This window comes from Onychomys torridus, chromosome 3, assembly GCF_903995425.1.
Source record: "Onychomys torridus chromosome 3, mOncTor1.1, whole genome shotgun sequence".
Lineage (NCBI taxonomy): Eukaryota > Metazoa > Chordata > Mammalia > Rodentia > Cricetidae > Onychomys > Onychomys torridus.
This window is the reverse complement of record NC_050445.1, coordinates 77,092,916-77,237,094: the sequence shown is the minus strand read 5'-3', so window position 1 is coordinate 77,237,094 and position 144,179 is coordinate 77,092,916. Positions and strand designations below refer to the sequence as shown.

Genomic DNA, 144,179 nt, shown 5'->3' with positions numbered 1-144,179 from the left:
TAGGAAAGACCCAGGGATCACCCAATGACAGAGAAATGGATGAGATCTACATGAACAAGAGTGGGAGAAATGAAGGGCAAGGTTTGAGGGAAGAGAGGCTTGGAGGAACAGGACATCCCAGCTGGATCAGGAACAGAAAGGGAGAATAAGGAATGGTAGACAATGATGGATGAGGACCACATGAGAACAGGAGTGGGCAGAGTGCTGGAGAGGTCCCCTGAGGTCCACAGTGATGCATCCTCTGTAGACTGCTGGCAGTGGTCGAGAGCAAGCCTGATCTGACCTAGTCTGGTGATCAGATGGCCAAACACCCTAACAGTCGAGCTGGAACTCTCATCCAATAACTGATGGAAGTGGATGCAGAGATCCTCAGCCAGGCCCCAGGTGGAGCTCCATGTGTCCAGTTGTCTAGAAGGAGGAGGGACTGTGGGAGCATGAATTGTTGAGCCCAGGATTGGAAAAAGTATGGGGATGAAAGGCCAGATGAACAGAAGCACATGAATTGTGAACCAAAGGCTCTGGATGCCCCAACTGGATCAGGCCCTCTGGATAAGTGAGACAGTTGAGTGGCTTGGACTGGGAGGCATCCAGGGTGTGGGACTGGGACCTGTCCTTAGTGCATTAGCTGGGTGTTTGGAACCTTGGTCTTACACATGGACACTTTGCTCAGCCTGGAAGGAGGGTCTGGACCTGCCTGTACTGAATCCACCAGGTTTAAATGAATCTCCAGCAGAGTCTTGGCCCTGGAGGAGATGGGAATGGAGGGGAGGGGCTGGGGGGAAGGTGGGGGGGGGGGCTGGAGTGGGGAGGACAGGGGAACCCATGGCTGAAAATTAAAACACAAATATAATTTAAAAAAGGGGGGAAAAAGAAATAAGACAGCTCACTATGTTAGTGATAAATGTATATGTTCCAGAGGCCAATATATTTCTTAATCCTCACCTATTAGTAGCACATCTCTTATTCTTGTTGTATATTAAAACCATAATTAGTAAATAAAATGAACTAGATAGGTAAGATAATGAATATATTATTTTTTACATAAGTAGATAGCTTAAGATAATGAGTGTATTACTATTTTAATGAAAGATGTGGACCTCTCAGTAGGTTTTCTATCAGAAGTATTAAATAAATAAAATTCATAATTTCACTTATCTCAAGAGAGGATGGTGGCACAGTGGATTGCTACTTTAAGATAAACCATAAATACCTTCATCCTGACAAAAACAGAAGGTTGTAAAGGTAATAATGATTAGAGAAATTTAAACTAGCAGTATTTCAGAATTCAGAGATGACCTCCCCCTATATTTTCTATGTACTAAAAGTCAACAAATATCTATCATTTAAAGCAAGAACATGTCATTAGGCCCAAGTCATCTTCTGATCTAACTCTGTGAATATAAATTCCAATATTGTTATTTAGCTATTAAAATTATTGATTAAAATGATGTTAGTTTAATTAGTATTAAGATAAATATTTGGTTTTGCCATATTTCTTTTATGTTTAATATTTCTCAGTTTTTTTCTTCTGTCAGATTTCTTTTAAAATGTAGTATTCTGGGTGTTTAAATTACAGACTCAGTTATCAGTATCTGAAAAGTAGCAGAGAGAATTCTTTCTTTTTTTTTTTTTTTTTTTTTTTTGAGACCGTTTTTCTGTAGCTTTGAAGCCTGTCCTGGACTAGCTCTGTAGACCAGGCTGGCCTTGAACTCACAGAGATCCACCTGCCTCTGCCTCCTGAGTGCTGGGATTACAGGCATTCGCCACCACCACCCGGCAGAGAAGTTCATTTTAAAATTACTAAAACATGAATGAGAAAATTGCCTCTAACCTCTTCAACCGCCAGGCAGTGTGGGAGAGAATAGGTACAATGGAATAAACAGTAAGGACATTTGTTTCCCAAGTCTTTAATTCATCTTCCTTGGAGGAGTTTGTCTTGTAAATTAAACTGAATGATTGTGTTTCTGCTTATTCAAATCCTGACATGTTAAAGCACTTCTACAAATAGTGCCTCATTATCTTCATTTCAGGTTCTCTCTCTCTCTCTCTCTCCCTTATCTGCATGACTGTTCGTTATCTCTCCAATAATCAATTATGCTTCCTTGTTTCATACACAAATTCAAGAAAAATACGATTTGGAAAATTACACAGAGGGATTGTGTTCTGCAGAGTGGGGAACAAGTGTGCCACCATCACCCCCTCCAAACTCTTACTAGGTTTTTCAGAAAAATCATTGACAGAAAAGCATTTATCTTCCTTGGCATAATCGTAAGAGTCCTGTCAAGATTCTTAGTAATTATCATATTCTACTACATGGGTATGATTGCCTTTTGTACTCTTGGAGAAAGAACAATGCGGCCTGTTTTCTCCCAGTGTTTTCTGAGAGCAATTCTGAATCTTTAGAAAAGGCTTCCAAATATCTCCATGAATACAAAGGGCTCTATTCTTCCATTCAGTGTAAAAGAATTGTACAAATAACCACCCATACACATCACTTGGTTGTGAGGAATAAATAGTACCCTGAAAATATCAAACACATCATTGAAAATTACACACATCAATCATTTAAAATCTATTATTACACTTCAAACACTTAAATTGGAAGATGTTAAGCATTAGCGTTACAAAATATGAATGCAGAACTTGACATGAATGATTTTCTTCCACCTTTAAATTTTTAATTTTAATCCAAGTTTAGTGGCACATCCCTATAATGCCTGCAGTGGGAGGCAGAAGGATCACACATTTGATGCCAGCCTGATCTATACAGCAAGTTCCAGTCCAGAGATATAAAATGTCACTGTCTCAAATACACACAAAAAAATAAATAAATAAAATTGATAAACTTTTCATTTTAAAGTCTGTAGTTTTCCAGAGGCTTTACATATTTCCTGTGAATTTTAACCAAGGCAGGCTTTATATTTTTAATACCATTGTTCTTGTAGATTTGCAGTGTTGTTTGCAGAAACAAACTATGCCCTGATAGCTATCCAGTAAAAGTCCTTTTTGGATCACAAATATTCTGGACCATATTATTGTATATTATCATATATCGATCCATATTCACTGTATTTATATTTTAATTAAAATGCAATTCATCATATATTTAGAAGATACTAGATTTGATATAGTGTGGCTCCCAGTTAATAACTTTAGTTGCGGGGGACTGAGAAGTACAGTCCACAATTCCATGGTCACTGTGCCCCTTGGGTATAGCCAGAAATGTCCAGGAAAGTGTAAATTAGGAACAGTGGGTAACAGGGTTGGGACGTAAGTAACTGCCAATGTTCTGTATTTTCCAATTTCACACAAGCATATTAGCATGTAACAGCAGCATGAGTCTTTTGTGAAATGTGAGCAGCATTCTCTTCACAGTGGCTCTAAGTACAGACATCTCCACATTCATGGCCCAGGCCCATCCATTGACTCAACCATTTGCATGATCAAAATTTTAGGGAAAAAGCATCTCTATCAAATAAAGTCTTAATTCGTATTAGTATCTCCTAAACAATAATCATAGCAACCATACATTACATATAATATATATATATATATATTACACATTACACATATATAAACATTGTATTATGTATTGTGAACAACTTAGAGAGCATAAGAGGATTGCATAGCTCACAAGAAAATACTACAGTTTTACACAGGGGACTTGCGCACTCTCAGTTTGGAATCTGTGGGTGCCCTGGAACGATTCCACTGATACACTCATGGGCAGTGTCCATGTCTATGTGCAGTGTCACTGGAGAGCAGAGAAAGCAGAGTGAATGCTCTGCCTTCAGGGATAAGAGAAGAAACACTACAACACAATGTTTGCGTTTTCTATTTTGTAAAAAAGAAATGGGGAGATTTGCCTTCTCGGGTGAGATGACTGGCCAGTCTACAAAGCAAAGAGGAGGTAACAGGTACAGAGAAAACCCCAGAATTAAAAACCTAGAGGAGGATGTGTAACTTGCTATGCCATGTTTTGTTGATATCCCTGGGAGGCCTGTCCTGTTTTGAAGGGAAAAGGAGAAGGAGTGGATCTGGGGAACAGGGGAGGTTGAGGGGGGACTGGGAAGAGAGGAGGGAGGAGAAACTGCAGATCGGGATGTAATATATGAGAGAGGAATAAATAATACGAGAGGAAACATAATGAATATAGCTTTGAAAGTCTGGTTAGATAAAACATGCTAACTTTGAATATTTATCAAATCTTAGCTATTTTCTGAAAAACAACTGTTTAGAAGACAGGAATGTAAGTGTCTGATAATAGCCTCTTTATTAGAAAGCTACTTCCTCCACAAACGTCTTCCTGAAGAACACTTGCTTTGCATCCCAGCAGGAATGAAGCAAGTATTTAGGCTAGATCCTTAACAAGGAAACATGTCAAGATATCAGGAAATAGCTTGAGAGCTGGTCTTAGAACGCAGAGCCTTTTCAATCCCGTTCCTAGATGATCATTCTCTTTTATTCCTGTGTCTGGACTTCTTCCTTCGATTCATTCCATCTTTTTGATACAATAAATGAATTTACTGACTCTCCTACTTTTGTATTCTACCCTCTGGAAATTTTTGTGATGAAGAATTTCTTCTACATCCATTTTATTTCCTGCTGTAGCTTTGCCTTAGTCAAGATCCATTTATTTTCCCTATAACTGATTTATAACAGTTATTTTCCAGATAACTGTTTCAAGCATAAAAGAAAGAAAGGCAGAGGAGGAGCAAACAGGCTTTGTGCTTTAGCTCTTAAGCCTAGGGTGACCGCAGATCTTATTATCTGATCTGGAAAACCTCAGTGACTCAAAATTAGAACCTTTATTTTTGTACTGAGATCACAGGCAGAAATTTGAACTTTCTGACACAAAACAGGCTATGTGTCACTCAGCCTTCACCCCTGAGGACTGGATAAGGGTGTAATGAAGAATCCCTCAGTTGCCTCCTTCCTTCCATCCCTTTCTTTTCCATCCTCCTTTTTTCTTTCTTTGTTTCTTTGCTTCCTTCCTTCCCTCCTTCTTTCTTTCTTTCTTTCTTTCTTTCTTTCTTTCTTTCTTTCTTTCTTTCTTTCTCTCTCTCTCTCTCTCTCTCTCTCTCTCTCTCTCTCTCTTTCTTTCTTTCTTTCTTTCTTTCTTCATGGTCTCATGTAGCCTTAGTTTGCCACAAGGATGACCTAGGAATCATGATACTTCTGCCCCCACCTCCCTTGTGCTGGGAATACAGCATCCACTATCATGCCTGGTTTATACAGGATTCAGATCCAGCACTTCCATGTAGTTGGTAGCCATCCCAGCCTTGGCCTGGAAGTTCCAAGCCCCATTGAGGCTTTGGTAATGGTCACGCCCACAAGGCAGGGCTAAGGGAGGAAGCTGAAGACCCAGGATGGAGAGGAGAGGCTTCTCTTGGTTCCGGGACCCTGAACGCTGTAGGTAGACTGAGCAGAGTTCTCCAGAGAACACCACCGGACTGCGCCATCCCTTTCCCAGACCCTGCAACCTATCCCTTCATTTGTAAGTTACCCCACAAAATAAACCTCCCTTTTAACTATGTGGAGTGGCCTTAATAATTTCACCAATACTTCCAGAATTCAGACAAACACTCTGTCAACTGAAATACATCATGGGCTATTCATTCTCACTTTCAAGATATTGTTTTACTAGTATCTGAAAATTCACCATGCAGATAACTGCATTGCCAGGCTAGAAGATTGGCCAGTGACCTACATCACTTACTTTACAAAAAGATTTTTACCTAAAGAAAGCTGTGTTCTTTATTAATATATAAACATACTGCTCTTAACCTCAGTATTGAAATGGACTGATTGTAATAGAGAATAACAGTTCTTAAGCCTGAAGATTTACTATTTGGCTATACGCAGAGGTACTTGCTGATTTCTGGACTCCACTAAAGTTTCATGAGGCTTGGGTTATGTAGTTTTACAGGTTTATATTCACCATTGATATTCATTTAATGGATGAATGAAAAGGCTAAACCAAACATAGTCACTCACGGGGTGTGTCATATCAATAACAGATTGCTTTAAAGGAAAAGAGAATCTTCCTAATAGTATTTAGGTTTTAGTATATATGAATACATTGTCTGAAACAAAACAATAAAGGAAAATAGCTTACAAAACAAATTAGGTCAGGGTGATGGCTCAGTGGCTAAACTGACTGCTGCAGAGTGAGAACTGGAATTCAGATTTCCAGAGTCCACACACAAATGTATGGTCATTGGGAATTGTAGTTCACCTGTAGCCAACCTCTTGGGAGCAGAGACAGGAATATCCAGGAAAAGCTGCTAAGTAGGTAAACTCTGGGTGCTGTGAGAGACCCAGGCTCAGTTAATGAAATGGGGAGTGATGAAGGGAGGCAACAAATGCCAACAATTGTCCTCCACACACATGTTCACACACAAAAGTGCACTCCATACATGTATGTCCTCACACATGAAAACATGCACAGATATATGTACAAATAAGAAACATGCATACTCATGCAAAATCATATGATTTAGAAAAGTTAACTATTTAATTGGGGCTAGAGAGACAATATGGCAGTTAAAAGTGCCTACTGCTCTTGCAGAAAACATGAGTTTTGTTCCCAGCATTCACATCAGGTTGTTTACACCTGCATGTAACGCAAGTCCAGGGGATCCAAGTCACTCTCAATGACGCTGGATCTTGTCCTGTAAGTTCATGTGCCATTCATTCATTTATTCACCTAGATGTTTCTTCTCTGCTCTAATCTCAGTCCTTCTGCAATTCATTTTCTATTTTTATAATCAGCTCATTCTTTGATTTTTCTGTTTTTGTATCTTGAGGAAGGAGGATTACTGTGTTCTAGACTACCCTGTACTACAAATCAAGACTTTGTCTCAAAAAAAAGAAAAGAAGGCAGGGTGCTGGTGGCACACACCTTTGATCCTAGCACTTGGGAGGCTGAGACAGGTGGATATCTTTAGTTAGAGGCCAGCCTCATCTACAGAGTGAGTTCCAGTACAGCCAAGACTGTTAGATAGAAAACTTTCTCCAAAAAAAAAAAAAAAAAAAGAAGGAAAGAAAGGAAGGAAGGAAGGAAGGAAGGAAGGAAGGAAGGAAGGAATGGGAAGGGAGGGAGGAAGGAAGGAAAGAAAGAAAGAAAAAGGAAGGAAGGAAGGAAAGAAGGAAGGAAGGAAGGAAGGAAGGAAGGAAGGAAGGAAGGAAGGAAGGAAGGAAAAGAGAAGTATTCCATTTCAAATTCTTAAGAAAGATCAGGAGGGGCTTACAATCTCGGAGTATACAACCATCTGCATCTTTCTATTCTTTCCCATTGTTGTGGTGAGGTATCTGTTACATGACACAAGGAGCCCATTAAATGAATCTTAAATATTTTCTATGTAGAGAAATAAATATTCTCTAAGAAGAATATTTCTCTCAAAGATTTTTTGAAAACTGTTTCTATAACTTATTGCTTCCTCCTGCTCCTATTTCATTCTTTTTCTCTCCACCAAATTCCACGACTGATGTGTCTATACACCCACTTTCACTGCTTCTATTCTTTCTTGAATATTCTAATCAACTTTTCACCCTCTCACTTCACAAAATATGTTCTATTATGTTGAATTAATGACATTTCAATATTCATTATGCATTCTGTATTCTAAGTCCTTTTTCCACCCCCTTCCCTTTCGAACTCAGTGCACACATACATGTTAATTGACATTTTTTTTCCTGTAAAAAGCAACTGTTTCTCTCTTAAACATTTTTGGACGCTCTGTCAGTCTCCTAACCATGAAACTCGGGAATTGAGTGATTCATCTTTGGGGACCATATCCTTACACCAACATTCAGTTTTAGCAGATCATATCTAACTTCCTAGCATGGTACAGCCTCTCAATGAATGCATCTCCGTTTTGGAACTCCTTTGCAACATCTGCACCCACACAATCTGCTGCTGTCTTGATATTGAAATCCCATAGTCACCTCATGTTTAAATGTCCAAAACTGTGCTCATGACATCTCTCCACCCTTATCACCAATATAAAGATCCTCTCCTAATATTTTTGTCTCAGACAGTACCAACAATAGTAAGGCATATTTAAAGAAAATAGTACCTGTGACAGATGTGGTTATATACTGAATTTCTTATAGTAATCCCAGCCCTTAGGAGCTTGAGGCAAGAGAATTGAGTCTTCATCTAACCTGTGTTACATACATATCAGGACTCTGTCTCAAATTAAAAACATTAAATATTCTATTTTAAAAGGATTTTATTTGTGAATTATAGTGGCAATACAAAATTTCCCATGCACAACTTGAGCTCAAAAAACCCCTAGTCTGTGCTGTTTGAGGAGATAAAAAGGGCCTTTATGTCCATGTATCAACTAATGTAGGACACATTCTCATTGCACTGGTGAGAGAAAAAAAGGAGGCAAAGAAATTGGAAAGAAATGCAAAATGTGGAGTATCGTTATTGGATACACTTTACAAACTGATGAAATGGAACAGGGCCAAAGGAGGAAGAATACAGAGAAAATTGTCTGCTGGTCATTTTGCATTTCTTACCAACTACTGGCAAAGTCTGTTCCATGAGAAGAATTTCTGTGCTTCTCTGCTTTGGCACCTGTTCTCTATAGGAACCCATGAGTGCAAACAGCTAGGCAAGGCAGGAAGCTCCAAGGAGACCCATGAACAGTGTTTGAGAAACGCTTGTATTCTCTCCCTTCAGATTGGATGGTGAATGTCTTCTAAACATGGGTGGACATCATTTCTTCTCTAAGCTGTACTTCAGTATTTTAGAGTCAGTTTTATTTGTAAGAAGAAAATGATCTTCCAGAGACATTTTTGTTGATTTTTAAAGGAATTATGTCTTAATAACATGTCTTACAATTTTGGAGTAGTCTGACAACACATAAGCATTCTGATCCACCAGCTAATCATTTCACAAATATTTGCAGCTAGAGTTTCTGAGTCATTTTCTAAATTATTTCTGAAATTAGAAACTACCTGATACTATATTTTGCTCCAATTGTACCTTTCAATTTGTTTAATAATTGTAATGTTGATGACTAAACTAAATTACATGACTTCCTGATGTTCCTAATCACAACTCAATATTTTCCCACATTTTTTATTTGAATTCTAGCAAGGATCTTATTCCTTCCATTTCTATTTCTACTAGTTTAGTAGTCACAAAGTAGAATAATATCTTGTGTGAATCAGCTTTGATATCTAAACAAATTTACAAAAGGAGTCAATGTTAGAAAACTTGCTTTCACATTAAATTTTATTTCAGGCTGTGACTGAGTTATAATACGCCTTGCCTTAAAAGTATCTCAAGAGATATTTACTCTCACTGTGCTGGGGACCAATCTGTAGATTTAGAGCTAATAGTGATTGTTGTGAAACTGTATGCTCCTGGGCTTGTCAGATGCATGTTTAGGATTATAATAATATCCTGTTAGTAGATTTTTTCCTTTAATGAATAGTAAGTGTCCCTTTTCATCTTTTCTTATTAGTTTGGGTTTAAAGTCTATTTTGTCAGATATTAAAATAGCCAAGTCTGTTTCTTAGTTCCATTTGCTTATGTAGTGGTTTTAATGTGATATCCTCCATAAGTCCCTGCCATTTGAATACATGATCCCAGTTGGTAGCTATTTGGGGATGATCCGGCAGTACAGCCTTGGTGGAAGAAGTATGTCATTGGGAATAGGCTTTGGAGTTTCAAATAACTCATATAACTTCAAGTTAGCTCTTTCTGCCTCCTGCTTGTTGTTTGAGATGTGAGTTCTCACCTATTCCTGTCTCCATGCTTTTGCTTCAGCATCATGAACTCTAACCCTATGGAACTATATGCTGTCTACCCATGCCTATATGCCTTGTGATTCTGCCATCTGATTTGCTCTCTCTGTCCAGCTACCTCACTTCCTGCCCAGCTCTGTCACTTCCTGTCTGTCTATACAGACCTCCAGACCTCCATGGTTAACTAGTGTTGGAATTTAAGGCACGTGTCTCCATACCTGGCTCTGTTTCTAGTGTGGCCTTGAACTCACAGAGATCTAGTCAGATCCCTGCCTAACAAGAGATAGGATTAAGGGTGTGTGCTAACATTGCCTGACTTGTTTGCTTATTTATAAAGGCTGTTCCCATTCCTCTGATCTCCAGGCAAGCTTTATTTATTAAAGTACAAATAAAATGTCACCACATTTCAGTGCAAATAAAATATCACCACACCTTGGTCATGGAGTTTCATCATAGCAATAGTTATAATAATAATTAATATTGAAAGTCATTGAAAAGTGTGTATTAATTCCTGTCATTTTGTTGATTTTGTCATGTTTCCTTGACTCTCCTTTGATTACCTGTCCTAGTGTTATTTGTTGCTTGAGACCTCTTAAGTGTATTTCTCTTTCTCTGCAGATTGAAGTGTTTCTTTCCAGGGTCCTCTACAGAGATGGCATAATATTCATCAGCTCCTTTAGTTGAAATTTATCACAGACAGTCTTTACTTCATGCTCAATTTAAATAGATAATTTTGCTGGATATAATAGTTTGTGTTGATAGCTCTGGTTTTTCAGGACTTGGAGTACATCCTTTCAAACCCTTCTGGGTGTGAAGTTTTCTGTCTGGTAATTTGATTTTATTCTCGTTGTCCTTCTTTTATAAGTCATTTGATATTTCTCTCTTAAAGCTTGCCACACCCTTCTTTATTCTGTTTTTAATGTTTTAACTTTGGTGTGCCCTGGAGAATTTCTTTTCTGGTTTTGTCTATTTGGTGTTTTAGGAGGCCTCTTTTATCTGGATGTGCATCTCTTTCTCAAGGTCTTGGAAATTTTCTTCTACAGTTTTATTGAATATATCTTTCATGCTAACGTGTTCTATTCCTTGTAGGCCCATAATTTTGAGGACATAAGTTTTCATGATATCTTATAACTCTTCCATGTCCCTTTATGTTTTTAAAACTTCTCTTTGACCTTCACTGAGTGATCTAATTATTCTACTGTGTCTTCAATTGTTGACTTTGTTCTGGGTACAATCCAACCTATTGCTGAGACCTTCTGCTGAGGATTTAAATAGGCTTCCTAGGTTTTTCTTTTTCAGTGTTGTTTCAGTTGAGGTTTTCTTAATGAATTAAAATTCTGCTTTTATGTCTTATTTCATTCATCTCTTTTTCTTACCGAGAAAGATTGGTGACCTGATTTCCATCCTCAGAACTGGCAGAAAGGTGTAGGGGGAGGAATTGGCTCCACAAGTTCTCCTTTTACACTCCACATGTGTGCCATGTCACATTCACTCCTGCATATACATATCACACATGCACAGACACACACACATACTTATATACACATATATACACACACTCAAAATAATTAATTTTTTAAAGTTTCTTATTAAGGCCTGAATTTTTTAATTATTGATTATAACATCAGAACTTCTACAAAAAAATCTCAATTTTTGCCTCCTCTAGTTGTTAATACAAATTTTATTTACATATATCTGTTACATATAATATTCAAACAGTAGGTTATTCAGAAGAGTCCCAAATCCAATGATATGAATTTATACAAAATATAATCAGCCTCTAAATCATATAACTATTATGAAATTTCTTTGTTTTATGTAGCAAGTGTGGAAGTAGGTGTGACTATGAGTTTGTTTAAATTAATATTTTCTATTTAATTCATTTCTGAGTGAACTTCCATTATAATTATTTTAAATCTTTTCTAGAATATAATAATACTTAGATATAAATTTCACATTTAATGTGTGTGTGTGTGTGTGTGTGTGTGTCTATATGCGAACTTATTATTCTAAAACACAGTTCTATTCTGGTATTTGAAATCAATATCACTTTGTCTTTTGTAAATTAGATCGGGTAAATAAGTCAGGCAGATAAAAGTGTTAGTGTTGAATTATTGCATTCATTTCTTTCTATATAATTTTTTTTTATTTGTCTCTCCTGAACTTAGCTGGTACATTCCATAGCTGTTAATAATACATGGAAAGGAAGATAATGTCAACTGTTTTCTACTGATGAGCAATGTTTAAGAAAGTTCAAAATGGGGAGAATGGGTCATGTATATAATCTCAGCACCAAGGAGACTGAGACAGAGTCATCTTTGTAAGACTAAAGCCAGGCTGGGCTACATAGTGAGGTCTAAGTCATCACAGGCCACAGTGATACCCTATTATAAAGAAATAAACCTAAAAGTTCAAAACATGAATACCCTGTGGTCATGTTTACACAATTTTAGGAAATATGTTTAAGGAACACTCACATGTATACTAATAAGCAATAATGAAACAGCACATGACTGTTCTGCTAGAGAAGCAATGACTAATTTTATTTCACCTATAAGTGAATTTCTTTTTATAGCCCTTTGTTCTAAGGCAGTCTTTTGTTTGGTGTAGTAAACGTAATTCGTCTGCTTTGTAGCAGTAGCTCATTAGCACTATCTATACATGAAGATCAATATTAGAATAACTGAACACTAGTAACAAACAATTACTGAAGGCATTACTTTATGCGCACAACTGAAAAAAATAGGTCGACTTAATATTACAAAAAGTGGAAAAAAAAGATACTACTAATCATAAGCAGGAACTAAACCAAGTGTGGGAAACGCTACAACTGCAAGGTCAAGTGGGAAAAACCGGGAAATATGCTTTGGATAGACCACTAGATGCCACTATTTTGTGAAACAAAACAAAATATCCCTCATGATAGTATAATTGATATGTAATTTATAATCCTTTCTTTTTCTATTTTAGTCATATATGATTATATTACATTTACAAAGCAATTATATTTATCTGGGATTATTTAAATGCACACAAACATGAAATATAAAGTCAGTTATGAAGCACAGAATTTATCAACATGAATGGAAAGTTTTGGCTGTCAAACCTGAGCTATTTTTAATCAATAATTTAAAACCAAACCTTAAGTGACTGGAATATATATGATGCAATAACTATATAAATTGTAAAATATATTGCATAAATATTTTTAAATGTCTTACTGCTTGGATTCCAGCTACCTTCCCTACATGACTGTCTATGCAATGTTAGAAATGAGGCTGCACATAAAGAAATTTCACTGGAAGTAAAGTCTGTGTAATCTAGTAACTGTCATGGAAGCTAAATTGGCTTCAAGTGAGTGTACGTCAAGACTGAAGAGAATTAAATTACCTCCAGGAGTGAGCAATCCACGGGTAGCCACATAGATCAGCGCTTTTCATATAAATATGGTAGCACATATGGACATAGTTCATTTATTCCCTAAAAGAAACCTAAGTAAATCAGCATGAATATAGTTACTCAGTATAAAAAGAATTGATGGCTGTCTGGTCTAGCACAATGCCTCCCACAACTTCCCCTCCACACATGGACATGTATGGAAACCTATAAGGCATTCCTTTGAATAGACAAAAGGGTTTTCCATTTCTAACCCAGATAACTATAACAGTTAAACTATCACCTAATTGGATAAAAATACCTAAAAAGCTATTATCTGATTATTTTTTACATATTCAAGTTGATATGATGTTATAACATAGGATTTTATGTTAGTTATCTATTTCCATATAAAATTTTATCTCAAAATTTATCAGCATAAAATTATCAGCATTGAAGAAGTTTTAATCTTAATATTTTTATTTATGTCTGTGTGTGGGTATGTACACATGTGTACAGGTGATGACAGAAGCTAGGAGAGGCTATTAGATGGAATGGAGTTGTAGTTACTGGCAGTGGTGAACTGCCTGATATGGGTGGTGAAAACTGTACTCAGGTCCTTGGCAAGAAGAGCAAGGGACAGCACTCCTAACCATGGAGCCATCACTGCAGCTCTATCACTTACTTTTAGACCACAGTTTCTGCAGGCCAGAGATCCAGGACAGTTGAATTGTTTTGGTGCAAGATTTTTCACAGGGCTGTGGTTAAGTTGGCAGCTGACTTTTCAAGTCTCATCTGGAACTGAAGCATCCACTTCCAAGTCTTTCACACATGGTTGGCAAGTTTTGCTTTCTCTTTGTTAGAGAGTTCATCTTCTCATTCGACAGGCTTCTCTACAGATAGTTGCAACCTGTATGACTTTCTGGCCTCTGAACAAACATGACAAGAAAGAGTGAGCACCCAAAAGAGAAGTTGCAGTCTTTATAACCTAGTCATAGACTTTATACAGCATCATGATTTTCATTATTCATTCCATATGCTCCAGCTCATTTTGCATCCAACACAGTGCATTCAACATCCAATGAAGTTGGGTCACAGCTTTTCGAGCCCATGTTCTTCCTCAGGAGGCTGCAGAAACACTACAATCCTACTGTGTAGCTGGCCCTGGTAGAATAAGCAAATGCCTGGACAGACTTGTGAAACAAAGGAGTTGTAAGCCTACAATGAAAGCACAGTTGCACAAGTATCAGAAGTGTTGATCATTGGAGACTGCCTACCACATGAATACCAAAGTCTATATTATAACTCACACATCATATAAGGGGACTAAAGAGTTTCTAAAATGAGGATTGCTTTGTCAGCTTTCACCTGATTGCTATACAAGCAGTTTATTTTAAAGATATTCTTAACACATTGTGTAACCACAAGAGCATTGGTATCGTTGAGTAAAGAAATAGGGAAGAGAGTCTGTCCCTGCATCTCCAAGTCAGCCAGGCAGTTTTTCTGACTAACAGAAGTCAGTACTGTAATTGGGACACAATAGTTTGCAGACAATGTTTTCTAAAATCATTCACATTTCTAAATTATGGATTAGTACACAGGACATATGAACAACACAATCCTGGTAAAATGCTACTCTACTGCAAATTTATCTTTCATCTGATGAAATTCCCTGATGAGTCTTTGTAGTGCAAATTAGAATGTAAAGGGGATATGGCTGTAATGCTTTTGCCCATGATTAGTTCCACTGATTGAACTGGGTTGTTCCTTCACTGTGCCAAGTATCTACCTTCTCAAGCTGTGACCTGGATTGAAGGAGATGGTATTTGCAGATAGTGCCAATTACAACTTTTATATTGTATTAGTCTCTAATGACTCAGTAGAAATAACTAATTCCCCAAGATCCCTGTAATTTTGAGTAACCTGGAAAATGGCTTTGGCATGTAATGCATATAAGAGATGTATAAGATTACATAAATGTCTGACCAAGAAACCTGACTGAAGTATAAATTTGAGCTTCATTTACTTCTCTGATTCATTTGTTTTACAGGTCTGTCCAAGTATTTGCTTATTCTTCCAGAGCCAGCTACCCACAGTAGGATTGTAGTGTTTCTGCAGCCTCCTGAAGAAGAACATGGGCTCGAAAAGCTGTGACCCAACATCACTGGATGTTGAATACACTGTGTGGTAGTTACAAATGTTCCAGAAACAACACCGGCAAGCATGGGGAGAGATCAACACTATTGCCTTTTCCTCGCCTTCCTTATCTATGCTAGTGATACTAAGTTTGCATCCAAAGTTGGCAAAGTTCAACCAGGTTCACCCTAGCTAGACCAGTGTTCTCAGCCTCCCTAATGCCATGACCCTTTAAACAGTTTCTCATGCTGTGGGGATCCCCTACCATAAAATTACTTCTGTTGCTACTTCATAACTGTAATTTTGCTACTGTTATGAATTGTATATATCTGTGTTTTCTGATGGACTCAGGCAACCCAAAGGGGTCTTGACCCACATATTGAGAACAACTGGCCTAGAGTTCAGAGAGCAGAAAGAAGCTAGAGATGTGAGCACAGAAGAGGAGACAGAAAAGAGGGAAGAGAGAAGTCTGAGTGGAGCTGTACAGAGCTTACGAGACAGAAAAACACACAGACGGTGTCTTCCCATCCTTTTGGGAAGAAGGTCCACTCTATGTCTCCTTTATAGCCACTTGGGTGCTTAATAAATCTTCACTTTATAGGTCAAAATGCTAGAAAACAAAATCAACCTGCTGTGAGCAAACTTTAGGTGGTAAACTGACAATATCATGTCTAATGAGGAAAAATACAACAGGACCTGTTAACATCTAGTTAAGCTACAGGAAAGGGTCATTTTTTATTTCTCATCTATGAGTTAAGCAAAGAAGATAAACAGGTTACAAAAACAATTTTTAACCTGCTGTTTGTTTTTCAAAGAACAAACACTCAGAGTAACTAATGTATCTTAATATTTTGTGGGAAACGACATATCTTCAACAGCAGAGCCTGCTGGGTCATCAGAAAGTAGCTCTGTTTGATTTCTTTGGGCTTTTTCATAACTTTTAGTACATTGTAGGAAACTGTTGATAAGTCACATGCCTGGCTATGACTCAGTTGGCTTCTCTGTGGACAATTAGTTTTATCTCCATTTGAAGTTCCTATCAGTAGTCCTTCATCCCATGGTGGTTTATGATTTCTTTATGACTCCTTTGAATCAGTTTTCCATCTTATATGTACCTATGGTAGCAGTAAATAAGGTCTTAATGTGTGTATATTTGTATATCTGTATGAGTCATCATTTTACCTTTTTACTGAAAAAGCATCTGGTTTGTTTTTGTTTTTGTTTTTGTTTTTTGGAGCTGAGGATTGAACCCAGGGCCTTGCGCTTGCTAGGCAAACGCTCTACCACTGAGCCAAATCCCCAACCAGAAAAAGTATCTTTTCACAATGTATGTTGATGCTGAACACAGTATATGAGACTGGTGGGAGACCTTAGCACATGGTCCCCATGCCTGCTTTAATATACAATTATAATATTTTGAATCTTAAAATTATATCTAAGTTCACAAAGATAGTCCATGGACACTTTGAAGATAGTAAAGACATGCAGTGCATGTCCTGGAGTTGACTGCATCCTCAGGTCCTTATCCTGCTGACCATGCACCACATGTGCAGCTCTTCTCTCTTTCTTTTGTCTTAGGAATAAATAAACTTCCCCTCCTGTGTCACAACTTATCCATTTTAGAGATTTGTTACACTGTGGCCAGTTAGAATTTAGCACTCTCATAGTATGACATTTCATTTTTTTCACCCTGCAAGCAATGTAGAGATATCATAAATATCAGTTAAATGATGTCAGTGTTTACATACATTACATGATTTGAGAGGTACCCCCTTGCCTCTGCAAAGTAAGGCAGAAAATAAATAATAATGCTCATGTAAAAATATTTTTTCTTCCCTGACAAGTAGTGTACTGTGACTTGTATGTCTTTCTTAATGCTGTGGTGTCTGTCATCTATTGCTGTTTAGCCAATGACTTAACTACTCAGGCACAACATAAAGGTTCATTATCTTACATTAACTCTCATCATCTTACGCAATGTTCTGAAGAGATAGTTTGTGATGCTGGCCATGGAGGCAAGCACCTGAGGTCTTCTGCGGGGCAACAAGATGTGTACCTCAGCCAGCATTAGCCTAGGCTATATGCATTCTCAGAACTTGAGATGTAAGTCTCTGCAAGTGCAGTCATCTTGGACTCCAGTGTTCCCTAAATCCAAAATGACTATTGTCTAAGCAAAGAATGAGATTTGGACAGGAAAACACCCAGTGACAAAGGTATGTGAGCACAGAGGTAGAGACAGCAATGGAAAGTCCACAAGCTGAGGAACCCAGGCACTGGCAGAGACCACTTGAAGTGTACAGGACAACAAAGAATTCTTCACTGGAAGCCTCAGATGGGTTGTGGTCATGATTACACCGTGATTTCAACTTCTGTCCCCAGTACTGTAAGAGCATAAATATGTGGGATAAGTCACAACTCTCTGGCTCTTTGTCTAGCCAGCTCTGAGCATCACCATACTTCTATTATGCTAAATGTGGAATTTTTATTCAGGAACTAATAGAGTGACTTGTATTTTAGAAGATTTACCTCAGATTAGTGTGTTTTAAGCTCCCCATTTTTCTTTTGGGAAACAAAAACTGGATGCAACTCCTCAGCTTAGTACCTTTTTGGATATCATGGGAACATTATGGCAGTTGCTGCACCTGCTCCCTCCATGGCATTTCTCCAGGACAGATCAGTTCCGGCAACAGTAACACTGTCTTCCACATCATGATGTGGGGTGTGGGGGGAGAGGACAGTCCTTCCTATGGTGACAGCGAGGGGCAAAATAATAGCTTTATATACTTAGCCAATCAGAAGGATAGACGTGGTTACATATAATTTTAGGACCAGGGCAGTTTGCTGCCCTTTTTGGTCCTACAATAAAATGGACATTATTTTTTTTCTTTTATGCTTAAAGATTTGTTTCATGTGCTCATAATTCACTAAAAATTTTTGTTTTAAGATGGTGTGAGCTACAGCTATGTTCATATCAGCATTGTTTGTAATAGCCAGAACCTGAAAACAATCTAGATGCCCTTCAACTGAAGAATGGATAAAGAAAATATGGTACATATACACAATGGAGTATTACTCAGCAGAGAAAAGCAATGACATCATGAGGTTTGCAGGCAAATGGATGGGTCTAGAAAAAATCATCCTGAGTGAGGTAACCCAGTCTCAGAAGGACAAACATAGTCTCAGAAGGTACTCACTCATAGGAGGATACTAGATGTAAAACAAAGATGACTAGACTGCTACACAACTCTGGGGAGGCTACCTGGAGAACGGGACCCTGGGAAGGGCACAGGGATCGCCCAATGACAGAGAGGTGGATGGGATCTACATGAACAACCTGGGCGACAGTGGGAGTAATGAAGGGCAAGGTTTGAGGGAAAGAAAGCTTAGGGGAGCAGGAGATCCCAGCTGGATCAAGAACAGAGAGGGAGAACGAGGAATAACAGACCATGATAAATGAAGACCACATGAGAACAGGAATAGGCAGAGTGCTGGAGAGGTCCCCAGAAATCCACAATGATATATCCTCTATAGACTGCTGGCAATGGTCGAGAGAAAGCCTGATCTGACCTAGTCTGGTGATCAGATGGCCAAACACCCTAACAGTCGTGCTGGAACTCTCATCTAATAACTGATGGAAGTGGATGCAGAGATCCTCAGCCAGGCCCCAGGTGGAGCTCCAGGTGTCCAACTGTCGAGAAAGAGGAGGGACTGTAAGATCGTGAATTGTTGAGACCAAGATTGCAAAAAGCACATGGACAAATAGCCAAACAAATAGAAGCACATGAATTATGAACCAACGGCTGTGGATCCCCCAGCTGGATCAGGCTTTCTGGATGGCTCTCACCCTGGTCTCCAGAATCTGAATTTGCTGTTCATCCTGCTGAAACTCTCCTCCCTCCAGTCCTCCTCCAGAGCACTTTGAGGATTGAGTAGAACATCAATGTGTAGCTGTGTTGCAGATAAAAATAACTGAGGTCCAAGATTGCAAAAAGCAGATGGACAAATAGCCAAACAAATGGAAGCACATGAATTATGAACCAAAGGCTGTGGAGCCCCCAGCTGGATCAGGCCCTCTGGATAAGTGAGACAATTGAATAGCTTGAACTATTTGGGAGGCATCCAGGCTGTTGGACTGGGACCTGTCCTTAGTGCATGAGCTGGCTGTTTGGAATCTTGGGCTTACACAGGGACACTTTGCTCAGCCTAGAAGGAGGGGACTGGACCTGCCTGTACTGAATCCACCAGGTTTAAATGAATCCTCAGGGGATTCTTGGCCCTGGAGGAGATGGGAATGGAGGGGAGGGGCTGGGGGAGGACAGGGGAACCCATGGCTGATGTGTAAAATTAAAACACAAATGTAATAATAATAATAATAAATTTTAAAAAAAGATGGTGTGAGGTAAAAGGGGGTATAGAAAGTAAGACAAGCCAGAGAGAGATGAGTTCTGGAAGGAACCTATCAATTCTATCAACTGCCATAGACTCCACGCAAAAACTGTGTGGAAAGCAGTTTAAACAGAGTGAGTTCCTGATGCCTTTGCTCTCTTAAAAGGGACATGAGAGGCCAAATTGCTACAGGCTCCTGACTGAATTAGACTTGAGGAAATGGGTAGATGTGCAGTGCTCTGCTCTCTCACGTAGTTTGTCTTTGAAGGGAAGGAAACAGAGGCCCTTCTCCTATAGTGTTTTTAAGAGCTGACGACACTAGGAGTGTGTACATTCAGAAAGGAGAGAAAGACGCCCAGCAGAAAGGGCTTTGGGCACAAGTTGTAACAAGAGACAAGGTAAGAGATGGCAGGACAGTGAAGAGGGGCATGAGATGAGAGGAAAAAGAGCCACTGAGGGAAGGAGGTGGCATACAGCCATTTCCCTGAGTAGGCAGGAGACTAAGAGTGAGACCAAAGCTGGTGTCATCAGTCTTGGACATGGGCACGGCCTCAGAGCAGACAGAGGAAGAAGGAGTGTGGAAGGGACTTTGTGCTCTAGAAATGCAAGGAGAGGGAAAGGAGCAAAACCTTGAGTTTCTGCGGATTTAAAGGTTGAAATCACATGTGGAGTATTTTCATAGACTTATGCGAAACTTACCAATCTGAGATCATTATTTTACTTCAAATTCAAAATAAGAAAAAACAAGAAGAAAATTGGGAGGCTCATTAAGCGTCCCTTTCAAACAACATGAAAATCATCCAGTGACTTCCAGTCCTAAGCATGTGACTTCATAGAGGGCCAATAACAGAAATTCCATACAACCTACGCAGTCTGCATTTTTATTTAGTTCACTTACAAAACAATAAATGACAGGTGCAGATGTGGAATGAGCCTGCAGAACAGGTTCTATTTTATCTCTCCAGGCTCTAAGTCTCTTACTCTGTTTCGATTGGGAAAAAAACGTGCTTCCTCTGAAAGATCTCTATTGAGGATGTGGCTTATGAGATACAGTGGTTTTACTTTACACACCTAAGTGCTTGCTGTTCAGGGTGTAAGAAAAAGCTATATAGGAATTATATTTAACTCCTTGAAGTAGCACTGTTCTTATTTCAGGGGGAAAAATTGTAAAAGATGTAGCTCTCATAGATAAAATGAATATCCCTGACAAAAATTTTAAATATCAACACTATAAAGAAATGTAATGGGGCTGGAGAGATGGCTCAGTGGTTAAGAGCACTGTCTGCTATTCCAGAGGTCCTGAGTTCAGTTCCCAACGACCACATGGTGGCTCACAACCATCCAAAATTCGATCCAGTGCCCTCTTGTGGCCTGTAAGCATACATGCAGACAGAATACTGTATACATAATAAATAAATATTTTTTTAAAAAAAATGTTACTTACTGAAGTACTTTATACCAAACTCCCCACTTTCCCCCAAGAAAAACATGCTTTCCTCAGTTAAGCACATAATTAATCAAATCCTCTTAATAAAACACATACAGAATAAGCCTGATGTTTACAAACAAACAAAAGAACAGGTATAGAGGTACAGCGATAAGGATGAAACATAAGAATTCTAGAAAGTGTCATGAAAGTTTTGTAATGTTCCTTTCTTCTCTGTGACATTTCTCACTTAATATTCATAGAAGGGTGTTCGAGCAGAGAGAAATGTAGCTCACAAGTACCCTTTTTGTGCTCTGGACAGGCACATGCCTACTTCCACAACCAGGTGACATCCCACAGTGCTGAGTATCAGCCAATGAAACACAGATGAGACTGCTCATTTCCAGCCCATGAATGAAGCTGCTCTTGTGTCTGAGATGCTCCTCCCCACATCTGATTAACATGGACAGAGAAACGATGCACTGAGTGTGCTGCCTGTCTTCCTGGTTATTACTTTTCTACCAAGGATTGTTTCTGAATGGATTTCAGTTTTGCAAGTTATAGTGCAATGTCAGGTTCCAGAATTCTAAGGAAAAACTGAAAATATAGAATTATGAAAATGATCCTAGCCACATTCAAAGAACTTAATTGTACTCATGTAAGTGAGGCTATTTTAATTAAAAAATCAGAGAAAATTGAAGATTCTGATTTCCACTGAAATGGTACTTTCTGTTGTGTTTTAAATGCTCATTTTCTTAATACAGTGGGTTAATACAAAAGCATTTCAAGAGTGACTACAGAATAGAAGAAGCAATATGTAGACTGAGAAATTATGTATACAGTTAGTGAATTAATTGATAAGAAACATTGCACTAATGAAGTTTCACCTTTACTCTAGTTTTATTACTCTCTTTTACAAAAGCAGAAGTATGCGTAGAAAACATTTATCATACATAATAGGCATTATTTTATATAAAAATTCAAGGTAAATGGACAGTAACAAATATTACAGCAATGTGTTAAATAATCTTCCCATACTTGCAAAAGCCCATATATATGTTATTATTGCCAGCCTGGTTGGTTTGTGCTTATAGACCCAGCATTGGGGAGATGACCATGAAATCAGCTTGGACTCTGTAGGAGAAACAAGGCCCTGTCTCAAATGTAAAGAAATGAATTCTTTTTTTAAAAAAAAGATTTATTCATTTATTATGTATACAGTATTCTATCTGCACATATTCCTGCAGGCCAGAAGAGGACACCAGATCTCATTACAGATGGTTGTGAGCCACCATGTGGTTGCTGGTAATTGAACTCAGGACCTTTGGAAGAGCAAGCAGTGCTCTTAACCTCTGAGCCATCCCCCGACTTAAGAAATGAATTCTTGATTCTCCCCAGATGCAACCACCATCCGAGTGCAGAGCCATATCACTACACTACCCCATGGTTGTGGGCCTCCATAAGGGACAAGCAAGCCCAGGCACAGCTGGCACTCTGGCTGTCACCAAACAACCAAGTTTATGTGGGATGTAATCTACCAGGTGTGTGGCTTTGCACCCTATAAGCTGCTGCTATGAAGCTGTTCATAGTGTCCTAGGATAAGCCATCAATGTTATTGTTAGTCCACCAGAGATGACCAGTCAGGTACAGTTTATAACCAACTAAAAGTCTTTATTCTAACCAGCCAGGACTACACCCAAATATTTGGGGACATAGGTGTAGCCCTGAGTGTCCAGAACAGGATTTTTGAAGAAACTAAGCCCTGGTGTCTCACGCTGCAGCTTGGGAGGTGGGTAGGGGTGGGGTTTTGCATAAGCAAGCAGTTTGACAGAAGCTGAGATAAGGGTTAGCTGGAGGGATCCACACAAACAGGCAATTTTACAGAAGCAAAGATAAGTTAGCTTAGGACATCCTGACCTCAGGTAATTTTCCATGGGATTCTCCATCAAGTAGATCAAATCCTAGTTAAACCTGAAATGGACTCAGCAAGAATACAAGATGGAGGAACCTCTGCACTGTCTTGCCCCATCACAGAAGAGGGTGGGGACCCACACAGGTGCCAGGAAGTTGGAGGAGTTGAAACAACTTGCTGGAAGCCATGGGGAAGGCTGCTGTTAAGAAGAATGGATGGTCCCATCCCCTCAATAAACATGTATGTTGCTCAGGAAAAAAAAAAGAAAAAGAAAGAAAAGAAAACTCCATAAATACAGTTTGCAAACCAAAATTTGTATTTTTAGCAAAAACACCTAGATAAGCTATACCTTTATTGCTTTCATTGATTGACAGTTATACATCTTGGTGTAGTTAGAGTTTGCCTGCCTGGTCCACAGTCAGGACAAATCTCTCTCACCCGCCAGTCCCATGGTTGCTCAGACCCAACCAAGTAAGCACAAAGAGACTTATATTACTTATAAACTGTATGGCCGTGGCAGGTTTTTTGTTATCTACTTCTTCTATCTTAAATTAACCCACTCCTATTAATCTATACTTTGCCACGTGGCTTGTGGCTTACCGGTGTCTTTACATGTTGCTTGTCATGGCAGCAGCTGGCAGTCTCTCCTCTGCCTTCCACTTCCCAGAATTCTCTTCTCTGCTTGTCCTGCCTATACTTCCTGCCTGACTACTGGCCAATCAGCATTTTATTTATACAGAATGATATCCACAGCAATCTTGGTATCAGATAATGCATAGAAGATTACATTAGCAATTTGTAATATTCACCTGCTACAATGGAAAGTTCATTTCTGCCGCTCATTACACTAAACTGATGAATCCTGGTGAACCCTAGTATTGCAGGGCTCGCTGCTTAGCCTAGGAATTGTAGCAATGCTGTTATCAAAACTACCTCGGTGTGTGGCTATTTGTCACAGTTCTTTTAATAACACTAGCAATTTATTAGCCTCTGGGATTGGCTTTCTGGGCCTTGTTCCTTGGATGCATCATATTAATGCCCTCCAGGGAAGCAGAGGGTCAGGCTTTGTGGCAGATCTGTGGGACACTAACTTGCAAGTTAACAAGACTGCCAGGTTATCAGAATGCACATTAGAGTCAGGGCACAGATGCTCAAAGGGAGGGGGAGTTTAACAGGTTGAGAAATTTTAAATCTAAAGTACTGAAGGGAAAAAATAAATTCCAAAGAAGTGTAATCCTAATCACGTTCAGGGTTACTTTTTCACATCTTGGCTTCTCGTTACGATCTACATATTGTGATTAGGCCACTGAATACATCCAGTAAGCAAAGAAGCATAATTCAGAATTTCAGAATCAGGTAGAAAAAAGATGTTTTATTTTGATGGGAAATTTGTTTTCAGAATAGCAAGAAAATACCAGATGATTGTAGTAATATGTTTTACTGGTTAATTTCTTGAACATTTTAAATTAAAGTTATAATGGTACTCAATATATCTGTGGTCCTATTTGATGATTTACTCCATGTGTGTGCTACAGGGTGTGTGGGAGCCATAGAGTTTCCAGGTGAGATCTGAGCTTGCTTTACCAGCAGGGCTGCATAAGAGGATGATTGGACCATGGGCCTGAGTACCAGGTGTTTGGAAGTGTCTGCACTTGGCTGTATCTAGCAAGGGGGAGGTCTCTTGCCTCATCCCATGGCATTGTTATATATATAGACAATTCGAGAAGCACATGTGGATCGTGTGGATCCAGAACTTAAATGTATTCTTGTCATATTCCCTTCCAGACATTCCCCGACAGGTATTCAGATTCAGAGGGAAGATATTATATTGGAATGGATATTCCTACCACGTAAACCAAATAAGAAATTAAAGACTTATATAGAAAAGATCTCTGATTTGATTCAAAAAGGTAAATTAAGACTTCGTCAGTTGACAAGAATGGACCCAGCAGAAATTGTAGTACCTTTAACTAATGAGGAAATTTCATCACTATGGAAAGATAATGAATACTGGCAGAGAGCCTGCAGTAACTTTTTGGGAGAGATTAACAACCATTATCCCAAAAGCAAGAGGATAGAATTCATAAAGAAGACTGAATGGGTCCTTCCTCACATTGTACGACATAAGCCAATTTCTGGAGTCCTCACATTCTATACTGATAAAAATAAATCAGGGAAAGCAGGATACAAATCAGGAGACTTAAATAAAGTGGTACAAAGTCCATACAGCTCTGTACAAAAGGCAGAACTGTATGCCATTCTTATGGTACTGATGGACTTCACAGAACCCCTCAATATAGTCACTGACTCTCAATATGCAGAGAGAGTTGTTTTACACATTGAAACTGCTGAATTTATTCCTGATAATACAGAATTAACTTCATTATTCATACAACTGCAGGAAATCATCAGAAAAAGGGAAGATCCTATATATATAACACATATCAGATCCCATACAGGTCTGCCAGGACCTCTAGCACAAGGTAATGATGAGATTGATCAGTTACTAACAGGTAATGTGCTAGAAGCCTCAGAATTTCATAAGAAACACCATGTAAATAGCAAAGGTTTGAAGAAGGATTTCTCCATTACTTGGCAACAAGCTAAGGATATTGTGAAAAAATGTCCTACTTGTTCATTCTATAACCAAACTCCATTACCTGCAGGGAGCAATCCAAAAGGTATACAAAGAAATAAAATTTGGCAGATGGATGTGTTTCATTTTGCAGAATTTGGAAGATTAAAGTATGTACACCATACCATTGACACCTATTCAGGATTTCAGTGGGCAACTCCTATGAGTTCTGAAAAGGCTGATTCTGTGATTACACACCTATTAGAAGTTATGGCCATCATGGGAATACCTGTACAAATCAAGACAGATAATGCCCCAGCATATGTCTCCAATAAAATGAGACAGTTCTTTGCTTATTACAATATAAAGCATGTTACAGGTATACCACACAATCCCACAGGCCAAGCAGTCATAGAAAGATCCAATCAAACTTTAAAGCATATGCTAAATAAACAACAACAGGTAACAATGACTCCTAGAAATAGAGTGCATAGTGCTTTATTAACCTTGAATTTTCTCAGTGCTGATGAGAAAGGAACAACAGCTGCGGAGAGACATTGGACGACAAACAAAACTCCTGAGCTAAACCAACCGGTTTATTTCAAAGATGTGTTGACCTCAGAATGGAAACCTGGATATGTCCTACGTTGGGGAAGGGGTTTTGCTTTTGTTTCCACAGGAGAAGAAAAGCTATGGATACCAACAAAATTAATAAAAATTCGATTCGAACAGGAGAAACCCCTTGATGAGGAGAAATAAAAGATCATCCACCAATGTGACATCTCCTCAGGTTGTAAGAAAAATTTAACAATCAAAGATTGGGGTAGGTTTCTGTTTTTGTCTTTCCAGGATAATGGAAATACCCATCTTCCAGAAATCATAAGGCCTTGGATATCCGGATGTTTACAGCAGAAAGAAAGAATCTATTGGTACCAATCTACACAGGCAATCTCTGAAGTCTCCAGAAGGAAGATGGGGCCCCAACAACAACAACAAATCTACTCAATCCAGAATGATACCATGGTAATCATCATCATACTACACTTCTTGCCAGAATTTCAGACAATCTTACCCATTACTCTAAGAGTTGCTGCAGAATCTACAGTTAGTCTAACTGAGATTTAACTATCTGAGCTTTCTCACAATACCCAACAGAGATACCATCGCCCCCTAAACAGCAGGAAGCAATTCTAAGAAAACGACGCCCCTTATCCCTTAGGTTTCGTATTTCTCAGGGTTATGGATAATGGTTCTAGGGTTGGGGGTAGAAGAAATGGTCAAACTCAGTACTCTCCTTAAGGAAGGAAAATATGTCTCAAAAAAAAAAAAAAGGGAAAAGAAGAAATGGAATGGATATGTATAAGATATTATGGTAGACTATCACATACATTAGTAAACAAATTTAGCAATATAGCAGCCTTTGCACTGTTATGAATTCTTATATGTTGATACAAATATAAACTTTTTATATTTCTATTTAAGATAATTTGTATATTGATACAAATACAGAACTATGTTTGTTATATTGTACACATATTTTTACTCTTATTTGAAATATTTGTATATTGATACAAATGTGAATTTATGTCTGTCATACTGTATGTATGTTCTACTTCTGTTTAAGATATTCTGTATACTGATATATATTTAGGATTATTATCATATTGCATATTGCACTATACATTCCTACCTCTGTTAAAGATATTTTGTGTATTGTCACAATTTGAAGTCATTGTCCTTTTACTGTACAATTACTTACAGACTGTTTGCCTTATTTATAGGAAGCCTTAGTCCTTAGGTTGTTTAGGTAGATGAGACTTACAGAGTTATTGTCACCTATGCTTGTCACCTCTATAATTATGTTAGTTAGGTTATCCAGATTTATAAATACATAGGTCAGATGGACAGGTAATCTTCAACCACTTCATGGACCTAGAGAATATGGCATTTAAATAATTTAGAATTCTGTTGACGTGAGACACAATTGCTCCTGGCAGCACCAATTTGATCCCGAGAAAATGTTGGGCTTCTAAGACATTTCCATTTGGAAGTTTGTCTTCTTGGCACAAAATGGCCTACTGGGCAAAGAACTGCCCTTGCCTCAACTGCTGACAGTACAAATGCTGTCCTTTCTGGACAAGTGGGACACAAGGAAAGCGACCACTGTACTTTGCCAAGACAGGGTAAGATGGTCTTTCAGAATTCCTGCTTCTGAAATGGTCTGTCAGATACTCTAGGCCTGTAGCCAATTTGAATGCACCAACGATACTGAGAAACGTTAGGTGACTGTCCAGGCTGCTAGCTGTCTCTGTCTACTCTTGCAAGACTCCCGAAAGTTGCTTGTGTCCTTCTCCCATTTCTCAGGTATTATTATATTCCTTCTCAGGTCTTTGATGAGGTTGGAGATTAGCAGTTATAGTTACAACTTAGTATATATACATATATAATATCTTAGATAGAATATATTATGTATTAGACTCAGGTTCTTTAGGATAGGATACCTTTTGGAATGATCTTTGTAACATGCCACCTACCCACGTTCTAGACTTCCCTGGATTTTACTATGTGTTTTTTGCTTGATATTGTTTCCACTTATTGTAATTCCAACTTATCTAAGTCATTATCCCTCATTACTCCTGGACAATATTTGATAACCATCTCTTTGTGTATAGTCTTATATTAGGTTAGAACTTTCTTATTTAGACAAAAGGGGGAGATGTAGTGGGTAGCCATCCCAGCATTGGCCTGGAAGTTCCAACCCCCATTGAGGCTTCAGTAATGATCACGCCCACAAGGCGGGGCAGAGGAGGGAGCGGAAGACCGAGGAGCAGAAGGAGGTGGCTCTCTTGGTTCCGGGACACGGGATGCAGGAAGAGACCGAGCAGAGTTCTCCAGAGAACACTGCCGGATTGCCCTATACCTTTGCCAGACCCTGCAACCTACCCCTTCATTTGTAAGTTACCCCACAAAATAAACCTCCCTTTTAACTACGTGGAGTGGCCTATATATAAAAGCCCCTTCAAATAAAGGTCCTCTCAAAGCTATCCTGTGTTTCCATCTTTTTTCTCATCAGCTAGGCCTATCATGCTATCTACAAGTTTTTCATCCCTCTCTCCTCAAGACTACCGTGGGAAAGGTAGGGGTAGAATCCACCACAAGGGTGTTGTGCCTGCATATGCTAGCTCCCCTGTAAACATTCAGTTAATGGATGTTCCTAAAATCAGAGGCAATGACTTCTTTCTGAAATACACTAAGAAAAAGATATAGGGCAACATTGAAGAAAAAGATATAGATAATTTTTTTCTGCCAATTAATTGAAAATTAACAATTTTATCAACCTAAAAGGTACTTATGTTTGCTGATATCCACACTAACTTCCTAATAAAAAAAAATGTTTGAAGCAATGTCACAGTTAGAAAGTTATAAAGACCAAAGACATCAGAGATGACTATAATGACTAGAACAATCCAGTCCAAACATGGACATGTTGCTTTTTACCATGAAGTGTACTAAGCTCACAGAATAGATACTACATTCTGTGTTCACAGCCCCTTGCTCTCTAATTGGTACAGAGAAACTTTTCCTACTTTTTCTCCACCACTATCTCTTCCTTTCCTCCCTACCTTACTTCCTTGGGAAGAAGAATTGAAGACAGAGAGAGGCCAATTAAAAGTATATTGCTCTACTATGTGTGTGTGTGTAACCCTCAGTTAACTAGATTGGCCAGAACACACCATACCAATTTGTTCATACCTATTTATTATTTGTCCAGGGTTTCTCATTTTTATCAAAATATTAGTGTTTATTTTTCCATTAAAATCATCAATCCTGAGTTCAGTTGGAATAGCCTTTATATTTTTGCCACCTGTTATATGTCCAGTATGTAAATATCTACTAAGTACAACTTTCAGTAACCATCTACTTTTTCTTGAGCCTCCCCAATTTCAGCATAACTAGTCTTGATCTTCTGATGAACATGCACACAGTAGGCTCACTGAGAAATGAGCTGCATTTGAGTATGGGCAGCCTGGGCTGGGCACTGCCAGAGTTTCAGGTGTCATCAGAAGTGCTTCTGAAGCAGTTGCTTCTGTGAGACACTTGGCAGAAAAGCCTGTTGTGCAAGGGCAGCAGGGAATATGAAATAAAAAGGCAGATACATGTTGTTAGTATTCCACTCTTTTGGAGGCCCACCATCCAGCTCCCAAATAAATCACACATGGAGGCTTATTCTTAATTATGAATGCCTAGCCTTAGCTTGGCTTATTTCTTGTCAGCTTTCCTTAAATTTAAATGATCCCATCTACCTTTTGCCTTTGGGCTTTTCCCGTTCTCTTACTCTTACTCCGTGGCTTGCTGTGTAGCTGGGTGGCTGGCCACTGGAGTCTTCCTCCTTCTCTGACTACTTCTTCTCTCTTCCCAGACCTCTCCCTCTATATGTTCTCTCTGCCTGCCAGCCCTGCCTATCCTTTCTTCTGCCTTGCTATTGACCATTCAGATTTTAATTAAACCTCCATTGTTTTAGTCAGGCACAGTAACAAAACTTCACAGAGTTAAATAAATGCAACATAAACAAAAGTAACACACCTTACAATAATATTCTACAACAGATCAATACAAAATTCTGCTGCAGTATAATGTAGAAAACACTTTGTAATCTCCTGTCAGAATAGTTCTGTCATTTGCTAAATATTGTAAATCTAAAAATATTTATTTTATTGTTGGTTAAAACTTCTTACTTTTAAATAGATGTTTTTGGAGGTAATTACTTGAACATGAAAATCATGTTTAACAAAAAAATTAGTTGCATTTACTTTTCAAACAAGTAGATATCTATTAGGAACTTAACCAAAAAATTGTCTGTGTTTGTTACACACCATAGAGACCACAGTGCAGTTAATAGTTATTAGAAGAATACACAAATCAATCACTTCTTCAATAATTAATAGTTTAATTTTTCTAATCCTATTATTTTTCTGGCTATTTCAAACACGTAAGCTCTAATTACTCTCAAGAGGATTTTTCAAAGTCTGTGGACACAGTTTAGTGAACAATGTCCTTTTTGTGCAAGCATGAGGATCTGAGTTTGGACTCCCATAACCCTTATAAGAAGCTAGCTGATTAAAAACTAAAACAAAAACAAATAAATAAGCAAAAAAACAGGTATAGCAGAGTGACCTCTATAACCTCAGAACGTGTGTGTGTGTGTGTGTGTGTGTGTGTGTGTGTGTGTGTGTGTGCAGGCAGATCCAGGAGGCGTTCTAGGCAGCCAGTTTAGCTAAAACCATGAGTTCAGTGAGATACCCTGTCTCAAAAACATAGGGAGAAAGCAACAGAAAGAAGACACCTCTGATCTCCACATATTTGAATGTGCATGCACATACCTCTAGCACACACTCAAGGATTCTCTCAGTATCATTCATGCTGTTGCTGCCTTCTATTTTAAAAGAGTGAGCTTTAGTTTTTATTGCAAGGATTCTTTAAAAATAATTTAACTTATTTCAATTCCAGTTTTTCCTTGGCACATATAAAGTATAAGAAATAGCTATGATGTCATTTTTATTTAAGCACTATTAGATGGTTCAAATAAGAAAACATGAAAAGCTGATTCAAATAACATTAAAGGTATTTTTCCATTAACCTAAGAGGTCAAAATGATATCCGAAGTGAAAAAATTGGTGGTGAAACATCTGCCTTTTAGAAAATTATATCAATGGTCAGTTTAGAAGTTCAACATTTGGGCTCAGTAGGAAAAGGGACTTGCTGCTAAGCCTGTCAATCTTAGTTTGATCTTCCAGATCCACATGGCATAAGGAGATAACAGAGTATCAATAGTTTTTCTTTAACTTCCACATGTATTCAAAAAGTTAAACAATGTTGAATATCTAAGATACAATATTTTTACAATGATGATATGATTATAAATTTGGTAAGTCAAAGATTGTGTTTTTAATAAAAATAAATGTGCCTAATTTAGGAGACCTAATAGGCCCTTTGATCACTGGCACATTAATGCTCAATAACAAATCAATCCCAAATCTTGTGGTTTAAAGCAATATTTTTTTTCTCACGAATATAAAATATCTGTCACCAGAAAGACTAGCTAATAAATCAATAGGATACTTAAGTGTAGGTGTGAGTGCTCAGTTGGGAATGGAAATGCAGGCTTGGGTGCTAAGGAGAGGTGATTGGATGAATACATGGGTGTAGATGAACAGTCTTATTAAGTAAGAAACACAGAATCAATTGCAGAGTTAAAAGCCCAAGAGGTCAGAGAAGTAGCTAAGAGCTGAGACGTAAGACCCTTTCTTACCCTTAGCTGCTACTGTCATCCTTCCCCTCAGAAAGAGACCTACTTCCTGTGTGTCTGTCCTTTTATTGACTTTCTGCTCTGCCTTCTCATTGGTTGTAAACCCAACCACATGACCTCCTCATCACTGCCTGTCTGTACAGACCTCCATGTCTTCTAAGGTTGGTATTGAGATTAAAGGCATGTGTCTCCATGCTGGCTGCATCCTTGAACACATAGAGATCTGCCTGGCTCTGCCTCCCAAGTGCTGGGATTAAAGGTGTGAGCCACCACCGCTCTTAGCAAAGGTGCAGTTACAATCATTTGAACTCCTGAATATTATCATTTGGAGTGAAGGAGGAGATATAAGCATTTTTCTACATTTACTGTGGTTTGATAGACTGATACCAAGTAGCAAACAATAAAAAATACTACATTTTAATTTTCTTTGATACTTGGCTAATCACTGAAGAGTTCAGTAAGATAACTTAGATGGATTGATGTCATAATACCATTTACCCAGTAAATATAATGTATTATTCAACGAAACAATAAACTTACTGAAATTAAAGGCAATGAATAAATAAAAAACTAATGTATTCACATTCCATATTGATTCTTCATACAAATACTAACCTGTGGACGAGCACACATACAGTGAGTGTGCTGAAGTCACAGTTCTTACAATACTCCAATTGAAAATGCAGTTTGCAGAGCTAGAGAAACGGCTCAGAAGTTAGGAGCACTGGCTGTGCTTTCAGCGGACCCAGGTTTGGCTCCCAGCACCCATAAGCAGTATTCAAACAGTTGGCAAGTCTAGTTCCAGGGGGTACTACACCCTCTTCTGACTCCCATGGACATTGCATAGATGTGCTGCACATACATATAGGCAGTCAAAACATTCATACATATAAAAATAAATAAGAAATAAAATACAGTTTGACATGCATTATACAAAATTAGCTCTTTTTTGTACTGAGGATTAAAAATTGGATCTTGCTTATAATAGGCAAGAGGTCTACCATTGAGCTGTACCCCTGAACCTCCCTTCCTTTTCCTTCCTCCTTTTTTTTAAAATTTTGAAACAGAATCTCACTAAGTTGTCCAGACAGTCCTTGACTTCATTATGTTGCCTAGACTTGCCTGGAATTAGCTTTCTCTTCCTTCAGCCTTCTGAATGCCTTGTTACCCAACCTGGACAGTTTTGCACTTTAAAGGTTTAAAAAGCAGACTATTCAAGAGTTTTAGTCTGGTTTGTGATATAGTATCCTGATTTATTTAGTAGGATATTTAATAACACCTTAGCACTAATTAGGTTCTATGTTACCATAATCATACATGATTATTAAAACACATTTTTGTGTTTTTCTGTCTTTCAAGAGCTAAAATTAAGTTATAGCCAAATTTATTTTAGTCATTTTTTGACTATCTTTAAATGAATTTTTTCACGTGTTTATGTGTGTATTTTGGAAAAAATCTTTTCAGAATGTGATTAGAATCCTGCAGCAACGGGGTTCAGTGGTAGAGCGCTTGCCTAGCAAGTGCAAGGCCCTGGGTTTAGTCCTCAGCTCCAGAAGAAAAAAAAAAAAGAATCCCACATGGACACAGCATCCTCTAATCGATAGGATGTGCATGAGTACATCTAGAATCTGAATTCCACCTGAGGGATTCTCAACACTTCCTGTCTTCCCAAGACAGGACTTTTAGGTATTTACCGTAGTTTGGTTGAGTACCACTGCATACAGGAAACAAGTACTTCCCAGATAATGCAACACAGAACAGGCAATAAGCCAGTGAGATGGAGAAGAGGGTCAACTGGATTCTTACAATTCCTAGAGAACTAATTCTAAAATCAACACGAAGCCTAATTTTTGTTCTTTTCTTTCTTTTCTTTTCTTTTCTTTTCTTTTCTTTTCTTTTCTTTTCTTTCTTTTCTTTTCTTTTTTTTTGCCACCTTTGAAAACATAACAGGTGTACTGCTTACAGCACTCACTTTAAACTTTTCATGCCTTAAAATATAACTCACTCATTATGGCCTGAGAGTAAGACGTGGCACCCTGTCATTGCTCCTGGGGAGAATACATCTCACCCACCTCTGCTCCAGCGACCTGTTCCTCAGCTCTTTGTGATTTGTGTGTCTGCATGGATCCCAAGCTCTAACCCTTAGCTGATGTACAGCTGGCCTCACTGCTCCCTGAAAACTACAGCAGAGCTCGCTCACACTCCCTCCAGCAATCCTACCATTCATACATGGACAGACTCACTCTCCCCCATTAGATCAGTTCTCCTGTGCATACAGATAATCTCTGTAATTTCCATTCTTAAAAAACAGTTCCCCCATTCCAATCTCCAATTCCTATATGCTCTTTTTATTCATCTTCTCAGAAGTTTCTATTCCTTGCTTTTCTTGTCCTAACTTCATTTCTCCAATTAATCAAACAGTTTACATTTGACTTTATTGTCCTTTCCACTGACCAAGGTTACCAGAGTCATCAATTCCAACAGGAATTTCTCCACATTTGACCTGCTTGACCTTTCCACAGCATTATTCATGTTAGCAACACTGCTGTAAAAACCTTCACTTCTAGGTTCCTTGACCCGATCGCATGGTGATTTCCTCCATTCTCACTGTTACCTCAAACTCATTCCACTACCTATGACCCAACAATCCATTTCACTGGTAACTACCCACATCTTCTTCCAATCCTTTCTTGGCTACAGCATTAGGGAGCTTTCCAGGACTCTCATGCCTGGATTCTCTTTGGGAGCTAAGGCTTCCCTCCTATTCTAAATTCTAGACTCGTGTGTTCAAAAGCCTCTCTGAATCTTCACTAAATATTTAATTGGGCTGAAATGTTCAACAGAAAGTGCTAATTCTCTCTGCTAACCCATTCTGTCATTGTTTTTCTCTCCTATGAAATAGGCCTGCTAACAATCACATGCCCCCTACCCCCTAACAAAGGAAATTACGGAGAAGTCACACTTAGTTCTCTCTGTTTCATCTTACTGTCCCTGACATCCACTTGACCATACCTTCTACTTATCTGTGAACGGCCATGTGCTACTCTGAATCATCTTTCTTCTTTCCCAAAGCACCACAAGTCACCTCAGCCATCATTGTCACCATCATTAGCAACTCATCAACTTTGCACGCTATTCTCTTTCTTCTTTGTGAGTTTTCCAATTCACTGTTCTGCGGTCATGTCCCAGCTCCCACTCACTTCTGCAACACTGGTGGGTCCTTCTCTTTAGCTACTTCATAACTCTGCACTTCGTCCACCTGGCCCTCATTCTGCCCTCCAGTACCTGTGTTACCTAGGATTCTTCCTCCACATCTGCTTTGACTTGCCTCATCCTAAGGCTTCATATTCCCGCTCACATTCCCCCAGTTTGGAGATTCCTCTCCTCCTCCATACTATTCAAAATGGCTTCTGCCTACTCATCTTTATCTTCTCACTACTCCAATTACATTTCCTTTCTTATTGACTTCCTCTTGGGTTGGCTGTCTCTTGGGATGGTCATTGTTCATGAACAGAGATTTTCTCCCTCCGTCAGTTTTGTGTTTTCTTAGGCCTAGACAATTACTTGCACATGCAACACTTGCTGTATAAGGTTACAATACATATATGGTCAGATGAGTACAGTGTTTATACAGACCCTACAGTCTGTCTTTTATTCTATATATAATATAGATGAGGACAAGTATGGTGAACTTGAATGACATCACAATATCATCCAAGGTAAGTTTAGATCCAACAACTACAATTGCCTAGAGAATTCAAGAATAATGAAACAAACAAACAAACAAACAAACAAACAAACCCACCAGTTCTAGGAAACTGGAAAGAGCATTATACAGCTAAAGAGAATTCAGTTTGGAGAGAAATCCCTTCATCTTTACTTAGCAATGACTTAGCTAAAAATAATCTATGAGTATCTAACTCGTTTTATCTAGTTGGAATCTAATTAGAATTATATTATACAGTTCACAGATTATGGAGATCTAAATATACTGGTTGAATACATGAAATATGGCTAGTACAAATGAGCAACTAAATTTAGGTTTTATTTTTAGTTAGTTGTTAAAAATGGAATTAAGACGAAAGCCATTAATAATATTCTTCCTGTAAACAACACTTTGTCATGGCTACATGTCATATTAATTATTAAAAATATAATCTCAGAAAAGAGATGCATCTTAAATGATTTTTAACATAAAAGTTATTAATAATGTTTTCATGGGTTATATATTAAAATAGTAATATTTTGGATAAAATAGACTAAATGAAATATGACACAGAGATATATTTAGGTCATTTACTTTTAGTTTTCTTATGTGATGAGATTTTAAATTATGTAAATAGTTTACATTTTGCTTCTATTGTATGGTTCTTCAATATGTGATTGTACCATATGCTTAACAATTCAGTATTATATAGCCAACGTATTGTCCAAATATTGACATTTTTGTATCTCAGACTACTATTACATTTCCACACTGCAAAACTTTGTGTTTAATGTTGTTCTTTCTACCTGCCCTTTGAAGTCCTGTCCCTTGGCGGAGCCCTGCGTCTTGATGTAAAAGCCTCATTTTAAGGAACTTCTTCCCTCCTTCCACGCTGTGAGGTGCACACACCTCCACTTTGCCTCTCTTCTCTTTCTTCCTCTCTCCCTTTTTCCGTCTTTCTTTTTGTCTCTCCTATTTCATCTCCCATTATAATAAGCTCATTTCCACATGGATGCAGGACCTGGGTGTGAATGAATGTCTACCTGCTGCCGCCTCCACCACCGCCTTCCTCTAGCGGGAATGGCATGTCTTGCCCTCTGCCGCTGCTACATCTGCACATGTTTTCCCTGATGCATGAGATACCCTGGCCAGCCAGGGCCCCACACATGCAGTATCATAACATTTAGTGTGAAGAAAATCACATATAAAAAAGGAAATATTTTTTGGCAGATTAAATTTTAAATTAGTATACAAAGTAATGGGTTTCATTATGGCATTTTGTTACATATGTGTCCTTGTATTCTGTTTTATTTATTTGCCTGTGTTATTACTGAGATAAAATACATATAAAGATCTCACAAAGTGTCTTTTGGAGTTTACATCAATTATTGTTTCCTAGAAATCCAGGCATAGTATATGAGAACTGGGCCCAAAGACAAAGTTCCCTGAGACCCAGTCACAGGGTAGACAGACCCTGGGATGTAGAGTCTCTTTTTATGGACTTATAGACTGAAGCACAGTTTGAAAAGTATGGATTGTAGCTCCTTGAGGGATGGAGGGTAAAGGGCATTCTGTGCTAAGCTACAATATCATTTAAGTGATGTTGCATGTTAATGCAGCATCACTTAAGAAAGAGTCCAGCTGACACTGGTTGGCACACCACATTCAGCCAATTAAGGCATTGGCTTTGTTTTCTCAAAAGGGCTTGGCAAAATAGTGGTTATCTTCACGCTGCTGCTCCCACATCAAGCTGGTGTTGCTGTTCTTTGTGATCTATAAGTCAAATATCAGGACTGCTTTACTCAGGCACTAAGTGAGCACTCAGTCCAGCGTTGGAATGCTACTATAATTTCCCCAATGTCTACGAAAGGTGAGAATTCACGGGTGCCCACACTCAGAGAGCAACCGTTTACGTAAGCTCTTAGGAAGCTCACTTAGAAGGCACTCTGAACTCTCTGGGGCGTCACTTACAAGCTATGTCCTCTTTTTATGCCTCTGCCACCACTGATTATGTAACCAAGGTCACGCCAATTAATCTTTCTGAAAGTCAATTTCCTCATCTTGAATGTGGGGACAATAAATGCCCCATTACTTACTTCACAGGAGTGTTGTGAGAGCCAAATGAGACAGAATTTATATAACTATATCTTGGGATGAAGGTGGTGGTGGGAGAGAGAGAGAGAGAAAGAGAAAGAGATTGATTTTCCTGAAAGCGTAGAACAATGTTAACAATAATAACTCTAACAAGCTCTGGGTTTGTTACTGTTTCTCATATTAGGAATCTCATGGTTTCAAGCAATAGAAATCAACTCAAATTAGCTGGAGAGGAACAAAGGGTGGACAGAGGATAGTGTGAGAAGGACATGGAACTATTTCCTGGTATCTGAAACCAGGGAAACATCAAGTTCTGAGGAAGGAACTGGAGCCCATTGCTTCTCCTTCCATTTCTGTTTGTTCTCTGTCTGGATCATTAAGAAAAACAAGTAAAGTCAGATTTCTTTTGCCTGTTCACAAATGAAATGATGCTGCTTCCCACAGATCCACAGAACGCATTTTGCAGATGCAGTCATGTAAAGATTATAGTTTGGTCTTTCATTTTCAAACACAGATTCCGAGGGAATCTGGCATGCTAGATCAGGAATGATCAAGGTTAAGAGAAATGAAGTGGTAGTGGGGGAGACTGTGGCTTTCCCTGAAGAGAGCCCCACCCCCTGAAAATGGAGTGAATATGATTTCTTTATACATCCGGTGTCTCTGTTACTTTCCACAGCTCTCTCCCATGTGAGTGGAAAAAAAAACTAAAAGTACTACATCAACAGATAAAAACAGAATTTCTCTGAGGGACAGAGCTATTTTCTTTGAGAGGGGAAATAAGATACTTTGACAAAGGATCTGAAAGAGAAGAGAGATCTTGAGGGCATCTATACCAGTGGAGTTCCAAGAACAAAAGAGGCTTAGGATTCTCTGTTGAAGAAAATTCAAGGCATTACTTCTTCCTGAGGGGACTGGAGAGAAAAAAAAAACAAGGCAGAGAGAGCGTTGGAAGGCAGAGACAAGGAAATAAATGCTGGGCATGGAATCTTGCTTGGAGCAGAGAGAATGGACAGATCTCCCTGGGGTACAGAATCTTGTTCAGCAGCACCTCCTATAAGTTTTACTTATTTATTTATTTTTAGAGATTTTTCTCTTTTAAGTATGTGTCTGTGTGTTCGTGGACGAGCATGCTCACACATGTGTACATAACCTTAGGTTCCTAAGGAGACCCGCGCCATCAGCTCTTCCTGGAGCTAGAGTTCCAGGTAGCTGTGAGCTGCTCCACGTGGGTGCTGGGAACCAAACCTGGGTTTTCTTCAAGAGCAATGCACACTCTTAGCTTCTGAGCCATCTCTTGTGTTCCAACCTACAGTTTTTAGGAAAGTGTGTGTGTGTGTGTGTGTGTGTGTGTGTGTGTGTGTGTGTACTCACATGTATTTCTATAAATTCTACATGGGACATCCAAGTCCACTTGGGACAGAAGGAATGCGTGTTAAAGCAGAAGCAGAGGCAGTCTATTCCATTCAGAATGCCCAGAGAAGGTAGGCAGCACCTGACTCGGGATTATAAACATTTCATTTCTATATTCTACCCAAGGGCTTATCAAGTAATTACAATCCGGTTACCTATTCACAGATGAGGAAACTACAGACAATCATTTACCCAAAGTCTTATTGCGAACGAGCCTCAGAGTAGATATCAGGCATAGGCAGACACCATCTCCTGGGCTGTATTCTTACAGTAATGGAAGGAAGTGAGGTAGCCTGTCTCAGCAGCAGGGTCCAAGAATGCATTCCTATAATTAAGAGCTTTTAGTGCCTTTCATAAAACCATGAAAGTTATACTTAACTTACCCCCTCCCCAACTTCATGTGTATTTGTTGAATATCTACTGTCTAACCATGACTGGGATAGGCGACTGTCCTTTGCTTCGAAGAAAGAATAATTTGACCAATGAGAATCCTAAAATTAGGCAACAACAACAAAATGAGACTAAACAGTAATGTAGGGCCATTCAATTCACGCTCCTGATGAAAGCAAGTTTGAAATATGTGAGCCAGTGTGCTTGGGCTTATGACAAATACTGTAACACAGGAAGACTTGGAGCCCATACCTACCCAGGTGCATCAACTAGAAAAGAAACTCACACAGGTGTGGTTGATTCTGTCCACCCTGTGAAAGACAGAAGAGCTTATCTCTTATAGTTGTAATATAAGATTTTACAACTTCTTTTATTTCATGTCACCTGAAACATCCCATATGTAGCCTAATATGGTGTTGAAATTCAACAAATGTTTCTCAGTCCCCTAATACCTGTGTGTGGAATAATGTTGCCACCAGCAATAACTAGGGCAGAAAAGCTCTGGGTGCTTCACAGAATCCTTTTGGACGGTCTCCACTGTCTGTCCTTTACCAGCCCTTCTGTCATGGTCCTGCTGAGAAGAACAAGAGACACACATGTCAGCTCACAGCTTCACCAGAGCACTGCAGTAAAAGGAAAACAACTGAGCCAGCAGGAAGCCCAAACAGAGGGGGAGGTGTCAACAGAGCTATTTTTAAATCTAAGGTAGTAAATAAACACTCCAGTCAACCCCGGGAAGGTAGCTCTGAGAAGTTGGCCCTTTCAATCAGCTTGGCCAAAGGCTGGCTTGATCCTTTACTAAAACAACACTTTTAACATTTCAGTGAAGTCAAATAAACAGTGGAACACAGGAACTCACGTTTGAAAATCACACACACATAAAAAAAGAAGGAAGAAGAAAATGTGAATGAAACACATACACGCATATAATCTTATTGTTAACAAACTGCAAGCAGATAATTCACCCTGAATTTGGCTATCAAATAACTTGTCCTTTTTAGGTCTTATCCATGCCTCTTAATCGTCGTCCTCAGAATCCTTAACTATTCCTTCCATCTTTGTCTCTTTCTCTGATTTGGTTTCAGTCTGATCTCAGTAACTTCAGTGAAATTATGAGCATATGATGGAACAATTTTGCACATCATTTTCTTATTCAGTCATCACAACCCTTCTGAAATCTTCTGTTTTAAAGAAGAAACAGTCAGAGTTGTTAGAATGAATGGAGAACAGCCTTACAAGAATGTCTGACCTGTTAGAACGGCCTCTGCCCACCTGCAGCCCTTGTCCTTACTTTTTACCTCTTACATTTTCACTATGCACCACAATCAGTCTAACAAGGAGGCTCCTTGACCACGCCAGACTTAGCTCCAGTCTATTGATTTTGCATTCTGCCAAAAAGATTGGAATCTTTTCACTCAAATATTGTTTCTTCTTATTATCTAGTTCTTAGCTCTTATGTATCACAATTCCCTCAATGCTTAGCTGAAAGTTCTGTTGTTTGCTTTTGCTCTCTTTGGTGGTACACCTCCCAGCTCTCAAATAAGTCACATATGGAGACTTATTATTAATTATAAATGCTCAGCCTTAGCTTAGCTTGCTTCTAGACAACTTTTCTTAACTTAAATTATCCCATCTACCTTTTGTCTCTGGCTTTTACCTTTCTCTTGCTTCTGTAAACCTTCTTCCACTTTTACTCCATGGCTGGCTGGGTGGCTGGTTAGCTGGCGCCTAGAGTCCTCCTCTCCTTTTTGTCCCATTCTTCCTTCTCCCAGATTTCTCCTTCTATTTATTCAATCTGCCTGCCAGCTCCACCTAACCTTTCTCTAGCCTTGCTGTTGGCCGTTTAGCTCTTTATTAGACCATCAGGTATTTTAGACAGGCAATTTAATACAGCTTCATAGAGTTAAACAAATGCAACATAAAATAATGCAACTAATCTTTGCATCATTAAATAAATGTTCCAGAGCACAAACGAATGTAACACATTTTAAAATAATATTCTACAACAAAGTTCTAAATTCCCTCCTTGAATAACTCCTTAAATAGTTCTTAAAGTTCTTCATTCAGGTCAGCTTTCCAGAGAGTGTGGTTGGCTGACATCTCCACCCACCACATCTTTAGATTCCCGGTCGTGTTCTCACCCACCCTCCTGGCTCTCCATAATCAGTCTGCCTAAGCCCAAGCCTGAGCATGGTGGTGACACCAAATGTTAGCCATTTTTTCCATTTCTGCCTAATGCAGGATTCCTTTAGTGAGCAAAATGTACACAGAATATAATGAGTCTAGGTCCTTTAGGCCTTTCTTTTCTTTCCTTTGTGCTTTGGAGCTGCTCTCCTTTGAGGCCTCTTACAATCTGCTGATGAATACTTTCCCCTTTGATTCCCTGGGCACTTACAATACATCACGGTCAAATCTATCTCAGTCTTGATGTCTGCTTTTCAGAACTGATGCACACTTGTAAAAGTGGTCTTACCATCTTCTGAACTAGGCTCACTGAATGTGGGTGACAGTTGTGTGGCTTGATCTGTTTGTGGGGTCCCTGGCAGCAGGACCAGGACTTATCCCAGGTGCATGAACTGGCTTTTTGGAACCCATTCCCTGTGGTGGGATACCTTGCTCAGCCTTGATACAATGGGGAGGGGCTAGGCTCTCCTTCAACTTGGTATGCCAGACTTTGTTGACTACCAGGGGAGGCCTTACCCACTCTGAGGAGTGGATGGGGGTAGAATGGGAGGGAGGTGAGGAGGGGGGAGAAAGGGAGGGAGGAGGAACTGGGGTTGGTATGTAAAATTTAAAAAAATTAATAAATAGATACATTTAAATTTTTAAAAGTGGCCTTACCATCTTAATAGCACTTACACTGTTTCTATTTTATTTCACTTAATTTATTTACATATTTTAAAAACATCCTCCTCCTTCAACTGCCATTATTTCTGTTGCTACCTGTCTTATTAGCTACCTTATCCTTGTGCTAAGAATGGTTCCAAGCCCATGAGGAGATCTTTAATTAATAATTTTGAATGAATTAAGCAATAGGTTTTATTTTCTGAATTCAGTTTCTTACTGTGGGTTTTTCTATTGAAGGCATTGGACACAAAACAGAAAATGAATGAGAATTTCTGCACTTTTGAATGCATATTCAGAGAAAGAAGATAGTTGATAAGCAATCACAAAAAATGTGCACTATATGATAAGAGTTATAATGAAATTATAGTGCATAGTAAAGAAATAAAGAGAGATGGCTGGGTAGACAGAGATAATTCCCCATCTGATAAGGTGACATTTGAACATAAATTTGAATGAAATAGGAGAATGAGTCAATCTCCTGGATGAATAATGTCCTCGTTACATAGGGTGTATGGGGAAAGTTCAATGAAGGGAAGCAGTTGAAAAGTTCAGGCAACAGCAGAGCGGTCAGTGAGGCTGAACTATGGAGAGAAATGGGCAGAAAGGTAGACAGTAGCATGGCTGAAAGGAATGGACACCAAGCAAAACCTTGTAAGGCATTTTTAAAAATGTAGATGATATTCTCCAGGTTGGCATGTGAATGGGCAACACTGACATTTTAATGGCTGACTCTTGTTACTGGGTACAAAGTAGTACAAGTTGAGAGTGGACAGAGGAACTGAAGAACAGCTCCATAGATACCTTGCATTGGAGTAGATTGGTGTAGAGGTATTACTCCGGGAGCATTTGAGAGTAGAGTTTATAGGACTTACATATTCTTTGACAGTTTGAACATTTGGGCTTTGAGGAAAAGAAAAAGCCAACTATTTACCTAAACGAATGGAAAGTAGAGTTGTTGGTTAAGTGTTTTCCTCCAGGGAAACGTGTTTTTAACTGGTACAGATATAGACGGACAAAGGCTAGAGTCCACTGGAATTGAAGTCTTCCCTGTTGAATACAATAGTGGAATTTGGGGGGAGGTGGGTAGTTATCTACAGAGGAACAATTGTCCTGATAGAAAGTAGAATTTAAATTGAGTAAGGAGAGAAATTTATCCAGGGGAAAGCAGGAAGGACAGGAAAGTGGCATATGGTCAGTCAATGGATGGAAGATTTCTGCTGGATTGAAAATCTGATGGTGAGTGAGTCCTCCAAGTGAGATGACAAGATCAGAGGTGCCATCAGAAAACAGGGGAGCCATGTTCCTCCCTTCATACCATGGAGGGCTCCTTCCCTCCCTGTGCAAGCACCTAAGAAGAGTTATGGCAGAAAGGAAGTAAAAGTTCCCAAGCCCATGTCTCCATGTTCTACTACCCCACTTGCCTACCACATTCTGGGGGACAAATACTTGCATCTCCTCATTCAGCTGCCACAGTCCCAATATTTACTCATACTTCGTCCTATATGGTGAGGCTTCTGTGCATAAAAGCATATCAAAATGCTTTTTTGTACTTGTCACACATCTGGCCTATTGAAAAGACAGCTCATGAAAGTAAACAGTAATTGGAACCTTACAGATGATCTAACTAACCACATTTGTGTTCACATACAAGGATACTGCAATTAGAAGAGCCTAAAACTTTTAAAGACATGTATGTAGCTGAAGACAGAACTCTGAACTGCCCCATGAATACCTGGTTCCTGGCCTAGAGCCTACTCCTCCAGCCCACTTTTGAGAGTGTCTTTTCTTTATATATGTCCAGGTGACATTTTTAAAATGACATACTATGTTTCTTTATTTTGTTTTTCTGAAACCTCTCCCTCCTTCACCTACACCTCCTGGGCTTCACCAACACAGACCTCAAAAATTACTAGCTTCAGCAAGAAATTAAATCTCTTAAATAAATTTTGACTTGGGGGAAATAAAAATTGTCCCAATATTTCTGAGTCCTTCAAGATGTCTTCAACATTCCCATGCACTTACAAATTAGTCTGATGGTTGATGATACTATCTCATAGACTCCATGACCTCCTCTTATCCAGCTGGTTGGCTGTGACCACTGTCTGTGAAGCTTCTTGAGAGACACTGAGTATTGCCATGGAACAAGGTCCATTGTGGAAATGAAACTACTCATACCCAAAGTGCTGCCTGTAGATGCTTTCAATGCCTCCATTCTTGGATGGCTGAGTGGTAGCAGAGAAAAAGCCCCCATCTGGTTTCATTACCATGGCGTTGTAGCTCTTATAACAAAAGAGTGCCATGAAGAGTGCCACCTGCAGTGGGCAGGTCTTCCCACCTCAGCTGATGTCACCCAACGAAGCCCCCACAGACATGTCCAAAGGTCCCTTTCATAGGTGAGTCTAGGCCAATGATTCTCAAACTTCTGAATGCTGTGACCTTTAATACAGTTCTTTATGTTGTGGTGACGCCCAACCATAAAATTATCTGCTGTTACCTCATAATTTTCCTACTGTTATGAATCATAATGTAAATATCTGATGTGCAGGATATCTGATATTCAACACCAAAGTGGGGCGTTTGAGACCCATAGGTTGAGAATCACTGGTTTAGGTTTTTGTCAAGTTGACCATTAGTTCTAACTAGCACATCCTCTGTATCAACTCAATAAGGTTTTCTTCAATCTTCAATTAGAAACTCACATTAGTTCTAATGAAAATAGTTTCAGTTTGCGACCTGTAAATCTCTAACTAGAAGCAGATGCTAGGCCCCCCTAAGTATTCCTAATATTCCTAGCGAGTCTCCAAACCAAACTCCTTCGATTTATTTAAGCAGAAGGCTCAATCATTGCAACTAAAGGGGCAGGGCTCACTGGCCACCTCTGTTAACACTGTGGCCAGTGACAAACACCATCCTTCAGACCTCTCTTCTGGTTCACTCCCTATTCCCACATGTATTTTGACTTCATCTTCTTTGTGTTCCTCCTCCATACCCTAATCCATTCAAATCAGCACTTCAAGCAACTTTGGCTTATTTTCTTTTTTCTAAAAGTGTTACGAGTAGAGAAAGTGTTAGTGCCAGAAGTTGTTTCTGAGTTATTATAATCTCATTTTTTTTTTTTTTTTTTTTTTTTTTTTTTTGGTTTTTCGAGACAGGGTTTCTCTGTGTAGCTTTGCACCTTTTCTGGAGCTCATGTGGTAGCCCAGGTTGGCCTCGAACTCACGGAGATCTGCCTGACTCTGCCTCCCGAGTGCTGGGATTAAAGGTGTGCGCCACCACCACCTGGCTATAATCTCATTTTTTACTCCAATCCCATTTGATGTCTGAAAAACACAAAATCTTCAAAGTTCCTACAATTCTAGACTGTTCAATCTAGACGTTTACATCTTAGAGTCTAAGACTTAGACAATGATGACTGAGCTTCTGAGATTGCCTTCTGCAGGAATTGTGCACCCTTTCCCCCACACTGAGGCAGCTTTGTCTGCTGGTACATTCTTTCAGAACTTCTACTTCTACCACACTGAAGTCGCATCACCTCTAATTTATGACCTATCTTCATTCATTTTGAAGTAACAAGTCACATGTGTCTTCTCATTTATACATTAAATATCCATAATTTTCTCCAAAGATAATGTATGTAATAATAATATGACACAGTCTAGTTATTTTAAAACCAATGTCCTTAGCTAAATCTGTTCCAATTTTCTCTTGACATATGTGTCTATCTCTCTTATCATATTATGCTCAGTGTCATTCAGCAATAGGAAGAAGTAGCATAGGAAACCAATGGTAATATAATGGTAAATCAAAGGAGTCAGTTATAAAAGGCCTCACATTATATGGTTCCTTTTGTTTATGTAAATGTGTAGAAGAGGCAACAGAAGGAAGAAAATGAGATGATTTTCTAGGGCTGAAGGGATAGAATAGGGTTGGGGACCATAGCTCAAGGATGTGGGGCTTCTTTTGGGGTGTTACAGACATTTTACAAATAGTCATGGTTGTAGAACTCTGTGTCTATACTAAAAGCCACAGAACTGTATGTGTCAAATGTTATGGAATGTGATTTATGTCTTAACATAGCTGTTAAAAACAACCATCTTTCAAAGAAAAACAAGTGTTCAGAAGCAATTTTAACCTCTTTAATTCCAATTTTACTCTTTCACTCTCTATAAATTACATGATTTAATAATACCTGTCCCACCTCCTTGACAAGGTTGTTAGATCATGTTTTACAATATCATAATTACATAAAGTATTAGCCTGAGTGAGGGTTACCATCACATATCTGGATAACTAATGGTTAGTAACTCCTTTGTTTTGCGTATGATGCAAGGAACATTTTTCCTTTTATACATCTATTACCTAACTCAGAGGAATGTAGAGACACAGCAGCACTCATTGTATCAAGTCCACTTCTTCATCTTAATATTTACAGATCTCTTAATTTTGCACCATACTCTTTCATTCATCACAGAAAACTTCATTTCAATCATAAAATAATTGTAACCTTCTATGCATACTTTGCCTAGATAGTAACATGAAACAGAATATCCCCTATTCTGGACTGAATGTTTATGTCTCCTCAAAGCTTTTAGCTTGAAGCCATAACACCGGTGTGATGGCACTGGGAGGCAGAACCTTTGGGAAGTACGTGGGTTAGAGGAATTCCTGAAAGTGCAGCACTAACGACGGCAAAAGAAGAGAAAGCAGAAAGAAATCTGCCCCTTCTCTCACTCCTGGCTCTCTTTCCTCTGCTTAGGAAAGTGGCTATGCACAAGCCAGGAAGAGAATCCTCACTGGATCCACCGGCCGCTTAATCTTAGCCTTCCTCGACCTGAGAAATGTGCGAAGTACATCCCTCCTGTTGAAACCATCTCATCACTTACCTCGCTATGGCGGCCTGTTCCAGCACATGATCCTTAAAGGCAGCCCGGCACCCTGTTCTCACTCCCTCAAAAGTTCTTCCCATTCGCCCACTCCAGTGTTTTAGGTCCTCTTAGAAGTTTGGCTTCACTTTTATCCATTTATTTTATTTCCTCACCTCCTTAACAAGCTTTTCAAAGGGGAGGGGTAATTCATGCAATTCTTTATGACTTCACCCAAACACAAGGTCTGAACTTGTTCTCGCCAGCGTACAGGTTCTTCCCCTTCGGTTGAACTGCTGGCCCTACACTTCAGCTGGCCTTCAAGCTTACAGGAAAGACAGTTAACTGACAGCTGCAAATGGCTAACTCACACTGGGTTGAACGTTGATTTCATTAATTCTGGAATTCCTGATGAACATTTAGCGTTCCAGGAAATACAGAGGAGGTAGGAGTCACAACACAAATAAAAAAGTGTGCAGTTTTTGTTGTTCTATTTTGAAAAATCCCAGGAAACGTTGAGGCGTTTCTTAAAATTGCCTATCTTGTGCCCAGCAGGTCTGACCCTTAACAAAATGGGAACCCACAAGTTCTGCCTGCTCTGAGGGGTCCAGCCTATTGCTATTGCGCCCGTGTCAGCTCAGACATACCTTCAAACTCAAGACCAGTTTTCCAAATGAGTTTTAGAAAATACGATTTTCAAATGGGAGCCAAAGAGCAATTTCCTAATTTTTACCTCATCAAGGAAGGCATTTTCTTTGCTAGTGGCTCCATGTTCTAATTAGTCAACATTTTTTTTTTTTTTTTTTTTTTTTTCTGTAATCAGTGCAACTGACAGGGAGAGCCCAGAGCTTAAACCTATACTCCTCCCCTAATGCTGGGCAAAAAGCCTCCTAGACCTAGGCCTAGACCTGGAAGGATGGACTATAGTGTATCACTTGATCATTTACCAGCAAGGAAGCTAAGGCCTGCAAAAAGGAATGACATGCCCACGGCACAAGAGTTCCCACACGGTCGTAAACATGGCTACACAATCCGCTAAGAAATTACATGTACCACAGAGACTTGTTTGTGCGTTCTATTACTCTTGTTATTTTAAAAACACATCCTTTGATTCTTTGTCAAACGTTTTGGGGGCGGGGGTTAGAAAGAAATCCTTCAAAATGCTTTCCCTTATGAAAAGGAAGGTGAGCACAGATCAAAGGGAAAGCTAGAGGAAAAGAAGTGGCAGGGAGGAAGTGGGCATAGGTAGCCCCAAGACTCCCTCTACAATTCCCTCTGGTTGCTCACCATCCCCACCTCGGGTTCCCCAGGGCCCGATGCTCCTTTCGCTCCGTTTCCCACGGTCCTTCGCACAAGCCCACACATTTTGCAAACCCTTGCTTGGCTGCAGGCGCTGGGCATGCTCAAATGCCCAGGACTGCCTTTCTGTTCTTGCTCGCAACTTTGGCAACCGTCCCACCCGCACCCATAAGGGACAGGTACGCCCTGATCCCGGCAGCGGTCTCAAGAGGCGGGAATGAGGAGTGGGGGCTGCCGGCTCTGGCCGGAGAGGTCTGCGAGCGCGCGGGGCACCTCGGGGGCACGCGCGGGAAGCGCCTAGGTCTGCGATCACGCGGGCGCGCGGCCGTCGGAGGGGGCGCTGTCCGAGGGCACGTGCGCGGGAGGGCGGGCGCGCGCGCTGGGAGTGGTCGCGGGGCGGGCAGGGGCGGGGCCGCGGCGGCGCGGACGCCGAGCTCGCGCGGGCCAGGAGCTGCTGCGGCTCGGCCACCAGCAGCTGCGGCGGCGGAAGGTGCGGATCGCGGGGTGTCGCCGGGGGGGACGGCCGCCCGAGGCGGCGGCGTGCGGGCTCGCAGACCCTGCCTCCAGCTTGCCGGAGCTGCGGACGTAGCGGGGCCGCCTCCCTCCGGGCCAGCCTCTGCCCGCGCTGCCAGCCGGCCCCGGCGCCGAGGGCGCGGCGACGCTCGGCCACCATGGGCTGCACACTGAGCGCCGAGGACAAGGCGGCCGTGGAGCGCAGCAAGATGATCGACCGCAACCTCCGGGAGGATGGCGAGAAGGCGGCGCGCGAGGTCAAGCTGCTGCTGCTGGGTGAGCGGGGCCGTGGGGCCCGGGCCCGGGCCGGGGGACAGCGGGGAGCGAGCGCGGCATCCCAGCCCCTGCACAGCGCAGGCGGCTTCTCGGCTGCGGCGGTGACTGTCGCGCGACCCCACGGGCAGCGCAGAGCGTGGCTGGGCGGCGGAACGCGTGGGAACCCTGTCTTTGAAGTTGAGCTCTGCCTTCCCTAGATGAGGGACAATTCTGAACCTAAAAGCCAAGAACCCCCTTTCCACGGACACCCCGCTGTGAGAGGTGTCGTGCTGCGTTGTGCTTTGCACGTTGGGTGGCCTCGGGGCCCCTTTTGTGTGGCCTCTGTGGGGTCCCAGTGATCTCGCCTGTCAACTTCATATGGCGACTCAGTGAGTGGGAAAGGGCGCTGAGTAGATTTTCCTGCCTAAGGACAAGAGCTGTGCTGGATGCTGGATTTTGCCTGGGTGGGGGATGGAAGCTACCAAAGTTGGCTTAGGTTTGCTTGCATAGTAGGAGATGAAGATGATTCGCGGGGGGAAAACAGCCCTGACAGGTGCCGGGGGCTCATCCTCCACTCGGGGGTCCTCTCTCCTCCGCGGTGCATGCTCCAGTGAGGTTGGACAGGTGCACGTCAGGCTTTTTTTTTTAATTCATTCTTAACACTGTTTTGCTGAAAGCCGATGTGGACGTCTTTCTTCCAGTTTTTTGAACGGAGGAAAAGAGTGAATCCTGATTTTGATTGAGCGATGTATTAGGAAAATGTTCACAGGTTATGGCTTTCAGATTTGTGAGTCAAGGTTTCCTTTTGTTTGTTTTCCTCCCACACTCTAGGTATTTAGGCAGATGACAGATTTCTTAGAATCTTCTTTTGCACTTCCAGCGATTGCTTGTCTTTTTCTAACAGTTGTGATAAAAGAGAAATTTTACTGCACAGATCTGCTTTTTAGTAAGCTCCGGTTTCATTGGTTTAACGACTGCAGAAAGATGGTGGTTATTTCGTTCTTTCTTCATTACTAGTAGGCTTAGAAGAAGCAAACTTGGCATGACTAAAAGTACTAATGATCTGACTCATTTTGCAAGCAAACTGTGAAATAACTTTGCATTTTAAAGAGCTGGGTGGTATTTTTCACCCTCTACAGCCTCCCCCATAAATCTCTCCCTGTAAATAAGATTGGCCTGAGTTTTTCTATTAAAAAGATACTGTGTTTTCATGAGGTCAGTGCGTTTTTAGAGTATTGACCACGGAAGGAAGAGACACAACTTGATACTGAACCTTGCAGAGGCCCGTTGGGTGACTTACAATAAACATGAAATAAAAGGACTAGAAAATCCTTTTCCTGTGGATTCAGTGCACCTGGTCTGAATCTCCTAGTGGATTGCACCATAGCTTAGTTGGAGCTACCATCCACCATATTTAAAGCAGTTCTAAAATGAGATGCTCTTGGTGTGGCTTATCTTTAACCAGATAACCATGAAAGGGTTGAGAAGCAGGATTTTTGCTTCTGCGGGGTACAGAGAGCATGGCATTTCTTTTTCACACCGTTGGCGTTTTGAACTTGATAATTCTTTGTGGGTGCAGGTGTATTGTTTGCTGTAGAATGTCAAGCAACCGTGTTGACCTCCACCCATTAGATGCTAGTAGCTGCCCCAAGGTTCTAATCTCCCAAATGTTGCCAAACGCCCCCTGGAGGCAGAAATGTAGCCTCTGCTGAGAACCACTGTTTAAGATTAATAATGAACTAGAATCCAGTGTGTAACATACAACTGAAGTTGACTTCTCTAGCCATCCACGGTGAGGTAATGAGAGATGCACCAGAGTTCTGGTTCTCAGAGGCCATACCATTCTTATCTCTCCAGTGCAATAGAAAGATTCCAAAATGACAAACAAACACACGAACGAGGGCAAATGGTTCCTTAAGTGTTGTTTCTAGCTTTGAGTTTTTCCTTTTCCCTACAAGTGTGTCTTTTGTCTAGAATTCCAGTGTATCGCTGTCTTCTTACCCTTTACTCCTTTGTCTTACTTCGACGGTGCCCTATCCTTTGCCCAGAGCTCAGATACCTCTTTCCTATTAAAAAAAAGAAAGAAAGAAAGAAAGAAAAGAAATGCTGGTGTACTTATTCCATAAATTGTTAATTCTTGTAATACTCGAAATATTTGATCCAAGTTTTGTTACTTAAGGCTGTGTGCAAGTCGCTCCATAAACACATAGAAGCTGGTCAGGTGAGAAGTAAAATGGTATCTAGGGAACCTGTGACCGATGTCACTGTAATTTTTAGGAGGGTATCTTTATCTTCAGGTTTTTTTCAACAATTTCCTTAAAAATACTTAAAGCATAAAAAATTTAAAAGTCTGGTTGCATTACATTTACATTTTTTCATCTGAAAGATGTTTAAAAAAAGATTCTTGAATGAGATTTGTAAATAATTAGTAATTATTTGGGTGCTGGGTGTCTGATATTTAAGTTGTAGGTGTTTCATTGTTCCTTCAGTACAGTCGATTAAGCAAATAGAGAGGACCAAGTGTGGTCTACTGACCTGAAGGGGATCAGGTTGGGGTTTTGTTCACTTAAATCTTTCGCTTTACTTTTCAGCTTTTAGCATTTGAATAAGTTAAGAGGCTTCCATGAATGGGTGTACACTTAGCCTCCTTGCCACTCTGCATGGATGATTGTTTGTGGGGAAAGTGCTTTTTTTTGTTACATCTTTGAGATGCTGGAATTCATAATTTTAAGGCCCATATGGTTATAACTAGGATGTCTTTCAGTTAGACTATGCTGTACTCCTGTATTTATTAAATTAAAATGGGTGATGATTTTTCTAAGATAAAATGTGCTAGATTAAAACAGTACAATTTTTCATGAATTAATTGTTCATTTGCAATGTTCGGAGTTTATTTTCTTCATCACTGCAGTCCTCCTTATCACTGTACCCACTTTCACAAACAAGCAAATTACAGCCCACAGCCCCACCCCTCCTTTAGCTTAGTTTAATTACAGGCCTGGGGGAAGTCTTCTGCTGATGGCCCTCCACCTTCAGCCCTTCCTCTTCCTTTGCACCTAACAGTGAATTCCCTAGTTGAGAAATTCTGGCATGGTCAGGCTTTTAATTTTGCATTGCTTCTTCCTCACTGTTGACCCAGAGCCTGAGTTATCAAAAAGGCTGTTTCCTTGGACAAGTAGACCTGCCGTTTCCAGCTGAACTGTGTTTCTCTGTCCCTGGTCGATCTGCATTAGTGGTGATTCTAATGGAAGCCATTGCTTGTATAACTGTGTTTTGAATATGTTGAGTTTTTATTCAGGCCTCCACTGCTCACCCCGACCTGACCCCCTAGCCCCAGGGCCTCTCTGCCTCACACAGCCTTATTGCTAAAGATTTTCTGCTCCTTCCTTTCTGCCTTTCCCTGTGGCCCTCTTTCCTGTGCAGTCTGCTCCATGTGAAACCTTTCTTGCCTTCTACATTGCCTGCAGAGTGAACTTTTATTTTAGACCAGCCCCCCTCCCATCTTCTCAGGGTTTCCACTACTCCTACAGAAGAGTTAACACAGATGAAGCCTATTTGAAGTTGATGTCCACTGTTTAGCCTTTCACCCTGCCTGAGTCCAACTGCTGTGAACACAGTAGGGGGCAAAGTCCTCACGTTTTCTTTGTGTTCTGCACTTTCCTCACTGTCTCTTTTCTTTGTCATGTGTGAATGTGTGCTAAATTATGTAAAATTATGCTGGAATATATTCTTCATAAATTCCCAGTATCTGCAGCCAGTTAAAGATAAAGAACTAGTAAAACCATGAGATTAAAAGTAAGGGAATGGTATCCAAAATCAAGTCTAAGGCTGTAATATTTAATTTTCCACTTAGCATATTATTTGTTAAATCTAGTAAGTGCTGGAAAGTGATCCTGGTTGTGTACTGCAGCAAAGTCTACTGCTCAGCTGCCCTGGTGACCTAGGTGTGTCTGTTTCCATTTTTCGTATTTTGGTAGAAGTAGATCTTCTGCTTAAGTGTTTATTTGGGGCTCTTTTCATTTAGAACCCGAGGCTTATGAAATGTATCAAGAGCAGGAACTATGAGGCCTGCCTTATCGGAGTTAGTGAGTGACTTAGCAAATAGAATAGATACCTTCTAGAATTTGGTAAAGCCTACAAACGTCCATTGTAAGCCTTTAAACATGAAGTTGAGTACCCAACCAGAATCTGAATTTTTATTTTGTTGTTTGTTCTCATTGCCTGGGAACCTTTAAGACTAACAAATTCACATGAGAGGAATGGAGTGTATTGGTCATATTCTTAGGTCACATGTTCCTTGGTCACATGTCTTAGCATGATTTACCCAGTCTGTGATTCCCTGGGGTTAAGCACTGGTAAAGTTCAGATCCCAGGTGGCATTGAGCCTTTGAACTAAAGTTAACTGAGCACTCATTATGCTCAGGTTGCATTTTGCCATAATTCGTTAAATGATGGTTAGAAATCTTAACACAAATAGGAGGAAATAATTTTAAAGTAAATGTTTATTAGTTTATATTGAATGACTTCAATCTGCAGCAGATTTAATATGAGGTCCTGAAGGGTAGAATTCCCAAGTGGGTTTCCATTGGATTAAAAATGATGTGAGCAGGATGTCTCTTCGAGAGATCCTAAGGGTTGCTTTGCTTCCTGACTTTCCTTACACACTCTAGGGACAGCTGTATGTTTTCATTGCCTTATAGTAGCCCTCTATGTCTTCAGAACCAGCACTGGCCAGTGGGGATTTCCTTCCCTGCTTCTCTTTTTCACTTATTACAACTTCATGATTATATTAAGCTCTCCTAGAAATTCCAGGCTAACAGACCCACTTTAATATTTATAATTATACTTGCAAAGTTAAGTTTACCAGATAAGGCAACATTCACAGGTTCTAAGGATGAGGCTTGACTTTCACTGAACCTAACACAGCCAAGTGTATAGCTCCCAAAGATTCAAGTCTGTTCTGCATATAAAATGTCTTCACCCCATCATCATCTCCAGAACCTCTGCCCTCACATCACCAGTGGAAATACCAAAGCTTCTGATTGGGTGTGGGTGAGATTGCAGGTATCATCAGCAGTTTGTTGACCTGCCCAACAAACAAACAAATAACAAGTTGTCAGTTCCAGAATGTAATGATGGGACAAGAAGAGGTCATCAGCTCTAGATACACCCTGCCACTCACCCATTCAAAATGGAATACATAGGGAGCAGGAAGAAGGAATCCTTCTCTAGCACTCCCAGATGGCACCAGGTCCAGGGAGCAGTCTGCTGAGGGTCTGCACCATGAGATGCTGCACTCTGCCCTTTGTTCTTCTCTCCTTAATGGATGGTAGCACATGTTTGCAGCTGGTAGTCACATCATTCTGTTTCTTGTTCATAGAGCTTTGATGGTCTTATAGCATTTTTTTTTTCACAAAATACTTGTGAAAGGTATGTTTCTCATTGTGTTATACTCAGCAAAGAGGAAAAAGTTAACCCAAACAAAATATAGCTGCAATAGTGTAATAATAGTGATCTGTTACTATTATTATAATGCATAAAAACATGAAGTTTTTTCATCTGAATATCCAAGTTGTGGTTTGTAAGTTGGCTTTAAACAGGACCCAACTCAATAAGCTTTCTAACTCTGTGTAATAAGGGTTCCCTTCCTCTTGTTCCTAGCAAAATGTCCTTCCTTTCCATGCTATTGTTCTGTGCTGCCTTCACAGTTCTTGTGTGTCCTGACAGACAGAGTGTGTGTGAGTACTGGGTGCTTGTAAGAGGACTTTGAACGAAAGCAATCATGCTTCTGTGTTTCTTCTGAACCCTTGTTAGGAGAGAACTCCATGTAGAGTGTGTACAGAGCACGCCAGGGCAATTCAGACTGTATTGTGTCAGGTGTGTGTTACAGCAGCTCCCATCAGCCAGGCACCTTCATTGGAATTGTATGTGTAGTACTATGAAATGGGTAGTGGTTGTTGTAATTATTTACCTATGGAATCCTAAAATCACTGGGTTCTGGCATTCTGTATTGATACTATACTCAAATTGTAATGTGAAAGATTATCTTTTCTCTCTCCCCATCCTGGTTGGTGAGGTTTTTCCTGGTCATCTAGTCTAAATTAATCTTTCTTCCTGATTGCACCATACTAAAATTGCAGACTTAAAAAAAAAAAAAAAATGTTGGTTGCCTTGCTATGTGGGTTTGGCTTTCAGAGAATGAATCCCGTGAGACTTGTTTACCCTCTGATGGGGTAGTGTGTAGTAAGTACCCTTCTCTTCATTACTGGTAAAGTGAACACATATATGAGTCAACATTAAGGGTGACTAGTAGGCCTTATGTGGAAAGAATTGACACATCTGTGTTGTATCTGGGGTAATTTGAATACATTTTGACCCAGTATATCCCCATTTATCTCACACACACACACACACACACACACACACACACACACACACACACATACCCCTTGCTGGTTAGAGTAACTAAAACTCAGTATGTTACTCTTTTACATAGCTATAAAAGTTAGTTGGTGGTGGATTTGTTGCATGATCAGAAAAGTACTGTGTGACTCTTGGTAAATAAAGTGCTAGAGGGAAAGTGTTTTGTTGTTGTTATTTTCAGTACTTTGTTTTAGACAATATTGTTACAATGGCTTCTTCATGTTTGACTCCATAAAATGTATGCAGCCACATAAGGAGGCATGTCCTATTATAGCTGTGTGTCACCTAGGGTAATATGATGACCAGCACGGTATGCTGAGAACTCACCCACAGTGTCTTTTTTTTGTGTTTCTTGTCTTTAAGTGGTAGGGATTATTATTGGTGGCATTTATAAAGTATGCCCTATGCTTTTCTTATCAGTCTTAGGCTTACCAGTCATATTTAGAGAAGTAATATACTTATATTAAATACCAAAATTCCATAGGCAAAAAAGGGGAGAAAGAGAATAGTATTAATAGTATGGGGATGCACTTCAGTTTGGGGATTTTTAGTGTTACACAATGCCTGTGACTATAAATTTACCAATTTCTGTCATGTTTTTCTGAGCACATTTGATACTAATTGCCTATGAGCTCTGTGCGGTATAGCATCCAAATGGGTCCTGTGCTACCTGTGAATAGTGTTCCTCCCCTTGGTTTATTGAGCTTTGCAGGGAAGTCTCCAGAATGAGGCCAGATGATCCAGAACTCCCAGGGCAATTGTTTTGTTTTGTTGTTGTTGTTTTGTTTTGTTTTTTTGTTTTGTTTTTTTTTGAGACCTTAAATAGTCCACATTCTTTAAGCTTCCATTTTTTAAAAATAAACACTGAATAATAAATATATCTAGCTCATGGGGTTGGGTACAAAATAAGTTAATGTACTGAAGTTCTCAGAAAATGGCACATGAGTTCCTAATAGAAACTGTTATAGACACTGGAGTTTCAGCTCTGCCTTATGATTTGAGCCGTTTACTATCTTAGACATTAATCGTTTTGTTGACTTTCTTAGCAAAGATGTGTACATAGCAAGGACTTCTAGAGGGGAAAATCAATTTCAATTACTATTTTCTGCTCCTACCACCGATTCCTCATGGACCTTGGATTTCAGTTAACAGCCCCTTCACTGGTGCCACACCAGGGAAACATTTGTGAGATGAATTTTAAGAAATTGGAAGATTTTATAAATGATTTTACAGTATTTCTCTCCCATTGATAAAATAAATGCTGTGATTTTTTTTTTTTTTTGCTTATTTTCATTTTAGATCTTCTCTCTCTCCTCTCTTCTTTCCTTCCTTTCTTCCTTGTTTTTCAATAAAACAAACCTGTAAGGCTTTGGACGTGATTTGAACATCCTTTGGACAGATTCAGAAGAATGAGCCTTTCCCTGGGGGAGTTGTTTATATTCAAAACATTTTAAATCATTCTGAAAGTTACCATATCTTTTATTCCTGAGATTTTTCTATATTATTATATTTTTATTTTAATTTTTATTCGTTTTACATACCAACCACAGTTTCCCCTCCTTCACCTCCTCCTGCTCCCCCAACTTCCCTCCACCCCACCTCCATCCACTCCCCAGAAAGGGTAAGTCCTCCCATGGGGAGTGAGCAAAGCCTGGCACATCAAGTTGAGGTAGGACCAAGCCCCTTCTCCCTGCATCAAGGCTGAGCAAGCCGTCCTACCATTGGGTTCCCGAGACATGTTTTAAATATAAAACTTTAGACGTACCCTAAATTTACTTTTTGGGAGAGGAGAGGCATCTTTTGAAAAGTGGTAGTAGCCTTTATTTTAAACTATGAGTTGTTCAACCTGTTGGTGTTGGTGCTTTTGATAAACTGTCAAGAGTCCTTTCAGGTTCAGCCTCATTTAGAAGGAATGCATCCTGCTTGCATTGACCTCCTAAGGCTGGGTCTTTTTGGAATTTATTTACCTAATCTATATTGTAATTCTCCTTCTTGGAAAATTGCCTTTTATTTGGCATTCTTAACGTGTACTAATTCTGTGTATCACAGTGTTTTACAGGCACAAGTCACGTAAGTAAAGCTGTAGTGAGGTCATTATAATACAGTGGGAGTTAGAAGAAAACTCTTATTGACTAGTGATTCTGAGGTTCATTCAATTTTAAGAATGAAAATTCATATTTATATGTTATAAACATATATCAGTGACTTGATTTTTCACAGCTCTTTGCAGTCACTTGGAACAAATTGTATCCAGGATGTGTCATGGCTGGTTGGTAAATTTGCTCTGTTGATGGGAGACTCAGCCTCTGCATCTGCCTCTCATTCATCCTCATCTGCCTCAGCAGCTGTGCCTCTCACCACCTTCCTTTCTGGCATCCTCACACTTCTACAAGACCCCTGTGTCCTGGTCCTTAGACATTTTCAGCTCTGAGGCAAAGTAAGCTGTTCATATTTTTTTTTTTTACTGATTTTAAATCTTTTTCATAATACTAGATTATTTCTGGTTTTGCTTTTACATTTTCATAATTTAGTTAATTATGGATAGATTTTTTTTCTTTTTTGGTGGTATTGTATATTGAACTGAAGTGTTCATGAATGTTAAACAAGGTTATATACCAAAGTTATATCAGAGTACATACCAAGGTATACAGAGTTATATCCCTATATAAACTTTTTTACTCCCTCTTTTATTTAGTTGGAGTCTCCAGTAGCCCAGGTTGGCCTTGAACTCCCTGTATATCCCAGATAGGCTATGAACCTTCCTATTTCAGCCTCCCTAAAATAAGCTGGAAATATAAACATTTGCTACCATATCTCACTAGATTATGGATTTTTTATAATGAAGTGGCTTTAAATTAAATACTTTTTTCACAGATCTGGAGCCTTGAGAAATATAATAGACACTCATGTAACCACACTCCAGTATTTATTTAAAGAGGTAATGTCTTGTGTCTTTTCTCTCCTCTGGGATGAAATACTTTATGATTTGGTTGGACTTTTCCATATTTCTCTGTGTTTCTTCTATATCCTCATTTCATCTGATCAGTGATAATCTAGCCTGCCTTTTATATTAATTTATATTAATGCTGACCTTTTAATGGTGTCATTGTCGTTGCTGGAAACCATTTCTAAACCCTTGAGTTTGCTTGTTTGTCTCTTTTATTTCCAGATTTTTAGTCCCTGTCTACATAGTTTGAAAAGTTGAGGGGTCTGCTGTTCAAAGTATTCTGATGTAGCTCCTTTCCAATAGTGCACATGGGACAGTGCATTACCTAGGTGAGCCTTGTGTATATTGGGATGGTTCCACTCTCCAGTCAGTCCTATGGAATGCAAGGAGAGGTTAGGGTTTTCTAAGGTTCCTAAGGTTCAAGGCTGAAGACATTTCTCATCTTTTGTTTACACACTTTCTCCTCCCCCAACTTTTTTTCCTTCCATAGTTTATGGTACCATCAGTCTTTGATATGTTGTTAATTGTGGAAGTTCCTGGTACTATACTGCGGATCTTTATTGACTTTCATGTTGAGATGTCATCAGTGGCAGCTAGGCTAATTCTTACCTATTGGAAAACCCCCATGGAATTGTCACTGCACCTGCTAGTCCACTATGCCTTGTTTCTGCTTCAGCTGGACAAGCCTCTCATTCTGTCTTGACTGTTGTGGATGCTGTGTCCTCCCCAATTACTGCTTGCCTCAGGCATCCTGTTGCTGCAGGGTCATTATGGTGGATCCAAGCTCTGAACTGTCTTAAGTGCTCTGTATTTTCTGGTCATTTCGATCCTCAGGAATTGCACACTCTGTCCATTGCTCACAGGTTCTGTGAAGTTGGGAGCTGCAAGTTCAGCTCTTCCTAGCCACACTTTTCCACCAGACTGCATGGTACCTTTACCTTGACCTGCTGGTTACCTCTAGAACTTTGGCCCAAAGGAGAAATGAAGAGAGGTCTCACTCTGCCTTGCTTGTCCCCATCTGCCTTCTGCCCTTGCTACTGATTGCCTCCCAAGTTTGTAGGCTTTGCCAAGAGGGTTGCCTGGGAAAGTAGGCCACTGGGATATTCTTCCATCTCCATCTGGATGACACTCATATCTGCTTCTTTCCCCATTATTCTTCTAAGTACCAAAAAAAAAAAAAAAAAAAACAAAAAACAAAAAACAAAAAAAAAACCAAAACCCAAAACAAAAAACAAAAAAATCCCACACCAATAGACCAGTAGATTTCAAAACAAAACATTATCTTCTTTTTAAATATATATACATATATATATATATATATATATATATATATATATATATATATATATCCCTCTTTATATATACATCTCCATATATATGTGTGTGTGTGTGTGTCTGTGTGGTGGTATGAGCATATGAATGTAGTTGTCAGTGGCTCCCTCTGGAGCTACAGGTTTGCTGTTGGACACTTAATTTGGATTCTGGGAATAGAACTCAGGTTCCCATTGACAGAGCCCTCTTTCCAACCCTTGAATATTATATTTTCTATAGTCTGCTCTGAAGTTAGGTCTTTTTTTTTTAGAAACATTTTTTTTTTCTCCTGAAATACTTCCTCTTAGCCACCCCTGACATATCACAAGTGCCAACCCCAATTTTCTAGAAATGCTTTTCTTAGACTTATAACATGTATGCATAGATGTGATTAAGCTCACAGGTTCAGACAGTCACTCATGAGGTGTAGGATTTGGTCCAGATTCTGCATATTTTTTTCTCAAGCTCCCAGGGGATCCAGGTGCTGCAGGCCCAGTCTACGTTATGAAAAGCACAACCATAGAGGAAATGATCTACCTGGCATTTTTACAGTTATCCTCCTCATAAGTACTTTTCTCCACATTCATGAAACATCATGTAATCTTATCAATAAGATTTAACAAGCACCTTGTATAAAGTGAGCCCTCATTATATTTTTTTACATTCACATATGTACACATACATATTTGTCCATGTCTCTCATGTTTAAATGTTGTTATGTTATAAATTTGTGATATGAATCTGGAGACTAATTTGAGTAGGACATTTTGAGGGAAAATAGTTCAGTGGAAACATGTACTTCCTGAGGACTGACCCAAAATTATAATTAGTGACAATCCAACTTCTATTTCTACATATGAAAGGACTTTCAAGTGAAGTCCCTTTGATGATTAGATCATTCAGGTCTGGCTGGAAGGGCCCCCATAATGTTTTTATGACTTTTCTTGGGTTGACTTTCATGATGAAATGACTTTGTTGGACATTAATAAATGGCAGTTGCTCTTTGGATGAATGCTCTGTCTTCCATCATTCTTGCTAAAATCTGGATTCCCAGTGTAATGGGGCCCATAGGGGTCTGAAGGCTGAAGTTCAGCAGGGGCGTCAGGCCTTCATCACAGGATGGAAGCAGACAGTGACGGCGGGCTCTCCTTATGGATGGGAAGCTTCTGGAACTGGGAGGAATAGATCCTTCATTTTCAATGCTACCTAATCTGTTTCCAATGTCAGAACAGCCCAAATTAATTGAGACTTTTGCAAAGTGTGAGGATTCTGAGAGTCAGATGTGAAGTTTATAGTAACTGAGCGAAATGCCTGATCATGGCGTTTTTTTCATAACTAATATTTTTCTGATCCAAAGATTCAGCATGCTTTTTATTACATCTAGAAGGAAATTGTGATCTTGTAGCTTACCTTCTCATTAATAATGTTAAGTACTGATGATCAGACATAGCACATGTTCATCAGTTTCTTTGATTTCTGAGAATCATTTGTGGGCTGGGCTTTACTTGAAGTTAGTGGCAACATCTGGTTCTTAAACACATGTAATTCATTTAACAGGTATTTATGGACTGCCAACTCTGTGGCTTTTCAGGTTCCACATAGCTTGGAATGGAACAGTCTTTGGGAAGCTAATAAGAGTTAAAGAAAACAGTCTTTAAACATTTGCTATCAAATAAAGCAGTCTCGTTATTTTGGCCTGTTTCATTCTAATCTATTCCACAGATATGTAACTGCTCTCATGTTAGCAATTGCGTTCTTCCTATTTTGTTGTAGTGTAGTCTGCTGCCTTGATCATCCTTGTGCCCATGATCCTGGGTTTTGTCTTTGAATTCCTAGGTTAATGGTGTTGAGCTGTTACAAAGTTCATGCTCATAGGCAGATGAGAAGACCTGCCATGGTGCTGTGATACTTCAACTCTTACATAGGTGCCAGGTACCCAGATGTTTGACTTCTTGTTTTCTTGGCAAAAATATTTCATATATAAAACCAGATTTTGGTGTTGTAGGCCAATACTTGTCAACTTGAGTGTCTTCTCTTTCTGTGCTACTGTTCCCTGAGACTTGCTACTCCTCTTTTGGAATGTGATCTGCACCACCCTCCTTTTCCATTTTTCCCTGAGTCTGTCTGCTGCAATAGTCTCTGACCTTGTCTTCCTACCTGCATTCCTTCAGCTTCCACACCTTCTGACTGACAGCTTTGATCTTATCAGTAGCTTCCCAGAAGTCCCTGGTGGTTCCGATTCTTTACAGAGCACCACCCTAATTATTAGCATGGTATTAAAGATTCTGTGTGCTTTGGTTTCCACTCTGCCTCTGCATATTTCCCATGAGTCCGCTTTGCCACTGTCGAGTCCTTCCCAGGTTTGTGTATGACGTCAAGCATGTGAGAAGGCTCTGATTTCCTTCTGTGCTCTTGTCTTGTCCCTCTTTCCAGGATGCCTTCCCGCTTACCTATCCCAGGCCTGCCTGTGTAAAGTCATGAGTTTCAGTATCAAATGCTGGATCCTTAATAAAATAATTTCTGTTGATTCCTAATAATGATTTAAATGTATTTCAATATCATTTGAATATATGTAATTATGCAAACATATGATTAGGTTGAAGATTTCGGTGACTACAAAGCCAAACTACTCATACAAACTACAAAGTGGAACAGTTTCGATAGCACCACATGCTCTGTGCTAGGTGTGAAGTTGCACAGGCCTGGGCTTCTTTGTATGCTCCGTGCCTACTCCCAAATGCCAGATGGTTCTGCACTCTCCTTGTATGTCTCCGATTGCAAAATCCTCATTCCTAGAGTAGTTCCACCTTCTTCAGTAGAATAAATTCCTCCTTGAGGCATCATCTATGATAGGAATCAAAAGACTTATTACTGTATCTCCAAGTAGCTCCTTTTTTTTTTTGTTGTTGATATGAAAAAATACCAAAAGCAAAAAACACAACACAATAGTCCATCTGGCCCTAATTTTAAATTTCCTAAATGCAAATAATCAGTTATACTAACTAAGTCACTGTCTGTTGTGAGCTGTGATCTGTATTACATGTATCCAAACCTGTGTCTAGAGTGGATTCTGCCCTCAAGAAATTTAGTGGCAATGGGAACAAAGAAACCTTACCCATAGAAAGAAAGGATGAGAGCTGGGGAGTGAGATTGACACTTGTATAGGAAGGCACCTGAATTTCAGCTTGAGAGCTGTTTGCCATTTAGTCTTTCAGCTCCCAAAAGCGATTGACAAGTTTGCCATGTCTAAGAGCTGGAGTGATAACTCCAGTTTGGTTTCCAGCACCTAAATTGGATAACTCACAATTTCCTTAACTCCCAGGGGATCTTATGCCCTCTTCTGGCCACTAGGGACATCTGTACACATACACAAACATATACATAGGTATAGTTGTATATTTATTTTATATTTATATATAGTACTTATATATAAAAATAAAGTAAATCAAACAATGTGTGTATATACTTTACCGTTTATTTCTTATTCTTTTTCGTGATCCATGTTTCCTTCAGTTTTCTAGAGCTAGTGTAAATAGTGTTAGTGTCATATTATAAAGCAGCAAATTGAGACTGACAGTTCACTTATTTGCTCAAAATATATGGCCAATGATCTGCCTGCCAGACTGGGTCTTACATTTCTTCAGGTTTGACTTCCATTTTTTTAACCTCTTGATGCTGTTTTTCTAAGTACTTTGCTAAGGTGGAATCTGAGAAAAGCTTCTTTATATTATTTCAAAATGTGGACATTTGCAACCATGAATGTAAGGGTCTCTTACTTATGGGGACAGGATTGGAAGAGTATTTGCTAAGCACATATTTATTGAATAAGTTCGTAACAGTGATAGCTGGCAAAATAAACAAAGAACTCAACATTAATAATAACATATGACTAATCTGAATTTTTAAAAGATGAGAATGAATCATATATATGTATATATATATACATACATACATATGTACATATACATATATATGCATTAAGATAGTATGGGTTGCTTTTTAAAAACTAGAATATGAGAAACTAATTCCAGAATAAAACGGGAGTTAATATACATTTACTCTCATTTCTTACATCTTCAGTATCTAGGGCTGAAATATTGCAAATAAAAAGTGAAATTTACTTCAAAGAAAAACCTGAGGCAATTTCATGTCCTGAATCTTTGAAGAGAGACTTAATTATATTTAATGCACTGTATTTACTGAAGATAGACTGCAGACTGTTCTATTTAATTTTTTTTTAAACATCAATTTTTTTCCCATTAATCAAGGAAACAAGAACACTGAACTTGTGAGAATTTGGCACAATGTAAGAGTACCCAGGTCCTAGCCTTCTGGTTTCTCCCCGTTTTTATGAGGGGAGATTGGAAGAAGGAAGATCATATTAATGAATCACGTTTTGACTTTGTATGCCTTCCTTTTTGTAGCCATAACAAAGTTTTACATTCTAGGTTTAATGTTTTCCTTGTAAACTGTAGATCTTATAATTAGCAAACAGATATTAACACATCCTTTTTGACTAATGCGATGGGAATATAGAAAAAAAGATTTCTTTTGACTTTATTTTGAGGGGTCATATTTGTCAGTGACTTTAGCGATCTAACCACAGTCTTAGATACCTGTTCCCAAACACCACTGTAAAGAGATAGATACACATCTTTTGTTCTGTTGTCAAGGAGAGGAAAATGAAGAAACATGAACGCATGCAATTTGAGTGCATTCATGGTTATATGACTGTGATATGAGGGTTTGTGCCTAGTCTTGTTGCAACTTGTTATGCTGTGTTTGGGTCATATCCCTGGGAGGCCTGCTCCTTTTGGAAGGAAAATGGAGGAGGAGTGGATCTCGGTGGGGGGGGGGGGGGGGGGGAACTGGGAGGAGAGGAGGGAGGGGAGACTGTGGTTGGGATGCAATGTGAATGTATGAGAGAAGAATAAATAAATTTTTTCTTAAAAATGCCAACAGAAGACAGTGTTTTCTTGTTTGTGTGTAGATTACTGGATTTTCTTAATCTTGGTTTTATCTTCTGTGACATCTATTTCCCTTCGTATATATACCCAGACATATTTCAAACATAAATTACCATGGAAACCAGCTTTAGTTAGCCACTAAGTTAATTTTTTCAGGAAATAGATACAAGGGATACTTTATTTTAGTTATTATTTTTCATGACCTTACTGTCTTGTGGCTGAATGATGGGTTCTAAGCATTTTAAGGGTGTATTTAAGGGCATCTGTGTGGATTTTGTGTGGCTACATTGTGAGACAAGGATTGACCTTGATTCCAGGGACTGGTTGCACTTCCCCACGCTGGTGAAAGGGACAGTTCCGCATACTCTGAATGAGTATGAATTTCCAGACTGAAAGTACTAGGAATTCCAGTATTCTAGTTTTTAGTTTGAGTTTCTTCATACATATGAAAATACATATATATTTATACATATACACACACATGCATATATCTAACTTTTTTGAGCTTGAGGACAATTTTTATTAGATATTTATTTATAAAGAATACCCAAGGTCACATAAACTATGACTCTTGGCAGCTGCCTGTAGGAGGTACATGCAGAGGAGGAGAGAAAGACATGCCATTGAAGTTAAGCGCTCATAGAGGTCAGCCATATGGCAGACAACAGTCTCATGCTAGGGAGGAAATTTACTATAGTACCTTTATATAGGTTCATGTTGATAGATAATTTAATTATTACACTGTTCTTGAAGGTCTGTTTTTCCTTATTTATATTAAAGGAAATTATGAATAGATTCTGTGTTTGAGATAGAACTATACAGTATTGCTTGGAAATGGCATTGTCCCCAAGTAGCAAGAACTTAGATGGTTTTAGTGGTTCTAACTGGAGTTCTGGGATCAGCAGTTCTGGGCTGTGTTTCAGAATTATTAGAGGAATATAACTGTGAAAGATGTGGGTTTATAGTTTAGTAGGTTATAGACAGAGTGTTTTTAAAAGTAGGTTACTTTTCTATAGAATATGTTTTTACCTTAGTGACATATATACTCAGGACAAATAGCTGTGACATATTACAGAAAATGTGTATTGATATATTGAACATTATTTTCTTTTAGTCTGCTTTTGAACTAATCTTACATGTCCTATCCATGTTTCAGTTACAAACTAACAAAAGTGCAGAGGTTTTTCCACATTGTTGACTTGATATCTAGAATTGTGTGACTTCTTAACTTTTAGTGCTTTTCTTGTTAGAAGGAAGTGCTTGGCTCACTTCATAGTCTCTCTACTTGAAGAAGGACAAAATATCTGAGTTCATATTGGCCCATTATTTGGGGCTAGGATGCTTGTAATCAAAATGATTTTGTTCTAGCATAAATAAGTAATTAAAATTTTTTTTATTTTAAAGAGATGTTTAATTCTGCAGTTTAGACAAACAGTATAGTTATGCATACAAATTATATGTATCTGTTTACAAGGTCTATGATAATTGACCATTTCAGAATTTTGTTGTTAGAGATTGTTTTTTATTCTGGAATAAGATGATTTCATCACAATTAAAGAAAATCTCCTATGTACTTACTTCTTTATATCTCGTGTAGTCTGGTTTTTCAAGACTGCACGCGTAGTTATTAAGGTGTCAAAGTTAGTGAGTAGGCTGGTGTCTTTATTATTAAAGATCAGTGATTATAATTGAGGTTTTGAAATTTTAAGTAGCAGTGGTATTCCAGGAGGAATGATAGCAGAGTTATGCAGTTAGGTGTTTAAGGGAAAAAAAAAAATCAGTGTCACTGAGCAGACAATTAGGAAGCGAATGTACCCACCAGCAAGCACGGCTGCCTTTCCACTCTGCCACAAAGAAGGAAGAGCTGTGGCTGCAGCCTTACTTGCCTCAGGATGCTGCATTGATGTGCAGAATCTTCCCAAATTGCTTGAAATACGGCGCTGTGTTCAATAGGTGAGTGTTGTGGGCTTGCTCCAATGACTTGAAAGCCAACAGGGAAAGCGTATCCTTACACTGTGATCTCACAGTAGGGTAGGGACTGCCTTCTGTGCCGTGAAACAGCTCCAGAGTGTGTGGAAATCTCTTGGTGGATCGCTGGGAGATTTGCAGACCAAAGTGGAATCTTTGTTGTCTGATTCTGCCCTCTAAAAGGCATAGACTTCTTACTGTAGCACTTTTACATTTATAGCAGTATTGAGCAGGAGACAGCGATTTCCTTATGCCCAGATAACCTATCCATACTTGGCCTTGTGTTATTACTATCTGTCTCCAGGGTAGTATGAGTTTTACAATTATGAATAAAGCTGCTATAAGCATCTGTGTACAGAACTTCTGTATAGACTTGTTTTCAACTCCTTGTCAATAGACAGGGAAGGTGTTGGGTTCAGCAACAGTGACATAGGAACTATCAAGCTCTCCCAAACTGGTTGTTACTTTTTCCATTTCCACCAATAGTGAATAGACGACTCCCTCCTGTCCCCTATTTCGCTGTTGCCAGGCTTGTGACTGGGACATTCTGATATGTGTGAAGTGTAAGAGTTACACTCATTTGTGCATTCCTGATGCTCTTAAATGGGAAGTAGCTTTTGCTTGCTAATTTGCTACTTATGACCTTTGTTAAGGTCATTGGCCTAATTTTTAATATGTTTCATTAAGAATTCTTTGCACATTTTATATTTTAGCTTTTTTGATTACTTTTTAAACTGACAGACCATCTTGTATTTTGCACAATAGCCCTTTTCTACTATTTTTTGGAAACAGTTTCTGCCAGTATTCTTCTCTTGGTAGTGTCTTCACTGGGCAGAAGCGTGCAATTTTGATAAGGTCCAACTTACACATTCTACTTTGGTGCTGAATCTAGTGAGTCAACACCAACTCAGGTCATTTGGATTTTCTGTTTTCTTCTAGGAGATTTATTGTTTTGTCGTTTATAACAGTATCTAGATTTTTTTTCATATAGTTGTCTAGTTCCAGCACTCTTTATATCTGTGGAGACTGTCTGCCTCCATTGCATTGCCTTTGTGCCTCTGTCCAGGGTCAGCTGACTATAATGTGGGTCTATGACTAGGTTCCTTATTTTGGCCCATTGGTGGTTCTCCTCTGTTCTCCGACCAGAGCAAATTGATAAGCACTGAATCTTGACGACAGATAATTAATGGAACTACTCCAATTCTGTTTTCCTTCAGCATCACGAAGTCTACTTAGGATCTTTTGTTTCTCCGTGTAAACTTTAGAATCCATTTGTTGATAGTGGCAAAACAGTCTCTAGTTGAACACCTGATTCTTGATGAGACATTTGCAGATTTAATTGTCATGCTAATATTTAACAGTATTTTCAAGTATATATTAAAATCCTTTCCAAAGGGTGACATTTAAATAAAAAAGTTACAATACAACCATCAAATCACGATTTCCTTAGTTTGTAGCAAGCTATGATTCTGGCTTTCGGAAATCTTTCACGTTTGAATTTCTCCCAGACTTCCCTAGGATTTTTCAAGAGGGATCACTCCATCATCTTTGAGTCCGTGTGCCCCTTTTCTTACTGTGACCCGGCTGAATTTTCGTCCCAAGCTTTTGAGTTGACTTTGGTATAGCGGCTGCACTATTGCTCATCGCCCACTGTGACAAGGCTTGGGGCTGCTGTCTATCTTGTGGTCTTCGAGCCCCTTGCCATGGTCTCACTATGAAGCTGAGAGTTTTATCCTATCACACGTACTAAGTAAGTGATGTGGCAACTAGTAAAAGTTCTAGTGCCTTGTACTTCACAGTAGCACCTAGACCTTTGTGAGCCAGTTCTTTTGGGTTTCCTTGGTTGTGTATTGTAGTGCCTTTGTGACTGAGTGACACTATGCTCAGGCCTTGGCTCCAGGGCTTGCCCTTGCTTTTCAGCTACACTGTGTGGATTGATATTCCCCTGTCCCTTGGGTAATTGAAGACATTTAGAAATTGAGAGGGAAGCAGAACTATTTGCACATATGAGCATGGAACAGTCATCAGGGTAGTTTGAAAAACAGTATTCCATAGAGCCACGTTGAGTCTCTGGACCATACATTGCTAATTAGGAAATCAGATAAGTGGATCAAGTGACATTGTAAGATCTTCCCTGTGTTAAAATTTTTATCCTATAAGAGAAGATCTACTTTGTTCAGTTTTGTATTTCAGTCAGGTGGTTTGCATATAACTAAGAGTCAGATGTTTCTGCCCTGGAGTAAGTATCCAGGGGAAAGTCACATTGAGGTCAGAGTTTGGAAATAGATCGGACCGTATCCACCCACTTTGTTCCTGGCTTTCAAAGATTTTAAATAGTAATAAATGTGTTATCCATTTCAAAGCAAAGTCAGAGTTCATTTATTTATTTGTTTTTATTTTTATTGAAAATAGATTCTTAGCTGGGCAGTGGTGGCACATGCCTTTAATCCCAGCACTTGGGAAGCAGAGGCAGGCAGATCTCTGTAAGTTCAAGGTTATATAGTGAGTAAAAAAAAAAAGGAAAGAAAGAAAGATTCTTCTCTCAATACATCATGACTACAGTTTCCCCTCCTTCCATTCCTCCCAGCTTACCCCTCAACCTCTCCTCTCCCACATATCCACTTCCTTCATTTCTTCAGAAAAGAGCAGGCTTCCAAGAGTTGACCTTGGACAAAAGGGACAAAGAACAAGACAAGGCAAAAGCCCTCATGTGGAGCCTGGACAAGGCAACCCAACAGGAGGAAAAGAGTCCCAAGAGCAGGCCAAAGAGTCAGAGACATACCTACTCCCACTGTTAGAAGCCCCACCCCCCAGAAAAAGTTAACAACCATAATATATATGCAGAGGACCTAGAGCTGACTCTAGTGGACCCTGTGCTTGCTACTTCAGTCTCTGTGAGTGCATGTGAGGCCTCCTTTAGTTGATTCGGTGGGCCATGTCCTCCTGGTGCCCTCCATTCCCTCTGACTCCTACAATCTTCCTTCCCTCTCTTCCATGGGGTTCCTGAGCTCTGAGGGGAGGGACCAAATGGAGATCTCCAATTTAGACACTCTCTCTACATAATATCTGCTGTGTGTATCCACATCCACTCTCATCTGCTCCTGGAGGAGGCCTCTGTGATGATGACAGGACAAAGACAGGCACTAATCTATGAGTATAGCAGAATATCATTAGGAATTATTTCATTGGTTTTTTTGTTTGTTTGGTTGGTTTTTTTTGCCGGTTGTGTTTGGTTCTACCCTCGTTCTCTGGGCTATCCAGTCTCCGTTTTCTCTGTTTTCTAGCTATCCAGGTAGTGTCGGGTATAAGCTTCCTCTCATGTGGTCAGTCTTAAGGTAAACTCCCACAAGTTCTGAGCCACCATTACCCCAGTATATCTTACAGGCAGGACCGATTATATTGAGGGTTTTGTGATGTGTTGTTGTGCATGTTTCTCATTTGGTAGCCTTTAGAGTATCTTTTTGTACTAAAGAGACTAGAACATAGAGGTGAAAGTTTCATGCAGGCACCATCTCAACCTCTCTGTTCCATGGGCTGTGTGGATATTGTCCATGTCAATGGGGCCCACTGTCAGTTTTCAGAGAGGGACCTTCTGTCCTAGCATCAGTCAGGGATCTCCGTGGGACCTAGTGGGCCAATAACTCAACTGAATGCAACCCTGGCCCACCATTGGAAGCCTTATCTGGCTACAAATGATGGCCTGTTCAGACTCTAACCTTCATGACTAGAAGTCCAAATTAAGTTCAAGCTCATAGACTCCAGGACATTTCCACTGCACTAGGGTTCCCCCAATGTCCCCCAGTTCCAGCTCTCTCTCTCTCTCCACACTCTCTCCTACTGTTCCTCTCCACCACTTGATCCTATCTGGTCCTATTCCCACCCACCCCCAGTCTACTCACATTTATTCTATTTCCTCTTCCCAAGGAGGTTCATGCATACCCCCTAGAGCCCTCCTCTTTTCCTAACCTGTCTGAGTCTGTGGATTGGAGCCTGATGATCATTTACTTAACTGCTAATATCTACCTATAAGTGAATATATGCCATACTTGTGGGTCAGGGTTATCTAAATTGGGATGATTTTTCCTAGTTACGTCTATTTGCCTGCAAATTTCATGATGTCATTGTTTTTAACAGCTGAGTAATACTCCATTGTATAAATATACCACATTTTCTTTATGCATTCTTGGTTGAGGGACACCTAGGTTGTTCCCAGGTTCTGGCTTTTACAAATATCACTGCAATGAACATAGTTGAGCACATGTCCTTGTGATAGATATCTTTTGGGAATATGCTCAAGAGTGGGATAGCTCAGTCTTGAGGTAGATAGGTTCCCAATTTTCTGAGGAACCACCATATTGATTTTCAAAGTGGTTGTACAAGTTTGCACTCCCACCAGCAATGGGAGAATTTTCTCATTGCTCCACATCCTCATCAGTATGAGCTGTCACTTGTGTTTTTTATCTTAGCCGTTCTGACAGGTGTAAGATGGAATCTCAAAGTCATTTTGATTTGCATTTCTTTGATGGTCAAGGTGGTTAAACATTTCTTTAAGCTTTTCACAGGCATTTGTGATTTCTCAATTGCAGTGGTTTTCAACCTTTCTAATGTGGAGACCCTTTAATACAGTTCTTCCATGTTGTGGTGACCCACCAACCATAAAATTATTTCATTGCTACTTCATGACTAATTTTGCTGTTGCTGTGAATCATAATATAAATATCTGATATGCAACCCCTAAAGCAGTTATGACCCACAGGTTGAGAACCACTACTCTATTGAGAATTCTCTGTTTAGATCTATACGCCATCTTTAAGGTGGGTTATTTGGGTTTTTGATATCTACTTTCTTATGTTCTTTTGGTATTTTACATATTAGACCTTTATTGGATGTGGAGCTCATAAAAATGTTTTCCCATTCTGTAGGATGCCTCATTGTCCAAATGATGGTGTCCTTTGTCCTGCAGAAGCTTTTCAGTTTCATGAGGTCCCATTTATTAATTGTTGATCTTAGTGCCTGCACTATTGATGTTATATTCAGGAAGCTGTCTTCTCTACCAGTGCATTCAAGCCTATTCCTTACATTCTCTTCTGTCAGATTCAGTGTGTCTGGTTTTATGTTGAGGTCTTTAATCCACTTGGACTTTAGTTTTGTGCAAAATGATGAATATGAATCTATTTGCCTTTGTCCACATGCAGGCATCCAGATTGATTTGTTGAATCTAGTGCTATTTGTTGAAGTGTTGAAGATGCTTTCTTTTTCCAGTGTGTATTTCTGACTTCTTTGTCAAAAATTAGGTGTTAATAGGTGTGTGAATTTATGTCTGGGTCTTCAGATCACTTCCATTGATCCACCTATCTGTTTTTTTGCCAATACCATGTGGTTTTATTACTGTAGCTCTGTGGTACAGCTTGAAATCAGGGTGGGGTACCTCTGGGAGTTCGTTTATTGTTCAGGATTGTTTTAGCTATCCTGAGGTTTTTTTTTCCACATGAAGTTGTGAAAATAGAATTTTTATAATAAGTTTGTAAGTTACGACATTAAGGAAGTTATTGGGCTAAAGAAGGTAAAAGTTTTAATTTTTAAGAATAATGTGTTAGACTGCAATAAACACATATTATACTCTCTATAGCAGTTAGAAAGTCTGTTTTAATGGGGAGAATATTTTGCTAACACAATGTATCTCCTGAGGAAATCAGGAGGTATGTGCTTTATAATTCTTTCTGTTTAGTCACAGTGGCAGAGAGGCTTCATAACTACATCTAACAAATGTTGAGTTAAAGAAAGATGAAGTTTTCAAAAGGTGGTCTTCTTTTAATGTAATCAGAGAGTTAATTATAAATCCTCCAAAAAAGGGTCCTATATACTTCATTAGGCTGTGTAGCTTGGCCTCCACAGAGCACCTGTTGGTAATTCTTCAGGTCAGGGTGCTGAGAGACTCGTCGTATGTTCTAACTAATTAAGCACTGTTGCCTTTGGGCATCCTTTATTCTCACTGCCCTGTCCATGTGCCTCCGAGGCACTGTGGCTACCCCCAAAGGCACACCCACTCATTGCTTGGGGGTTAGTTTATAGAGTACGAAATTAACTCTCATGCCAGCATCTTGTTTTGAGAAGTATTTGCCATATTGAATATGGCTTTGATGATTAAAAAGAAATCTATTAGAAGACACTAATTAGAGGATGAGTCTCAGGACTGTCAGTGTTTGCCCCGGGTGTGCTAATATGAGAACTTCCACTCCTTGGTAATGTTTGCAAAAACAAAGGAGGCGTTCATTAGAAGTCACATATTTTCATAAGGTCATTACAGATCTTCAGGAAAAACTCCTTTGAGTTCTATTAAATTAAATTTACATATATGTTCATGTACAGTAGTCGTGTTACTTGAGGCTAGGTTTGTTTCTGAGATGGGGTTTCACAGTCCAAAGTACCCCGAGTCACAGACTGACTGGTGTCTTGTGCAAATGTTTTTTGTTGTCCCTCTATAAAATCTTTGTCTGAAAAAAATAATTTGCAAAGCTGGATTTGTTATAGGAAATGCAGCCAGCCAAGTACTTTACAGCATCAAGGAGGGCTTGGAAGGTTGCTGAGCCTCCTGAGAAGTGAGCATATTGTTCCACAGGTCTCCCTGAACTTGTAGTTATCTCCCTGTGGCTGCCTAGGTTTCCTTTCTCCTCGTTACAGCACCTTTAAGAGTTCAAATACTACAGAATACAAGATGACCCCTACCAACACTGTTTTTATTATTTTATCAAGAATTTATTTCTTTTAATAGCTTTATCCCTGTTGTCATCTTTATTACATTTTCTCCTTTATCTCAGTATCCTAGTAGCCCAGCTGTGAGTGTACTTCGACCTGTTTGGGAAGTCCAGCTGTTGTCTAAGCATCACAGGGTACTAACATTTGGTTGGCCCTGTTCATAGCCCCATTTATAGTGGGTTCTCCATTATTGACCCTGGAGTGCATTCCTGCTGAGCTCCCGGCCTGGCTCCAGAGAGCAGCACCTAGCCCTAATCCTTCCTTTGTTTAACCACACCTTTGTTTCTCTTACCTTTTGTTTCTCTTACTGCCCTTTGAGAAACTCATCTGAGAGTCAAGGATCAGAGAGTTTCCCAAGGATCAAAGGCCTATGCAAAACTTGGTTCAGGAAACCTGGAAGAGTGTGGTACCTGAGAAATCAAGTAATTTGCACTTGGCATGTGGTCTCTCGGAGCTCCTTTTAGGGTGCTTTGAAGGTACGGAAATTAACTGGCTAAACTATAATAGAGAGTAAATAAAAGTGCCCTGTTTGAAGGGAAAGTGCTTCAGTCCTTCCAGGCTGGAGACCCCCGCCCCCTTGCAGCCATGAAAGGCTAGATTCATTCTTAAAATGCCTCTGAGTCATGATTCCATGGACTCGCATGAACCCACACCCGTGCCAGGACACAGGTACATCACTTCACTGGTACTACCTTAGTAGCCACTTAGCTCAAACACTCACAGATGTGAGTAATTGAACACTTTTAGTATATGTTTTATATTTAATATTAAGTTCTGTATGAGTGAAGAGTTTGTTTCAGTCATTGTTACTGATTTCTGAGAAGAGACTTGTTTTCCTCACATCTTTTTGTTCACTTTGTAGCATGTCATCCAGATATTGGTCCTAACTCATTACAGAAGGGTTCTTTGGCAGGGCTGAGCACTAGATGCAAACTCATCCGGATAAGCTTGTGTTTGGCTTTGTGCAGTGACATTATGCGACCCATTACTAAGGCTTTGCTGAAGTCAGGCAGGTCTCAGCCTCGGACAGGACATAGCCACGCTTTTCTTTTTTCCTGTCAAATAACCGTTTCTAAGGATTGGCATTTGGGGCATTTTCAGTGCCCCTCTGCTACATCTAGCAGTTCCTTCTCTGAATTTTCACAATGCTGTATTTAGGATCATTTGAAGTCTTCCCTAGGCTTGTCTAGCTTCTCTTTCCTTTAAATTTGCAACCTTTTTCCACTTCAGTTTTTTGTTAACATAACCTTTGATTGTTTATATTCACTTGGATGAATTTACAAAGATATTGGTAATCAGAGAAGCCAGAAAGATGTCCAAAGAGGTTGACATTTGTGCATTAGAGTATCACCACCTCTTCACTGGGCCTTTAAACGGTAAGGGGGAGACAGCATTGAGACGGAGTTTGGAAAGTCTAGGAAACAAAACCTTTGAGGAAAATCTAAGGATGGCATATCCATCTCTGAGGAGAAAAAGCCAAAAATTTTTCATGTGGAGTTGGATTGTGATAGCCAAGAGTTGTGCACATTCCTGACGGACCAAACAAGGAAATGAACTTAAGCTGTGTTTTTCAAGGATTTGTATTGAGTGTAAGTAGAATCTTATGATTCTAAATAGTATTCATCTCTGGAATGACTTTCTGGAAAAGTTGTGGCTTTTATCCACCCAAACTCTCCTAAAAATAACTGGTTTTCATCTGCAGTGCCTTAGGAGCCCTGTAGTCCCACCCCCATCTGTAGTGCCCCCACCGCCGCAGGCAGACGGGGACTAGCTGACCTTCACATGTCCTTTCTTCCCCTGTCACAAGTCTCATTTCACATCTAGAGCTCTGCTACACCGGGTTCAGTCTTGTGCCTCCTCAGCATGTCATTTCAGGTACTGGTAAGATTCCTTCATGAATCTGCAAATGGAAAAGTGACCATGAAGTCTGCTGTGCTATTCTCAGTGTAAAAATAAGACTCCACCTCTCATCTTTAGCTAAAACATAAATACTTCATGTGGTATGTCAGCAATTCACAGAGCAGTGAGATGCTAGATAGCTCAGTTTTAAAGATAGCCTTTATTTTCTTTTTACCTCTAACATTTTGGCAGAACTTTTTTTTTTGTGTGTGCTGTATTCTTGTTTTTATTTTGCCTTCATATCATTTCTTAGTAGGTAGTTCATTTGGCTAATAATTCTGTAATTGGAGATGTTTTTCACAATAATACCATAAAATATATTGCTGCTAAGCATGGTATATTAGCTACCTAAAAAGACAGATGCTGTCTGGGAATCTCACCTCTGCAAGTTTCTGACTTGGAGATCAACTGAATCAGCTTTACCATTCAAAATGTGTCTTGGTGATGATGTGATGATTGTCAGGATAGAAGAATGGTGATTTCAGAGTGCTTCCCATGGTGTTTGTTACACAGTGAGAGCTTAAAGGTAATTTGTCTTTAGATATTAGTGAAAACATTCACCTAGTTACCCTTGCTCATTAGGGACAATGTTAAGTACAGAGGATACAAGAAGGAAGATGTTCATTTCTTTCTCTGTGGAGACACACATTCTTGCATGGGTAAGGTAGGTGGAAGAAATTAATTATGTGAAAAGAAAGGTCATAGGAATATAGTCTTTTCACAGAGCCTGTAAGAATAAGGTTGCTGGCTTCTAGGGGTTCATGTTTGTCTTTTGCTCTTGACATACCTAGACATCTGGAGTTAAGACATTTGAGGTGTTTCTTGTTGTAGACAGCTGGTCTCATCTTTGTTGGGTGGGTGCCTTCTTCCCTTGCTGTTGCCACTCCAAGTTCCAGCCAAGTGTAGAATCTGTGGGGTCCCTGGTAGAGAACTGTTCTACAGGTCAGGTGGAGGTGTTGCAAAGGAATGAAGATGGGCTAGAAATGGTTGAAGGGGGTGGAAGGGAAGAATTAAGGGGACCCTGGGCCCTGAGTACACCAAGAGGCCGAGTCCCAAAAGCATCAAACTACAGTGTTTCACAAGACACATGCGACGAGATTATTAATCATTGGTCCAAATAAAACTTTCAAATTCTTAAAAAACATTTTTCTTTTTTCAGAAGAGAAAGGTACTGTTTTCTTTTAAAAGGTAGATGGATGTTTCATTCATACGAAGGTGTTGGTTATGGGCAGGGAGTTTTCACGTATTTGAGTCTAAACAATGATGTAGTGCTGTTGGAAAAGGGGAAAGTTCGTTCCATCTGGCATGTTTCCAAACTGACCTTAATGTTTTGAACCCTTCACTTTAGGATTAGTCACTTTGAATTTTGATTTTAACCAATAGGTTAACTTCAATTGCATCAAATTTTACGTAAATTTTGAACAGTTACATCTATACAATTATTTCAGAAAAACTGAGCATGACAATTCACACCTATAATTCTAGGTGAAGGCTCTTAGAGGATCAGAAGTTCAAGGACATCCTTGAATAGCATATTCAAGGTCAACCTGGGATACATGAGATTCTGTTTCAAATTAAAATAAAGAAGTTATTTTCTTTTTTTATTATCTGCCATAGTAACCTTATATCCCAGTATGGGAATGCAGGACTATAAGTTAATCTCTGTGTAATATGATATCAATCATCTGTCTGTCTGTCAATCTTCCTACCTACCTTTATCTATGGACACACATATATCCCTGTGTTTTCTGAAGTTATTCTTCCAGCACATTCCTGGTGCTTTGCTATTCAGCCTTCAGGCTTGTAAGTTGATAAGGTCTATAGTACTTTTTATGTGATTTATCTGTCATCAGAGTATGTTGCTTGGGGTGAAGAGCTGCATGGTGATGGGTGTCCCCTGGTTGTGTGTCATGACTGAAGCTACCTGAGAACACTTGGTGCTGTGGTATACTTAGATTGGGTACAGAACTGGAGTTGACTCTGGTGTAGCCTCACACCTAATATGAACGTGGCCATTGTTTTTCTACAGCTCTGCACTAAGGGGCATCTTGTAACTGAAAGTTTTCCTGTGCCCACTCAGCTTTGAAGTACTTGCACATGGCTGGATGGAAGGGAGAGAAGAATATTCTTCTTTGTAGTTCTTAGCATTCTGTGGAAGGTAGACTTCTTCAATATCTGTACAGTTTGCAAGATATCTTCATTTGCCTGTGCTTAAGATGGTCTGTGCCAGTACCTGGAAAGCTGAGTTAAATATGTGTGGAGGGAAAAGAAATTTATAATTTGGACAGTTTGTGGTTCTCATCCCTATCACATCCATTACTCCCTTTCTTAACAAACTATCTTTGCCCTATATAGTATTTTCAAACAAAATTTGTAGATAACCTGTCTTCCTATGTTTAATACGTTTAGCACATCCTAACTGCCATGTCTTAGAAAAAAGGAGAAAAGGGTAGTTCATGTTCTTCAGTATGTAAGTGCTTTCTGCACTTTAACTGCAAAAGCCAATAGTGTTTCTTCTATAAATAGAAACATTTGGGGCTCCCTGAACTGCTGTTAGTGTGCTAACAAGGATATGATCTATGGATATGGCACTCACCTTCTCTAGAATTTCCCAAGGATACAGACACAATCTTCATTTTTCTCATAGTTGTATTGCTAAGATAAACATATATTAAAACCATACAAAAAGGTCTGTGTTCATGGTGAAAATAGAGCTAATACAATTGCCATTTGTCTCCAAGTAGGATACTCAGAGAGTCCTCAGAAATGTGTTCAAGACACAGGTCAATAACACATTGAGAAGACGTTCAGTATACAGTGAGAGGCTCTGTATACAGTGTATACAGCGTAGTGTGCCCAACCATTCAGATAACCAAAGATGCTCCTCAGTTTCCCATTGCACTGCCTTGTGCTGACTACGAATTTCAGATAGCAGCCTAAGCCCTGGCACTACCTCATGATAGGGAACTGACATGAACCTGAGTGTTTGAAAGATGTGCTAGGAATCATCCTCACTGTGGATCTTATTCTCCTTTATAATGCACTGGATTATTTTTCTGAGATCACTGTAAAATTTGTTAGTAACAAGAATGTATGTAGATAATAGCCATAACTGCAGAAACAGGTTTACTCATGTTAAAATATACACAATAAGAACTCACCATTCAAACTATTTTCACTATATACAGTTCAGTGGAATTAAGTATAATCACCTTTTGTTTAAGCATCATCAGTCTCTGGTCTCTAGAATTTTTAATATCAGCCCATGCCAAAACTCTATGGATTAAACAGTATCTCCCCATTACTGCTTCCTCCAGCTCCTCACACCGTCCTTTCTACTCCAGATTTCTTTGAGTTTGACTGTCCTGTATGGAAGGCTTAATAGTGGGGTCATAAAAATACAGCTTATGTGTATTTTAGTTCATGTGTATGTGGATATGTACATGCCACTAGAGGCCAGAAGAGGTTTGAGATCCTTTGGAGCAGGAGTTACAGAGTTCTGAGCCACCTGACCTGGGAGCTTGGAACTCAGCCTTGATCTTCTGCAAGAACAGCAAATGTTCTTAAGCATTGAGCCATCTCTCTAGCCTTGTTGTCTTTTGTATCTGGCTTATTTCATATAGCATGCCTTCAAGGTTCATCTGTGTTGGTAGATGCATCTGCATTTCCTTTCTTTATAAGATTGATTAATAGTACATTATTTATGTTACATTTGTTTATTCAACTCATGTATATTTGAATTGCTTCACTATTTGGCTTTTGTGAATGCTGCAGTAAGCATTACTGGACAGATGTCTCTTTGAGACTCTGGTTTTGGTGTGTGTATGTATGTATATATGTATGTATGTATCCATAACTAAGATTGCTGGATCATATTGTAATTCTACTTTAAAATACATTTTTTATGATTCATTTATTTTTGGTTTATGTACATTGGTGTTTTGATGAGATGCATGTTTCTGTGAAACTGTTGGATCCCCTGGAGCTGGAGTTACAGACAGTTGTGAGCTTCCATGTGGGTGCTGGGTATTGAACACCAGGAACTCTGGAAGAGCAGCCAGTGCTCTCAACTGCCGAGCCATCTCTGCAGCCCATTTAAATACATTTTTATTTTAAACCACTGTGCTGTCTTCTCTAGTATCACATTCCCACCCTCAGTGTGCAAATTGCCATTTTTCCCATGCCCCTGCATATATACATATATATATACACACATATATATATACATACAACCATTGGTAGGTGTGAGTTGGTATCTCATATTGGTTTTGATTTGTTGAGAAAATGAAAACCAATACCATTCCCAGCCTTATGCATGGCCTTTTAGAAAGCACTTGATCTACTATGTAGGCACATACAGTATATTTAATCTGCCTATATATGTTTAAAACTTTCCTTTTTTGGCATTTTCTGTACACTTTTTGTGTTGGCTATCAAACCATCGCATGTAATGCATTTAAAATGCATTGCATATATAGGTTTTTATATAACCCCTGTTCATGAATATTTTGGCAGGCTGGCTTTTTTTCCCCACAGTTAAAATGTATAAATGTGTTAGGACCAATTGCTAAAAAGGATCCTGGAGTTTGCATTTAGGATGGGAAGCCTGCAGTGGCTGTGCTCTCAGGAAGCAAGCAGGCTCCTTGCTCACATTCCAACAATCTGGTTCACTGGTCTCACTGAAGTATTCTTCTGAAGACATGTTTTGACAGTGCATGAGCTGAGCTAGCTGGTATTGAATGGGCACAGAGCCTGTGTCTTCCTCGGCTGTCAGCTCTTGTGCCGTCTGGCCCATTTCTTGTTTTCACCTAACTCTGTATTGATGTATTGGTTTCATCTAACCTATTTTAAATGTAAATGATATTTTCTTGTTATCTTCTTTCTGCTCTTTTGTCCTTTATTTCATTTTCCAGTTCATTTGCTGTCGAATTTTTGAGCTATGATATTCTTTTTCATTTTAAATGATTATTGGATTCAGATCAGAGAGTGAGAGTCATCCCGTGAGAGATGGCAGTTGTGGGGAGATCGTATATGTGAGGCATGACTGGGGCTTGCCCACAGTGGTCTCCTGCCCCCTTTAATGTCATTATATGAGGACATGTTTTCTCCTTTTCTTTGAGATTCTGGGGTTTGAACCGAAGCATTCTGCTACCAAACTGCGTTTCTGCCCACTTCTACCTTTTATTTCTGGGCAGGCTCTTCTTGGCTTTGGCCTCACCGTGGCTCTGTTGAGGGCCTCTAGCTTGCAACCTTGCCTCTGTCTCCCAAGTAGCTGGGATCACAGGCTTGTTCCATTAGGACTGTATTTATCTTGTCTACTCAGTTGCCTGAGTCTTTGGTCTTTTGAAAAGTTGGAGACCTATAGACTAAAATTCCAGCAAAGTAAGATTTTTACTCAGATAGTATTGTAGTAAAGCAACATAACTGTATCAGTCTCTCATCACATAGCACCCACCTGCTTGGTATGAAATCTTGGAACTTCAACTTGATGTGAAATTACCAGGCTTGAGCAAACTGTGCAGCTAGAAATGCTGGAGGGTGAGAGGAGCAGGGTGGGGAAAAGGTTGTGTGTAGGAGAGGCTTGGTCTTTCAGCAAGGAACAAGATGTTAGAGTTTCAAGATGATGTAATTAAAATGACAACAATGAGCTAACCATGTTCAGGGTTTTGAACATAATTCCTCATTATTTTATTAGTTACTTTTCTTGTCGTTTTGACAAACTATTTTAGAGAAGCAACTTAAGGAAGAAGACAGTTATTTTGACTTAGGTTCAGGGATTTCTGTAGCAGGAAGGCAGAGTGAGTGGCGGCATGAGGGTTTGCCTTTGGGCTGAACAGGAAGCTGAGAGTCCATTTCCCTGGAAGCAGGGTGTCCACCCCTGAGCCGCCTCTGTCACCATGCCTCCCCTCCTAAAGGTTCCACAGCTTCTCAAAGGAGCACCAGCAACTGGAGACCCACGTACTGAAGCACATGAATCAGTGGGGACATTTCACGTTTAAACCGCAATGATTCTCTTACATTCAGTTTTTGAGTTTTATGAACTTCAGTGAGAGGTTTGAGCTTCCTTTACCAGCCTTGTGATCTACTCATTTAAAGTGTCCAGTGTGATAGTTCTCCGAGTCTATTCACAATATTGTCGAGCTGTCACCATATGTCAGGTTTAAACTATTTTAATTGCTCCTAAAAGCAAGTCTGTGGCCTTCAGCAGTAACCTCCATTGCCACCCTCAACTTCCCAGCTAAGAAAACCATTCATTTACTTTCTGTCTTTATAAATTCCTTGTTTGGACATTTCGTATGAAGTTGTGTGCCATACTGTGCTACCTTTGTTTTGGTTTCCTTGAGTTAGCTCAACATTGCAGCCCTTGGCCAGTGTTGCAGTAAGAGCCAATGGGAACTTCATTTCTGTGCATGGTCATGCAGTTCTGTGCTAAGGACAAGCTGCATTGTGTTCACCAGCAGTGGACATATGGGATCTTATCATCTTTGTGCTGTTAATGGTGCTTCTGTGAAGACCCATGTACAATGTTTTGGACAGAGTTGTTTTTTTTTTTTTTTCATTTCTGTTGGATGCATATAGGTGGGATTGGAAGTGTCAGTCAAATGGTAACTGTTTAACATTTTTTAGAGCTTGCATTGATTCCCAAATCACTGCATGGTTCACATTCCGAACAGAACTGTGTGAGGAAGACTCCACAGGTCCCACATTCTCCCTTGCATTTTAAGGTCTGTATCCTTGCAGCCGTAGTAGTATCTTTTTGTGGTTTTCATATTGGTTTCCCCCATGACTAATGGTGTGGAGTATCTTTTAAAGCCTATTAATTTCATTAACTCTTATAAGTTAACTATAGTAAATTTCCAATGGAAGCATTAGCCAGATATTAACATCTATTAATGAGGATAGATCAAGGGGATTCAGAGCATATTTTATTAACTCTGACATACACATGTTTTTGCACTTAACAGCACCATCATATCTCACAAGAAATGTATTATAGCTTTAGAAAAGACATATGCAGAGGATAATACATTTTGGCAGTTAAGAAATCTATTGCTTTGGGTTCTCTAGTCCCTATAGCAACTAGAAAAATAAGACACTAAAAAACTGTCAAATTAAGACAAACTAATTCTGCCTCATATTACCAGAATAAGATTTTAAATAATTTATTCTGTAGCATTTCTTTAATTATATAAACCTCTATTTTTGGAATGGTCAATAGCTCCTGCTCTTCTCAACCATGTTGGGGCCAGTTTTAAAAGAATTTGATATAATGTTTATCCTCATTCTAAACAAAAAAAGAAAAAAACAAAAGAGCCAAAAGACTCCACAAACTTCATCTTTCCTTACAAAGAGAAACGTATTAAATTATTGAGTATTAGGAATCCTTGTTTATGACTTTATATCGACTTTAGTTCTCTGCATCTATGGCCTGGAGAGGTGTCGGGACGTGAAGCCACACTGTCATTTATCATGCTTAGGTTCTCTCTCATGGGGGGATAGATGTTGAGGAAAAGCAGCAAGGCTATTGATTTCCATGTACTTCGATTTCTGCAGACCTGGCTATCAACAGAATGTAAGAGCTATATATATGGTAATTTCATTGATGTTAATATGCAACTTAAAATTTTAAAATTGCTGCCTGAACCAGGGTAGACAAAGTCTGTGCTTCCCAGGAGTGCCAGCGACTTAATAATGTTTTCAAATTCACATATTGACGGCGTCTAGTGAAACATTAACAGTATGGTCTCGTGTGGAGGCCGACAAGCCTATTGACAAGTGATAGAATAGAATATGTTCTGGCATCAGATAATTAATAGATTATTCTTTCTCTAGCCCCAGTTCTGTAACTGCTGTTATCGTTGCAAATTCTGGTCTCTGGAGTGTCACATGTGTGATGAATCTCCCACTTTTCATGAGGTAGCTTGTTTACCTCTAGCTTTTCTCCTTCCTTAGCTTTTCCTTCCTCACCGCTCTTCCAATGAAAACAGTTTATCTTTCTCCGCACCATCTCCTGGATGCAATCTTTTTTTTTTCTCAAGATCCTTCCAATACGGTGGTTTTGAAGTGTAGCATTTGAAATGGCAGTGGAGTGATAGAACTCCAAATAGGGCATCAGACCTTGAACTTTGCTGTTTGTGTGTCTGCAAGCTTTATTTAAACTCACTTCATTGTAATCCTTTCTTGTCACTGCTTGTTTTTCATTAGTTTCAATTCTCACAATGAGTTTCTGCATATGGTTTTGATTCATATTAATAGCAGGTGTTAATAATTTAAGTAAAGGCACCACATATGTTAATCACTTCCTTTCCTTATCATGCAGTGTGAAGTATCCTGCCACCTGTTCTTCCCTTTATATGAGCAGGAAACACAAATCTTATTCCTGTGGTTTCTTTCCTTGGTGTCTCATAGTGTGCCTTTTATATGGTAGCTACATAATTCACGATTTTGAATGAATACAAAGGAACTCTAATAGTTCCTTCACATGGCTGTTTCCTTCCAGTCGGGACTGAAGATTAGAGAGTTGGGAATTTTATGCTTTATTCCTTTGGTGGAGTTTTCAAGTATGATTACTGATAAAAATGGTTGCAGTGTCCCATCTGTATGAACTAGGTAATTTTGAAAATATGTGTGGCTTTAGGTGATTAGAAGTATGTAAAGAGGTGATTAGAAGTATTTAAAGAGGTGAGTCTGGAAGGCCTTTGGATCCAGCTGTGGAATGCTTATGCTCTGTGCTTGGAAGGCTACAGTAAAGAATTGGTACAGTTGCTCCCATCATGGTTGGAAATGGATGCAATTAAGTTTTGAATTAACATGCAGGGAGAAGTCTCTTTGGGATCAGAATTTGACAGCCAAAAACAATTTCTCTTGAGGAAATTCTAAAATTAAAATAAAAATTACAAACGTACCCTTTGTGTTTTATCTTACTTGAAAACTTGTGAATATTCTCTTACCCTACCCAGCTACATTCTTCAAGGGGTCATGACATTGTTTTCCAAATATGATTCATTACTTATAGTTTAGATTTTTTGTTGTTGTTGTAAATCCAAGATGGATCCTTTACTTTCTTTGACATGGGTAAAATTTAAATGGCAGAAAACAATCTGAGCAAAGAGTCTTTTCAAACAGCATGGTTAAGTCCTATACTTAACCATTGCCTTATCCTTATTGAATTCATGGCTTTTTAGAAAAGTTACTTTCCTTATTTCTCATTTGTTCAAGGCATTCAACTTTAATTACATGAAAAAGAGTATTACAAAGTAAAAAAGGAAAAAAATAAAAAACAAACGACAGATTCTTCACCCCTATGTGCACAGGAAGGTACTCTTCATGCTATCAAAAGAGAAATGTAAACAGCAACCCAGCCACAAACCCTTGGATTGACAGTGGTGACCTGCCTACAAGACATGCTTGTGCAATGGTGGTACAAAGCTTATGGGAATAACCAACCAATATCTGATTTGACTGTAGGCCTGCTCCATGAGATGGAACCCATACTGGACACTGCTTCAACTTTTTATTCTGCATATATTGAATTGCATAATACTTAATTCAACAAGCAAGGGGACAGGGAAAGGGAGGGAGAGAATAGGATCATGCATGTTGCAAAGACTTTGGTTATCTCCTATATCCAGCTGTCCTTAGTATCTGTAATACATCTCCACATACCTAGTGAATATATCTTTGAATCTTAGTTTAAACCAAGGGCAGTTGGAACAGTATGTTGTAACCATGGAGATATGACTAGAAGCAATAGGAACTTTAGGATTTATGCTTTTATTAGGAAAGGTTTTTTTTTTTTTTCTTTCGTTTTCTCTCTTTGCTTCTTTCCACTCATTGCAAAGCTCATATAAAGATGGGTTCAGCTTACATCCTAAAGGTAAGCCACAGTATGAAGAAGGCAGAACAAAAGTAATGTCCAGGTCTCTTTCTAAATGTGTTCCAAAATCTATTCCTTATATATTAGTAATGAGGATTGCAAAAGTTAATTCATGTGATTGCTTTCATGCGGAAGAAAATATCATCTGAATTTAGTTTATAATCAGACCATCACCTGCTGATTAGTAGGAACAAACTACAAAATGTTTAAAAAAATAAAATTTACCATCAGAGCCTTAATAAAGCCCAGTCATTTGAACAGTCAATTACTATGATGTTGAAGGAAAATGTTTCTTTACATGTTGCCCCCCTTCTTTGCTGCTTTCTGTCACCGGTGTCGGGGAGAGAGGTAGGTTTCAAGGAGGTAAAGAGTAGTGGCTCACCTGAGCTCCTTTTAGGAAGGGTAGCCCTGACAGGTGATATGCACTGCTGCCTTTGGTCTGAGAGTGGAGAAGGCCTCTGGTGCTCTGGCACAAGCTTGCTTAGAGCCTGCCTGCCTTAGCTTCCTAACTCTTGCCTAATTCTCAGTTGCACAGTAGGCTTGATGTCGTTGTCCCTTCTACTGCCGTGCTGGACCCTGGGCCAGCTCAGGGTCTGCCACTATCACAGTCTGAAATTGGGAATCCCTTGGGTGGGAATCTGGACCCCAGAGGCTCCAGCACTAAACATGTCATTTACTTTTTTTGGCCCCAGTTTGGTAAAGGGCTCAGTTTGGAAATGAGGACAGGGAATATGGAGGCAAGGATGTTCATGAAATTTTGAGAATAAAAGTAATTTTCTACAACTAGAGTGAGATTTATGTGCATGGGTGATGAGATGGGAAGGTGGGTAGATGCAAATGAGTTTCAAGAGGATGATTTTCTTCAATTTTAATCATGGGAGAAATATGACTGAGTTTTTCTAAATAAATTACATAATTTTTATTCAGTTTTATTCACAATGTAAAAAGTGGGAAACTACAGACAAGTTTGATGAATAAAATTACATTACTCAGATAAAATACCATTATGCTATATCCTCTTATGAGCTTCTTATTGCAATATACATATATCTATAAATAATTTCAAATTTTTATGTTTATGAGTTTTCCTCAATGAGCTCTTATAATTTTGCTGTGTATTGATTGAAAGTAATACTATATCCTTAGCATTTAAAGTAGTGCCTGAGTCACAGTATTGAATGAGTATATCATTTGAAGTCCTGGAACATTTCTGGGAAATAGGTGATAATCTATACCACCAAATATTCTTCTTTACAAAAAAGAAAAGATTTATTTTATGTGTATGAATGTTTGTCTGTGTGTGTGTGTGTGTGTGTGTGTATGTGTTCCACATAATGTGCCTGGCCTGAGGTTGGAAGAGAACATCTGAACCCTTGCAATTATGTGGTGTGGCTACCCACCAACCCCACAGTTCCCCAGAATTTTCTTGAATGAGAGTATCAGGAAATATTAGATAGAAGAATTTAGATTGTGGAGATAAACACAGAAAATACAGGATAGCCTTGAGAGAGCCTGGAACCTATTCCAACAGGCCTTGGCTGTCTCTGCCTCAGGGTATTTATAGAAACGCCAAGGGATGGAGCAAAAGACCTCCCCCCAGCACAGCCAAGTGCAGACCATTTCAGACACCTGCACTCAGACCCTGGTCTAATCATCCTCTCTATGCAGACCTGCTGGATATAGCCACTAGGAAACTTGGAAATGGGCTCCCACAGCATTGGAGTTACAGACAGACACAAATGACCCTTTGGGTACTGGGAACTGAGCCAAGTCTTCTGAAAATGTAACCATTGATCCATCTCTCTACCCCAACCTCCCACCCCACCCCAGGACTCTTTATCAGCTGCACTTGGTTAATATTGGAAGTTTTTATTATCATTGTATTTCACAACTTTGTAAAAAGTCTTTTTTGATTTTTATTCATTATGAATATTTCCCTATTGTGTATCTGTTTTATCTACTCTTTTAACATTCATATGTTTCGGCCAATTTTAAAACAAAGGTCTGCCTGAAAGTCAAGTTCTTATATATAAGAAACTTAACTAAAGAAGATGCTTATGGTAGCCCAGAGTCATATGGTAGCCTTACAGTCATTCAGAGACCCAGATTTCTGCCATCTGACTGCTCCCTCATCACCTGGGGAATCCACACTGTAGAACAAGGCCTTAGGAATAGGTCTTCACATATATAAGGGCAAGAAGTAGAAGCCCCATGGCCATATTTTCTTTGTTTGGGTGTGACATGGGCTTTGGTGGCAAATGTGGTGATATGGTTTCCTTTTAGTATCAGGGTAGCATGAGGGACGTAGCTGCCAGATCACAGACATGTTCCCACCTTTATATTTTGTGTTGCTAGGACCAAATTCAGGGCCTTAAGCTTGCAAGGGAAGCATTCTGTTCATGGGCTGCCCTTGGACATGCCCAGCTACTGCCTCAATAGAATGGGGGAGAGAACCTCTTCCAGTGGGAAGCCAGACACAAACTGCCACCATACTCTTCATTTTTCTCCCACCAAATTTGCTTCCTCCCACAATTCATGTACCTACTCTGTTTTCTTATATTTTGTGGCATGTTTCTTCTCTCCCTCTGGCCAATGAATTACTACCTGTTGAGTTGCTGCTGTGTGAAAAGCACAGCAGTATGCAGTGGGATATCATGATGGTGAAAAGCATGGGTTCTCTTTATTTTTGGAGTATAGTAAGTTAGGTAAATAGGGCATTAAATCGCTGGAGTGATCCTGGGTGTTGTAGGGCATTCTAGGAAACTATTTTCATAAGATATTGATAGAATATTGTTGGATTACCTGTTGTGCTGTTCCTGGTACTAATGGTACCACAGCAATAATGGGTCAGAATGATGGAACTGCATTGTGACATCAGATTGTACTAGTAATTACTATATTCCACAGCCTGATTAAAAGAGAAAGTCAAAGAGGTAAGAACCACTTTCTGTTAAATATTTACTCTTAATTGTACACATCTTTACAACTCTGTGGTTAGTATTGTTTTGTCCAGGATCTTGCTCTGTAGTCCAGGTTGTCCTTAAAGTCCTAACTGTCCTGCCTCTGATGAAATTACAAGTGTGTGCCCCCAGGCCCACTTTCTTAATACTCTACATAACTAGATCAGAAGCACACCCAAAGTGTCTCTGCTGTGTTCCTCAGAAAAGCAGAGGTATAACTGAATTGTGCAGTGGACTCACCACACTTTTGTTGGAAACTGTTTTAAGTTGCAAGGGCAACAAGTTATAGTAGCCTGGCGCGGGGAACTGAACTTAGTCCTTAAGTTCAGGGAAAACAATGAATAGTACAGTGAGTAAGTTTTCAAGATAGAAAAATACTTATCTCTGGCATTGGAATCTAAGGCTTCTCTACAACAACACCTTTTCTGATGAAATTATACATAGTAAAAGAGGATTTAAAATTTTAATAATGATATATGTCAGCATTCAATTCTGTGTAAATCAGTAAACCAGTTTCTAGAACACACATGCATAAAACATGCACCTCAAAGATTACAAGATAAACCAATGTATTTTAACATGCAAAAAATATGAAGAGCTCATAGAGATGGTTTCATATTCTGTGTTCTAACCAACTTTAAGAAGTTGTCAGAGTAGATATCATCTAAATACATTGTATTTGTACAAGAAATTACCAACAGATAAATAAAAATAGAAATTACCCATTATAAAATTTTGATACAGAATCAAAGACAATCCAGTTATCTGCAAACGATGTCAAAATGCCCTCCTACCCTTTCTAACTACATAATCTTGTGAAAGTGAGTTTTCTTTGTACATTTCTTCAACCAAATTATTTAAATGTACAAATAATTATGATAATCCAGATATTTTTTATTAAGCAGTTTGCCAGTGGGTAAAAACCATGGTACTTGTCTTACTCCTTGATGGGGCTATACTTACTTTATAGACTATATTAGTTTTTAATAGCAAGTTTGGAAACCAAGTTAGACTTACCCTTGGTGACACACTAGTGTAGTTGGAAGTTTTCCTATGTCCAGTCTGCCAGTGGTCTAGACAAATCTCTCCCACTCACATCCCCCAAGTTAACACACAGAGGCTTATATTAATTACAACTGCTCGGCCATTAGCAGAGCCATTATTGACTATCTCTTACACTTAAATTAACCCATAATTCTTATGTATCTTTAGCCACATGGCTTGGTACCTTTTCTCAGTTTTGCCTTGTCATGTCATTTGCTTCTTCTGTGTCTGGCTGGTGACTCCTGACTCAGTCCTTCCTCTTCCCAGAATTCTCCTCATCTGCTTGCCCTGCCCGTACTTCCTGCCTGGCTGTTGGCCAATCAGTATTCTATTAAACCAGTGTACAAAAGCAATATCCCACAGCATTTCCCCTTTTCTGCCTAATCAAAAAGAAAGGTTGTAACTTTAACATAGTAAAATTACATATAATAAAACAATTATCAAGCAAGAATTACAGTTACAATATCTAGTCTATTTGTATTTGGCAAAATTAAAGAAAATATTCTATCCTAGATTTGTGAGTCTAAAGTTTCATATCTAATTTATCTTTTAGCATAACCAAAGAAAATTATACTTATAACTATCTAGTCTCCAACTACATCAAGACCCCAGAAGGATATAATATTACCTAAGTAAACAGGAAATGCACTGTAAGCAACTTAAAAAATCTAGAGTGATAGAGACAGCTGGCTGCCTGGACAGTCATCCAAAGTTCTTCTGTAGCGTTGGGGCATCCATCTTCAGCCTATAGGTCTAGTGTCTCTCAGTTTCTTCTCTGTGCCCTGTAGAATGTCTGGCAGTCTCCTCTGTGAAGCAGGAACCTGAAGGACCATCTCACCTTGTAAAGTTCAGTGGTCACCTTTCCATGGGTCCTGCATGCCCATGCAACATTTTGTCAAGCAGTCCAGGCAAGAACAGTTTCTTGCCCAATTGGCTATTTTTGCCAAGAAGAAGATAAACTCCATATGGAGTGTCTTCGATGCCCATCCTCCTCTCTGAAGTAAATTGGTGCTGCTAGGAGAAGACATGTCTCACTATCCAGAAAGTCTAAGCTTTTAAAACATTTTAAATGCCATATTCTGTAGGTCTTTGATGTATTTGATGATTAACTACCTAATTGAATTATATCTATGTATATTTAGAAAACTTAACTAACATGACTGTAAGTTTGGCTGTCATAGATGACTAATTATTAATCTGTATTTCTGAATTATCCATTACAATTTAAATGAGTTACATAAACATAATACTTTAAATGAAAGTAGAAATATATATATATATATATATATATATATATATATATACATACAGCATAACAAAATTAACTTTAAATTTGTATCAATAAACTAAAATCTATAATAATTAAAACATTTTAAGCAAGTTGTTACTCTTTATCATATTATATCTGTATCACCTTTTGTTCTTTAGAAAGTGATTGCATTTATAATCAACCTGCCTTAAATAAAAATAAGCATTTATAAACAATATTTTGGGAATTTTGGCATAGTTTTTCATACTAATTATTGTTGATAGGGAGGGCTGATAATCTTAAGGGGATCCTGAAAAATTAAGAATTATGGTCAAGTCCTGACTGGAGTAGTCTGTGAGGCTGCATTGTCTCAGCCAGTTGCTTTGAAGCTGTTTTGGGTGTTGGATCATCTGGGCCATGGATGTCATTGGATACCTTTCAGGGGTTCTTGGTTGATCCACCCATATTAGCCTGGAAGCAAGCCACAGGTTCTCCTCTTCTGTGGAAACAAAAATGCAGAACCTCTTTTCCAAAACAACATATCCTTAGACAAAAATTTTGAAATCAAGGTATCTTTAAAATATGTATAACTTAGTAACCTTTACAATCAAATTTCTTTCTGCAGTTAAAAATCCCAAAGACAATATAATCCAAACTGTCTGTGCAATATACATCTTTATGTAGCTTATTTTTTATATTACCTTTACTGTCTCTTTAAAGACTTTATTTTTAAAAAATATTTCCTTATATAACTGTCTATATTCATTTTCCTCTCTCTTCCAAGCCTTCATACATTTTTACACACACTGTAAACTGTTTAGGGCTTATCCCATCTGAATCTGTCTTATTGTGAATCTATTGCTGTAAACTGCAGCATGACCAGGACTGAAATGGTCCTCCCACCTCAGCTTTCCAACATGCTACCTTTGCCGTCAGCCCTGGGGGAGCTATGCTCATTGCTGACTTTGTAAAGCAGTGGATCTATGCTTCTATCCAGCAGCGTGTAGGCCCAAAACCACCACTACCACCACCTTCTCCTCCTCCTCCTCCTCTTCTTCTTTTGTGCTAGCAAAAGCTAAATCCACCATGCACCGTGCTGCATGGCTTGCAGATACCACTGTATACTATGGCAGGAATCTGCCATGCTGCACTCAAGCCCATACATACGCCATGAGCCCACCATACTGCAACTCAGATCTGCACACCACGGCATCTCTGTACCTTGGTGTCTCTATATCTCAACCCACATGAGACATGAAGTAAAAGTCTGGTTTTGGCTCCATTATTGTGTGTTTAGTAGCCCTTTTAAATCTTTTAGGCCTTATGGAAATTTGAGAGCCCCACGTTGGTACGCCAAAGGTAGTCGGAAGATTTCCTGTGTCCCAGCCTGCTGGCTGTCAGGACAAATCTCTCCTACTCATATTCCCCAAGTAACACAGAGGCTTATATTAATTGTAATTGCACAGCCATTAGCTCAGGCTTATTACTGACTACCTCTTATACTTAAATTAACCCTTAATTCTTATCTATGGTTAGCCAGGTGGTTTGGTACCTTTTCTCAGTTTTGCCTTGTCATCTTGCTTCCTCTGTGTCTGGATGGTGACTCCTGACTCAGCCCTTCCTCTTCCCAGAATTCTCCTCATCTGCTGGCTCCACCTGTACTTTCTGCCTGGCTATTGGCCAATCAGCATTCTATTAAACCAGTGTACAAAAGCAATATTCTGCAGCACACTAGAGTGATCCAGCTTTATCCCTTCAGTCCTAATGGTGATGAAGTAACTCTGATTAGATTCAAAAGCATGGCAAGCACAGGCAGGAAGATCAGGAGTTCAAGGTTAGCCTTGACTCTATAGGGAGTGTAAGGCCAGTCTCCACTGGATGTGATCCATCTTAACATCCACCCACTTCCCAAAGCTTAAGCAGTGCAAATAAGTGAATCTTTTCATTCTCACAGTTTCTCAGGACTGCCTTTGGTGCTTTTATGCTTTTTCCTGCCATCATCTTATCATGCAAAGTGGTTTTAGTGGGTTAAATTTTACATCATTCTTTTTCACCTGTATCTCGGAGAGGGAGGTATTCCTATATCCAGAGAGATTATTTTTCTGAGTTGCATGTAGTCATTTGTGAGATGTTTGGTATAAGACCTGAAAACATAAGGAGTTTCAATCCTAGTAGTATACACTGGTGGACAGCTCAAAATACATAATTCCATCTTTGGATATTGGTGGTTAGGTGATTGACAACTGAACTAAGTACAGTGCACAGTATTTGATGCTTGCTAAGAAAGCATCAACACAGACTCAGATAGAGACCTGGGTATTGTTTGACTCACATGGAGCCATGGAAGTAACTCAGAGTGGAATAGAATTGGCTATTTTTATTGCTGTGAAAAAGGAAACACTGGATTGAAAATCACTGCAGACACTTACAGGAATATGCCTGTAGCATCTAGGCCTCCATTCTTCTTCACCATGATTTTGAGGGTCACTGGAGTTGTGGTATTATCTGGCCTGGCAGTTCACTGGCTGAATTTTGGGGTATGCTTGACAGATGCCAGGAATGAGCAGAATGCTGCATACAGTTCTCCTGGATTTCATCCTGTCTTTCTGTGCTTCCCTAGCAAGCATATTCATTTTTCCTTTAACCATACACTGTTCATGCTCAGTTCTGGAGGCTGGAGTTCCAAGATTAAGGTCTCAGTAGGGTCATTTTCTTCTTCTTTTGACATACAATATACATATATATTTTAGATAGATGAGCAGATGTGTGCTTACAGTGTATAGTATTATGTTTAGTATATATGTGTATGTGGTTAAATCAATCTAATTAACATAGCCATCACTGTACACTTACCATCATTGTTTATGGTGAGGATACTTAAGATATGCTGCCAACAGATTTCAAAATTCAAAACACGCATAAACATACAAACACACACAGACCACACACACACACACACACACACACACACACACACACACACACACGGGCATGCACGTTCTCATCATGTTTTCTTGATCCACTTCAGTAAGATTCATAGAATACCTTAGCTGTGTGACTAGTGCTGTAGTGAGCGTGCATATAACTCATGGGCATGATGATTTTACATCCATCATATTCATTCTCCATGGTTGTAGTAATGTGCTAGTTGTCTTAGACATGAATGCCTTGGTGAATAATTTAATATTAATTGAAGAAACTGGATTCATTTGAGGTCTTAAATTTTTGTGTTTATAGTCATTATCAAATTATTCTTCTATCCTAGAATGTCAGGCACATTGTAAATATAATTTAAATATATTTGGAGCTCTTAGAGAAAAATAAAAAACATGATAGATTATTGCTACTGTCGAGGAATTACAATTGATAACAAAAATCATTCAGGCCAGAAACCCTCTTTATGTAATAAAGAAATTATGTTCTTTACTGAATAATCATTGAAGTGATAGTCAATATGTGTCTTCTGAGAGATTGTATAGCCAATGAGAGTGTGTGTTCTTGAGTTGAGCAGTAACCACATTCTGAGGGAGGGGAACTGGGCAGCCCTCCGCTTGCATACAGTCCCTCCTAACTAAGTACAGTGGCTCTCTGTGTTAGCTCACCAGCCTCTATCTAGAGAGGAAGTAACATTTGTCTTTGGGACAAAATGAAGTTAGGCAGCTGCCTTCTCATTGAAACTGTGGGGTTGGGAGTACCATTTCCTCAAATGTTCAGATTTCATAAGGTGGGAGGGAAAGAGAGGGAGAGAGGCAGTGTGTGTGTGTGTGTGTGTGTGTGTGTGTGTGTGTGTGTGTGTGTTTCAATGTGAGAAAAGTTCTTCTAATTGTAATTTTTCTAAAATAAGTTCCCTATGGGAAAGGAAGCCGGGCAACCTTTTCTCCTTGCATTTAGGAGGAGAAGCGACAGCCCCTGATGCTTCATTTAGCTCTGCCCTTGCATCCCATGTGTTTTCTTTTATCCTAATGAACAGAGGTCTCTATCGCCATCCTTCATCACCTCAGCACTATGAAGCAGAGCTTCGCTAAGTGCCGTGTGGCTGACTTGTATTCCACTTTAACTTAAACCTTAGTTTACGTTTATTCAAGGTAAATAAAGTTGTTAAATTTGCTGTAAACAGAAATTCCGTAGAAGTGCCTGGCATGCACTAGGATGACCTGACAAGATCCCCATGTTAACAGCTGATCAGCTGCTGCTGATGGCTGCCTACAACCCGCAGCAGGGAAATAAGTGTTGGAATGCAATCCTAGACCAGGGAAGTGAACAAATGACTTTCCAGTCCTGGGGTAGATGTGTCCCTCGGCAGGCTGCCCTGGGTTCCATTGCCAGAACAGCACCGGGGTTCCATCCCAGAAGCATATAGTTAGGTGGTACATGTCAATAAACTCAGCATGCCACAGGCGGAGGCAGGAAGATCACAACTTTAAGGTCATCCTTAGCTACAAGTGAGCTGAAGACGTAGCCTTGACTATAGCTCTGTATCAAACACCAAAAATAAACAACACAAACAACTAGTTTTCTGAAGTCAGGCGTGCTTTCTGTTTTGATTTTAGATATCTGTTGTCCAGATATTTTGTCACCAGTGGGAAGTTAATAAGTTAATAAGATGGCTGCTTCTACTCTTCAACCTACACCGATGTCAAAGGAGCAATCTGCTGAATGTCCTTACAAAATAAGCCAAGCACCGCATGTCACCAATTATTTTAAGAGATTAAAATGTGAATTAGAATTTAAAGATAATCTTAACATCAAAAAAAGTTTCCCTCCACTGTAAGGTTTGAAAGTTCTATCTGGGTAATGGTGGCACATGTCTGTAATCCCAGCACTTGGGAGTCAGAGGCAGATGGATCTCCAAGTTGATGCAAGCCTGATGCAAGTGAGTTCCAGGAAAGCCAAGGCTACACAGAGAAACCCTATCTTGAAACTCACCCACCTCCCCCCAAAAAAGCAAAAGTTCTAATCTGTGCATACATAGTCAACTGAGAACAGTCTCATTTAATCCCCTTGATTTTCTTCTTTGCAGGGATGTCAAACCTCACTTGGCTTCTCTCACTTGAAGCTTTCTCTGGCCTTCAAATTGTCTTACTAACAGCACAGACTAGGGGGGCCATTTGTCAAAGCTCTCTGTGCCTGTAGGGTCACCCTGTGTCCAGATCCTAGATTTTGGCATGTTCTACCATAGCATGACACACTGCTCCCTGTACTTGTAGTATTCTAGAAATGCAGAAGTCTTTAGAGACTGCCTACCCTTGCTGGCTTAGAGAAATGTGTGGGCCATAATGCCTGCAATTGTGCCTTCACAGAGCCAAGTCACTGTTGTTGATAATAAATGATGGGTTGTTTATCTTGGAATTGTTTTTTATGGGCAGATGCCATGAAAGAGTCAAAGGCTGTCTGTAAGAAAGAATACCCCCATTGTTTATTCAATGCCCATTTTTCTATTTAATGTGAGGGTATCTTGTGAAATTTGCTTGAATATCAAACATTTAGTAAACCTTAGGCAGTTTCCTCCTGAGATGCTTCAGATAGGTCATTTAACTACAACTTGTTTTCAGATGCCGTGTGTGTGTGTGTGTGTGTGTGTGTGTGTGTGTGTGTGTGTGTGTCTGTTCATGTTCTCTGTCTGTCTGTGGCTGCAGGAGGGAAAGACAAAGGCCATGCTGAAGTTTAGCATCTATGAGTTCTAAAATCTTAAATAAACATAAGAGCTTTTCTGCTTTCTGCAGCCACTTGTGCCCTCTTAGACCACATATTCACATCTAGGAAAACAGGAGGCTCACAAGTGGCTGGGAGGCGGCTGCGCACGCCTTTAATCCCAGCACTCAGGAGGCAGAGCCAGGCGGATCTCTGTGAGTTCGAGGCCAGCCTGGGCTACCAAGTGAGTTCCAGGAAAGGCGCAAAACTAAAAAACTCGAAAAAAAAAAAAAAAGAGTGCACAAATGGGTGGAGTTGTCAGCTATTCCTGTGTCTTGTGCTCAGATGTTCTCAACAGACAAAACAGCTTCATTGGTCTAATGTGACACAGTAAGAGCATCTACTGCTAAATGCAGAGAGAATGAAAGGGGACCCCATTTCCCTGGCAGTATTTATGTAGTGGTGTGGCAGAGAGCTAGGGGGCACCTCAGGAGGAAAACTTTTGTAGGTAGCAAGCAGGTTTGGATGATGGTTCCTGGGTTTGTGACTTCTGTGAAAGGAAGACAGAAAACGCACTGTGGAACACACTGTCAGTGCCCAGCATTAGTAAGTCACACTTTAGTAAGTGCTAGCATTTAGCGGTGGTGATTTGCATGCAGTGCAGAGCCCTTGCTATTAACATTTACTCCTTAAAATTTCTTCATGTAGCTCCTTTAATTTTTTTCTAGATTTTTAAATTTTGTTTTATGTGTATGAGTGTTTTGCCTGCATGTGTATATATGTACCATGTGTGTGCCTGATACCAATAGAGGTCTGAAGACTGTGTCAAAGCCCCTGGAACTGGAGTTATGGATGGTTGTAAAGACACCATGTGGGTGCTAGGATCCAGGGTCTTATGCAAAAGCAACAAGTTCTCTTAAATGCTGAGTCACTGGAGGCTGTGGTTACCATGGATATGGGTGCCCCTTCCTCCTCCTCCTTCCCCTTCCTTCTCTATCTCCCTCATCCATTATCTCCTTCTCCCTCCCCTTCCCCCTTCCTCCTCATTCTAGATTTATTTATTTTGTATGTGTGTGAATGTTCTGCCTGTATGTATGTGTACCATGTATGTGCTTGGCACCTGTGGATGTCAGAAAAGGGCATCACATCTCCTGGCACTGGAGTTACGATTGTTGTAATCTGCCTTGTTTGTGCTGGAAATCAAACCTGGGAGTGCTCCTAATTGCTGAGCTCTCTGGATTATTTTTTTATTTTGATTTTTATTTTATGAGTTTTTTGCCTGCATGTGTGAATATGTATCACCTACATGTCTTGTGCCTGCAGGGACAGAAAGAGGATGTTGAATCCTCTGGAACTGGAATTACAGGTGGTTGTGAGTTGTTCAGTGTGGGTGCTGGGAGCAAACCCTGAGTCCTCTACAAGATCAGCAAGTGCTTCTAACCACTGAGCCAGCACTCCAATCCCTCAAGTGGCTCCTTGGTACCACTGCCCTTCTACTTCAAAGGAGCCAAAAGTTATTATTTTTGCCCAGCGGTTAAAATATCTACCAATGTGGAACAAAAGCATGAGTGAAACAATTTATAATACTTCAGTTTTCAGTCAGAGGTGATTTATTTTGATTTTCATCATTTTGGTTTTGTGAGCTAGAGTCTCACTAGCTGCCTTGAAACTCACCCGGTAGCCAAGGTCACTTCCGACTGGTGTCAGTCTCCTGTGTCAGCCTCAGAAATGCTGGGGTTAAGCTTTGCGCTATCGTGCCCAGCCAAAGACTGAATTCTTTTAATGCTTTAGAGAATAGACAATAACAGAAACAATTTTTCAGCTGAGTTTATTGACTTTGAAAGGAAGTAGTATGAAGTAATAGAAAAAGATTTAAATCTGAGAATTCTTATGTTTGGAAGCAAAGCTCATGTAAAATTTTATTGTTTTATTATGTTTTAAGATGTGCAACATTCTGTTAAGAGATCCGTATATAGTAAAGTGATACTATCATGAAAAAAATAATTAACATTCACCATTTCACACAGTCACCCATTTCTCCTCCTGTGGTAAGGATAGCTCAAATCTTCTTACTTACCAAAATCCTAAATACAGGGCTGGGCATTGTTCAGTGGCAGAGCATTCAGTTGTCTTGAATATGTGAGGCCCATGGTTTGATCCCCAGCACACAAAGAGAATGGGAAGGAGGAGGTCAAGAAGGAAGGTTGGTCCTGAGACCACTTCCTGCTGACTGTGAAACGCATGTTGTCCCTTAGATCTTTTGTACTTCCTCATTCTCCTTAGTTGCTGCTTTGTATCTTGTTTTAATATAATACAAGAGTCAATGTAAGTGACACAGAGTGTGGATCACACACATGTGTGTGCACTGGGAGCTAGAGATACTTAAGTGCTAATACTGAATGAGAAAATCCTTATTTTCTCTTCTAGGTGCTGGTGAATCTGGAAAAAGTACGATTGTGAAGCAAATGAAGTGAGTAGATGGAGATATTAGTTATGTTTATGGCTGCGAGTGACTTCTGCAAAGGAAGTGTGCTTATTTTCCTCTCATCTCTTTAGAATTATCCATGAAGCCGGTTACTCAGAAGAGGAGTGTAAACAGTACAAGGCGGTGGTCTACAGTAACACCATCCAGTCCATCATCGCAATCATTAGGGCCATGGGGAGGTTGAAGATAGACTTCGGAGACTCTGCTCGGGCGGTAAGTCCATCAGTTTGTTGGAGTGGGTCTGAGGACTATCTCATGGGATAGTGCTGTAGCTATATAACTGAGGCCAGATAGCTACTTGGACAGGAAGTCTAAAGGACAGACGTGAGTCAGGAAGTAAGTGAAGGAAGAAAGAAATGCACAGGCATGTTCTCTCTACCTTGCTGCTATTTCCTTGAATTATCTGGACTATTCAGAAATCACTGAAGTATTTTCTATATAACAGGTATATTAGAGTCTTAGTAACTTTTTGTCAATGCTACACCTGGGCAGACCCACTCAAAGTGGGGACAACTTGATTTTGGCTCAAAGTGTCTAAGGTTGGCTGGCTCCATTGCTGTGGCTTAAACACCATGCTGGAAAGTATTTGATGGAACAGTGGGTCACATCATGGTAGGCAGGAGGTAGAGACAGGAAGGGGCCAGGGACAAAATATTCCCTTCAAAGACAAAGCCCAGTGACCTGATTCCACCAGCCAGGCCACCATTCTACTTGCCTGTTCACCTCTAAATTTTTCAGCAGTTTAATCCAATGATGATGTTATATCCACCCACCCCACCACCAATCCAGGCATCTCTCAATAGCCCATTAGCCAGAAACCAAACATTTAGCACATGGACATTTGCAGCTCCTTTATACCCAAACATAACACATAGATGCCTCTGTGCCCGTGTGCTCATCTGCTGTTACCATAATAAAATACCAGAGATGATTAGCTTGAAAGGACAAAAGGTTCATTTTGGCTCACAAGTTTAGATATCTCAGTAGCACTTGGGAAGCTGAGGCAGGAGGACTGCTGTAGACCAACCTGGACTACACAGTGAGTACTAGGTCAGCAGGGCTTCACAGCAAGAAAACAAACCAAAACCATTTCAGCACTGAAATGATCTGATCATCTGTTCTTGGGCCTAGTCTCAGACAACAGCAACTTGACCCTGAGTAATGAAATCAGGATGGGTTTGCTTATCTTTGGAGCAGGAAAGTACTGGCTATTTAAAGACATGAATCAGAGTTTCAGAGCCAAATGGGAAGGGGGTTACATGGCAGGACTGCCACAGGCCATTAGTGCGGCAGGCTTAGTGTCCATGCAGGCTCTGGGCTGGACTCCTTTGACCCATAACATGCTTTCCGTTTTGTGGAAACAGTCTGGTCCTTTCCCAAGGCGCCTTCTTCTCCTTCTTTCTCTCCATTTGATGCCTTATCTGTTTTTATTATGGCTGTTACTTGTTTTTTGTCCATGTGTCACTGAAAGGAAATCCTGCCGTTTTTGCACTGTGGATGAATCTCAACAATATTATGAAATATAAAAAAGTACTGTCTGGCTTCACGTAGATGTGAAATCAAAAAACCAATGTAAAAGTCACGTATCAAAGAAAAATATAACAATTGTTAGCAGGGGCTTAGAGTAGAGTGGAAGGAAATAAAGGTGTGTAGCTGGAAGTCTGCAGAGTAGCAGATGTGTAGGATAACGAAATCTAGAGAGGGAAGGTATGTTGGGGATTTAGCTCAGTGGTAGAGCGCTTGCCTAGCAAGCGCAAGGCCCTGGGTTCGGTCCTCAGCTCTGGAGAAAAAACAAAAACGAAACAAGAGAGGGAAGGTATAATATTGTGACTGGTCAAGATCATTTTAAATAATGTTTTATCATTTATTCATTCAATACTTTCAGGACACTTTGTAGATGTAACCGGCTTGTTAAATAAGAAACACAGAACCAATTGCAGAGTTAAAAACCACGAAGTCAGAGCAAGAGCGGAAAACCTTACCCTTCACTGCTTCTGCTGTGTGTCCTATCTTTTTTATAGATTTTCTGTTCTGTTTTCTCATTGGTTGTAAACCCAGCCACATGACCTCCTCGTCACTGCCTGTTTCTACAGACCTCCAGGTCTTCTGTGGTTGGCGTGTGTCTGCCATGCTGGCTGTGTCCTTGAACACACAGAGCTGCCTCCCAAGTGCTGGGATTAAAGGCGTGCCCCACTACCGCTCAGCTTCTACTCTGGATTGCTCTGACTTCAGGGCAACTTTATTAACATATAAATAAAATCACATTTCAATACAAATAAAATATCACTATAACACTTGTTAAAGGAATAAATGATAACTGCTTACATTACAAAGTGAATGAATAGTAGACGAGACAAAATAGTCTAGATATAATCAACTCTTATTCAAGGAAAGAATATTTAGAAGAATATTATGAATTATTAAAAATTATTTTGAAGTGTTCTTGGAAATACCAGCAGCACCATTTTTTAAACCTGTTTAAAAGAACAGGGCAGATGGAATCCACACTGAGATTAAGGAGAAAAAGTAAACAGAAATTGTACTTTGTACCAATTCCAATTATGGTGATTGAAAACTTAGCAAATTCATTTTATGTGAGTCAGTCGTAGAGTCTCATGCCTCTTAGCCCAGCACCTGGGAGAACTGAGGCAGGAGGATTGCCCTGAGTTTGAACTCAGGGACCTACTAAGATACACAGTAAGTTCCAGGACAACCTGGGCTACAAAGTGAAACTTCATTTCCAATACCAAACCAAAATAAACAACAGCGCACACTCTCCCACTGGGAAGCAGGTCCTACTGTGGCTGCAGGGAGAAATGCTTCAGAGCATGTCTGTGCTGAGAGATGGTGCAGGGGCAGTGCAGCAGCTTTATGAGAAGCTCTTTGATCTTTTTCTCTGGAGGAATTCTTTTTGTTAAAACTCTCTTTATAAGATCCTCTGGCTTAGCCTTAAATGCACTGGTTTATGGTTAACTGCTTTGGAGGTTGGGAATCTGAGCATCCACTTTGCTCAGCTCTGTAGATGCTCGCAGCCATGGTCCCTTTCTACTTCCAGTCCATCATCTCTGCTGTCCTGAGCCTTCCTCAGTTACTGATTCACACAGAGGGTCTGTTCTCTGGTCTGTTCCCCTTCTACTTGTCCTGTATTTCCGGATGCCTTGTATCTACATAGAATTTAAACCACTACAAGCCCCTTGTGATTACTCTTGGGAATATAAAGATGATTTAAGTAGGGCCTGCAAATAAGGAAGGCACACTTGAGCTGAGTATTGTAACCTGAGAAAGAAGTTTATAGGCAAAAGTGAAGAAAAGGCAGTCTACAACCAAGGAATATCATATTTAAAGGCACTTTGAAAATTCCCTTTTCAGAATTAGCAGTTCCTGTGAGTGTTATATGGTGAAGGAAAATAGATATTTAATTCTGCTAAGGATAACAGATCTGCTTTACAAGTGAAGGCAGAGTGAATAATCTTTGGTAACAAGCCTTTGTCACTATCTGCTTTCTGAGGGTCACACTGACTTAGACATACCAGTATTCTAAATTTGAACAGCTTACAAATGGGGAAGATTATTAGTTTAGCCTTTTTGTTTTTCTCTGACATTTATGGAAGAAGAGAATGGTTTATTTTGTATTTTGTCTGTTTGTGTTTCCCTCATGGATTCCTCTGAGTATACTCATTGTTGTTAAATGTTTTTGCAATGGTTTTCTTTGAATATTAGAGATATTTACTCTTTGTTGTAAATCTTTTCTAATTACAGAAGTTTGTTGTTGTTGTTGTTGTTAGTTTCCTTGGTTGTTTTTGTTTGTTTGTTTTTTGCAATTAATTCTAACTTTCCCGTCTTTTTCTAATGGCTCTAATTACTGTCGTTCTTGCTGAGCCAGGGTACCCTAAAGTGTCCTCAAATGTGTGATAGAGCCGATGACGATCTTTGTGTGTGTGTACATGCCCATGTGCGTGTTCCTGTGTGTGTGTGTGTGTGTGTGTGTGTGTGTGTGTGTGTGTGTGTGTGTGTGAGAGAGAGAGAGAGAGAGAGAGAGAGAGAGAGAGAATATGTTCCTGTGCATTTTGTGTGGAAAGCAGAGGTCCACATCCCTTTTTCTTTCTCAATTGCTTGCCACCTTGTTTTGGGGACAGGGACTCACATTGAACCTAGAGTTCATTAACTCAGCCTGGTTGGCTAGCCAGGGCATTTCAGGAGTCTGCCTATTTTAGTCTTCCCAAAACTGTGATTAGAAATGCACGCTGCCGTGCCTGGCTTCTTACCTGGGAGCTGGAGACCTGAGCTAGGCCCCATGCTTGTGTATAGTCACTTACAGACTGGCCCAACTTCTCAACCTGAAAATTACAAGTTTTTATAGTACTATGGTTTTTCTCTGTTACATCTGTCCACCTATTTGTGGGTGTTTTCCATTAAATAGGATCTAAACATGTCATAAAATGTGTCTCCTGCCTTACTACCATTTATTAAGTAATCAACCCATTCACCAATGATTTGGAAACACTACCTTTAACATGCAATTTAAATTTAACATGCAACTTTTTTCCTTTGCTGATGTAGCTCAGTGCCTCTAATCATGTTGGAATCGGAAACAAAAGAACATCTACCGCATAGGATTTTAAGAAAGAAAAGAATCAATGTTGATTGTTATAACATGTCTTCGATATAACGGGCCTCAATAAATTATTGATTTTATTATCTATAATTGTACTGTTATTGTTGACAGATGCTTCATAGATGAACTGGCACCTAGTAGGTTTGACTACACTCTTTATTCTTTTACCAAATATCAAGGCCACTATGCATTTCTGTTCCAAATGGACTTGAGAAGTATTTTTCTCTAATTCTGTTGAAACTAAACAGACACTAAAAAAGCCTGTTTTGTTTTTGATTATATCTTTTTTAGTTAAAAGATAAAGTATAATTACATAATTTCACCTTTCCTCTCCCTCCTCCCTCTCCCTAATTCAGACACCTCTTTTTTAACCAGTGTTGTTACATATACACATAAATGAATAAATACATAAATGCTGGGGCAACAGGGCTGTCTCTATGGGAAACTATCTCACCCTCTCTCAGCAGTTGGTTATTGCTTGGAGCTCTTCATCTAGGGGTGAGGCTCTGTGAGATTTCCTCCATCTACATTGAGATTATATTTTAATATGCACTTTGCTTGTTGAAAAGTGAGGGAGAAAGAAATAGACTTTTCGGAAATTGTGACTAATATATGGTAATTTTTGCAGCTAGCAGATTTATACACAGTATATACATTGGCAATTTTAGGCAAGGTCAGGCATGTTCAGAATGATACGGCCACAGCTCACACATTATCTATTTTGACTGAAAAATAAAAATAATTGTTGGCAGATGTTTCTTTCCCAGCAGCAGCTCCCAAATAAACACACAGAGGCTTAGTAATAATTATAAATGCTTGGCCAATAGCTCAGCCTTGTTTCTAGCTAACTCTTACATTTTCAATTAACCCATATTTATATCTATACTTTGCCAGATGGCTTGGTACCTTTTCTCAGTATGGCATGTCCATTTTGCTTTCTCTGCATCAGCTTGCTACTCCATACTCTGCCTTTCTTCTCAGAGTCCTCCTAGTCTGGCTCTTCCACCCAATTTCTTCCTGCCCAGCTATAGGCCAGTCAGTTCTTTATTAACCAGTGAAAGTAATACATATTCACTGTGTATAGAAGGATTATTCCACAGCAAATAATTCTCAAGGTTGGTATGGTGCAGTTAAATTTATGACTGCTGTCCCTTTAAGGCTTTCTCAGAGTGAGGGTAGTCCACCTGTGGATATTAAAGTATTAATACTTTAGATTGTTGTGTGGTGGGAAGCATTATGTAGAACTGTTAACACATACTAGGCCCTGGATACTTTAGTTAGAACTGTGGGCTAGCCTACAATAACATGCACAGAATAGGGACAGCCAGGAAGCAGGCATTTGGCAGAGAATGTGTTTACTGGGATAGCTTTAAAAATATGAAGTTATGCCAGGCGGTCATGGCTCACGCCTGTAATCCTAGTACTTGGGAGGCAGAGGCAGTTGGATCTCTGTGAGTTCAAGGCTAGCCTGGGCTACAAAGTGAGTTCCAGGACAGCCTCCAAAGCTACAGAGAAACCCTGTCTCGAATAAAACCAAAAAAAAAAAAAAAAGTTATAATTTATGTATCATTGTACTTTTATTTTTCTAGTAGGGTGAGATCTGAAATAAATTGGAAACAAACCCAAGCAAATAATTTCACTGTTTAGAAGCCACTTAAGATGCCTTATACTGTGAGGAACCTCGGAGCCTGCCTGAGGTCCACTTAAGCATGTTCCTGACCAGCCTCACTTGGCCCTTAGGAGGTGGTCCCCTTTCTCCTTGAATACGTGTGTGGTTTGTTTTCATCAGCTTGGTGGTTGTTTTATGTCTGTTTGCCTGATTTGCAAGATTGCTGTTGAGGAATGCTTAGCAGTTTACCTTGACAGCAATCTGACTATATATTTTTTTCTTACTCTAGGCAGCCAAAGTTAAGGGAATTGCCGGGTTTGTGATTAGTGAGTCTTAGCTCAGTGTAATGTGAATTCTTTCACTTGTATAGTTTTCCACAGTCTGTCTTACTGTGTTTGTATTTCTGTTGTGGCTTGTGCCCTGTTTGCTTACCCATTATTTGCTGGTTTGTAAGTATGAATGTATTAGCCTTTTGTTCCCAAATGGTAGTTTCTCATATTTTGTTTATTACTTTTCATTTCATTGTTGGGTATTTTTCATTATTAAAACTTTCATTATTAAAACTATATTATTGTTTCTATTATGTCTAATTTAGAGCATCTTCACTCCATTGAAGATTTAACCAAATATTTATAGCTCCTTCAAAGGTTCTGTAAGGCAGTCAGTTTCAGTATCTCTGTTTGTTCTTTAGTCCCTCTGAAACATTCTGTTGGATGAATAGAATAATCTGTATTTATGATTCCCTACTTATGACTTATTCCAAAAATACTGATGGATAATAAGTAATAAACAGGGAAGTACAAATATGCCTTATTCTATTCACGCTGATGGATAGAATAAGGCATATTTGTACTTCCCTGTTTATTACTTATTATCCATCAGTATTTTTGGATAATGACATTCTTTCATACTAATTTGTCTTACCCCCTCTATCGTATTAGTTTATGTTGGTATTTTTATCATCTCGGCATGCATTAAATTCAGACTGTTCTACATACTGTAGGTTTTTAATAGCCGGTAATTTCTACTCTTTCTGAATCTCATTTCTTCAAAATGTCCCGGAGGCATTTTTCCTTGCTGTGCCTGCTAGATGAGTATCTGAGGCATTTACAGTAGTATCCCACTTTATGTTAGAGGAAAAAGGTGAGGAGTCCATGGTTTTATATTGTTTCCATCCTGAGAAATACCTATGTAAGTAGCTAAATGACATTAAAATTTGAAGTGTACTGTCTGCTTCCAGCATAGTCTATTTTCTTGCCTCCCTTCACTTTTAATTATCATGCATTTCTGTGTCTCTGTTGACTTTTGAACATGCACATGAAAAACATAAATGGGGTTGGAGATTTAGCTTAGAGGTAAAGCGCTTGCCTAGCAAGCATGAGGCCCTGGGTTCAATCCTCAGCTCAAAAAAAGAAAAAAAAAGAAAACATAAATGCCAGTAATTTTATTTTTTATTAACTTGAACATATATTTATTATCATAAACATACATTAAAAATTTTGGTAATACATTTACCTGTAATTTACTTTATTGATACAATGAAGCTCATGATTCCTCATAAATTCACTGAAATTTAGTAAAAAAAAATTTACAATCTTAAATGAGTTAAAAACTAACCTAGATTTTATTTTTAGGCTTTACCCTCCCCCCTTTTAAATAGTATTTAAAAGGGGGGAAAGGAAAATGACTATCTTCTTGTCTCAAATCATTTTTTACTATTGATTTTAGAGAAAATCTGTTGCAATCTCATGCTTCCTAAAGCAACCCGTCATCATCTGAGGTTGGCATTGAGCCACAGTGTGACTAACACACCGAAGGTCTTTGTTTTCCTGATTATAGCTCTTAAGAAATATATATATGGTATATATACACACATGTACACACATATATATATATATATATATATATATATATATATGTATGTATGTATAGCAGCATATCTATAGGAATGTGGTGGGTTACACAGAAGAGAAGCTATCATTGTATGTGATTTCCAATATCATTGGCAAATTTTATAGATGACTCAAGCATTGGGATAAGGGATACCTATTCATATGTCAGACCTGGCAGCAGGAAGTTATCCTTATAGCTTCAATTCAGAGCTATCTCTGTTTTTCATCTAGTTTATCATATTGCTTTCCTTGTGTTTTATAAGGCCTTTTGATGCTCTCTGTGCAAAGATTGCTTTCATCTGGAATTTTGTCTTCTGTGTCATGGTTAGTCATCTAGCCGTTGCTTTAAAAGCCTCCCCTGGGGCTCTCATAGTTTTGATTGCTTTGACTATTAAAGAACGGTTTTGCTTTTGAGTGAATCCTGATGTGTCTGGTCCTGAAAATGCAGTTTCTGCTCTGTGCCCCACAGGAAGCATACTCTTTCTTGCCTTTGTGACCCTTAATATGTCAGAAACCAACGATCCTGGTCCTTCAAAGTCTTCCCCAGCCTGAGTAGAGGCTTCTGAATCCTAAAGTCTGAGAGAGTTTTAGACAAAATGCACACCACAGCCCGGTGTCTAGCCTATCCCTGGGAAAGCCTGTGCTGTCTGGCTATTGCAGTCCTGAAGTAAGCGGCCCCTTTCTGGGTTCCAAAGCTCAGTTATCAGCTTGGATTTACACTCTCAGATCATATTGAACTGGCCTGCTTCCATGTTCATGTCCATTCTGTCTTCAAAAAGAAAAGTTAAGATTGGTTTATTTTTCTGTAAGTGAGCATCATATTCATAATCTGCACCACATGGTGCGTACAGTGCTGGCTTGTATGTGGAGAGTGGTCTGGTCTGGAGGCAGCAGGTAAACTGGAAATGGAACTAGGTCTAACTCTGAGCTGTGCCCCCAGCCCTTCTTTGCTTTTAACACCATAGCATGGCCCTGTAAACTGCTTCACTAATCACACTGCAGTCAGCTTCCACGCTCACTGTCCCTTTATCTCTGACTTTATGTGCTCCTGTGGATGTCTCTAAATGATTTTGAGTTTTGTTTTATATACATTTTACAAAGACTTTTTTTCCAAAGTGGGATAAAAATAGTCATTGTCCTAAAGTTTTAAGTTTTTAGACAATTATTTTATAATTTTAGACAATAAAGGCTTACTGGTTGCTCATTTACTGATTTATATGATGACTGGGTGACTGGCTGTGGTCCTTGAGCCAAGTTGCCTTGGACCATGCAACAGAAAAGGTTAGGTAGGAAGCTTTTTATAATGCTTTCTGTTCAAATTCTTTACCTCAGTGTTCACCTGTGGCTGATGGCTAAATGTCCAGCCAGTGTTAGTTTTTCCCGAGACAGGGTTCCCTGTAATTTAGATTGACTTTACAGTCACTGTGTAGCCCAGGTTGTCCTAGTATTTGAGATGCTCCTATGTCAGCCTTCTGAGTACCAGGATTATAGCTGTACACCATCACACCAGGCCAGGCTTCCAGTTACTGTAGGGGAATACACTCCTTGACAGTTTGTGAAGAAGAGAAGTTTTTAATGCTAATTTTACTGTGTAGTTTTGAAGTTTGTGATTTGATGTCATGGGATCTACAGGATAATAATATAGTTACTACAGAAAAGCGAGTTAACATGTCCATCATCTCGTTATATAGTAAAGCAAGTTAAAATGGAGAACTAACAAGGCAACTTCATGTAGTTTATCTGGTAGTTAAAAGAGGTTTATTTCAAGGTAACTTACAACCAGTAAAGGAGTCAGTTACAGGACCTGGGAGAGGTGAGGTGTTGTCGAGTATGGTTCTCTGGAGAACTCTGACTTGGTCTGCCATCCAGCCTCACAAGGAGCCAGGAGAGCCGGCACTACACATCTTGGGTCTTAAGGGCTCCCATCTTGGCCAGACCCCAGGGCAGGTCATAGGCTTGTGTGGCAGTTACTGGGGCAATGCTTCAAGGTCAAAGCTGGAACAGCCACCCACATCATCTCACATCTTATATTTTTGAATGAGAAGAGTGACTAAAAGGAACTTAATTAATATAATTCCAATAAAATGCAACTTTACGATTAGTTTAGGTGTTGGGCATTAGCTCCTTGCACTACCTAATTTCAACCTGCCTTTTGCTACTTATCCTTTGCACTTCCTGTTTCTTCACCTACTTCCCTTGTCCTAGGTGAGCACAGTTTAATTTTCTATCTCTGCAAATTTGACCAACATTTTCTTCTGACTTGGAGGATATGGTCTTAAGTCAAATGAGGCAGGTACAGAAAGAAAAGAGTCACATGGTCTCACTGACGTGTGCAGTTTAAAAAAGGAAGAGACATTTGAATGCCTCGGAGAGAGCAGTTTACAAAGACAACGTCTAAAGTCCCTTCTCTGTTTCCTTTAGGGCATCTTCCTAGAAAGTATGAAAGAAAAGGTTCCAATCTGATGACCCAGAATAGAGGGTCTTGGTCTCTTCTGCCAAAACTTTACTAAAATTGATGAAAGATTGCATAATGTAATATATTTTTTAAAAAAATAAAAACCTATTTAAGTATTTTTCTGAACAAAATTATGTTTTCTGTGGTTTGGTAAATAAAAATAGCAAGGATTTTGTGTATAGGTTATTTCTAGAAGGTGGCCTTATTGCTTATTGGAACTAGGTCAATAGTACCAAGAGTAGCTGCAGTCTGATGGGATGCTTTACTAAGGATGTGTGCGTGTTGCTGGCTTTCATGTATTTCTCTTGTGGTTTACTAAAGAGGGAAACATATGCTTGAATAATGTGTTCCCATGCTGAGAAACTTAATTAGTTTCTATGATGAGTTCCAGCTGAAAAGAAAATGTTTCATGAATTAGCAGTAAAATGAGTTTGTATCATCAGCTTGTCTGCTCCATAAGCCTATCTTGAGACACGTCTCTTCCTCACCCTTCGTCACATTCTGTAAGACTCAACTGCAATGCATTCATCCCCCAGTAGTGGTGGGCAATTAGTTCAAGAACACTCAGCAAATGCCAAAATCTAAAGGTGATCAAATTTATTTATAAAATGGCTTCCAGGTTTGGTGATCCCTCCTGTAATCTCAGCAGTTGGCACTAAGGTAGGAGGATCACAGGTTCAAAGCTAGCCTGGACTGTGTATTAAAAACCTATTTTAGAAAAGTTAAAAAGTGTATTTACATGTAATCTTTAGAAATCCTACCTGTGTATTTTAAGTTATTTCTAGATTACTGTTAATAATACCTGATCATATAGGGTAATAGATTTTTATACAGAATTGTACACAGAATAATGATTAGAGTAAAAATATAAAAACACTATACCTCTCTAGTACATGCAAACTTTTCAGATACCTTCAACCTGAAGATTGGAGAGCCCACTGTAGTTCAGAAGGATGGTCCTTGGGAATAACAATGACTTATTCCCCTACTGTACAAAACCACACATCTCAAACTAAAATTAACCTAAGTAAAGTAGTAACTTGTGACACCTAGGCTTTGTTTTTAAATTATTTCTACCTAGAGTCTCCACTGTGCCACCAGGGATGGTAATTACTACCCATCAGAGCTGAGAACGTAAATATGCGTCTGGTCTTAGTAAAGATATGTTGAGCTGCAGCGCAGATGTTGAAGACTCGGTGTGAATAAGTGCACATGAAGTAGAAGCTCCTTTCTCCCGGCCTCCTGTCCCCCCTCTATGAAAGCGTGGTTGTGTAGGACAACTGGGATTATACTCGGAGGCTCCTCTTCTGTTTCTCTTTGGCAACAGTGACTGAGTGTGGTTGACTGTGTGTGGCACATTAATTGTTAGAGGCTTCATCACTAATGCAGAACCAGACCAACTTTATACAGTCTTCTTTCATTTAGAACTTTGTGTGTGTAGCCCCTCTCCGCCCGTGTGTCACGTTGTGGGTCTATCTATTCCAAAGCTGTACTTATTTCCCCACCCCCATGTCTGGGTGAGCAAACACCTGCTCCCACACTGATTATTAACATGTGAATATATTAATGTCTCTTGAGAATCTGCAGGCTAGCCTGTGAAACTATTGTTGGTTTCCTCACATTGATTTCTCTCTTCCCTGACAGTAGTTTGTATCTGTAAACTCTATCAAAAAGCTAAGACTTAATTAGATTGTGTTTTAGATCATCTTTAATGGTGTCATGCTTCCTTAATTAAAAGAATTTGGAGAATGACTTTTTGTATCATTCACCTTTTTTACTGTTTACTGATCTTCAGTCTACAACATTCTTTAGGTGGACAGTGAAGGCCCTTCACATGCTGTGACTTTAGTTATTCATTCAGCCCAGGTGCTCTAATAGCCACCTGCACCACAAAGCACGGGCTTGGGATTTATGTTTATAGCTTGTTTTGCATAAGCCAACTTTTCAAGTGGTGCTTTAAAGAAAAGTTGTGGCACTTCTATAAAAAACATGAAGGAAATTCACAGTTATGTTTTTCTTCTTGTGTATTTCTCCATCTGTAATTTTTAGCTTTAACTCCTCTTGTTTTGTCGAACATGCAGGACGATGCTCGCCAGCTCTTCGTGCTTGCTGGGGCTGCAGAAGAAGGCTTTATGACTGCAGAGCTTGCTGGAGTCATAAAGAGATTGTGGAAAGACAGTGGTGTGCAAGCCTGCTTCAACAGATCCAGAGAGTACCAGCTGAATGATTCTGCAGCCTAGTAAGTAGCCACAGCTTCAGAACTCAACTTCAATGAATGATCATGTGCTGGTAATCTATCTCCATGTCACTTGTGCTGAGGAATTGCCTGGCATGTTCTTATACAACTCGTGTTTCCTGAGTGACAATATTTGAATGGTTTCTCTGTCATTTATTTTTTTGTATGTTTGTGATAGCAGTGCTGTTATTACCCACGTTTTTGAAAAGCCTCTTGCATATGTAATCTCTAATTGAAACTGTATAGAAAAGAGTTGTCTCCAGTAAACTTCCAAGAATGTCACTGAAACTTCCAAAAATACACTCTGCATTTCTCAGAATACTGATCTGCACTTAGATACTCCCTGCACCCTCTTACTCTTGGTGAGCTCTCCATGCCTTAGACAGGGTGGTGTAGATATCTTGTTTAGGTGTGAGCCCTCAGCTATCACTCATTCTCTTTATCTTAGACATCTGTGAAGCTCAGCATTCACCGCCATTTACTGTAAAGAGGGGCTTCTCTCATTAAGGCTGAGAGTAGCTTTTATCTGTGAGTATAAACATACATATTTAGAAAGTAGCTTTATATTATATCAATTTAGTAACTATAATTGGGCCTACAACTTCCCCAGAGTTGTTAATGGGATTCTGAACTGTGGAGCAGGCCTCAGTTCAAATCAGACAGCAGTTGGTTACCCCGGTAATTGTGGTACCACTATTGAAAGATGGGGACACCTTGCCTCACAGCTTAACTTTTTTATTCATAGGGTTCACAAGACCAGCGATGCCTTTTCTCTCCCTGCAGCCTGCACAGCACCTCTGGGACTTTAATGCTTACCTTCAGGGAAGAAACTGTTCCAGCTTGCTTTTTCTGTATCTTAAACTGAAGTGTGTGGTGCCTTTAATAGTAGGGTCTTATCCTCTAATAGTGATGAGCAAGTAAGGCCACTAACAAGAGCCTGTATTGTTTTGGGAGACTCGATGTTTGTAGAGCTATTGAATTCGAGAACAGAACAGTGTGGGTTCCCCTGTGTGAAATACAAGGCTAGCAGGAAACAATAGTGCACCCAGTCTTTGCTAAGCTTTCTTGCCACTGCCTCTGCAGTTAAGACCTGTGAAATATTCAACAGAGGGGAAAGTATTGACCAAGCACGTGGTTCCCTAAAAGTGTAAGGAAGAATCTTAAAAAACAAGCACATGATGTTTTTAGTTTGGACACGTTTAAGCCACTTCCCTTTGAATTGATATGACTGATAAACAAGTTTAACAAATGTAAATAGACATTAAAGGATTTTTGAGTGATTGTGTGACATGGAAGCTTAAACCTGTTGTTTTATATGCTCATAAAGACCCCTGAAAACTTAAGAGCACTACATGATTAAAGCATGCTGTAGTGTTCGTTTTAAGTAGTAGTTTTTGCCTCTTGCTCCTGTTAGCACTGTGTTTATTGTTTGTTTTCAGTTATCTGAATGACTTGGACAGAATAGCACAACCAAATTATATCCCGACTCAGCAGGATGTTCTCAGAACCAGGGTGAAAACAACCGGGATTGTGGAGACCCACTTTACTTTCAAAGATCTTCATTTTAAGTGAGTAACTTCCAAATATATGGCTTATAAGCTTGGTTATAAAATGCATTGCTTTAGAAGCAAAAGGGAAAATAATAAATGTTTATAACATTTTTACTGCTGGAGAATTTTTTCATAAGATTAGCAAAATAAATTTATGGAAATGAGCAAGAACAACATTTTCAAAAGAATATGTTGATTTTTATTAAAAAAAAAAAAAAAAAAAAAAAAACAGGCAAGTTCTCTTTGCCTGTTATTTTTCCAGTGCCCAAACTATAATTGAGTCTGGCTGTGTGTGTGTGTGTGTGTGTGTGTGTGTGTGTGTGTGTGTGTGTGTGTGTGTGTGTGTGTGTGTGTGTTTAGAAGTAACTTCTTTTAAAAAATTTTTCTTTTTATTTTATAATTAATTTAATTTTACATATCAGCCACAGATTCCCCTGCCCTCCCTCCTCCTGCCCCCCTTGCCTTCTCCCTAATCCACCCCCCATTCCCACCTCCTCTAAGGCAAGGACTCCCCTGGGGATTCAGCTCAGCCTGGTAGATTCAGTTGAGGCAGGTCCAGTCCCCTCCTCCCAGGCTGAGCAAAGTGTCCCAGCATAGGCACCAGGTTCCAAAAAGCCAGCCCATGCACCAAGGACAGGTCCAGGTGCCACTGCCCAGGGGCCTCCCAAACAGTTCAAGCTCATCAACTGTCTCACTTATCCAGAGGGCCTGATCCAGTTCCATGGGGGCTCCTCAGCCATTGGTTCACAGTTCATGTGTTTCCACTAGTTTGGCTATTTGTCCCTGTTCTTTTTTCAATTGTGGTCTCAATATCTCTTGCTCATATAATCCTTCCTCTCTCTCGCCAATTGGACTCCTGGAGCTCCACCTGGGGCTTGGCCATGGATCTCTGCATCTGCTCCCATCAGTCACTGGATGAGAGTTCTATCATGACAGTTAGGGTGTTCGGCCATCCAATCACCAGAGTAGGTCAGTTCGGGCTTTCTCAACCATTGCCAAGTCTGGCTGTTTTGACTAAATGATGCTACATCTTTAATATATAGGTCCATATCTGATGAAGGCATTGCTGTCTGTCTTTAGGTAAAATAAGGAGCTTTAGTTTTAGAATATGTGCTTACTTATAAAAATGTGTTTAAAGAAAGGTGCCTTTGAATTTTTTCATGATATTTGAAGTCTGGTGGTGGGCAATGTTTGCTTCAGGTGTCCAGTGAGACCCTTGACCCTTCTGGGGAAGAACAGTACAGAATAATGAATTAGAAATGGAAGGGGTTGGAGGATATTCCCTCCAACTTCTCACTTGGAATGAGCCAGTTTGAGAGGAAGGCAATAACCATCATATAGACATTCATAAAATTGAATTTCTCTTCTAATAAATAATACTTTTCAAAAAAAAAAAATGAGAAAGGCAATGATTGAGTCACAGCCAAATCCCAGTTTTAATTGGCCAGCTCCACCTCCAGCCCCTTGACAGCGGCTTTCCTCCAGGTTTCCCGTAGATGACCTGCTGCTGGATCTTTTGTGTTTACTTTTTGTTCCCCGTTTCTTTGTTCTGATTGCTCCACTTGCTAAACTGATGGCTTCCCAGTTAGGACTGATGCACACGTACCATGGTGTCCCCCACTTTGTCCCTTTCCCTTTCACTTAAGTAATAATGATAGAGTCAAGGAAAATGAGGCACTTATTTCATACAAAGATGTGTCCCTGAGAGCAATAACTTGACTACAGAGTGTTTTACTGAAACAGAATGCCTGAGTTTTCACAGAAATCCAAGACCACTGTGCTGTTACTTAAGGTTTAAAATTATATACTTATTTAAGATTACTCTTTTTTCCCTTCATATTATGTTTCTATATTTTGAAGCTCTATTCAGGACCTGGAGAAAATTGTTTTTCAAAACCACATATCTTAATTCAATTTCATTTAAAATGACACATTCCCTAAGTGTCAGTTTTGTGTCCAGAGGAAGGGATCCTGATGTAAAGCCCTGGGACAGCTTGCTGGGCCCCTCTGTCACACAAACCTGACAGTAGTTTGATTACTCAGACTGTATTAAATACCATGTTCCCTAGACCATAGAAATATCAGCTAATTAGGAACCCCAAAGAAAGAATACAATGCTAGAATTAAATGTGTTCCGTGGGTTTTGTATCATTTTTCTTGTTCAGCAGGTGAGGGTTTCCTTTTGTTTTCTTAAACCAACGTGATTAAGATTGGTTTTGGGAGCACAGCAGTTGTATTCTTGTGTAAGGTCCAGCCAAGTGCCTTCATGCTCCTACAGAAAGTTACAGATCTGATGACTCAGATTGAGCAGATCCCACTTGTCACTACAGAAATTATTAGAAAAGAAATTTATGATGTATGACTCTTCCCTTAGGAAAACTGTCTTTTTTTTCCCCAGAGCTAAATCCCCAACCCCTGAAAACTGTCTTGATATTCATACCCCATGTTTTGTTAAGGTTTCATTGTTTTTAAGTTTTATGAGAGATTAGATATCTCATTGTTTAATATACTCATTACACATTTTCTTTTTCAGGTTATCTTCAGTGCTTTATGTTTGGTTTGTAGAAATTCAAATTGTATATGATTGAAAAAAGTATATTCCCTTAGCCTTTCTTCTACACCATCACCACAGTATCTGAAAAGTTGAAGGAAAAGAGGAACAAAAGGGAAAACTAGCAGCTACTGCTAATTCATCTCTTCCACATCACTGTCTACACTCCTTGAAATGGACTAGTCATGTTGTCATTGAAATTGTCTTTTTTGTTTTGCTTATAAAATTCTCTGGTTCAAGATAGTCATTCAAAAGAAAGCATTACTATGAATCATGGGTTAGACTGCTTCAGGTAGCTTTGAGTCTCTAAAATGATAAGGATAATGGAACAGAATTTTTAAAAGCAATTTCATCAAGGAAATTCTCAGTCGGAGATTTGTTAGAAAACAAACAATTGTCAGTTGTCAGTCCACTTCCTAATGAAGGCTCAGTACTCCAAGCCGGGAAGTTGGAGCACAGTTACCTATTGACAGACAATTCCATCTCAGCTTGCCTCTGCATGTGTGTGTGTGTGTGTGTGTGTGTGTGTGTGTGTGTGTGTGTGTGATAAGTGAAGCCTACCTGCTGATGTCACTGTCACTGATTATCAGTGATTCCCATATTTAAGCTTTCCAAAGAAGAACATCAGTTCCATTCTGAGTTCCCATAATCTCTTCTAGCTCCAAACATGACTCTTTCCCTGTGGTCTCGAGGACAATGCAGACTGTGTGTCTGCAGCACAGATTTTATAGCACATGTGGTTTAATATCCACTCTTTTTTCACTTCTATTCCTTCTCTGAGCCTCATGGTGGTATATTTTCCCTCCTTACCGAGTCCCTGCCAGGTAGCCTTCCTGCTAAATGTATAGGTCGTTAAGTAACCATCTGGTTTGGAGACGTATTCATTTGTTGCTCCATTTGTCTTAAAACTATGCAAGGACATTTAATTATAAAGATGTTTATTGTTTGAAGATTTAAAATGTATTTGCCTAACTCCAAGACATCTTTCAGTCTGTTTTTTTTTTTTTTTAATTCTGTTTACTTAGGATTTTTGTTTGTTTGTTTTGCTTTGCTTTGTTTTTGAGACAGGGTCTCACTTTGTAGCCCTGGCTGGCCAGAACTCACTGTGGCTACCCTCAAATTCATAATCCACTTGGCTATCCCTTTTTGGGGTTCTGGAATTAAAGGTGTGTGCTACCAGTAGTTTACCTCATTATTATAGCATGGACTAAAAACTTAAATTGCTGTGTTTTGGAAAGGAAATGGAAGGGAAATTGTGAGCTGGGGTGGTCTAAGGAGGAAGTGGAAGGCATTTTGGTTAGAACAGAAGGGTTTGGGACATTGATATCCCCATTAAGTACCTGGGTAAACCCCATTAAGATGCTTAACTATTAGAATGTTGCCCTTCATCAGAAGGGTAATAATAAAATGAGTCTTTTTTTTTTCTTTTTAAAAAATTGTGTAAAGAGAAAACTCCATCAGTGTACCAGGGGACAGTTGGCATGATTTATTTATTTAGTAGTACATATTTATAGAGTCCTTTTTGTATCAAATGTTGGGAACATAAACAAGCAAAGAAAGACAATGTCTTTGCTTTAAATTCTTCAAGGAAAAAGGCAGGTAAAAAATGCAGATATTTAATTTTTAGGAGATGGTAATTGCTATGGCCAAAAGTAGAGCTTATGGATAAAATATATCCATTACACAATAATATTTTCACTTTCTATTTGTTTCCATACAAATTTCCCCAAACTGGGCTCATGTACAAGTGAAAATCCACCATCTTCCTGTTCTGGAGGTTAGAACTGAAATCAGCATATTAGGAAGCATCCCCCTCACAGCACTTGGGGATCGTATTCCTGACCTGGTGTTAGCGTCTGGTAGGTGCTGGCAATTCATAGCACACCTTGGCTTACACCTATGCCTCCTCTCCTGTCACATGTCCTTCTCTCCTGTATGTGGGGAGGGACTCCCTTTTGGCTTGGAGTTTCTTCTTCGGTTTACTTCTCTGCGGTTGTATTCCTAAAAGCAGACACATCATCACTTACAGACTCTAGTGTTGACAAGAGCGCAGCCGCTTCTGCCAGCCTTTAAGGCATTGCCCTGCAGGGGGCCCTTTCCCTTTCCTCCAAGAACTCCTCACCGGTGTCTCTAACCAGCTTTGCGTCTGCATTCTTCTGTTCATCGCAGTACATGCACGCCCTAAGACTATAGAAACTCCAGGGGTTTTGCTTTCATCTGAATTTGAAGTAAATGGACTTTGTTATCTGTATTTCAAGATAGTCTAGCTGTTTCTTTGTATGTGAAGTGCTTCAGGACCCTTCAAGAGGGTACTCATATTCAGTCCTAAGCCCCTCCCCCTTTCACATTGTAGGTACTGCTTGTAGTAGCCCCTTTTTCTGCTGCTGCCATTAGAGTCCCTCAGTGTCTCCAGCGAACAGGCATGACTAGGCTGTTTGAAGCCCCTGCCAGACCTGAGTTGGCAGAGCAGGCTATCAGGCTCAAGTAAAAGTTGTGGTGCAGTCCTGGGAATATTTTCATGTTGTCTGAGAAACCGTAGGTTTGATTCTTCAGGCCTCTTGGTTGATTGGAGGGAGCCTGGCTGCATCATTGAGCATGGTCTTAGTTACTACATCAGCTGTAGACATCAAGCATCTCAGTAACACAGAAACAATGCTAAGTGACTGAGTAACTGGGTGGGCAAGGCAGCACAGAGAAAGTGGAGGATGGGATAGACTGGTACAGCCCGTGGTGGAGTGATGCATACTGTGTGGAGAAGCTAGCTAAGGTTAGGGGAAATTCTTTATAAACTGTATTCCTAGGCAGTGTAACAGATATTGACCTAATTAAATCAGTTCTCCCTTGTTCCTCTTTGATCTCTGTTACAGTGGGTCACATCTTACCCACTCTGCTTTCTGTTTACTTCTAACCTATCCACTCTGATTTACGCTGGGGTAGGATCATTTTGTTATAGCAAACTTTTAGGAACAGCTTCCAGCTAAACCAAGATGGTGGAAGTAACAGTACTAGTGGGCCAATTCAGATTTGGTTTGTAGGCCACTACTGCTCTGTAGGGATTAAATAGGAATGGTTTTAATTAGTGCAACATCGAGATAAATGGGGCCTTTAAAAATGTGCCAGTTTACACAGTGTTTCCATTATATAAGTAGTTATTTCTGGGCTGTATAATATAGTCTATGCAAATTTAAACTTTTGCTTAACTTTTAAACTTGCCGGGAACAAGAAGAAAAGGTCATTGGCATTCTATTGTTTGATTATGTCAGAGCCTTATACACTAGCCTCCACTTGTCCGGGATTGTGTATTATATAAGGACTGAGGGGTTTTTATTTTAAAGGTCCCTCACCTCTTCTCTCTCTTGCCTCTCTCTCACTTTATAATCTACACAAACCTCTTGGCCCCTTTCTAAAATGACTTTGCTGCACAACCATTTTCTTACTGAAATTGTTTTGGCGTTCCATCAGCATCTTGCTTTCTGCTCTGACAGAACTTGTTTCTCAATAGGAACAGGGGAGCCCGGTCCTTGGGCTCTGCTACTCGGGACTGGCAAGGCGAGTGTGTTCTCTTTGATTCCGGGCTTCCTCCATTGCGTCCTGTGACTGTCAGTGTTTATAAGCAGCGAGATCCATTCATCTCGGCTTGCGTAGATGTCCTAAGAGCTTTCATATGTTGGTTAATGGGTGTCTATGCTTTTATACATTTTTAAATTTTAATTTATTATTTGTGTGTGTGTGTGTGTGTGTGTGTGTGTGTGTGTGTGTGTGTAGACAGAGTGCATGTCGAAGGGACCCACAGATTGAACTCAGGCTGCTGAACCACCTCAAGGCCCCATTTGTAGTGTTTGTTAAGAGTATTTTGTATTTTGTTTAGAGTTACCCTTGCTGCAATCAAAGACTCTATTAAAACATAACTTAGCCCCCGCCCTTTGCCTTTGAGAAAACAAATTGGTAACATTTTTTCCCACCCACTATGTCCCTTTCTCCTTTCTTCCCATCCCACAGCCCCCAAACTATGCAGAGTATTTTCGTTGGCATTACAGAACTCCTCGGAGCTTTTGAACATTTAATGTGGTGTAAAGTCATAAATTTTCCTCTTACAGAATGTTCGATGTGGGAGGTCAGAGGTCAGAGCGGAAGAAATGGATTCACTGCTTTGAAGGAGTGACCGCCATCATCTTCTGTGTGGCCCTGAGTGACTACGACCTGGTTCTAGCTGAAGATGAAGAAATGGCAAGTAGAAGCACTTCTAGGGTGCAGCATGAAATACCAGGAGCTGCAGATGTTGCCAGTAACTCTTCTGAGAAATCTTGAGGAAGCCTTGCTTGTGCATGAAGTATTTGAAAGTTCAGGCTCTTTGCTTCAGCTCCTCCCTCCACTGCAGCATGAAGGGCACAGATGCTTAGGAGGCACAGGTGCTCCTCACTCCCAGCTACCGCAGGAGAATTTCCTGCATCTGCTCCAAGGCTTCTTCACGTGTTACTCTAATAGCTTGTAACTTTGATATATGTTATACTTCGCTATTTATAGAAAAATAATTTTCAAATAGCACTCAATAAATGTATCATCAATCTGGGGAAGCAGTTTTGAATAGGAATTTAAAACTCCGGCACTTCAATGCAAAGGAAAATTTAGGGGAGATTTTAGGTTTTTCTAAATCAAGTACATACAGTTGTTGGCCAAGAGGGAAAACACAACATCACAAACACCTTTCTTTTATTCCTACACTATAAAACATGTCAGTGTCCACTTTGAACACAGACCACCCCACAAAGGGTAGAGAACAAAAACTGGAAGTTGTCATTGCTGATATCCACAGTGTTGAGCTACTTGGATTTCAGTTCTCTCGGTGTAATAGTTAGTATGTAAAGCTTCCAGCTATCTCTTAAGCTTGGGTGATCTGTACAACAGTGACATTTCTTTGATGTGTTTATACATAGACATCCCTTGATTGCAACATGCTGCAGCAGCAGGGTCTGGGGCATAAGATTTTACACAGTGGGCATTGAGCCCAGTGATGATTATGTGATGTTGAGACACTCAGTTTGCTTAAAATCTAAGTTGTGCTCGTGTCGAAATGACAAAAATGTATTATCATGGAATTATTATGAGCTCTAGATCAAGAGACCTGGCTGGATAGAGGCCTCAGTCCACTGGCCCTGGCCACCCATCACCTCAGAACTCTAAATAGAAGGTGGCTAGCCAGGACAAAGTGGAAAGCTATTCATTCAGTACAGCCTTGTGGGAAGAACAAGGTGTCAGCATCCTAGACTCTTGTTGGGTAGTGAGAAGATCTCTTGGATTCAGTATGGGAAAGAAAAAGCCTGAAACGGAGTGGGGGTGGGGTGGGGGCATGCATCACCCCGCCGTCTGGGTCAAACTGTGGTCCAGTTGATCATTGTCACAGACCTAGTTGTGCAGGGTCTCCTGCTGGCTTCTAGAAAATTGCTGTTGCTTGAGGGAAAGGGGAGAAATTCATTTCCCATTAGGAGGTCATTGCTTTCACTCAGGACCAGCCTCAGTTTCATCACAGGGAGTAAACCGTTCAGGCTTTCTTTGCTTGAGCTTGAAATCAGCCAAAGTGACCCAGTCAGAACAGGTTAAGACAGAATTGAAGTTGACATAACAACTGAGATGTCCTTCAGAGTATTGAATGGTTTTCAGCTGAAAAGATCTAGCCTGTTGCAACATTTTTTTTTTTTAAACTCTTCCTCAGTGCTTGACTGTGGATCTCTACATCTGCTCCCATCAGTTACTGGATAAAGGCTCTGTGATGACAATTAGGGTAGTCACCAATCTGATTACAGGAGATAGCTGGTTCAGGCACCCTCCATTATTGCTAGGGGGTTTAGCTGGGGTCACCCTTGTGGATTCCTGGGAGTTTCCCTGGCACCAGGTTTTTTCCTAATCCCAAAATGCCCTGCCATCTAAATCAAGACATCTGTTTCATTACTCCCACCATCCATCCTGCCTCCAACCCACTCCCTCAAGTTCCCATCCCCCCCCCCCCGCCCCCCCCCAGTTTACCCAGGAGATCACTTACATTTTTCCCTTTCCCAGTGTGATCCATACGTCCCTCTTAGGATCCTGCTTGTTATCTAGCTTCTCTGAAGCTGTGGATTGTAGTCTGGTTATCCTTTGCTTTACATCTAGTATCCACTTATGAGTGAGTACATATCATGCTTGTCTTTCTGAGTCTGGATTACCTTACTCAGAATGCTTTTTCTAGTTCCATCCATTTGCCTGCAAATTTCATGATTTCATTGTTTTTTATAGCTGAGTAATACTCCATTGTATGAATGTACCATATTTCCTTATTCATTCTTAGGTTGAGGGGCATCCAGGATTGTTTCCAGGTTCTGGCTTTTATGAATAATGCTGGTCAGAGCTCTGTGAGTCATCCTTAAGAAAGAGAGGAGGGATTGTATGAGCCAGGGAGTCAAGGTCATGATGGAGGAATCCACAGATACAGTAGACCTGGACTCATGGAAACGCATAGATTCTAGACCAACAATTGGGGAGCCTGCATGGGACTGACTTAGGCCCTCTGCCTGTGTGTGACAGTCATGTAGCTTAGTCTGTTTGTAAGGCTCCTTGCAGTGAGATCAGGACCTGTCCCTGGCACTTAGCTGGCTCTTGGGAACCTGTTCCCTATACCCCATGATGGATTACCTAGTCCAGACTTTATGTAGGGGAGCTTGATCCTACCTTAACTTGATGTGCCGTGCTCTGTTCAAGCCCATGGGAGGCCTGCCCCTTCTGAATGGAAACAGAGGAGGAATGGGCCTATGGGGTGAGGAGGTAGATGGGAGTTGGGGGAGGGAACTGGAGGAGAAGAGGGAGAGGAAACTATGGCCAGTGTGTAAAATAAAGGGACAATGTGTTAATTACATGGAACTGATTTTTTTGTTACAGAATCGAATGCACGAAAGCATGAAGTTATTTGACAGTATCTGTAACAACAAGTGGTTCACAGACACCTCCATCATCCTGTTTCTAAACAAGAAGGACCTCTTTGAAGAAAAAATAAAAAAGAGCCCCCTCACAATATGCTACCCAGAATACGCAGGTATTTGACTTTTAGAGTAACTTAGCAAATCATGTGTCTCTAAGTGAAACTTCTCCTAAGGCAAGATTTTTGGTTGTTGGTTTGAATTCATTGGCTTACTCATTCTTGCACTGGATTTTCCAAACTGCCTCTGAACACAAGTAGTTCTTGAAGGTGTGGATGAGTTTTCTGAAAATTCCCTATTCACTTTATGGAAAAGCTTTTAGGTAATTTCCAGAAATATCTCCATGTCTTTATGAATTTAAAAACTGACTTGCTCATACAGATCACAGATTGGATCAACAAAGATAAGATCTGTCTCTGCTTGCTATCTCATCAAACACACACACACACACACACACACACACACACACACACACACACACACACACACGCAATGACTAGGGCTATAGGAAGACAGTGAAGAGGAGCCGGTGCGACAGCTCTATCCCCTGTGGTGTCAGGGAAAGTTTCTTAAGAGATCCAGTTCTCCATTATGAGACTCTTAACAGTGCTTGAGTTTTGCCATTATGGGCAGGGTCCTCCAAGAGGAAAGCAGATTTGAAGTAAAACCAAACTTTTTCAAGATTAGGTCTATGATCTTGATCAAAGCAATTATTTATCTAGGTTCCAGTGCCTCATCTGTAAAACTGGAAACTGGGATAATGCATTGTTTAAATTTGGTTTAGTTCCTTGGAGCACCTCCCAAGCTGCTATTGAAAATGAGTCAATGTTCATACATGTGAGCCCCAGACATGGGAGGTGAATCAGGAAGATGAGTACTTCAAGGCCCTCCTGGGCTACATAGTAAGTCCAAAGACAGACTAGGGTATATGAGAACCTATTTCCCCAAACAAAAAGTAAATACCAGGGACAGAGTTGCTGACACACTCACACTTCTTCCAGCCCTCGCATATAAGCAGAGGAAATTGGTTTTCATATTTATATTTAAGTGATGGGCCCTGTCTCTTTAAAAAATAAAACTGCCACTGGTTTGTATGTACTCTAAATCTAAAAATCAAAATATTTTAACCTTTACCTCAGTCTGTTTGAAAGAACAAAAAATTCTCAAGAATTTCTTAAAGTCTAAGTAGAATTTCCATTAGCAATGCAGCGAATACGCTGACTGTGAGTGCTGAGTGCGTGTCCTCACACAGCTGAGGTCAGCTGGTCCTGCGGTAGCCCCATTCAGGCAGACACAGTCCGACCTCAGACCCCAGTGCATCGTACGTCTGCACCCAGACCTGCACCAGTGAAGCTGTTTTCAATTAGAGTCTCATTGAAAACAGAGAGGAAGTGTCTTTGATAAACTCAGGAATATTACATAATTATTTGGTATCCCAAAGGCTAAGATTATAATTTCAAATCTGCACTACGTGCTCTATGATTGGCTAAGTTGCTTCTTGCATCAACATCAGCTCCTGGGTCTTATGGTTATGGCTTTTTGTGGATAAGGCTTTGTGGCCCAGCCAGCCACTTGGGTGTGTCCTGCCCTTGTCTCCGCCTTGCAGTGCACTTCCTCCCTATCATTGTGAGTTGCCATTTCACCAAGGTCCATCTCCAGCCCTGTAATCTCTTTTCCAACCTATCTTTTCATAGTCATGTTTATTCTTAACTGTGCAAAGTTATGTTTTCAGCCCAAATTTCTCCCTGCAGCCACTTACTTCTGTTTTCAACTGCTTCCTGCACACAGATTTTAGCACGGAAGTATAAGCAAAGCTAATTCTGTTTTCTTTCTCTCTTCACTGTTATAAAGCTTCCCATTCCTAGTTCTGAAGGTGCTTTAACCCAGTCATATATTCATTCAGGAAAGTTCACATATTGAAAATACCTATTCTCCCAGCATGCATGTACACACAGTTGCAACACACACACACACACACACACACACACACACACACACACACATACACACACACTTTGCTCTTTCATTTTTCAGACTGAAAATCAGATCATAGAATGTATTTAGAGTTTGCTCATGAATTTGCCAGCCCTTGGAGTGTAGCAATTTAGCTTACCCGAATGTGTGTTGCAAAGGAACTATGTACTTGGGGTAAACTCCTTCACCCAAACACATTTGTAATTAATTTAGGGGTTATATTTTAATAGCTTCCTTAACCCAGTAAGCCATTGTTCATTACTTCCAAATTTTAGAGCACCAATGATTTAATAGAATATGTTGTGTATAAGGTGATTATTATATAAAAAAATTTAAAATATAAATGTATTCAGGGCCTGTGGTTTTATCATCTGTGCTATCCTGGGACACTAAACAGTCTCTCTCTGAGCCTTGCCCTGTGTCATTCATTGTACTGTAGTTTTCTGCATGGTATGATAAAAGGGGTTAGGGCTTGCAAGGTAGAGTTACTGCATTCTGTTTAGGATACCTAATGCTGAAAAAGAATTGAGAGCCAGTAAAACATATCACAAAACTGAAGTAGTGTTTGTATTGTCTGTAGGAGTTTTTAGTGACATAGAGCCTGTCTGGATTCGGTTAATTACGGGTTGTTATGTAGAGCACATTTTGAGCAGATGTGGAATGAGTCAGAATACTGGATTGTGAAGGACAGAGAGACAGTGCTGCAGAATAAGGGGCATGAGATACACTGAGCCCCAGATTAAGGGGTACTTTATGTACTAAGCTTTGGTGATACACACTGAGCCCCAGATGTGGAACCAAGCACCTAAGAACAGAATCCACAAGCACAGAGAATCTTGAAAGGCAGACAAGTAATTTTGGGTTATTACAAAAGAGATTTAATAGTTTTTGTTCTGTTATATGTCTTAACCTACTTTCTAACAATATTAAGTGCACATATACACATTAGCTGTAATGTGAGGCATGTTTAGAAAACCACAACCAATTAAAATGCAGAGTTGTGGGGCTCACTTCCAATTCATACACCCCAGATCACTCTTGCACCTAAGGCTCAGAGAACAAAGCTGAAGAGGAGGCAGAGAGATTGTAAGAGCCAGAAGATCAGAGTTCCCTATGGGATTGTCTCCTAGTGATTTCAGAAGCTGCACACATAAAGTCTCACCAACATGACTGCCTACACATGAGCTGAACAAGGACAAGAGCAGTAGACATGCCTCTGTGGACGGGAAAACTCAAGACACCGCACCCTACACAGAGAGCTACAGGCAGCTAAGCAATGCTAAGAGCAGGAGGAATTGTCTTCTCCAGGGACCAGGATGCCAACTGGTTATCTGATACCAAATGGTCAGCCCATATATACAAACAACCTATACAGACTGAGCAGCTTGTATTTAGGAACACATGTGTATGAACACATATATATTTACATGTAATAGCAATTAATGATAAAGGAGTCTGTGAATTTAAAGAGAGCAAGAAGGGTTTGGAGGGAGGAAAGGGAACTGGAAAATGATGTAATTATATTATAATCTCAAAAATGAAAGAAACAAAGAAAAAGAAAAGGAAAGAAAAGTGGACATACAATATAAAATACAAACGCAATATCTAATCCCTGAGTCAGGAAACTGACATGTCTAATACCCAGAATCCCTTTTGTCTCCGTTCAGTCTCAACCAAGCATCTCCCCTTCTCCCCAACAAAATCACTCAAGAGTGGCCTTTTTCTCGCGTACCCATTTTGATTGTTTTGCAGACAGTTATTAGGTCACACGGGGTGTGTACATGTTTGTGTCTGGCTCCTTGGATCCAGAGAATACCCCAAAAGTTCACTCATGTCACGTTGTCTTGCAATACTGCTTCCATCCTTACTTCTGAGTGGCCATTAATGACGTGGTGCTCCCAGATCCCATGTGTCAGTGACAGTGCACAGACTGCCAGGCCGTTTCCTGAAGTAGAAGGCTTTATAACCTTTAACCACATCACAGACTTAATAAAAGTCTTGAATAAAAAGGGATGACAAAAGCATGTTAATTAGTAGCTATGCAGGGGTGAGGGAAGCATTCAACTGGCATTCCTGATTCACTCGTCAGTTAGCACAATAATACTAAGCCACCATTGGGGTCTGGTGGCTTGAATTCCCCTATTTAGGGATGTAGATGATAGAGGGTGATGGAAAAGAGGTATGGCTCTTGGAGACATAAGCAGAAGCAAAACACACATAGACTACCATGTAAAGGAGTTTTTAAGTTTAAAGATGGCTTGTAAAGATGACTTTACACAAGGTGTTTTTCATTTGAAAAAAAAAAATGCTTTGTTCTAGAAGGGCAAGTTGGGTTATAGAGTGCCTTCATTTTATATTTGGAAAACTGACCTGTGCTTTAAAATGCATTTTACCTATACTACACAGGTCTAACGTTTTGCATCCTTCTTTCCTTCTTTTTCATCTCAGGATCGAACACATACGAAGAGGCGGCTGCATATATTCAGTGTCAGTTCGAAGACCTCAATAAAAGGAAGGACACAAAGGAGATCTACACCCACTTCACATGCGCCACAGACACTAAGAATGTGCAGTTTGTGTTCGACGCTGTGACAGACGTCATCATCAAAAATAATCTGAAAGATTGTGGCCTCTTCTAAGTTTTACAGTTGATGGTAAAATGCATTTTCAAACCAAATGAGTACTTATATATGGATCTCTCTAGGCTAGAGTCTCCCAGCAACACAGAATGTAGTATACAGCAAATGCATCCTGGACCTGACCAAAGTTGTTCTGTTTTGTGTCTCTATCTGAAAGTCATTAGGACCTTTCTCAAAGGTGAAAGATGCTCCTGTAATGTGAAAGTGAGGTGTGCATTGAAGCTGGGCTTTTCTAGTGTACTGATGATTTCTGTGTAAGTGTAAATATGCAAATGTAAGATGTATTTATAACATTTGATTTCCCATATTATGTTTAGGTTGTAAGAATGGCACCTTAACGATTCTAGTGTGATGGCTTTGGAAATAACGTAAATATTAAGTACCTTGTACTGAATGACAGATTAGTTCTGTGTTTGCCAGTTTTAAACAGCTTTATTTATGTTTGTGTCCTATAAATTTTAGGTACCGTAATTAATATTAGGTAATGTCATAAACCCTTACCTTGATTATATGTATACTTGTATTCATAAAATGTTATTTGTACAAACATTGCACAAACTATTTTAATAATATCAGTTGTTCTCTAAAGCTTATGTGTTTCATGGGAATGTTCTTACAGAGGTGAGGCACACCTGCCTTTGTATCAGTTAGTTAAACATTGGGTGCATTGACATTTTCTTCACAGAGTGCATGATGTTTCAATTTTACCTTAGATTTGTTTTAAGAAGCTAAAATTCCAGATTTTTGAGGAAAGAGGACCTTAGACTTAAAAACACTTCACTTTTAGTCCATGTACCAGCTCAGCTTAGCATCTGAATGGCATTTCTGCTTTGCCTTCGGGTAATGCCAGGTTAATTTTATACACTTAAATAACCATGGTTTTATTTACAACAAAGTTTAGGTGAGTGATGAAAGCATTTTTGTGGGTAAAAATTTTTTAGTATGTGAATTTTGAGACATTCATTTATGAGAAATCCCTTGTATTTAAGCATACATGACAGTTCTTTGTTGGGAAGATAACCAGAAAACACTCTATTACTGATAGTATGCAAGCTTTTGATTCATATGTAACTGGTTTCAAGTTTATCACTTTATGTCAAACGGCACTTCTTTTCCCTTAGACATTCAAATCCCTTCCACTTGCTGGAATTTATATTCTTTTAAAGCTACACTCTGATTTCTGACATTAAGAGGACAATTATGCTTAGAAATTGAATAGTAGTATTTAACAAGATCAGTGAGTGTATTTGTGCTCCCATGGGTGTTACATAGTGCTACATACTGAACTCTGTTAGTTAGTACCATCTCTCCTCCTCTGATCGTTTACAGTGTGTCTGTGTGCCCTTGTTTAGGCGGACTGGACAGCACTCCCCAGCTCATCTCCCTTTTGAACTCACCCTGTAATGTTAAGACTTTCTATAAACTTTGCTAGTGAGTGGTTTCTCACTTGAGTCAGATGTTGCCACCCCTACAGTCTCCTTGTTGAAGTTTGTGCATATGTAAGTGTAGGGAGAATCATAAACTACATTCATATCTGTTTACTTTGGGGGAAATTATTTTCTTTTGTAATGTAAAGAAATTCAAGGTAATCAAAATTCCTTCTGTGTTAGTTTAGATTATTTTATGTGCCTTTCATGAAAGATATGTTTTCATTCATTTTACTAATGGAAGACCTGTCAGACTCACATTGTGAAGCTATGTATGAAATTTAACTATTATCTGAATAAATTTGAATGATGAAAAATAGGGTTTAAAAGCCACAAAGAAGCACATACTGGTGACCATCATTGGTGAATCCCTTAACTCTACTCTGTGTAACTGTGCTACTAATACATCCTAATAAATTTAAATTTTTAAAATTTTACAAAACTGTTGACTGAACTCATTTTTGCATTAGAATTTAGGTGTCTGTATACAGGAGCTTCCTTCTTGTTTCCAGCACTCTTGTCTTTTTGACTTTATCTGTCTGAGAAGCTTGAATGATACCAGAATTTAAATTGCCTGCCTGCAAGCTGTTTATGGGAATTCAACCCCCCCCCATATCACTGTACCCAGATCAATGCATCATCATTTTTTCTTAAACTAATTATTACCCTTTAGCTACTGTTACAGTTTTGATATTGAATATATTCCAAAGACCCATGTGTAAATTGCTTTGTCCTAGGGTGGCTAGATGGCAGGCAGAGCAGTGGGGTCCTTAGGTCATGAGGATGCCCTTTATTAGAGGCTTGTGTGGATCTGGCCCCTTCTTGCTTGCTTTAATGCTTGGCTTAAGAAGTGAGTGGATTCATTTTACCATTTGCTTCTATCACAATGCCTTGCCACAGAGCTTAAACAGTGTGGTCAGTCTCTCAGACTGGAATCTCCAAACCCATAAGCCAACATAAGCCTTTTCCCTTTGTAAGCTTGTTCTCAGATGTGTTGCATGGTTGGAGAAAGCTGCATAACATATCTGCTGGGTAGATCCATTTGTCTGAAAATTCCATGCTGTCATACTTCATCCAGATACTTACAGTTCAGAGGTCACATGTGGTTCAAGACATCTATGAATGTGGTCCAACACAAAACTTACTTAAAACTTTATGAGACAGAGACAGAGAAGGGGTAGATATTCTTAAATCTTTTAGTTGAAATTGGCCACCTAGAGCTCTGCATATCCTCTGTCTCCATCTCTAGATGGAGAATTCTTTTTCACTTAATCACCTCGAGTTTATGGTTGGGGAGAGGAGTGTTTTATCCTTTTTACACTTTGTTTTCAGGTCTTTGTTGAGCTTACTCTTAAAATGGCTTGTTGATGAAATTCGGTCAACCCTTGTAATCTAGGTTGGCATGCTTAATAGAGAATTATACTGTGTTGCCCTCTGTTTTAATCCACACTGGTTCTGACTTATTAATACAATTGAGTATTATTTCAAGCCTCCCAGTCAAAGCCTTTCTTTCTTATTCTTATAGAGCTTATTTCTATACTTTCCAGCTCCTCTTTTATACATGTAAATGGTGCCTTGTGCTTGGCCCAACCTTCCTGTATCATGTGCAATGTGCTTTAAAACCTGCCTAGGCAGTTCCTTAGAAAGATGGGAATCGATCTACCTCAAGATCCAGCTATACCCCTCTTGGGCATATACCCAAAGGAACTTTATCCTACCACAGGGACATGTGGTCAACCATGTTCATTACTGCTCTATTCATAATGGAAATTGAGGACAACCTAGATGTCCCTCAACAAAAGAATGAATAAAGAAAATGTGGTACAATTACACAATGGACTATTACTCAGCTGTTAAAAAGTATGACATCATGGAATTTTCAGACAAATGGATGGAACCAGAATAAAACATCCTGAGTGAGTAACTCAGACCCAAAAAAATAAGTATGGTATGTATTCACTTATATCTTCATATTAGGTATTAAATAAATGCTAATCAAGCTACAATCCATAGACCCAGAGAAGTTAGACATGGAGAAAGGGACTGGGGTGGGAAGGACACATGGATCTCCCTGGGAGGGGGAAAGAAAATAGATTTTATGGGTGGACTGGAGTAGGGGTATGAGAATAGGATGGTCAGGTGGGCAGGGGTAGGGGAAGTCAGATTGAGGGAGGGAGTTGGGGACAGACAGCAAGAATTGAAGGGCATCTGTGGGGTGGTATGAAAACCTAGTGCAGTGTAAACTTCCTATAACACATAAAGGCAATTCTAATGAAGTCTCCAAATAGCTTTCACCTTAATACTTTTATGGGACTCCTGAGTGTGTGAACCAGTGTCTCTGTAACAGGCTTTCTTTTGAGCCACCCACCAGCTCCCAAATCATAACACAGACACCTATTATTAGTTATGAATGTTCAGACTTACTTATACTCATTTCTTACAAGCTATTATAACTTACTTTAACCTGTTTCTCTTCATCTACATTTTGCCTCAGGGCTTTTTCCCTTTCTTTCATCCTATATGTCCTACTTTCACTGGTTCCTCCATGTCTGGCCCCAGGTGTCTCCCTCTCTTTCTCCTCTCTCTCTCTCTCTCTCTCTCTCTCTCTCTCTCTCTCTCTCTCACTCTCTCTCCTTCTACATATTCTCTTTGTTGGCCAGCCTCCTCTCCTATCCCTGTACTGCCTATTTATTGGCCATTCAGCTTTTATTAGACCAATCAGGTGCCTTAGGCAGGCAAAGCAAAACAGCAACACATCTTTACATAATTAAATAAATGCAACATAAACAAAAGTGACACACCTTTACACAGTTTTAAGTGAAATTCCACAACAGGTCTCTGATTCTTGTGTCTGCTCTTGGAGCTCTTTTCCTTCTACTGGGCTGCTTTGCCCAGACTTGCTATGATAGCTTTGTTTTATCTCATTAAATCTTATTTTGTCATATTTCATTGTTATCTCTTAGAAGCCTATTCTTTTCTAATTAGAGACAGAAAGGGAGTAGATCTGTAGGCGAGGGAAGTGGTGAGAAACTGGGAGGAATACAGTGAGGGGAAACTGTAATCAGGAAGTATTTATGAAAAAATCTATTTTCAATAAAAGAAAAAAATAGACACATAAAAATTATTGTAAAAATCTGCTTAGGGGATGGGATGTATTCACTGATGCTATTTCTTTATTCATTAGCCTTTTTGTTGTGGATATCGCTCTGTTTAAATAAAGTTCTGATTGGCCAGTGGCCAGGCAGGAAGTATAGGCGGGACAAGAGAGAAGAGAATTCTGGGAAGTAGAAAGCTGGGAGACACCGCCAGCCGCCGCCATGAAAAGCAACATGTAAAAACACTGGTAAGCCACAAGCCATGTGGCAAAGTTAGACTAACAGAAATGAGTTAGTTTAAGATAGAAGAAGTAGATAACAAGAAGCCTGCTACAGCCATACAGTTTCTAAACAATGTAAGTTTCTGTGTGCTTTCTTGGTTGGGTCTGAGCAACTGTGGGACTGGTGGGTAAGAGAGATTTGTCCTGACTAGGTCAGGCAGGAAAACTCTTAATTACACTTTTTGTTTGTGATATTTTAGATTCTGCTATCTGTCCTTCTGTCTCATGTGGAGGCTGTGCAGAACTGTGTAATTTTGGAGGGCTGCCATTCCAATCACTTTTCTTATTTCCTGGCCCTAGGCTTAAGCTTGACATCTCCAATTACATATCCTTGAGCAGGGGATCCAGACTAACCCATATACAGTTTCAGTTTCCATTCTTAGAGCCAGTAAAGCTTCAGTGATTGTAGAATACCCTATTTCAGTACAACTCTGAAAAAACTACTCTTCTACTTAATCCAATTCAAGAGTATTCAACCTCTTTGAAAATGTAGAAATGTGTGTGTTCTCACTGAATGCTGCCGACTGGTAGAGATAAAGGCTCTGATAGGTTAATTTTACATGGCCAAATCAAGATTTCAAACCCAGGGTTGGTTGTCTGTCAGAGGTCTCTAAAGAATTATCTTATTTCCAGAAGAGACATCGTAAGGGTCTTCCACTTCTCTCCACTCATGGTTTTAGAGTTTCTCTGAACCTTAATACTATTTTAGGTCACAGCAGATATATATGTTGGTATCTGTATGATCAACACCCATGAGAGTAGTGAAGGGAGCAATAGTTATTTATTTTTGCATATTTTTTGTCTGCAGAACTATTCACTATGTTGGTATCTTTAACATGTTTATTTAATAATGTGATTAGTACTGCAACTGTTAAAACAGATTACTTAGTATGCTATTTTGCAGCAGTGTAGGTTCACAGTCTGACTCCCTTATTAATTGGTTAACCTTGGGCAGGTTACTTCATCTTGATTTGACTCATTTTTATCATTTTAGGAAAGTGGTACAAAAGATGGCTGTTGTCAGTCTAAAGCTTATATGAATTTTAACCACATAGAAGGGAGTAAAGCATATGTGAAACCCTTGATAAGCTTTACTATTATTTGATTATAAAGGATATTTTATTTTAGAGTTTATTATTCATTCATTCATTCATTCATTCATTCCATGTGTGTGTGTGTGTGTGTGTGTGTGTGTGTGTGTGTGTGTGTGTGTCCATAGAAGTCACAGATGCATCAGATGCCCTGGAGTTGGGGTCACAGGCTGGTTGCAGCCTCTCACTCTGTGTTCTGGGAACCTAATTCCACTCTTAACTTCTGAATTACTTCTACAAATCCCATTTGATGGTAAATTTAAATTGCAATCAGTGATTAACAAATAGTTGTTGATGAACATTTTGTGTGAAATGCCTTGAAAACTATCTATATATTCATCTTTTTTATTAAAACCTCCTAGTGTCTTATGTTGCTACCGATACCAGAAAACTTGAATGAGAGGGGAAAAAAGTGCCTTGATTTTTATAACAGCTGTTATTTTTAATAATGTAGTGAAAACTATGGAAGATTTGCAATTTTAAAGGTAGCTTGGGAAATTTCTTTGGGTTCCTTTTCATAACTGCCTTAACAGTTAAAATGCATTTAGATTCAGTTTTGTATTTCACAATCCCATTGGCCGGTTTCCCAGGCATTTTTCCCTGATTGCTCTGGTGCTTGTAGTGATTTTTTTAAAAAATTTACTTTGATTTTCTTAGTTACATTAAAAGTTATAAAACACTTATCATCAAGTCTAGAGACACCCAAACTGCAGACAGGAATTGACTGGGTTACCCAGATAAGAACTGGGAAAGCTTGACTGTGTAGCCTTGTAATGTATGTAATCCTGAGTACCATGTAAATAATCAAGCATCTTCAGATTTTGTGATTTTTGTTGCCATTACTGTATCTCCATCCATAGAATGGAGACATGCTATCATTGTAAATGGAGAGTTATTATGATAAAATTATAAATGATTGAAAATGGGATATGTTGAAGAAAACATGCATGGAAGACCAACCTAAGTAGGTACTGTTTAGCCAGTGCTGGTTAATAAAGGTGTTGTTCCTATTTGAATGCTATATTGCGTGAGAACATAGGGCTGACAGAATTTCTTCCCCCTCTGCAATCCTTGAAGCATGTTGTGGCTTGAGTGTGACCATATACTCCTATTTTGACAACAATCCCAACGTCACTATGTTGTCTTATCTGGAAGTCAGGACGCCAGGGGTAAGTATGACTGGATAAAGTGATGAGACCTGGGCCCCATGTTGGAATTTGTAACTTTGTAAGAAAGAGGGAGCTATAAACTCAAAATTTGCATCCTCATTGTGTGATGCCCTGGAAGCTTCTTGACACTAGACCCTCAGCCTCCCCAACTATAAGAAATACATCTTTGTTCTTAATAAATTTTCCAGCCTTGGGTGTTATGTAAAAGCAGCAGGAAACACTAAAGATGACAGGGTTCTTACAATTCATTACTTTCCAGACATACCAAGCAAAAACATATTCACTATTTCAGCACAGTTTTCTGTTTTGCCTAATTAATTTTATTTATTTGTTTGTTTGTTTGTTTGTCTGTCTGTCTGTCTGCCTGTGTGTTTGTTTGTTTATTTCGAGACAGGGTTTCTCTGTGTAGCTTTGCACCTTTCCTGGATCTTGGTCTGTAGACCAGGCTGGCCTCGAACTCACAGAGATCAGCCTGGCTCTGCCTCCTGAGTGCTGGGATTAAAGGCATGCGCCACCACCGGCTAGTTTGTTTTGCCTAATTAGATCTATAGTTTTGTAGCATTTTGTTTTGTCCTTCTTTTGATTTGTTTTTTAAGTTACCACACTGCCGAACAACTGGGTAGTTTCACTGTGAACCTAGTTCTCAAAATGAACCAATGTACAAACAGAATTTTATTACCTAAAATTTTTAGGATTTCATCCTTGGATCATAATCATTATCTACAGAAACTACAGAAGTCAACCTTTTACTGCTTTTGAAATTAAAGAACAGAAGGTAAAGCTGTTTCAAAGCTGTTTCTTTAGTTTTCATTGAATCAGATGATATTTTCTCATATTTGAGCCTATGTTGACTGTTTTCCTAACAAACTATTTAATATGAGTTATATGGGACATGCTTCTCAGTGCTCCACTGAGTATAACGTTTCCTTTATTTACAATACACAGAATTACCCTTCTGTAAATGTCTAGCCCTCTACTGTATAAGCCAACTTACCTGTCATAAATACAACTGTAGTTTTCATATTTGGGTCCACATTCTGTTTTGTTATCCAATTCCCTAATTTTAACTGACTCTTCACAAGCACTAACCCAAAGGCTGGTAAAGTTAACCTGACTCAGTTCAGAGTGGAAAGCTTCTCATCAGTACAGGGGGTCCTGTCTTCTTTCTGAGAGTCCCATCCTTGCTGTTCTAAAGTCCTCTGCAAATGCTGTTGTAACCGGAATCATTCAAAAGTATAACCTCACAGAGCTTTTGTTTTTCCTTCCAAAGCAATTTTGTTTGAATTTCATGGCAGGGTTTGTAAGCTTCAGAGCAAAAGACACAGTAAAAAGTTAAAATTCAGATCTAAAAGATCTGGATATTAGTGTCGCTGCTTTAGCGGCTCACCGCTGAAAGGGACTGTTTCAGTTCCAAAGTGCTGTGGAGGTTTGATGTGGTGGCCTTTGCTGCAGAGGGAGAAAACGTCCAATTTTCACTTCAAATCTGTCATCAGCAACAGAACAGACAAGTGTGCATTTGAAAGTCCGTGCTTTAGAAGTGAACCTTGGAATTATTTTTAGTCTTGATACTTGGAGTAGGCTCGTGGGGGGAAATTACTAAGTACAGGTATACAATCCATCTCCAACTGTCCCGTAGCCAAGTCACAAGAGCAGTGTGTAGTTTTTAAAGTTGTTGTGCTGTGTTTTTTAAAACTATGTTTCTACATCCCCCAGACAAATTCCTTCTTCCTTCTACAGCTCCCACATGACAGGCTTAGAGCAGGCTTAGAGCAGGCATGCATGGCAGGCACACCTTCCTACTTAGTTCAGGGGTGACTCCAGGGGATGGGGAAAGACAGAGCTAGAGTTCCAAGGATCTAAATCAGCAGGACGCTAAGCCTCCAGGTGTTTGTTGAACAGCTTTGTTTTTGAGAATGACCACAAATGGGTTTTAATAGTAAATAAAAATCTTCTAATCTGTGTGGTTGAAGTTTACCAGATTTGCAAATTTCCCTTTTTCATTAGGTTAATAGGAAAGGTTACTATATATATATATGTATATATATATATATACACATATATATACATATATATATATATATATATATGTGCATATTTAAGCAAATCTATTTCCATAAGAACAATGATGACTTTCTACTTAAATACTACATAGAATACATACATTAAAAGATGTCAATAATTTTCTTTATAATTTACTAAAACTGTCAAGACATTTTAGTTGTGGTTTTCTGTTTTACACTTCATATTACCTCTATTCTGTTATTCCCACCTCAAGAACCCCACATACTTATGGTCCATTTACATTTTTCCAGGTTTCTATGGATATCCCATGTTGTGTATTCACACCTGAAGATTTAGAACCTCAGATGAGAGTGAACATGTGGTGTTTCTCTTTCAGGATCTGGGTTCCTTACTAAATACAGACTTTTTAGATGCATCCATTTGCCTGCAAATTTCATTTTTCTTTATAGGTGAATAATATTCCATTGTGCACATGTACCCCATTTTCATTATACATAGTACATGTATGTACCATATTTTATTAAGTATTATACATGGTTGAAGGACCTTTAGGTTGTTTCCATTTCCTGGGTTTGAGTGGCAATGAATATTGCTGAGCAGGTGTCTGTGGAGGAAGATGGTAGATCATGGGGAGCCCAGCCCTAATGGATACACGTATATCAAACTTCCAGCATCTTTGGCTCACAGAACTGTAGCAAGTCTTTCTTGGTCCTACCAGCCAGCTCCCAAATCATAATATGGAAACTTATTATTAATTATGAAAGCTTAACCAATAGCTTAGGCTTGTTTAACTAGCTCTTATAACTTAAATTGACCCATTTCTATTAATCTATGTGCTGCCATGTGGCTCATGGCTGTTACCTCCTCCTACATGTCTTGCTTGTTCTCTGTCTCTTGGCATCTCTGCCTTCTTCTTCCCAGCATCATCTCTGCCCTGACAATCCTGCCTAGCTATTGACCATTCAGCTTTTTATTAAATCAGTCTGAATAACACATCTTAGAATTGTACAAGATTATTCCACAACATCGAACATCAAAGAAGAAAGAGAGGGAAGATTGTAAGAGCCAGCATACCAGAAAGTCTGTTGTTGAGCAGTCTCTCCTAGAAATGGCTACATAAGAAGCATTGGCAACTCCAATGGATATGTTGACACAAGAGGAAATTTTTACATGGTCCCACACCTACATAAAGAACTACATGCAACTAATGACTATGAGGAGAATTAACTACTTTCTGGGGTGAGTTTTCTTATTGGCTATTCAGTGCAAAGTGTTCAGCCATGAAACCATATACACACAAAAAACAAAAACAGTATGCCATATTTATGCCTTTGCACATACACACATGTGCATGCATGCAACACACACATATGTGTCTGTGTGTAACAATAATAAAGAAAAAAGGAGATTTGATAAAGACATCTCATTTACAGCTGAGTGTTCTGTGGGAGGCCAGCTCCCACCTTTTGAAGGGTTTTTATGAGGAGGAGAGAAGGATAAGAAAATATTGGATACAAAGAAAGACCTAGACATTGAGAAGAAGGAGAGAGACACAGGCTAGCATTGGTAGGGCCTGGGTCAATATCCAATAGAATCACCCTTTATTCATAAGGGCTTTATAATATGCCAAGGGGAGAGTCAAAAGACATCCCCCTTGCAAGATCAAAGCACACCGTACAGCAAAGTGTAGACTCTTCCAAACACCTGGTAAACACACCAGTGACCAAATCATACCATTATAACCCTGCTAGGTAAAGCAAGCTCAGATTATCTGACCCTGAGTAATTAATTTCTCACTAGGAAGCCTCTGTGGGCTCCTACAGTGTTCCAAGGTCTCTCATTTTTAGCATAATGTCTGTCTGTGGGGCTCTGTTTTTGTTCCTATCTGATGCAGGAGAAAGCTTCTCTGATGACTGAACAAGGCAGAAATCTTTGAGTACAGCAGAATGTCATTAGGAGTCATTTTACTACCACTGTTTCTAAAGAACAGAAGTATTAGGTTTTACTTTAGGTCCCTAGGCTATTTAGTCTCAGTATCTTGGTTACTCAAGCAGTGTCTGGTATGGGATCCATCTCATGGAGTGGCTTGAGCCAAATCAGATATTGGTTGGCCACTTCCACAAGTTTTGTTCCACCATTGCACTAGCATATTGTGCAAGAAAGACAACATTGTCAATCCAAGTGCTAATGGCTGGGATGGTGTTTCCATTTCTCTTTTGGTAGTATGAAGAGTACCTTCCTATACCAGATGTGGTAGAATATAGGGATGAAGGTTCTGTAACCAGCTCTACCTCTCCATGTTCAGTGAGTTGTGTAGGTATTCTCTTCAGCAATGGAGCCTTGCTGTCAGTTTGTGGAGAGGAACCTTTAGTCTTGGCATATACCTGGGTTCCTTGGAGATTATGTGACCTCTTGGCCAACAACTCAAGTAGATGTAATCCAGCCCCAGTACTGGAAGCTTCATTTTGTGACTGGAAAAAATGTAGCCAAGAAATATGAACTGAGAGCATGAGCTACCATAAATCTTTCCTCCTTTAAGTTGATTTTCCCAAGCATTTTGTCACAGTAATGGAAACCCAATATACCCAATTAAAATGGGCACTGTATAAACCTAAGTAAGTATTTCTAAAAACAAACAAACAACAGACATACAAATTCCCAAAAGTCTATGAAAAAGGATCAACGTGACTTAGTTTGGAAATGCACATCAAAGCTATGGCAAGACCAGCCACCTCATTCCATTAAGAAGAAATAGCCTTAAAAACAAGAGACAGGAAGTGTTGGAGAGGATGTAAAGGAGTGAGAACCCTTGTACATTGTTGTTAGGTGCTGAGGATGTCTTTCTGTATGTTGTGAATGTGTTGCTCTGATTGATTGATAAACAAAATGCTGATTGGCCAGTAGCCAGGCAGGAAGTATGGTATAGGTAGGATAAGCAGAAAGGAGAAGTAGAAGGCTGAGTGAGGAGATATTGCCAGCCACCACTATGAGAAGCAAGATGTAAAGATACCAGTAAGCCATGATCCATGTGGCAAAGTATAGATTTATAGAAATGGGTTAATTTAAGATATAAGAACTAGATAGCAAGAAGCCTGCCATGGCCATACAGTTTATAAGTAATGTAAGTCTCTGTGTGTTTACTTGAGTCTGAGCAGCTGCGGGCCCGAGCAGGACTGGCGGGTGAGAGAGATTTGTCCTGACCATGGGCCAAGTGGGACACAGAAAAACTTTAACCACAGTTAGGACTGTATTAGTGCAGCTACAATGTAAAATACTGTAGTTGTACCACCAAATTTTGAAACTAAAACCTCTTGCAGTCTAGCAATTCCAAAGTAGGTGTTTATCTATATTTATTATTTTTGTTCAAATAAGCACTTGGACTTCCACATCCATATAACACAATTAATTATCTGGAAACAAGCACTTCCTTGGTGCATAAGTTCTGTTTATGAAGGTAAAGCAGAGACAATGAGGAAGAAGCCAGACTTTCTGATTCTCAACACTGGCCCTGCTGTTGCCTACTGTATAACCTTGAGTTGATTAATCTCTCCAGAACTCAGGACACAATCTATCAGTTAACTAATGGATAAAGGAATGTGGCATAGATACACAATGCAGTATTATTCATCCATAACAAGGAATGAAATCTTATTATACTTAGCAACATGTGTTGAACTGGAGATCATGACATCCAATGAAATAAACAGGGCATTAAATAAACATGAAATAGATGTAAGTAAATAAATGACAAAGAAAGCTACATAGACACAGTGTGATGGCTGAAGGGTTAAACGTGAGTGATGTGCAGACCCAAGTTCACTACCAAGAACCCATGTAATGGTGAAATGAGAGAACTGAATCCACAAAGTGGACCTCTGTTCTCCAATTCTGACCTTTTCAAGCATCTGAACACACACACACACACACACACACACACACACACACACACACGCACATCATACACAATGATACTTTTAAAGGCATGTAGATGCTTTTTGTTTTCTAATTAAATGTTAGAATTTCTGTTTAGTTACTGTCAAGGGCAAGTTGACCTGGTAAGAAATATACAGCTGCCAGCACCACTTAGAGGCACACTGTGGTTAAGCTGTGATCACAAAGGCAACTTTACAAAGTACACATTACTTTCAATAACTCTTACTTCCCCTAATCAATTCTAATATTTTAATTTTGGCTTGATAAAATCAAGGTCAACACTTTGTGTGGACAGCTTTTTCTTTCTTAGTTTGCCACAGAGAGTTGGATGGGATGCAAGCTACTTCATGATTGTTCTTGCTTGTGCACTAAGTTCCCATTTGCTCTAATACTTAGGATCAGAATGGAAGTGTGTATCCTTCACTTTGCATATGTCTTCTTAGCACTTCCAAGTGCATAGGTTCCATTTGGGAAGGTAAAGCAAAGACAGAGATGAAGAAGCTATACTTTCTGAAGTTTACCCCTGGCCCTGCTGCAGCCTGGTCTACAACTTTGAGTGAGCTAATCTCTAGGACTCAGTATCTCTCTAGAACTGAGGTCACATCAGTGATGTTCCTTGTAGTTGTTGCTAGGACTAAATGGGCTCATCGGTCATGTGAAGTACCAGGCATATAAGAAGTATGGAAATCTAGCTACTTCAATTTCACGATGGTGGTGTTGATGAGAATATGAAGATTAGAGGCTAGGAAGAAAGAGATGGGGGACAGATAATATCAGCAATTAATTGGTATAGGAAGAAAAATGAAGTGGAACTATTGAAAAATGTCATCTTTGCCAGTGCAGTTTATCTCCACCATCCCAGCATGCAGTGTTAACACACTGTACTGTCAGAATGAGACTATAGTTACAATAACTAAAAGCAGTAGAGTTAGGTTGGGGATTTTAGTTTATACAGAGAAGATTTTTTTCACTGACCCATGAAAGGAACAGAGGCAGAGGAAAAACGTTACTCTGTTCTTTGCCAAACTGGCCCAGAAAGAGAATGAGCAGGTTGAAGGTTAAGATTTTTTTTCGAGTTTTCAGACAATCAGAAAACAAACAAATCCAAATAAGCTTCTATTTTCTTCCTTTTATGCAGTAGCAAATACACACAAAATTAGTGACTTAGAGTGATAATTTATAAATTCTGTAGGTAAGAAGTCTAGAATAGCTTCACACATAAAACCCTGGGTTCCATCCTCAGTACTGTAATACACATAAAAAGACAAATAGGTGTGCATGTCATGAATGCATCTCTCTCTCTCTCTCTCTCTCTCTCTCTCTCTCTCTCTCTCTCTCTCTCTCTCTCTCTGTGTGTGTGTGTGTGTGTGTGTGTGTGTGTGTGTTGATTGCTTATTTGCTGTTCTGTTCACATTTGTATCAAAGCAAGAGGAAATCATTGGGTTTATTTCCTTTATCATTCTCTACCTTTTCTTTTTCTTTTTCTTTCTTTCTTTTTTTTTTGAGACAGAATGTATCATCAAACTCAGAGATAATCAGCTCTGCTAAGATGTCTGATTAATGAGCATCAGAATCCTATGGTCTTCTCTGCCCACAGCCAACCCTCCATTTCAGTTATAGGTGGGCTCTGACACCCTTGGCTTTTTTATGTAGGTGGTGTGGAACTGGTCTTGGATCCTCATTCTTTGTATGGCAGATACTTTAAGCCATCTTCCCAGTCCACTGCAGCAACACTTTAAAAATAAAATAGGTGCACAGGCCATCATGTGATCTAGAGATGCCAAAGGAAAAATCTGTTTCCTTGTCTTTTACAGCTTCTAGAAACTGTCCACAGTCCTTGTCTCATGCCTACTGCCCCTGTCTTCAAGGTCTGCAGTGTCACATCTTTTCTGTAGTCTGTGCTCTGTCATGTGTATTATGACCCTCTTGCTACCTTCTTAGTAGGGTCCTTGTGAGAACTTTGCTCTTATGTGGATAATCCAGGACCATGATTGCATCTTCAGATCTTCAATTTAAATCATCTGAAAACTCCCATACACACTGTATAGAGACCTAGCCAATGTTCCTGAGATGAGAGCACCAGAGCTTTTGGAGTAATTACCTGGCATGCCTCACAGGCTCGTTTCATTGCCCTAGGATCAAGAATGAAGCACTCAAAACCCAAAGCTAGCTGATTCACCATGAGAGATTCATAATTTTAACAACCCTGTGCACATGCTAGGTCAGTTACCCGCAACTTGTAAAATCAGAACCAGGAACTCACTGAAAAAGTACAGTCCAAATTCAGTGTGAGTCTTTAGATGTGTGCTAGGAGGCCCCACTGCTGAAAGTCCTCATTATCTAAAATGATGGTTAATGAAAAGGATTTTAAGCTGATTCATTCTAAAATAAAGGAAAGAATCCATAGGAAGTAATGGAAAGTGAGTTTCAGAGAGGGTTTTTCTTTCTTGGCAAATTAAGCTCAAAATTGTAAAAATATGAGGGCTATCATGTGTTTACAAACATTTAGAAGACAATTTTAAAGGTGCTGTAATTGAACTAAGAATCAATCAAAGTTGACTCCTTTGGCATGGTTTAAAAATAGTAATAATAATAAGTAATAGAACATGACTGACTTCCAATTTGGTTTTCATAGAACAGCCATAAAGAGTTGTTATTCTAAGAATATCACTGAAAGCTTGAGGTTTTGGAAGCCTCTCATACTCTGCCTCTCAAATGCTGTGTGATGACTCAGCGGGCATAGACATTGCCTGCAAGCTTGATAACCTGAATTTAATCCCTGGAACCCACATGGTAGAAACAGAAAACTGACAAGTTGTTATCTGACTTTACAGGTGTGTACACACATAAATTAGTGTGCAACAGCAACAACAACAACAAACTTAACAAATGGATAATTAAAGTGAGGGGAGAAAGTAGGAAAGTTGGTAAAAAAAAATGTGTGGCAAATTTGGGAAAGCAGAGATGCTGAACAGAGGGAGGGTAGATGGGTGATTAAAAGGCTGTGTTCTTGTGCTATGGTGGTTCACAGGGAGAGGGGTTTATGGTGGAAGAAGATACCCATTTTATCACTGACCTGAATGCTCATGGGACATGCTGTCCAGTGTTTAGTGCTATGGTGACAGCTGTCTTCATTTATTTCCAGAGCAAAGCTAGGGAATGGCCAGTATTTTAGTTTTTTCTCTTTAAAGAATCCTCACAACTATAGCACATTCACTATAGAATGAATCTTCAGTCCCTAGTTCTTTGAGGTACAGAGTCTAGAAGACACTTCAAAGATTGACTGACTCAACTCAACTTAATTTGGTTTTAAGAGCCCACTGAGGTCAATTGTTACCAAAATCATAAGCATCATGATTGAGTATGCAAAAGGCACATGAAGTAGAGGGTATATATGAATTTAGATATGAAATGTGTAGTAATCAAAGAGGTACACCTCCATGTGACATGAAGTTGCATTGTCATTGAAGCCTTGTTTTCCTGTCACATGTCACAATGCTTTCTGACTCCTGTACAACTGACCAGTACTTCATTTTTGTGCTCAAATTGCCTTGCACATTTTTATTCATTTAGCATATATATATATATATATATATATATATATATATATATATTTCTATATACATATGACATATGTATATGATTATACATACACACAAACAAATACCCTTTAACTAAATATTTAGTTTGAGTTTTAGACACATGACCCCAACTTTTGGTCTCTTCTTTTGACTTGCTTTTATAGATATTCAACATTATGAGATTTATCCACCTTGTTACATGTTGTTTTTAACCTATTTTGACTGGTAAATTTTAATTTCTTATATGTTCAGACACTACTTTTTTTTTAGTAATTTTCCACTGTTGACTGTTTTGTTCCTTTCCTCAACTTTGGGAAATACTGTTGTGGACACT

The 144,179-nt window shown here is 39.5% G+C and overlaps 1 protein-coding gene across 1 annotated transcript; it reads left to right on the top strand.

The window, feature by feature from the left end:
* The first annotated feature begins 48,895 nt into the window (after positions 1-48,895).
* Gnai1 (G protein subunit alpha i1) lies at positions 48,896-129,110 on the top strand. Its single transcript, XM_036182207.1, has 8 exons — positions 48,896-49,282; positions 98,721-98,763; positions 98,850-98,991; positions 111,431-111,588; positions 113,025-113,153; positions 119,784-119,913; positions 122,596-122,749; positions 127,056-129,110. The coding sequence occupies exons 1-8, from the start codon at positions 49,165-49,167 to the stop codon at positions 127,244-127,246; spliced, it is 1,065 nt and encodes a 354-aa protein (XP_036038100.1). The 5' UTR covers positions 48,896-49,164; the 3' UTR covers positions 127,247-129,110.
* Positions 129,111-144,179: the final 15,069 nt, after the last annotated feature.

Bases quoted from the DNA above. Each gene is read 5' to 3' on its own strand.
- Gnai1 (XM_036182207.1), top strand. From the start codon at position 49,165: ATGGGCTGCACACTGAGCGCCGAGGACAAGGCGGCCGTGGAGCGCAGC. The intron at 98,992-111,430 runs GTAAGTCCATCA...TCGAACATGCAG, and splicing joins TCGGAGACTCTGCTCGGGCG to GACGATGCTCGCCAGCTCTT. The intron at 113,154-119,783 runs GTGAGTAACTTC...TTCCTCTTACAG, and splicing joins TTCAAAGATCTTCATTTTAA to AATGTTCGATGTGGGAGGTC.